We start from the raw sequence: 104,224 nt of genomic DNA on the forward strand, positions 1-104,224 counted from the left end.
ATATGTAGATATTTTCTGATCTATGTCACTATGTGCAGCCTAGCCGTATATGCTATAGGAAAATTATCAGGTGTACCGAGAAACATCGGTGTTTCAGTTGTTTTAACCATTAATTTTAATTAATATATATTATATATATTTTTTATAATTAAGATCAACGGTTAAAATAACTAGAACACCGATATTTTCGGTACACTAATAACCTTCCTATGCTATAATGCTATTGATATCCTTGTTGGGCTTAGGTTCTCTCTTTGAATAAAAATAAAGAAAGTACAGTACAAACATAATTTCCGTAAAAAAAGAAAAAAAAGAGAATGATTATCGAGATATTGCGTGGGTTTTAGCTTTCACCTCAATGCAGCTCCTCAGAATCTCGGAGTCCGCAACTAACTAACGTAGCTTTGGAGTTGGAAGGATATGGCCATGACGTATGCTCCGTCGCATCTGCAATTTCTCCGTCGTCTGTACCGTTTCGGATTTCTCCACCCTCTAAGTGGCCGCAATTTCTGGTATCCACCGCCACATCACCCTATCACTGTGCCAAACTACCGCACCTTCCAGTGCGCCGTTCCTAAGGGTATTGTAAACACCGTTCATAATTATCAAAATATATTTTTATTTTTTTTATATTATATATAGTTTCATTTCTTTTATTTATATATATATAAATTCCAAAGGTGAACCAGGATAGTTTGTGGTTAGTTTTCTTTGTTTTTTTGGGCGTTAGGCCCGTTGTTAATTAAAAAAAATGTAGTCTAATAATGAACAGGAATAAAAGGCGGGTAAATAACTGTCGCATCTAATCAGATATGCTTCTTTTTTTTTTTTTGTGACTATCTAATCAGATATGCTGAGTGTGAGAGAACTATTTTTCTTCTTTAGGCGGAGCAAAATTATTTTGCATTGCGAATTCAAAGTAATTAAACAATTTTGTTTTGTGAAAAAGGATACTGATTTGTTTGTTAGTTGAGCAACAAAATTACAAAAAACAACTCACCTCACCTTCTTCTCCCTTTCTTCCACCGTTTATCCAATCACATCCTTCTCTCTCTCTCTCTCTCTCTCTCTCTCTCTCTCTCTCTCTCTCTCTCTCTCTCTCTCTCTCTCTCTCTCTCTCTCTCCTAAATATGGATGGTAACTTTCATGTTTCCTATTTTTATTTAATTCAATTCATCACTAATATGATATCCTTGATTCAGTTATATCTCCTTCAATCAACAATTTGTTATAGTGCTAGTAGCTATGCTTCCTTAGATCTTTCTGTCTCTAAATTATTCTCTAACAATCTTGCTTTATCTGATTACTAGTATCTGACCCGCGCAGATATGCAAGGTATTGAAATAAAAAGTGATAGCATTTTGGATTATAAAGATATGAGAAACAGAGAGCTTTTTACGTTCTCTGATTATGCTTTGTAGATTTCTTTATACTTTTTCTTTTCTTTTTTCCCCCTTTTTCCCTATGTTTATCTGTGAGCTTCTTGTGTCATGAAAATTGATTTGAGATATTTTGTTTTATGTGATATCTGATTTGTTCATATCTCATGAAAGAGTCAAGTTTTATCAAACACTATATTCTGTAATCTCATTGTTCATGCTGTCATTATATAACTTTTTTTCCGTTTGTTAGGTCTCAGAGATAAGAAGTGTGTGCCATGCAATCTGAAGGAACTGCGACCAATGACCGAGGATGCAGCACACACTTTGATGCCACAGGTTTATTTGTAATCATCATAATCATCATCATCATAATAAAGCTTTTTCAACTTAAGTGTTTGGAAATTGACATTTTCTGGTTAGGTTTCTGAGTGGAATTTGATAAAAGAAGATGGCATATTTAAACTGAAGAGGACATGGAAAGTAAAGACTTTCACCAAAGGCTTGGAATTCTTCAAGATAGTAGCTGACCTTGCTGAAAGTGAAGGTATCATTCTCTGTTCTCTCTCTTTTTTTTTTTTTCACTTTTATAATTTCGAAGGTGTATAGAGATTATGGTGTGTAAACAAGGTTTGTTTATAATGCAGGTCATCACCCTGATCTTCACCTTGTTGGCTGGAATAATGTTACTATTGAGATTTGGACTCATGCTGTCGGTATGAATTGTTCGTTACTCAAATTATTATTTAATCAAACATTGGTAGATGAGAAATACAGTACCAAAAGACTATGGATTAGGCACAATTGTCCTGCAATGAAATTAAAAGAGATTGTTAATTTAAAATATTGAGAGCCTAGCCTGTAGATAAGATCACAGGTAAATGGGTGCCATACTGCTTTTCTAATTTACATATATTGCTTCCCTGAAAAGCAGATGAATTATGAATTGCATAACCAATAGAACTTATGAAAGTTAACTAGAGGAAAGAAATTATAGATTTTTCATTTTTTGTTCCTGTCCTGTGAACAGACATTTAGGCCACAAATAAATAATAAACAAGTTAAACTTTATAGGTTTCATATACCATTTGTGGAAAATGGTAATTTGTACAGCTTAACTGGCAGTAAAATGAAATGATAACCCTGTCACAACCATTCTGGTATTGCTCAAATGCAAGCCTTTAGCTATGTAAATGTAATGTAAAAAATAAAGAGAAAAATATTTCATAGGTTAACCGAACAACGTGTCACGCTTAAAAAAATGGTTTGCTGGCTCAATAAGCTTGAATCAACTTTTCATGATTGTGTTTAATAATATTCTGTTGAATTGACTTTATATATTACATGTGGTCATTCTTTCAAGTGATTCTTGTTCTTACAGGTGGGCTTACAGAAAATGACTTTATACTTGCTGCTAAGATCGATAAGCTTAATGTGAATGACCTACTGCGACGAAAGCCTTCAGACTGAGCTTTTGTAAACAATGATAGGGAATTACTTACATGTGTACTTCCAATAATGTCTTATCAATGAGCTTCTTTGTCACATGCTTGTTACTCTTATCTTTACATTGCTATATTTTGCTTGTAACTTCTTAGTTATTATAATTTTTTTACTTGATCTGTTTCCCCCAAAAGCTTCTAGATGCAATTGCAACAAGAAAAGTATTCAGTGCACAAAATGAAGATTTAAAAAATTAACAAGCAACTAGTTATGATTGTCACACCTGTGCAGGAAATTAACAAGTGATTGTCAAGTATTAACTGATTTTATTTTGATTATTCTTATAGTTTAGGAAACATCGTTTATGATTTGGTTGTGCCATGCCAAAGTGTGTTCTTGGTATCAAGAGAATTCATGCGAACGTGAATTAATCTAAAGTTCTAAACCTATAATATATACCATATATATGTAAGTGGAATAATAATAATAATAATAAATATAATACAATGGTTATGTAAAATTGACAAATACTTAAAAAGAATATTTCTAAAATTAAATTGTATTTTTTTACTATTTGACAATATTTTTAACTTTTATTTTTTAAATCATGTTTCCAAATAATAAAAAAAAATACTATCTTGATTCTAACAACACTTTCACACACAAAAAAACCTTTTTAAGTATTACCAAAGTCACTATTATAATGACATTTTATAAGGGTTACCAAAACTGCATAATTACCAATAATAATCATCATACATGCATCATACATACATACATATATGATTTAATAATGTTTATTAGTACTTGTATAAAAAGAAATATTAATACTTTAGAAATAGCTAAAAATCTTGATGAATTTAACATGCAGGTAAATAACCTTAGTGACCTCTACCATATAATCATTACGGATTCTAAAACATTGTTGCATCAGCACATGTTTTTCTTACGCGGATGATAAATAACTCAAAAAGGATTGCCATGAGACGACAAAATGCAAAGATTAATGACACCCACAAAGATTAATAACTCAATCCAGTTTTGCTTGACTAGCGCCTGATGCGCCTATCTAATTCTGATCTAAGATCTGAGATCACATCCTCTGCCTCAACGAGTTGTGCTTCAAGCTCTGCAATCAAGCTGTTCTGCTTTGCTGAGGTCTCTTCTTCATTTGTCTATTCATAATACACAGGTAAATGTAACTTGTAGACATTGGAGAAAATCTTAAGATATGATACAGAGACAGAAATGCAAATCAAATCAATGCACGATTTTCTGTTATGTAGTAATGTACTAATGTCACGGTCCTTGGAAGACAGGTAGTAAGATGAAATGAAATGCAATGCAGCAACAGGAGTTGATTATATGTTACAAAATCATCAACTCAGTAAAGAGAAAAACAATAAGTCACACAAAAACGATACTATTTCCAACAAATAGATTTATAAACTGTACTTACTGGTGGATGATACTGCATGAATGCAGACTGGATAGCAGTCTGAACCTGACTATTGATTTCCTGCATTTCCTTTTGACGATTCAGTAGACGAGCCTCAATCTCCTCCCTCTTCCTCCGCTCTTCATCTAGCTGGGACTCGACCTCAACAAGCTTAGCTCTCGTTTCATTGCATTCTTTCCTAGCATTCTCTGTCTCCCTCTTCTGGGCCTCTAATTCAGCCAGCAGCTGCTGAACTGTATTAGACTTTGAAGACTGCGGTCCTCCTCCAGAACCTAGCACACATGTTTTATTCCTGACCACTGACTCGAAGGCATTATTAATAATTTCAGGTTCAACTGTTTCAATCCCTTCTTGAGAATCCTCTAGCTCACGTAAATTCTTATCAATTTGTTCGGCAATCTTGTCCTGTGATGAATTGACAAAACAATCAACCGCTTAAAGAGGGCAAGAACAATTTCAAGCAATATATACTGTTGTAGTACTAGTTTAAAATGCAATTACGTTTACTTCCTTAGATGCCTCATCAACCCATTCACCATTTGTCTTTTTGTGTGTCAGCTGCCACAATTTCTGCAAATGAGGCTCCTTTCCAGTCACCGGGTCCCGCTGTTAAATTTGTTTACTTTAATAAATAATATGCAAAAAATTGCCATATAGTCTGATGTAACACATTGTAAACCACTGAATTAAATTGAAATCTTACAGCTTCATAGCTGACCGCATGAAAAGATTTCTGGCCACTGGTATGATTTGTCTGCATTTTTGTCCTATTTGTCTTGTTTACTGTGCTTATCAACTGAAGATTGATAAAAAAAAAAGGCATGTTATTGAATTTATTAATATTCCACAGGGTGGTAAGGTGGATAGAAGAGAATAAACTAATGCACCTTGAAAGAAGGACTGCTAAAATAATCAACCATGAATTGCCAATCAGAAGGATTGACATCGTTGGGAACATGCTTCAAGGCCTCCTCTTTTGTTTCAAACACCAAATAATAATCATGAAGCCTATTGCGCCAATTTCGATATAATCGTCCTGCTTCATCCAAAATGGCTTTTCGCACCATATCCGTATCTTGAAGTCTCCAGTTGTTCTTGAAAAAGAATGAAAGAAACATAAAGAACTAATTCCATACATACATACATGTTCTACTAGAAAATATAAAGGATAAAGATACGGAAAAAACATCACACGATAAACAAACCAAGTGGAGATGCCTGCGAGATTGTTAATGCTAGAACAGAAGAGAAGCTAGTATGTCGACATTTGAATATGCAAATTCCAGTTTTTCATTAAAAGAGCACAATGGAGTATTGAAAGAAAATATATATTACACCAAATGGATTTTCATATACTTGCATAGCAACCTTGTTTGGGAAAGAGGTAAAGAAAGAATAGTTGACAGCCATGTAACCAATCTCGGGAAAAAAAATCACCCCCTCCCCTCTCCGGAAAAAAAAAATCATTCCATAAAAGATGGCAAAAGGCAACAATAATCAATGCAAGTGCCTGAACATACCAGAATACTTTGCACTATTGTATCTCTAGTACTTTTTGGAACCTTCCTCCACATGTGCACGTTCAAACGGGCATGCTTTCGAACAATAAGAGAGAGGTCCGTAATAAAATCTTTACGGCCAGGACCTACTGCCACTAGCTTTGTTGGATGAATAAGAACATCCAACTTCCCGTCTGCACTCTGTTGACGCTTCATTTCAAGTATCAATCCTTTTGTCGGTCCTCTTCCCTTTCTTTTAGGATTGATGCTTACACCTGAAAGAAAACAAATTACAAAACAAGTGTGTCAAATAGAAACTTGCAAACTGAAACAAAAGCCAACTAGCAAATACAAACATTCAACTTACCATCTGCATTCTGATTATGGTTCTTACGAGTTGTTGGGTCTTCTGGTCCAGCCTCTTCTAACTCTTCACCCCGAGAACTAACCCCCACCATATTCAATGGAACGTGGTCACAGTTCGAGTTGCGGTGAACAACTTCTTGACATTTCTGAACCTTTGAACCTTTAGGCCGTCCTCGTCCCCTTTTTTCTGGCATTCCTGTATTTGAAACACAATGTAACGCATAAATTTTCAAACAGCAATGGTAATTGAAAAGTGAAGAGGTAAAAAAGAAAAAAAAAATTGTAGCAAGCCATACCTGACTGTCCTGACTCTTCACACCTACGGCCAACTTCCCCCAAAGCTGATGAAATATTCTGGCTGTTCAAGTTGCTACGGATACTTTCTTCACGGTTCTGAACCCCAGAACCTTTGGGCCGTCCTCGTCCCCTCTTCTTTGGCATACTCGTATCTGAAACATAGAATTCTAAAAATACCAAAACATGTAGCATATATTTATCATGACAATTATCAAACAATACAAAGCAAGTAGACAAATAATCATGTGCATAAAATAAAGTAAATACATATGCACCTGCATCCTGCACATCTCCAGAGATGGATTCCACTTTCAAAACATTTGGCAAATTATCAAGAATCTCCAGTCCACCATCCGCACTCTCTTTAATCTTCTTCTGAGCACTTGACCCTTTAGGGCATCCGCTTCTCTTTCTCTGTAGCATGGTATCTCTACCTGAATTCGGGTAGAAAGAATATAAAAATAAGAGCAGTATACATATTTTCCGATAGTGAAACACCCAAGTTAGCATGTTAACCCAAATAGCCGTTTGAATTCCCAGCAAAAGCAGTTAGATTATTCAAAATGCATGCAGCAATTTAGACCCAAATAAAATAAAATAAAATGCATGCAACAATACATGATGCTGATACAATTAACAAAAAGCACTATTTTGCAAATAACACAATCCATCCAATCACCAAAATAGAAAAACCAGACTCAGTTATTGCAAACATTTATCCTCAACTAGTAGCATATAGATTGAAAAGGAAGGTTCATAATCATTGAACAGAAAAGGAGAAAAGCGAAAACAAAAACCTACCAGTATCAACCGAAAATATATTATGCATTACGACAAATAATAACGGTATCAGCGTCGTATCAAATCAAATAATAGTAGTAGCTGCAGTAAATTAATCGTTAAAAATGAGATAAGTGGGTTAAAAAACAGAATTAAAAGCTGCTAGCCTGCTACTACGAAACTGTGGTAACACAATGAGGAGATTAAGATGCAAGAGAATGACCTCTAAAACTCTCAAAAACAAAAGAGAAGCATGCAAGCGAAGAATGATTATGGGAGACGATAGCAGAATAGAGAGTAAGAGCGTGTGAAGAAGACTAACCAGGCGAAGAATAAGATGAGCGGAGAAAGGGTGATCGCCGTCGCAGAGAGAAAGAAGAAAAGGAAGTTGAAACGAAAACGGATTAGAATGGGCGCGTCGTTCTTCCTATACAGTCGTAGTATTTACGTCGGAAGTGAATGAAAACGAAACCCTCCTATGCTTCCTCGCCGTAACTCTATTTTCTATTTTTCTCTTTTTTTCTTGCTTTAAAAAAAAGTAAAAAACCTTTGGGGTCAAGGTTGCTTTTTTTCATTTTGTATTTTTGATAGGGTCCCAAGGCTTAAAGCCCTTGACCCATTTTTAATTGAAAAAGAAAATTGGGAAAAATAATGCGTTTTGTTCCGATAAATCAGAAGCCCATGATTGGATATTTTAATTTTATTCATATCTATATATCTAGATAAGACATTATATATATATAATATATATATATGAAAATTTTCAAGTGTACCATTATATCGGTGTTTCAGTTATTTTTAACCGTTAATTTTAATTATAAAAAATATATATAATATATATAATTAAGATCAACGGTTAAAAATTACTAATACACCAACAGTATAACGGTACACTTAAAAATCTTTCATATATATATATATATATATATATATATATATATATATATATATATATCCGTGCTGTACGAACAATATTTTATTTTTTATTTATTTTTAAATTACTTTTAATAAAAATATTTTTAAATATATTTAACTTTAAATTAAATTAATTATTTTATTTATATAAATACTAAGTAAAACTACATAATAAAAAAATCACAAAATAATTAGATTAATTAAAAAAAGACGTAATATGTAATAAATTAATGTCTTATCTTTTATTAAAAAATACGTATATATATTTTTTGTAAATAACCAAAAATTTAGTTTGTGTCTCTAATTTTAATCATTATATATCTATAAACTGTATTTTTATTTATGTATCGAAGTATTTTAACAATAAATTTTCAAATTTTATGTCCAATGTTATCTTAAAATTCTTAATAAAATTATATCTGCAAAAAAAATTAAGATAAGATAAAAGACAAAAGAATTTTAAAAAAAACTACATTTAGTAATATATTAAACTTAAGAAAAATATAACATAGTAGCTGTTACGATGGGTAACCTTATGGTGTTGAAGATTTGCGAGAGGTCTGTCAAGAGGTCGGTCTCCTCCTTGATTTTTACTAGTATGTCGTCTACATAGACTTCTATTAAGTTTCTAAGGTGGAGAGCGAACACCTTATTCATCAGCCTTTGGTATGTGGCCCCAACATTTTTTAATCCAAAAGGCATGACCACATAGCAGTAGTTTGCTCTAGGCGTGATGAATGATGTTTTTTCTTGATCCGACTTGTGCATCGGGATTTGGTTGTATCCCGAGTAAGCATTCATAAACGACAAGTATTGATACCCTGAGCTGGAGTCTAGTAGAGTATCAATGCTTGGAAGAGGATATGGGTCTTTAGGACATGCCTTATTAAGGTCGGTGTAGTCAACAAACATCATCCACTTGCCGTTTTGTTTTTTGACTAGTACTACGTTTGCTAGCCATGTCGGATACTTGACCTCCCTGATGAAGCCGGCCTCTAAGAGCGCTTCTACCTGCTCTTTTACCACTTGAGCCATTTCTGGACCGAGCTTACGTCGTCGCTGCTATATAGGTTGCGATCCAGAATATGCTGAGAGTCTGTGGGACATGAACTCGGGGTCTATCCTTGGCATGTCGGAAGCTTTCCAGGCAAAGAGGTCGGAATTGTCTCGTAAGAGCTTTGTCAATCTTTGTTTTAGGTTTTCCTCTAGGTTGGCTCCTATGTTAGTGTTCTTTCCTTCCTCCTCACCGACTTGAATTTCTTCAATTTTGTCTCCCGGTCGCAGCTCTTCTTTGGTTCTTGCTCCGCCGAGCTCTATGGTGTGAACTTCCTTGCCCTTTCCTCTCAGGTTCAGGCTTTCATTGTAGCATTTTCTTGCCAATTTCTGGTCTCCCCACACCGTTGCTATCCCGGCATATGTTGGGAATTTCATGTAAAGGTGAGGGGTGGACACCACCGCTCCAAGCCGATTTAGGGTAGTCCTGCCGATCAAGGCATTATATGCTAACCCGACGTCGACGACTATAAAGTCTACGCTTAGAGTTTTGGATTTTCCCCCTTTTCAAAAGTTGTGTGGAGGGGTATGAACCCTAGTGGTTTTATTGGCGTGTCGTCTAACCCGTACAGGGTATCAGGGTAAGCCCTTAACTCCTTTTCGTCCAACCCTAGTTTGTCGAATGCGGGCTTGAAAAGGATGTCGGCTAAACTCCCCTGGTCTACTAGCGTTCTATGGAGATGGGTGTTTTTCAGGATCTTGGTTATCATCGTGCCCAGGCATTACCCCTTGCCCATCCTCTTTGGTGAATGAGATAGTTGGGAGGTCGGGTGATTCGCTCCCGACTTGGTGAACTCGCTTCAGGTGTCTCTTGCGAGATGACTTAGTGAGTCCCCCTCCTGCAAAACCCCCGAGATCATATGTATGTGCCTTTCTGGGGTTTGTGGTGGTGGGTCTCTTCTGTCCCCGTCATCTCGCTTTCTTTTTCCATGATTGTCCAACCTTTCCATGTGGTTTCTGTCAAGTCGACCTTCCCTGGCCAACTTTTATATCACATTTTTAAGGTCGTAGCAATAATTTGTTGAGTGACCATACACCTTATAGTATTCACAGTAATCGCCGCGGCTCCCCCCCTTTATTTTTGATGGGTCTGGGGGGCGACTGTCTTTCAGTTTTGTAGATTTTTCTGTATACGTCCACTATGAAAACTTTTAGAGGAGTATAAGAGTGATATCTCCTCGGCCTATCGGGACCGACCTCCTCTTTTTTCTTAGGCTCCCTTTCTTTCTCCTTTGCTGAGTAAGGGTGTCCAGGTCGCCAACTGGGTTCTCGTAACCTGGCATTCTCCTCCATGTTGATGTACTTTTCTGCTCTTTCTTGTACATCGCTCAAGGAGGTGGGGTTTCTTTTTTATATGGACCGGGAGAAGGGACCTTCTCTGAGTCCATTTACTAGCCCCATGATAATTGCCTCTGTGGGCAGGTCTTGAATCTCTAAGCACGCTTTATTGAACCTTTCCATGTAATCTCGTAAAGATTCTCCGACCTCCTACTTTACTCCCAGGAGGCTTGGTGCGTGCTTTACTTTATCCTTTTGGATGGAAAACCGTATTAAAAACTTTCGCGAGAGGTCCTCAAAACTGGTGACCGACCTTGGAGGGAGGCTGTCACTTCATCGCTGCTTTTGACAAGGTGGTTGGGAAAGCTTTGCAACGAGTTGCATCAGAAGCATCAGCCAGATACATCCAACTTTTGAAATTGCTTAAATGATGCTTCGGGTCTGTGGTTCCGTCATAGAGATTTATATCAGGGCTTTTGAAGTTTCTTGGAACTTTTGCCCTCATTATGTCCTCACTGAACGGATCCTCTCCTCCCAAGGGCGACTCTTCTCGGTCGCCGCGGGAGTTCCGACTTCTAAGAGAGGATTCTAGCTTCAAGAGTTTTTCTTCTAACTCTTTTCGTCGCTCTATCTCTTCCCTTAGATTTCTCTCCGTTTCTCGTTGTCGTTCTAATTCATATTCCAACTGTTCTAAATGACCTTGGTGGCCGTGGACCAACCCCATCAACTCGACCACATGGGGTGGTCCTTCTTTTCCTGACTCACGTCCCTCCGAGGAGTTCACCTTCTGATTTTTTAACCCCCAGGTTCCTTCTCTGTGCTGGTCGTTTTCTCCTTGGTGGAGGGTCATGTCTGCGTCATTATTTCCGGTGTCCAGATTTTCTTGTTCTGAACCGGACGCCGTATGACCATCTTCTGGTGAGTTGTCCGCCATCACTGGTTGATATCTCGGGTCCTCGGAAACGGCGCCAATGTTACGATGGGTAACCGGTGATTAATGGGCTGGACTCGTTAGGTTGGCCCAATCGTCTGAGGATGGAAGCCTCCGAGCAGGTTTGCGTTTGGGAGCCTCCGTCCAACTTGTAAGTGTGAGAGAATGGGGGGTGGTACCTGCAAAGACACTCCGATGCTTAAGTCAGCAAGGGTCTAAGCAAGTTTAGAGAGTATTGGAACTTAGTAATACCTGAGGGGTCTCAGTGTATTTATAGTGGTGAGCCAATAACCACCGTTGAAGTAGTTCCACCTTTAAATGGGGATAACTGTCCCTCTATCTTAGGGAAGTTGGGATATGGCTTCTGAAAGTGGGTTGAGATATTTTAGGGGCAGTTACTTACTTGAATGAGTATTATCTGCCAGCTAATCCTTGTCCCCGACTTCTTTAGAACAAGTCGTGGTAATAACCGACCTTTCGAGGAAAGGTCGGTGCAAAGTGAGGGTAAATTCCTTTGGATTGGGCCTCTTATTTGTTTCTGGGCCTTAGCGTTAGGTCAGGGTATGAACAGTAACCATAATAATTATTAAGAAAAATATAAACCTTGAATATAAAAATGTACATTTTACACCAAAGGAACATATGTATAGTGTAGGATTGATCTCCTTTAAATTAAAAAAATATTCAATTAATATTAAATTAATTTTATTATTTATTTTTAGAACAAATCATTCTAATTATATTTGATTGATTTGTAAAATTAAAATTTACAATAATTTTTTAATTAATAATTTCTTTATTTATGTATCCCTATCTATTAATTATTTAATTAATAGTTTTTATATTTTTGAAATATATTTATTTTGTTTAAATAATTTTAAATTTTTTTATTTATATATATATATATATATATATATATTTAAATCACATATATTAATTATTTTTTTATTATATATATATATATATATATATATATATATTTATTTATTTATTGAGCTTATAATCATTCAATAACTTTTTATTCTTTATTATTAATATCATTGCATAGGTAATTTTTATAAATTACAGTAATCTTTATTAATTATAATCTTCATAAATTATTATTAAAGACATGAACTTATTTGCTAATTAATTATGTGTAATAAAAAAAAGGGTAAAGCACCTAAACAAATAAAATGGTATTTAATATTATATGAATGTCCCAAAATCAAACACGTTACATGCATATTCGAATTGAATGATTACTTTATATAAATCGAAGCTACTAAACTCGATTTATTATACTCCATGTAAATCGAATGGAGTAGATTCGATTTAGCTGCAATTATAGTAAATCGAATGAAATAGATTCGATTTAGGAAAGTGATGAACTGAAGATTGATGGTTTAGAATTCATAATAAATTTTCGTTGTAAGTATAGTTTTTAAACCAAGTAATAATCCTTTCATACAAAAAAAGTTGTTTGTCACTTAAGCAAACCCAATAAAATTTATAACCGAAGTATTTAAACCTCGGGTCGTCTCTCAAGGAATTGCAGAGAAGTATGATTTATTATTGGTTATGGAAAAAGTATATTTTTGGGTTTTTGAAATAAGGAACAAGTAATTTAAATAACAAGAAAAATAAATTAATAATTAGAAATTCTCTTGGCAAGGTATAAGAACTGGAATTTCTATCATAGTTATCCTTATCAGGTGTGATGAGAATTGTTATTGCTCCCACTTAGTTAATCCTTACTAAATAAGGAAAGTCAGGTGGACTAATTAACTTGATTCCTCGGTCCTAGTCAACTTCTATGAAAAGACTAGATGTAGAGGGATTCAACTTAATCAACAATCCTAATTTCCAATCAACTACTGAGTTTGATAACTCAAGTGTTACCAATTACTTAACCAAAGCCAAAGGGAGAAAATAAATTAATAATTAAGTTGAAAGTATCATAAATAAGATAATCATAAGTCTGAAATACCTCAAATTGCATTAATTAAGAAAATCATAACATGAATGGTTCATAAGCCAATTTGAAAAGATAAATAACAATTAAAGTAATAGAATAAATAAAAGTAGAAAATAAATTAAAGGAACATTGAACTTGAGAAGAAATTGAAATCCTAATCCTAAAACTTCAGAGAGAGGAGAAAGCCTCTCTCTCTGAAAACTACATCTAAAACCTAAAATTATGTATTATGAATGTTGTATGAATTGTTCGATCTCCCCTTTAGTTTCCTCCATTCTCTGACTTATATTCTGTGTTTTTGGATTTGGAATTGGGCCGAAAAAGGGTCCAGAAATTGCTGGGGGCATTTTTTGCAGATTCCTATACGTGGCATCTATCACGCGAGCGCGTGGGTCACGCGTTCGCGTGAATTGAAGTTCTTTCTTGTCACGCGTATGCGTCGGTCACGTGTACGCGTCATTTGCGTTCTGCTCAAGGCACGCGTCCGCGTCAGTCACGCGTTCGCGTCGATGCCATTTCGCGCTAGGCACGCATTCGTGTCATCCATGCGTCCGCGTCGCTGCCTTTTCTTCAAAACTTTATTTTTGTGCTTTCCTTCTATTTTTGTATGTTTCCTTTCTGTCCTTTAAGACATTCCTGCCCTATGAGACCTGAAAATACTTTGCACACAAATCACGGCATCGAATGGTAATAAGAGGGGATTAAAATTAGCTAAATTAAGACCAAAGAAGCATGTTTTCAATCATAGCACAAGATTAGAAAGGAAAATGTAAAACCATGCATTTTGTATGGATAAGTGTATGAAAAATTGATAAAATTCACTCAATTGAACACAAGATAAACCGTAAAATAGTGGTTTATCAGAAAGACCATAGTAAATCGAATGAAGTAGTTTCGATTTAATGGTTTTCAGACCCACAGTAAATTAAATCCATCAAATTCGATTTACACAATGTGCATCCCTAACTAAATCGAAGCTAGTTGTTTCGAATTACTAGTGGCAAACTCCATAAAAGAGTTCGAATTGGGTAGATACGAATTACAATTACATTTGTCATAAACATTAATTAACCACACGTACCAAGAGAGAATTCTCTAAGGAAATATTCAAAACTCCATATATGGAAGACGACCCAGATCGTATCTATCACTTGGATGAAGTCGCACAATGAAAATGTAAGGAAATAATTTTTTTTAGTTAGATAAAATATGTTAGCAATATTTATTTAGTAGTATTTGACTATAAATATTAGATCGCTTAATGAGAACAAATTTTGTTAGAAATCTTGAATTAGAAATGTTGGTGGTATTAGTGACCTAACCTAAGGTTTATTTTATGAATTAGAAATGTTAGTGTTAGTTGAATGTAGATGTAATGAGAATTTAGTTTCTATTAATAAGATTAGATTAGAGTAAGATGTATGGTTTTAGATCGGACCTTAATATTTTGGGATAATATTGTCATCAATTTTATTAAAAAGTTCTTAGATTTTATTAACTTTTTTTATCATAATTGCAGCCGATCCGATGTATTATTAGCATGAGAAGACAGCATGGTATGTCCCTTAATGAGTAAATCATACCATACTTGTAGATTGTCAGATTGTATAATTTTGCGAGACTTAATGACCATTAATTTAGACTGGATGAGCCGTTAGTTAACGCTTTTATGTAGAGATGGCGTTCAAAGACGCATGCTTTTCATATGCCATTTGAGGAGTGCACTTTTACGTTACAAGATGTGGTGTAACAGCTAGGCCTTCCTATTGACGGTGAGTACGTTAGTGGATGTTTGACAAACTTCGAGACATATATTGAGGGGGGTCGACCTCTATGGATTTGGTTCAATGAGATATTAGTGTGTTACCTCCACCAGATTGTATTGACAAGTTCACTGTGAAGTGCACATAGATGCAAGATACATTCAATGAGCTGCCTAAGGGTACAGATGAGGAGATTGTGAGGTAGTTTACGAGGGCATACATCATGATGTTGCTATCGACTTAGCTATTTGGGGACAAGTCTAGGACACGTCTTCACATCCAGTGGCTGCCTTACGTAGCTAGACTAGAGGACTTGGGCAGATATAGTTAGGGTCTGCCGCGCTTTTAGGGTATATCGATGTATGTGCCGTGTTGCCAATAGGCACGTTGTTAAATTGGCTGGTCCGTTGTAGTTACTTCAGTCATGGATCTTTTGGTGTTTTCCAGAATTTAAGCTTGGTGGGTTTGATGCATTTCACTATATAAATATAGTTAGTATTTTTATATTGTATAACTAACTGTTATTTCTGACTATAGAAAGATCCAAGTTTTAATTTCTATGCCACTTTGGAGAACTACTTTATATTAAGAGGAAATGACAAATAGATCTTTGACTTTTTGTCCCGCAAACATTTTTGTCCCTAACTATTTGAAAATACTTTTAAGTCACTCACCTCCTTAAAAGTTGGACGGATTAGTCCCTCCATGCAAATGTCTCCGTCAGACCCAATGAACAAGTCTGACGTGGCTCCATTCTAATGACCTTGCATTACAGGTGGCATATGAGGGAGGAGGACTTTTTTATCCAATTTTCAAAACTACCGTTCCACTCAAGCTCAAGCTGAAATTCACTCTAAGATAAAATTCACCACAATCTTCCCCGACTGCTTGGCGTTATTGCTCCGGTCAGCTTATTGGTATTGAGATCCAACCAAATCAAGCTATGGCTATCGCCCAGCTCCGGTGGAATACTTCCAGAGAATGAATTGTTGCTAAGCTTCAAGATCACCAAATTCAAAAGCTTTCCAATCCAAGTGAATCTCCCCCGTGAGCCTGTTGTTCGACCAATTCAACTGCGTGCAATTGCTTAAACCGGCAGAGATGCTTCCTGTTAGCTCATCGAAATCTAGAATCAAATTCTAGCGTCTTTATGTTACCTAGCTCCTGCGGAATCTCACCGGTGAGCTGGTTCAGCCATATGATCGAAGTTGGAGAGTGACCCCAAAATGGAAGGGATACTTCCATTCAAGTAGTTAAAGCTCAAATCCAATCCCACTAGATTGGAACAATTGTTGAGAATGGACGGAACAAAACCAGTGAAGTGATTATTCTATAGGAACAGTTCCTTCAGACGATTCCTAGAATTGTACCATAGAAGTTGTTCGAACTTAGATCCAACGATTCCAAACTCACATATCCGTCAATTACTCCAAGAGCAACCCTTCGAACTGGTTGAACCCAATAGAATCCCTTCCATTTTCACGAAAATCTCAATCGGGTAACTTATCAGAAAATTCTGTTAGACGATATATCGAACAAGACGAAAGACCAGCACCATGTGAACTCGTCGGGAACTGGACCCGTGTTGGACAAGAGGTCGAGTTCAACAAGTGAGACGGCTTGCCATGGCGACTAGAATTTGGCCGGTGAAGTGGTTGCCAGAGAGGTAAAGGAACTGGAGCGAACCAGTAGAGAGTGAGGGAATGGGGCGGGAGAACTGGTTGTCACATAAAATGACGTAGTTTTGAGGGAGAAGGACTTTTTTGTCCAGTTTTCAAAACTACCATTCCACTTATATGCCACGTGTGCACCCGTAACACCAGGTCATGTTAGACTTTTTCATTGGGTCGGACGGAGGCATTTGCACGGAGGGACTAATCCGTTCAATTTTTGAGCATGTGAGGAATTTAAAAGTATTTTCAAATGGTTAGGGACGAAATTAAAATGGGGCAAAAGGTCAGGAGCCTATTTGTCCTTTTCTCTTATATTAATTTTTTTAACATAAAAAACTCTGGTAATAATGATTCTTTAGATGTTAATGAATCAAATGATGATTTTTAACAAATTTTTAGAAATCGTTTATTATTCCGTTTTGAATTTATAATAAATTTGTGAAAATGTAGATTTTTTGGAATTTGACCTAAAATACAGAATTTAAATTTTTATTCTTATTCGTTTTGATTTTTTGATATTTTATTTCAAAGCAAATTAATGAGAATATTTTCTTATTGATATTTATATTTCAAAGTTAATGAATAATTTAAAAATAAGAAATGTCAATAATCTGTAATAATCTGTATTAATAGTAAATCGAATCAAACTTATCCGATTTAGTATATGTGTTGTACAGTAATATATCAAATCAAGTTGATTCGAATTCTACATATATGTTGTATTAGTAGTAAATCGAATCAAGTTAATTCGATTTACTACTGATACATCATATATAATATAAATCAAATCAATTTAATTCGATTTACATCAAAAATCAAACAAAATATATATAACTAAATTTAATTTAAAATATCTACATCATTTTGATTCTTAACCAATTTAGCTATGTGATTTACCCAATTTATTATATACATACGTTCTTCAATTTGGTTGAATAGCAATGTGAAAAGAATTAGTTATCTGGAGTATTAAAATTAAACTTAATAAAAATTTTAACAGAACTCCTCATCCTAAAAAAAATCTAATGGAATTATTACTGGACTACAGTTGAAGTAATTTTATGTATAGTCATTAAAAATAATCAAAGGGGATGAATATAATATTAAAAATTAAAGAGAAATTGATGAGTGCAATTTAAAAATAATAATAATAATAATAAAGGAGATTTATGTAATTTACAACTCTTATTAAAACCCAACTTATATTATAGGGTAATATTCTAAATTAGCTTTTAAAAAACTTTTAGTGAAATATTCTAGTATTTAATCAATTTTAATTATTAAATTAATTTTTAAATTTTTATTTTGTTAAATAAATCAGTTTTTATATTAAATGATTTGTATATAAAAGAGTTGACCTAATAATAATTTAAAAAAAAATAAATTTATTATAAATTTATTAAATAACAAGAAAAATTAATTTATTATTATAACTTTTACTAAAATTTGATATAATTATTAATTTATCTAATAAATAAAAAGTTAAGAATTCATTTATAATTAAAAATGGTTAGAAATTATTCTGAATACTGAATTTGGGTATTACTCTGTATTATATTTATACCTTTTTCTTTTTCTTTTTTGCATGGTACTTTTTGTTGAGTAACTAGCGAAGCATGTGTTCACGTTTGCTGAACTTTTCTTGTGCCTGCAAATACGATCTCAAACAAACAAAATGTAACACAAAATCTCAACGAATCCTATGAACTCATTTCAATCTAAGATTCATAATCGCTGGCGCCGCCATTGGAAACTGTTGGAGGAGACCCTTCTCAGCTGTTGCAACCACCGCTTCATACAAGCATGCCCCCACTCACCGCCTCAACACACAAACCTTGCAGGAGTCACGTGCCTTCTTCCCCTCACGTGGCCTCTTCCGCAAGATACCCTCTAAGGATCGATGTGGTTTCCTGGAACTCCATGATAAAAATGTACAATTACTCTTGAAAAATATAGCTAAAAGTAGCCCAAAAAAAAATGATGCCTTTGTGACTTTGTCAATATAATGAAAAAGTGAAGTGGGAAAAATATGTTCTACTTAATTCTATTGAGTATTGTCACCTTTTGGCCTTTGCAGTTGGGCAATTAAAGAATACAATCTACAATATACTAGTAGACAATATCGAAAAATAGATATTTAAATACTAAAATTTTTCTACTTTTTATCAATATTATTTTTACCACTTTTAAATTTTAAATATGATCATCAGTTTTATACTCAAAATTTTATTTTTCATAATACGTTTCACATGTAAACTAGTCATCTCAAGAAATTCAACAAAGGTAAACAAGTAGAATTTAATTCAAGAAACTCTAACAAAGTTATTGAGTGATGATTGAGAGATCTAATTTATTTTCTTAATTTTTTTAATACTTAAATAGGTATATATTTAAATATATATGTTATTTTTTAAAAATATAAGTGTAATTACCCGTGCCATGCACGTGAGAAGATTGAAATTATAATTTTAAATTATTTTTTTAAATTAATTTGAATTATAGTAATTTGATTAATAAAAAAGTAACATGTTATGCATTGTTTGTTTTTTTTTAATCTAGTGTTAATTATTTAATTGGATTAACTCTAAAATAGTTATTAATCAGTTTTAATAATCTACTTTTTTCAATAAATCACACATATATACTGAATGTGATCATAAATAATATAATAATAGTTAAATAATCCACCAACAAATATATTGGCTATTATTAATTTATTACACTCTAAAACAAATTAAATATAAAGACTATAAGCACTTACAAATCTATAAAATCGCACCGTCTTTGATTCGTGCAAGGGTATCAAATATTCAAATATAAACAAAAAATACTTATAAAATGGACCTAGTATCACTTGAAAGAATCATGAAAAATAATCAACTTATGTTATCATCCATGAGAACCATTTCTATGTAAGTCGTCTTGTTCTTGTCAAATTTGGATGAGACTTTCCATAGCCTTATAATTCTTGCCTTTATTTTTCAAACTTTTTCATTACATAATCTACTATAGGTAACACTGTTGATAGAATCGTAGTTAGTAGCCCTTAGATATGAAAAATAATAAACAGAAGAAGATCTATGTCTGAGGTACGAATTTTCTAGATGATAAATAATTGATAAACAATTCACTATACATTAATTATATGCCAATATTTTTAGAAAAAAGTTAAAAGAGGAGATATATAAATATATATAATATTATTGCTATATAGAAATCATACATAAATTGTTATATTTTTTATTATATTATACAACTTAAAATTATAGTATCATGTTATTATTAATTCTAAATACTTGCTATAATTATATTAAATTTAATTAGGACTCTAAATAAATAAAATAAATAACATTCAATATTATTTTTTCTTTTTTACATTCAATATTTACTGTAAATATAAAAAGTAAAATAATTAATGAAAAAATATGAGCAGAAAATAAAACATATTAATTAAAATTCAATTTATTATCTAATTAATCTTGTATCCATACGATATAACTTTACGAAAATATTATGAATCACAACCTTTTTCATTCTACAAAAAAGAAACACTATATGTAGTCTTTAATAGTACAAAAATAATTATAAAAATTAATTATTGATATTGATATTAATTACAATTAATTTTTGATACCCTAATTTTTTTAAATATAATGTATATACCGTATAGACCTTTTTATTATTATGTTGTTATTATTATTATTATTATTATCCACTAATTGATATCAAATTAAATAGGTCACTATTAATGTGTGCATCAACTATCTTCTAATAAAATTTTTACACTTAAATGAGAATTAGAACTATATCAATTGATATAATTAGAATGATTAAAAATATCGATGATTGATAAGTAGTTTAATAATGCTTTGAATATTGATTTGATATAATTATAATGAAGATATTTTCTTAAATTAATATAATCATGCATTATTCATGAGCTAATTGTAATAGAATTAGAATAAATTTATTTGAGAAAAAAAAAGAGTTCATGTGTAATTTCCAAAAATTATAATAATTTTTTTATTTATGTATACATATATATTAATTTTGTTAAATATATATATATATATATATATATATATATATATAAGTATAATAACCCGTGTCATGCACGTGATAAGATTGAAATTATACTTTTAAATTAATCTATTAAAATTAATTTGAATTATAATAATTTAATTAATAAATAAATAATATGATGTGCATTGTTCATTTTTTTAATATGGTATTAAGTGTATTAACTTGAATGTAGCTATTAAATGTATAAAAATTATGTTTAAATTATGAATTCTCTAAATAAAATTATTCTGTTTAAAATATTTAAATTATGATTCAAATCATAAATTACAATTATAATTTAATTTTTTATATGATATTATATTTTTTTTCTCCACTTCACTATTAATATACTAATATTGCAAATTTAAATTATAGTATCTTACAAAAATTTTGACCAAACAAAATATAAGTACGTGTTTCTATCATTTAATTTATTTATTACACCATGTACTAACATTAATGGTTTTTTTAAAAAAAATATTGATAAAATAGATATCTCAAAGAAATTCGAAAAAAACAAGAATAAGAACAAAAGACTCAAACCAAAAAATAAAGATCGATAAAGAAAAGAAAAATTTTTTGAAAAGAAAATAAAAGACTCAGATAAAATAAAACTAAACCTGTAAATAAAAGGAAATTACCTAATCTAAGCAACAAGATAATCCGTTAGTTATCCAAACTCGAACAATCTCCGGCGATGGCACCAAAAACTTGGTAGCATGAATTCTCACACTTCGTACAACTGAACCAGCAAGTGCATTGGGTCGTCCAAGTAATACCTTAGTGAGTCATGGTCGATCCCACGAGGATTGTGATTTGAAGAAAATTATGGTTATCTTATAGATCTTAGTCAGGCGAATAGAATAGTTGTTTGTTTGTTTAATCCGCATGAAAAGAAAATAAATAAAACGTTACTCAGTTGATGGTGAATGCAATGATATGAAGATGGTTAAGGCTTGGAGATGCTTTATTCTTCTGGATCCATCCGGTCTTACTGTCTTCTTCAACTGTGAATGATTTCTTCTATGGCAGGTTGTATGTAATCAATGCCTTTATTATAAGATCGCCAATGCTCCTCCAGATCTGAACCTAGGGTTAGTACGGATCCATTTTGATTGAGGGTGAAGCTCCTACAGTTCATTATCCTTAGTGATCCTACTCAAAACGCCACAGACAAGGTCGAATCTTCCGGATCAGAGAATGTTGCGCCTTTGGATCTAGACTCTACCACAAAGACTCTAATATTCCCGTACTTCGGGTGAACTGGTGTCTCGAGAAGTCCCCAACGAAGTCGTGAATTAGCCGTCTAAGAGATGTATGATCAAGCTGGTGGTTCATCATTGTCCGATGAAAGACTCACTCTGGACCCCTGTAGAATGAGATAACCTTGTACCGGTTCAACGCATTCATAATGATGAATAACGGATATACATCTTAGAATAGAGAATCAAACACGTATTGAGATAGAACAGTAGTACTTTATTAATCCATAAAACTCAGTAGAGCTCCTCCCCTCAACCTAAGAGGTTTAGAAACTCATACTGATAGAAAATACAATGATAAACGTGTAAAGTGTCAAAAGGTCCCTAAGATTGTAAAAGTTCTTGAATAAATACTAGACTAATGACTAAGGATTACATAAGAAGGGTAAAACAGTCTTTTAGTACTAAAATCCACTTATGGACCTACTTGGTGAGTGTTTGGGCTGAACTTGATTGAGATCCACGTGCTAGGAGGCCTCTTCTTCTTTGGGCGTTGAACGCCAGAATAGGGCAGGAGGCTGGCGTTGAATGCCAGCTTTGGGCCTTCAATTATGAAGCAAAGTATGGACTATTATATATTGCTGGAAAGCTCTGGATGTTAACTTTTCATAGCCGTTGAGAACGCTCCATTTGGACTTCTGTAGCTCTAGAAAAGATCTTTTGAGTGCAAGGAGGTCAGATCCAGACAGCATCTGGAATGCTTTCTCTGTCTTTGAATTAGACTTTTGCTCCAGCTCCTTAATTTCAGCAAAAAAATACTTGAAATTGCATAAAGACACACAAAATCAAAGTAGAATCCAAAAATGTGAATTTTTCACTAAAATCTATGAAAACTTAATAAAACTTAAACAAAACATACTAAAAATTATATGAAAATGATGCCAAAAAACGTATAAAATATCTACTCATCAATATACTTAAAATAACAATTAATATATGTATCGTAAATAATCAATTAATAAAAGAAAAGTCTCAAGATAATCTTGATTTCAGTCAAAGGGACACGTCGATTTCATAATTTTTGTTTTTTTTAAGTAATTTCATACTCTTGAATCTTGATTCTCTTTAATGATTTATTTTATTATCTTTTATTTGTACTCAAAAATATTTTTTTTGGTAAATATCTTATATAAACCAAACCAATGCCAATATTACATGAATCACCTAAACTAAATAATGTTACATAAATATCTCCAACCATATTTTTATATAAATCAAATTACACTAATTCGAATTACACAATATAGTAGTAAATCAAAACACATGAGTTCGAATTACATAGCAACATTGTTTTAAGTATAAATCGAATTGGTTAAATTCAAATTATACATTATAATACTAAATTGAATCAATGTAATGATTTTAAATTTGAATTCAACATCAAAAGTTCAGATAATGATTTTTTAGATACTAATAAATTAAAGGATAATTTTTAATGAATTTTTAGAAATCGTTTAATGTTCTGTTTTAAATTCATAAGTTTATAAAAATATAGATTTTCTTAAATTTGAACTAAAACACAAAAGTTGGATTTCTATTCTTATTTATTCTGATTTTTTTAATATTTCATTTGAATCCAAATGAGGTATTTTTTTATTGACATTTAATTTATGTTTTAAAGCTAATATAGAATAAATAAACAATTAACTTAAAAGTAATAAATGTCAATATTCTGTTTCAACTTACAAGTAGTAAATCGAATCAAGCTGATTCGATTTATATTGTTTCATTCTAATTCAAATCACATTAATTCGATTTAGTACTATAATGTATAATTTGAATTTAACTAATTCGATTTATATTTAAAATAATGTTTCATGTAATTTGAATCTATGTGTTTCAATTTACTACTATATTATGTAATTCAAATTAGTTTAATTCGATTTATATAAAAATATTTTTTTATCTTTTTTCTCTAATTCTTTATTTTTTATTAGAATTATTTTTTTTTTATGTTTTTAAGGTTGTGGGTGAAAAGGCTACTCAGTAATAAAGTATCAGCTCAACAAGCAAAGAAGAAAAAAAAAAAAAAGCTTATTTAATCAATTTGAAAACCAAAGTCAAAGACTTGGAGAAGAAGAACTCGGAACTCATCATTGTGTTAGGTTCTTATTTATTTGAGGAAAAACTATCAAAAATACCCATAAAGTTTATGAACGTTGACAAAAGTAACCATAAACTAAGGAAATTAATGTTGTACTCATGAAAGATGGGTTTCGTATGACAAAAGTATCCAAATCCTAATTTTTTGTTGATTTTTTAATAAAATTCCTAAACTACCCCACCCTAACCCCATTCTACCGTCACTCCCTCTCTTCTCTTCTTCCTCTCTCCTCATTTATCCCTCAAAAACTCTCATAAAGTCACAGAAACTCTCCTCCTACTTCCTCATTGCCGTCCGCCACCCACCTACTCCATTACTGCTAATCTCTTCCCCTCTCACTGCTTCTTTCTCTCACTATTAAAGTGACTACAACACCTTCATCGCACACCTGTGACCCAACCTGAGGAGAATACTGCCGTAGCGCGCCTGTTGCAGCCGGGGAGAACGTCGTCGTGGCGCGTTTGACCTAGCCGAGGAGAATACTGTCGTCGCACACCTGAAAAGAGAGAGGGGTCGTGGTACTCTTGCATGCAGAAAGCGGGTTCGGTAAAGAGAAATCAGAGAAGAAAGGGAGGCGGCACTGTGGATGAAGGTTCTGCCATTGACGATGTTACAGTCGATCGGCGAAGAAAAATGTATTTCTTTTTTTAAAAACATTTTTATTTTATTTTTCTTCTTTTCAGAAATTGATTTAGTTACTATTAAAATGATACTGTTTTTTTTAAATCTACTTCTATTTCTGATTTTTGCTGAAATAAATTTCAAATTGGATGAATGAATTTGTTGATTTTTATGGTTGATGGCTTTTTCTATTTCTAGTTTTGCTAAAGTGAATTGAAATTGGATGAATGGATTTGAAAATTTTTATGTTTTGAGTATTTTTTAGTGTTTGATTAATTTGGTTTGGATATGAATTATAAACTTTTAAGTGAATCGATTGAGGTCCGATCCTCTACCACCACCATCACTATCATTGATTTCGGTCTGGTTTGTTGTAGGAGTAATTTTGGATTCTATGGTAAGAGTTGGTGCAAATTGAGTTATGAAAGGTTGAAAAAGTGAGTTGAGGTTGAGTGTAGGGTAGTTTAGAAATTTTATTAAAAAATCAACAAAAAATTAAGATTTGAATACTTTTGTCATACGGAACCCATCTTTTATGGGTACAGCGTTAATTTCCTTAGTTTATAAGTACTTTTGTGAGCGTTTGTAAACTTTATGAATACTTTTGGTAATTTTTCCTTTATTTGACTCTATATGTTTGCAAACTTTACATATTTCACTCTTCTATAACTGCTAATGAATTTGGTGTACTATAAAATTATATAGCTTTAGTTTTGTAAGTTGTAACTTTGGGTAATTGATTTTTTGCAAATATTAAAGAACACAACCGCTAGCAGGAGAAGAAGCAACATTGGTATAAATGCTGAATGAACTTGATAACAAATATAGTAGAAAAAGATAGATAGAAAACGTGAAACAAGAAAAACAAAAGGAAAAGGGATATGAAAGAGAAGAGATAAATAAGAGAAGTTAATTCTAATGATTTTTCATGTTTTTCAATATTTTACGCATTTACATTAATAATAATACTTTTTCAACGTTATATATAAAAATGAGAAAGTCTAGTTAGCTCAAATGGCATAGACTCCCCATACTCAATTAAGAGGTTGTGGGTTCGAGTCTCCTATAGTATTTAATCAATAAAAAAAGAATAATCCTACACCATTAATCTCATACCATTAAAAACATTGATAATAACTAATTGATAATTATAAATTACAAAATTTATTAGTTATCTAACACTCCTCTATAAAAATAAATAAATGGTTATACCACTACAAGGGATACTATAGTTATAAATATTAAAATAGTTATTATAGTTATAAATGTTACTAAAGATATATTGTAATATTTTTTTATTATTAACAAAGATTTTTTATAATATTTTTTAAGTGTTATAAAAATATTTATTGTAATATTTTTTAAAGTGTTACAAAAAATATTTATTATTATATTTTTTAAGTATTACATAAAATATTTATTGTAATATTTTTTTAACTGTTACATAAAATATTTATTATAATATTTTTTTAAATATTACTATAAAAGGTCTATTGTAATATTTTTTATAATATTATTATATTTGATTTATTGTAATATTTTATTAAATATTATTAAATTTTTAAAAGAATGTTAATAATAAAATTTTTTAATAATATAGAGTATACTTAATATTTATTAAAATATTATTAATATAAATAAATAATATTTTAATGTGATTTGATAATATTTTTTAAAAGTAAGAAAAAATCAAGAATATAGCAGTGAAAACACAAAAGAACTAAAAAAAAGTATTAGTTTGAAAACAAATATTTTTTACAAGTGAAAACGATTTGTGTATTTGATGATATAGTTTTTTTAATTAGAACATTTAAGTATTATCAGAAGGCATATGCGATAATAAAAACATAATATATACATATATTTTTCATTTTTTAATTGTCAGTGATTCATATAAAAACAAAATTTCCAAAAAATAAAAATAATAGAAAAAGAATAGAGACATGGTGTGTAGACTTTAAATTGAACATCATTTGATCTTTAATATATTATAAAATATTCGTACATAAAATCAAATAACATTATTATTATTATTATTATTATTATTATTATTATTATTATTATTATTATTATTATTATTATTATTATTATTATTATTATTGATTTCGAGAGGTGATGAGCGGATATTTTATACGTTTTTTTGCATCATTTTTATATAATTTTTAGCATATTTTATTTAGTTTTCATTAAGTTTTTATAGGTTTTAGTGTTAAATTCACATTTCTAGATTCTACGTTGAGTTTGTGTGTTTTTATGCAATTTTAGATAATTTCTGGATAAAATTGAGAAGCTGAAGCAAAAGTCTGATTCAGAGATAGAGAAAGCACTGCAGATGCTGTCCGGATCTGACTTCCTTGCACTCGGAATAGCTTTTCTGGAGTTACGGAAGTCTAAATGGAGCGTTCTCAACGGCTATGGAAAGCTGACTTCCAGAGCTTTCCAGCAATGTATAATAGTCCATACCTTGCTTCAGATTAGAAGGCCCAAAATTGGCGTCCAACGCCAGCCTCCTACCCCCTTCCAGGCGTCCAGCGCCCAAGGAGTAGAGACCAGTGTCCAAACGCCCAGAGAGGACCACCTAGCCAGCGTTCAACTCCCTAAAGGCCTCCTAGCACGTGGATGTCATCAAAACTCAGCCCAAACACTTACCTAGTGGACTCCAGAAGTGGATTTTAGCACTAAAAAGACAATTTTATCTTTACTAGTCATTAGTTAAGTATTTAAGGGATTAGATTTATATCATTCGAACAACAACAACAACATCTAAGACTTTACACCATATTTCGAGTTTTACATTATATTTTCCTTTCAATATGAGTTTTTAAACCTCCTAGGTTGAGGGGAGGAACCTTGCTGAGTTCTATGAATTAATAAAGTATTACTGTTTCTCTTCAATCCGTGTTTGATTCAATTTTAAGATGTATATTCATTCTTCAACATGGTGAATGGGATGGCCAGTGACAACCAGCTCCGTTCATTATACTAAGACCGCGTGCCTAACAACCACCCGTGTCTACTTGGATTCGTGGGAATACGAGCCAGGAAAGCATCGAACCGCCAGCTTGATTATACATCTCTTAGACGGCTAATCCACGACTTCGTTGGGGACTTCTCGAGACACCAGTTCAGCCGATTTACGGGGAGATTAGGGTCTCTGTGGTAGAGACTAGAACCCAAAGATGTAGCATTCTCTGATCCGGAAGATCTGACCTTGTATGTGGCACTTTGAGTATGATCATTAAGGAGAATGGACTGTAAGAACTTCACCCTCAATCAGACTGGATGCGCACTAACCCTGGTGTTCAGATCTGGAGGAGATTGGCGACCGCGGCCTTGATTACATACAGCCTGCCATTGAAGAAATCATTCACACTTGAAGAAGACAGTAATACCAGAGTTAAGTCAGAAAGACGAAGCATTTCTAAACCTTAACCAAGTTCTTATCACTGTTTACATTTCAATTTACAAAGTATTTCATACATTTTTCTTTATTTCTTTTAATGCAATTAAACCTCAATCCAACAACTCTTCTATCCGCCTGACTAAAACCTGTAAGATAACTATAACTTGCTTCAAACCAGAATTCTCGTGGGATCGATCCTGACTCACTCAAGTATTACTTGGACGACTCAATGCACTTACTGATACAATTGTACGAGATGTGGGAATTCGTGCACCAAGAGATAATCTAATTAAATCAATTAAAGTAATAATAAGTTATTCTAAAATATAGAATGGTTATCTTTTGTTTTTTTTAATAGTTTGTAACTTTTGGTGTGGAGAGGAGACACCGACTAAAAGAGAAATATCCTGAGAATAATTCTCAAAATCATATTTTATGTAATAACATTAAAATAGATTTTAAACTTATATATAAAAGGTGCTTTATTATAAATTTGTGATTATAAGAGCAAGATCTATGGCAAGGAGTAGTATAGCACTTGGAATAACAATATTATTGATTATTAGTGTGATTATTTGTTACTTTGCAATTGTTGAAGAATTTGATGAGATTGTTGCATCTAATTATATGAGAAGCGATTCGGAGAATACACTGCGAGGATGTATCAACAGATGCAAGAGAATGCATACAGGTAAACTGAGGGATAGATGCATCAAGCGTTGCCGTGACAAGTATAATAGTCGCTTCATAAAAAACCTTTAATAGTTTAATAATGGTGAGTATATAATATGTTATTGTCATCAATCTTTCTATTTAAAAAAAAAAAATAGTGGCAAGCTAAGCTACCACCAGTTGTAACCAGTGTATACCCGTGCAAGGAATGAAAAATATATTTTTTCTTTATTTATATTTAAGATATGTTTACTAAAAAAATATTTTTTGATATATTTAATTTTAAATTAAGTTTATATAATTTTTTTATCATGGTTGATAAGAATTAATATTTTAAATTCTGATATTTACTTTAAAAAACATAAATTTATCATATATGATATATATATTTTTTTAGAAAAAGTATCTATACTCAACTCTTATCACAAAATAGATATATTAATTATTATAATAATATAAAATTATAATATTTAACTAATTTTAAATTTAATTTAAAAAAAATTTAAATATAAAATGACGCATTTTATTACAGTTTTTATTTAAAAAATTCCGAGTCTCACGTTCAAATATTATAAAGAAGACAATATCAGTCTTATCAATAATTGTAAAGTGTATTTTGTACTTATATAAATGAATATCACTATCTTCTCATCACACGCACTAAAAAGATCATCACGCATTAATAAACCACCAACATACTTAAAAGATTATAAATGCATGAATATCACTAATAATCACAACAGAAAAATTTCTTTCAATCAACGATATCACATCTCAAAATTTTTATCATACAAATCTATTTTCACCTATGCGTCATGCATACTCATTAATCATCTTAAACATTGAGTCTAAACGCTATAAAGATGCCATACTTAAATCTTATTGGCAAGAAACCATCCAAATTGAATTGGATACTCTGAATGAGAACAAAATCTGGACATTGACTTTCTTTCCAAATGATAAGAGGGCGATTGGTTGTAAGTGGATGTTTAAGGTCAAATACCACCCTGATGGTAGTGTTGAACAACACAAAGCTCGCCTCATGACAAAAGGATTCACTCAAGTCTCCGGAATTGACTATAAAGATACGTTTAGTCCCGTTATCAAGCTAGGAACACTGCGTGTTGTTTTGGCACTGGCTGCTGTCAAGGAATGGCATTTGAAGCAAATCGACGTTAATAACGTCTTTCTACATGGTGAGCTTAATGAGAAAATGTACATGAAACCTCTCGAAGGTCTCGCGATAGCTCCGAGTCAGGTTTGCAAGCTTGAAAAGTCTCTATATGGGTTTAAACAAGCTAGTAGAAACTTCAAACTGAAATCTCTTCTGCTAGGGTTAGGATATAATAAGTATAAATCTGATTACAACATGTTTACTAAATCACAAAGTACCGATTTTACAATCATTTTTATTTATGTTGACGATTTAGTGTTGGCGGGAGACGATTTGTTTGAAATTGAAAGGATGAAGCAGATTTTGCATGACAGGTTTTGGATTAAGGACATAGGTGATCTCAAGTTTTTCCTTGACTTAGAGGTTGCTAGGTCTTCAAAAGGCATAGCTTTATATCAGCGGAAATATGTTTTAGATCTCTTGAGGGACACTGGTTTTGAGCATTGTAAGCCTGCCTCCAGTCCCGTGGACTATGGGGCGAAATTGAGCAAGGATGATGGAGATAATCTGCCTAATTCCTCTAATTATAGAAAAATTATTGGAAAACTATTGTATCTCTCAAACACAAGGTCGGATATTAGGGGTGTGCATGGGCCAGGTGAAACCGGGTTTGATGTGACACAGACCCGACCCAAAATATATACCAGGCCTATTTATTAGACCCGAACCTGGCCCTAGACCCGATAAAACCTATACACTTTCGGGCCATGATTATACCGGGTAAAAACCGGGCCGTTAACATTATATTACCTTAATACCTTCTTATAAGCTAGCATGTGAAAATATCCAAAGTTTCAAGATTCCAACCATTATTTGACATGGTAAAATTCACTTAAAAACATATAACAAGAACCAACTCTTCTCTAAAATTAAAGCATAACCATAATGAATACTAATATTGTCTAATAACACCAAATATTTAAATCAATATAAATAACACAATATTATGCATTAGTCTAAAATTTTATGCATTTTAAACATAAAACATTAACTTATAGTCTTATAATAACTAATAACACAAAATATTAAGGTTTACAATACTTAAATTTCACATAAGAATAACCATCATCCATCACTAATAACACAAAATATTAATTGTGTATGATGCCGGGCCACCGGACCGACTTCGGGTGACCCGAGCCATGGCCCGGATCCGACCCGAAATAATGATCGGGTCTATTTTTGAGACCCTTATCCGACCCTAGACCCGATGAAATCACACCAAAATAGCCCTTAAAGTGTTCGGGGCCGGGCCAGGTCTTCGGGCCGAACCGGGCCATGCACACCCTACCGGATATAAGCTTTGTAATTGGCAAACTCAGCCAATTTTTGGATTGTCCTACAACTAAATACTTGCAAGCAGCACATAGGATCCTTAGGTACATAAAGAACTCTCCGACAGCAGGGTTGTTCTTCTCGGCCAATTCCAATTTATTTCTCACTGGATTCTCTGATTCTAATTGGACTGGATGCCCCAACTCGCACGATCGATTTCAACATATTATTTCTATGTGGGTTCCTTTCTTGTCACTTGAAAGAGCAAAAAGCAAGTAATTGTCGCAACTTCTTCCTCTGAAGCAGAGTATCGGACTCTTGCACTGGCCACCAAAAAAATTCAATGACTTAATTATGTGTTGAATGACTTAGAAGAACCTCTTGGTAAATCTATAAATTTGTACTGTGATAATAAATATGCCATTTAAATTGTTACCAATCTAATATTTCACGAGCATACAAAGTATATTAAGATTGATTATCACATTATGAAAAAAAAATTATAAAAGAGCTTAATTCATCTTTTACTAAATTTTATACATAAGCAAATTGCAGACATTATGACTAAATCTTTGGCACTAAAATCGTTCAGTACATTGTATGACAAACTTAGGTTGTTAGATATTTTTATGTCCAATCCTCCTAACTTAAGGGAGAATATTACTTTATATAGCATGCTGTTTAGTTACTTCTTCTTTAATGATTAGTGCAAGGTAGCATAGTATGTATATATATATATAGTTAGTTAGTTGTTGTAAAGAAGGTTTTTTTTGTCATAATAAAAGTTAATATTTTGGTTATTTTTTTATTGATTATGATTCTCAATTTGTTTATCTCTTTCCTCTCACATCTTTAATAATATATAGATTAAAAAAAATCAATAATATATCCTACTAATCGCATCATCTTTTTAATGTTAAACATTTGTTGAATGATTACAAAGCTAGGTAAAAATATTATTATTATTGGTGCTGCTGTTGTTATTTTAGATATTAATAACTACTTATCGATTTATTATCTATGCCTATATTACTAATTTACTACATACATGGTACAACTGAAACTGTAACGTTTTAGTAAAAATTTGATTAATTAATTTTTTTTAATTATAAAACAAATTTGAAAACGGCTTAATAGTTAATAAATATGTTCTTTAATCTTTATACAACTTTGTTCTTTTATTCCAATTAATTTAGTTGGCAGCCACTATCCTCTGCCCCTAATAATTGTAGCCACAATTAGTTTTTGGCCACCACCTGCTTTGCCGTCCATTTATATACCTCCACTAAAACACGCTTTAAAAATTAAAACTATTAACAAAAATAAAAAAGTAAATTAATCGTTAATTTCTAGTAATAGACACCAAAAATAATTCTGAATTTTTTATTTTAATAAATAAAATAAATGTAATATTTATTAAAATAAATAATTTTAAAAGTATTTACCGATTTTAATTCCTTTGTCTTATCTCGTTTACAGTGTAAACGAGATGACAATGCATGTATCTCCTTTACAGTGTAAACGAGATAAGGTACGTTAGCGTGATACGTGTATATCTCGTTTACATGTAAACGAAATATAAAAAGACAAATATTCAGCTGCTATAAAAGGATGTGCAACCCTTGGTTATTCTTACATACATTTCATATCCTTTTTCTGTCTCGTTTTTCTCACAAAAACAAAGCTCAATGGCCAGTAATAGTCCATTCATAGTTGTGCTTGTTTATCCCAATTGTTGTATGAGAAATGGCAACAACGGGGTGACATTTGAGTGTGAGGATTCGATATTGTTTCACACTCAGCGTGTGGATACGTTGTCGGATTTGAAGAGTTTGATATTGAGCAAGTTCGGTGGTACACAAGCGAGGGAGATAGGAAGGGTGGGGTATAGGTTGTTGGCACCCATAAAAAACTGAGTCATCCGGTTTCGACTATTCCGACTTCAAGGGGACGAGCATGTGCGACTGATATTCGACATCCATGGGAAGATCATGGTAGAACAGGTAATGGAGCTGTCGGCTGAGGTGGGTCATGGTGGTAGTGGTGGTTCAGTACACGATACCTATGTGCAGGACGACCGACCTCTCACACTACTGCCCATTCATGTCGCCATTCCAAAGCATGAGGCAGAGGAGCTGAGGAGGGTGAGGAGGAGTCGGATGAAGATTATGTGGCAGATAGTGCGGACAGTGAGTCGTTCGATGGTGGTGATGAGGATGAGTTTGTGCCGGAGACACCTGGCGGGACTGTGGCGCGCCATGTGCTGCCTCTATCTCACCCGATTTCGGCGCTAACGGCAGTCCCAAGTCACTATCACAGTCTGCATCTAGATGCGATGCAAGAGAGGACCCCCGGTTTCTAGCACATGTGAAGAGGATTACAACCTAGACGGCGGGGTTGAGTTTCGGGTTGGCAACAGGTTCAGAAGCTGAGAGGCGGTGCTTCAGGGTGTGAAGAACTACAGTATTCGCAGGAGTGCTGAGTACCGGGTGATCGAGTCTGACCGGTTAAAGTACCATGTGCAGTGCCGTCAAGCTGACAATAGGTGTCAATGAAGCCTCCGTGTGACCCTTCGTCAGAATCTCGGATACTGGTAAGTTCAAAGTTAATTGTGATTTTGAGTACTTTTGTATGATATGTTATGTAGGTTAGAGATATAGTTGAAGCATAAATGTTTGGTTGTGACTAAGGAGGTTCGGAGGTTTGGTGGACCACACAGTTGTCTAGCACCCACCATGTCTTAAGACCATTGTCAATTAGATAGCAGTCTCATCTGCAGGGTCATATTGCCCTTGATATAGTCCAACCCCTCTGTCAGTATCCCGGTCTTGCAAGGTGCGGTCCAGGCAAGCTATCACTTCAAACCCTCATACAAAAAGGTGTGGATGACAAAGCAGAAGGCAATTGCATGGATCTATGGGGATTGGGAAGAGTCCTACAACAAGGCGTCGAAGCTCCTAGAGGCACTGCAGAGCTGTTTTTCTGGGACCATTTGTGGCCTACGCGTCAAACCGTACTACGATGGACATCTCATAGTACGCGACTGTAGCATGTTCGACAAAGTATTTTGGGCTTTTCCGTCATGTGTCGAGGCCTTCAAGCATTGCAAGCCGTTTGTATCTGTAGACGGCACGCATCTATATGGCAGGTACGGTGGAGTGTTGCTTATTGCGGTGGCGTAAGACGGAAACAGCAACATACTGCCAATTGCTTTTGCCATCGTCGAGTCTTTTGTTTATATTTTTTTTCCATATCAGGAGTATTACGCTCACATTATTTTTTAGTTTATTCAAAATGTATTAATATTCGTTGTAATACAGTAAATACAAAAAAATTACAAATACACTAAAAATTAATTATTATGTATATTGATTTGTATTTTTTATTAAATAATTAATATTAAAATAATTAAAATTATCACAATAAAATAATTAAATCTGTAATAAATTAATAATTAAATTTATTTATAACATTATAATTTTTTTATAAAATACCAAATGCGTAGTTAATTGATGACTCATCTTTTTATAAAACAAAGCATGATTGTATCTTTAATCATTTTAAGGTAATTAGTTATATTTTGTACCATACCAACTAGACTGTTAACTTGTTATAAGTTATAACATCTCCTCGTTTCATACTTGTTTGTATTAGCAGTTTACAATTTAAATTTAAAATGAAATTTTGAGCAATATTTAAGAAACAGATTAACGAGAATTTCACACAAATAATAAAGTTATTACTGGACACAAAAGTGTGGGGAAATACAACAAGGTTTCGCCCTGGAATGTGGTTAAACCTCTCGATCCACTACTTTCAAACAAATTAAAAGATGAAAATAAGATTTAGATTAAAAAAAAAGATAAAAATAAGATAGTGTTTGTTTTTAAAAATTGAAATAAAAATTAGAAGACCGAAAGTTAATATTATGTTAGGTGATCTGAAATTAAAATTTTAAATAATATTTTTTAATAATTAAAAATATTTCAATAATATTTATATTTTATATCTATATTTATCTTAAATCTTAAATAAGATATAATTCAGATAAGTCTCTGTCTCCAAAGTCCAAACTAAACACAGCCTAAGGAACAAACTGAAATTAAAAAAAAAAAAAAACAAAACAAAACAATACAAAAGTGGTCGTTCCACCTTTCATCGTATCTTTCAACAAATTCTGCCATATAAATATAATAGAATCAATCATTGCTCGCACTTCCACCTTGTACTTTTCAATCGCGTGTGTCTGCGGATTTTTCAAACGTACGCGTTTTGATTCGGTTCCTTCATTCCCTGGTAATTTTATTTTATGTTATGTTTGTCGCTCCTCTTCTTTCTTGCCTTCACGTTTAAACACGTACAATTCCCAGTTTCTCTTTCTCTCTCTCTCTCTCTGTGTGCGTATGTGTTGAAATTCCCCTTTTTCCCCTGTTTGAGTCGTGGATTTCTTTGGGTATGATTGGTTTAATGCAAAATAATTGATCTTTTTAATTTATTGATTTCGATTGAAAAATGTTGATGCTTCTGGAGATTGGCATCTAGCTGCTGGAACAGTGCATGTGTATGATTGTGTGTAAAGATGTATTATGTAACAAATATACAAAATAACGATTTTGATGCATTCTAATTCTTCACTGAATAATTACTTGTTGATAGGATTATGTTATTTATGCAAGGAAATAAGATTTCTGTTGTCATTCTTGAAAAAAGAAAAAGAAAAAGAAATTGATTGATTAACCAGATTTGTTATTTTTATTGCTTCTTCTTTTCAGATAGTTTGGGTTGCTTGCTAGTTGCTATTATTGGAATTGGTATTTGTTTAAGCATGTCAGTGGCGATGAGAAATAAACCTCTTGAATTTGGGAGGCCTGTAAAAAGTAAGCTATATTGATAACTGGAAATTTCAGATTCTGTTTCATATAAAGAATTATTTTCAACTTATTATATATCTTCAAAGTCAAGTATATAGGCAGTTAACTCTTCAAAGAACTGAGTGCAAAAGTTGGTCTTTAAAAATATATTTTGGCTGGCTAAGCATTTGAAAAATTTCAAGCTTAAAAAGCTTTAGACTTTAGACAGATACCGGACTAGGGTCAAGCTTTATATTTGAAAAATAGGTCAGGTTTAAAAACTGTGAAATGCAAAGCTATGTTCACTTACTTTTTCTTGAGAAGTAAAATGATTGGTAGTTGTTTTACAGGTAAAAGAAAATTCAAGGACTTATTGCTCCAAAAGGATAATCAATTTTGTGCTGATTGTAATGCTCCACAACCTAAATGGGCGTAAGTCTACTCACTATGTTTTGTGATTTATGGTTTAGTCGATATGATTCTCAAAACCAGCGTTAGACTATTGAATATCTTTGTGGAAGATTGATAAGGCATTTTCGTAATTAAGCTGTAGGAAAGTAGCTACAGAGACTGAAATCTACTGAAGACTGTAGAGTCCAAGTTACCTTTTCTTAGTTGTGATGATTTTTTTTTTAAACTGCTTTTTCAGGTCGGCTAATATTGGAGTATTTTTATGCTTTAAATGTTACAATGTGCACAGAAGTCTTGATACTCATATATCAAGGGTAACTATTTCTAATCCATTGTACTTAAGAATTTCCTTTTTCTTGTGAGGAATATTCAAATCCAAGTTCCTTCTTCATTTCTGTCTTAATTAAAGTCTAAGATACTATTACATAGTTGTTATATGGCTGTACTTATGAAATCAGTTTGATCAACTCTGTTTTATGTTTGGCTGCATCTATTTTCTACCTTATGTTGAAGATGCTTGCGGGGCAGCCTTGTTCTTTCATGCCATTGCCATCATATGATATGTTTTGAAATTTACTGTTTCTTTTCAATGGAGTCGCTAAAATCAGTGTAGTGTGCATATATAATGCATCTGTAATAGTAGGCTAGTTGCATATTATATGCTGAACTTGTTTATCTATTTTTCTCAGCGAGTATAAATTCCTCAGCTCATTACTTTATACTTCCAGGTTTTGTCTGTGGGGGATGAATGGTCAGATGATGATATTGATGCAATGATTGAAGTTGGAGGAAATTCTTCTGCTAATTCAATTTATGAAGCTTATATTCCAGAAGGATATGCAAAACCTCGTCCAGATTCCAGTCAGGAAGAGCGCACAAAATTCATTCGGTTAGACATGTTTGCATCTATACTTTGCACCATACTCTTCTTAGCATTTTTCTGTTAAGCAGGCTGCTTTAGATAGAAACTGATATGAACTGTCCTATTAGGCTATGAGCTCAGATTTTCTTCCAACCTCCTTCAATAAGCATAGATTAATCATTGTGGTGTCTCTATAAACAAACACATCCCAATGGTGCGAATCTGGTCAATGGTTAAGTGTGGCATTTTAATTGTGATTGCAGGTCAAAATATGAATATCAAGAATTTTTGAAACCAAGTTTGCGCATTGTGTCTTCGAAATCTTCTCATCAATCAAGTTTCTCCAAACATAATGCCGATAGTTTCCGGAGCTCTTATGAATCCAGTTTCTCCAAACGTGATGCACATAGTTTTCGAAGCTCTCATGAACCCAGTTTCTCCATGCGTAGTGCGGATAGCTTTCGAAGCTGTCATGAATCCAGTTTCTCCCAATGTGATGCAGATAGTTTTCGAAGCACTACTAGTTTAAAGAATCTGGTAATTTTATTCTAGAACTTGTTCCTTTTATTGTGGAGGCATATTTGTTTGTTAACCACAAGTTGATTTGCATATCATTCTCAGTTAGATTTTAAGTTGCTGTACCCAGATGAGAGTCTTAAATACTGCCTCCATTCCTAAATGTTAGTCTTTTAAGGTAAATGCACTAGGATTAAAAAATTATTGAGTATATATTTTATATTTTTTAAAAGATAAGATTTAATGGACTAAAACTACTAACTAGTAATAGAAGAATAACAAACGTAAGGGTTAAAAGAGTGGGTGCGCATGTGTATTGAAGTTCTACAATGACAATCAATTTGGAACATGTTTGGTTTTCTTAAATGATTAACATTTTAGGAATGGAAGAGTATATCTAAATGTATGAGACTTGCATCCACATGCAACTTTACTACTTTATTAGCAATGTAAAGTTGAAATTATTACTTTATTAAAATGAAATTACTTTACTACTTTCCTTGATGTTTGATTGGTACTGATGATGGAATCAGGAAAGAACGAGAGAATTTATCGGAAAGTTGCAGGTGAAAGTGATTAAGGGCACAAATTTAGCTATTAGAGATATGATGACAAGCGATCCATATGTTGTCTTGAAACTTGGTAAACAGGTTAGTTGTTGCCATCACCATGTTCATTAACAGAAAACTCTTGTTCTGTATCTTTAGCTTTTAGCTGAAAAATAATGGAAGCATTTTTTTCTCTGAATATGACTTTGGCGCTTTTGTCTTCAGACTGTTAAGACAAATGTAATAAAGAGTAATTTGAACCCGGTCTGGAATCAGGTGCTTCTACTATCTGTTCCTGAGGCTTTTGGCCCATTGGATTTGGTAAGGCTAAATTTTAACTGTTCTTTTTGTCAAAACGGAAATAAATTGTGTGTTCTCCATGATGAAACTGAATTCCTCCCTGATTTCCAATAATGCCATACACCCTTTAATTTTTTTCATTGTAAAGTCAAACCCTGATATTATAACCTCCAAATTGTTGACTCCTATGTATATACATATCAGAAGAAAAGGATTATGTGGAAATTTCTCATGATCTTGTCATATGTTGATTTTTTAGCATTTATTAGATGATTTTGTCCTCGCTTATTTAATCAGTGGTCAAAATCAACACATGACAAGGTCATACGAAAATCTGTCACATTCTAATGATGATGTGGTATGAGGAAATGGAATTTTATGTTAACAGATGTGTGTAATGCATTGCAGAAGGTGTTTGATCATGACTTGTTTTCAGCTGATGATATAATGGGAGAAGCACAGGTAGATCTTCAGCCCCTGATTGCATCAGCAATGGCATTTGGAGATGCTGGAATGTTTGATGATATGCAGATAGGAAAATGGCTAAAATCCCACGACAATGCACTAAAACATGATAGCACAGTTAATATAATTAATGGCAAGGTTAAACAAGAGATATCACTTAAGCTCCAGCACGTTGAATGTGGAGAATTAGACTTAGAACTCGAGTGGATACCTCTATAACATTAACATCATGTATAGTTAATTATTAGGCCAAATTAGTTGAGTTAGAGGTTGTTTTTGGATCCTCTCATTTGATATTAAAAAATTTTTAAAAATTCTCTTGCAAAGTAATCGGACCTATCGATTACATATTCCTATAAAAGAAAAAAAGCACATAACAAAGCCAATAAAATTAGATTGCACACGACACATTTAACATTCTTTATCCATAATAAAAAAATTTAACCACAAAATAAACCTCTGGTTCTACGTCTTTTATTTATTCACAGAAATAAAATAACAATTATTCGTACTCTTACTCTTGACTATATATATTTACAATGGCACCTATGCCCAATGAGATGATAGGAAATTAGTAATGAAAATGCTATCACGGGGGATTAATTTAGACACCCCCTCCTCAGCTCTCCCCCCTACCGAATATTACGTCAGAAAACTCGTCTGTAGGAAAGGATAATATAAAAAATCTGATGAAATAACAATAATAAACATGACCTATATTACAAATTTAAACAATGAGTTATAGCTCAAATGGCATAGTCTCCCCATACTCAATTAAGAGGTTGCGGGTTTGAGTCTCCTATCTTTCGTAAAAAAATAAATAAATAAAAAATAAAATAAAATAAAATAAATAAAAAAATAAAAAAATATATTACAAATTTAAACAATAAAATATTGATTTTAAGTTTGAAGGTCCAAAGCCAAAATAACTCAAACGACAATTTTAAGGATTAAATAACGAATGACCAAAAAAACAAAAACAAAAACAAAAAGGATTAAATAACGGTGTATACTTCAATTATTTCATTAGGGTCTGGTGGTTTTGGGTTGACTCTTGCTTTGTTATTATAGTCCATCAAACATTCACGTCAGATTAATTATCTGGGTCACAGCTTAAAAAAACACCTATCCTAAGATATCAGCCATTAAAATTAACGATTATTATAAAATATACATTAAAATATAAAATATATACTAAAAAAAATTAAAATATATATACATAATAATTAATTTTAACATATAAATAATATTTAAAAAAATTATAATAATTGATTTCAAATAATAAATAAATAAATTATACTAAAATCTAATCATTAAAATTATCCATTATATATAATTATATATATTTATACACATTAATTTTTATATATTTTAAATTATATATCAATTATCAGAATAATCAAATTTGTAAAATAAAATAATTAAACTTATAAATAATTAAGTTTGTTTATAATAATAGCATAATAAATTTTGGTAAAAATTTAAGTATAATTAATTTTATGTAAAGTGAATAATTGTAAGCTTTAAATAATTTAATAAATTTGACTAAATTGTCATCTAACGATTCTGAACTATTAACTTCACATGAAATTAACTGCTCCTGACAATTAGTTAAAACTATAATTTTTTTATGAGATATTAAATATTTATTGGTAGCTGAATAAGTGAGGGTGGAAATGGTATAATAATAATAATAATAATAATAATAATAATAATAATAATAATAATAATAATAATAATAATAATAATAATAATTAACATTAACATTAACATGACTACAAGGCAACACTATTAACTATATATTATTGCCAATCTACACCACTACATCATCACTAAGGTAGGTACTAACCTTTACATGCAACGTAGAAAAATCAAAATCATAAACGCGAGTAGGAGTAGTAAAGTAGTAGCAAAAGTCAACAAATCAACAACAACGAGACTCAACTCAGCTCAGGGCTCGCGTACCACTAGCTGCAGTTTGTTATTGTCGTCGTCGTTTTCAATGTGATTATTCCGGACCTCACCGCCACCAAACGACGCTGCATTTTGTTTCTGTTTCGTTCGGTACTTCAACAGATACACCAAACCCGAAGCCAATAACAGAACCGCTCCAACCGTTCCACACACCACGCTCGCCGCCATCAGCGCCTTCGACACTCGGTCGCCGCCGTTGGGACCGACGGCGGCAGAGGCTTCGCGGAGCCATGACGGCGGCGCAGCGGGGGAGTTCATGGCCCTAGGAATCACCACGTTGGAGGAGGTGGTGGAGGACGGAGATGAGTTCTGGCTGTCGCTGTTGAAGAATGACCTCATCTCCGGCGAGGATTTGGCACCAGCGGTCGGCGACAATGTCTGGAAGACGAGGCCGTGATCAGACGGCCGTAGCTCCCTGGCGGAGGAATTTCCGATGAGGATGAGGCCGAGCGCGACGATGACGATGGCCGTTACGGCGGTTTCCGCCATGAGAATTGAGGTGGTAATTTATTAGTCGGTTATTGGGAGAATTGGTGACATGCATTAGAAGTTAGAAGAAAAGAAAAGTTGTGTGTATATATAGAAATTAAGAGAGTGTGGAAACGGTGCCGTTTTGCCATTTGTGATTTTCTGAAGAGTAACGAACACACTTAAAACTTTAAGCTTGTGAGGGTGAGGAAGGTCAAAGAAGATGGAAACTCTGTCGGAGCATAAAGTAGTTATGCGTTGCTCCTCTCTCTCTCTCCACTCGCCGCTCTCTTCTTTGTCCTTTTAATAGGTCCTCTCCCTTTTCCTTTTTCTTTCAATTTATTTCAAATAAATACAAAAATTTCTGTATTTTACGGTGCGCGTTATATAACGTACACTTTTTAACAATAGTACTGTTGTTTTTGGACATTTACAATATTACTGTTTTGAAATGAATTAGTAATGGGAGAATTATCGTGTTTTGGGCTTTTGGCCCAAATGCGCCTTGTTTGGCTAAATGCAATCTGCAAAGGTATCTGCCTCGATAATTACAAGACTCGAGGAAGTAGTCTTGGCTAACTCCGTGCCAATGGTCACGGTAAGACGGGGGAAGTATTTTTTGGAATGCCTCGATAAAAAGCACGTAGGCGGTGTAGGCGGTGAATCCAGTTGAGAGTGAGCAATGACTATTGCCCGTAAAGAGCACATAGGCGGTGATTCAGGTTAAAAGTGACCGGTGACAATTGCCCCTATGAAAGGGTTTGGGTGTCATGTCAACTATATCTATATATCTGTTCAATTTATATTCTTAATGTCGTTTTTTATTTTTAGTGTTAGAATTTTAGTGGTATTTTTTAATAATGCAGAGAATTAATATATTTTTTGTGTGTAGATATCACAAATTTAAGAATTAGATTTGTAGCTTTTAATTTTTTTTTATTTTTAATTAAAAAAAATACAAATCTAAAGATCAGATTTGATTTGTATTTGAGTGTTGAAAAAAATTTAAACATATAAATCGGACACATTGAATCTTTTGATTTGTGTATTATGAAAATTTTACTCTTCGATTTTTTAAATTTAAAAGTTTAATTTGTTATTTAAAATAAAATAAAAAATTTTAAATTTATATAAAAAAAACACATCAATTAATCATAGTATTGGATTATACATTATTTTTTTTTTCATTTCTAAAAGAAATAGCCTCTTAATATATATTGTTCATGTTCATTAATTTATGGAGGAGTAGATTTTATTTTTTTTTTTACCAAAATAGGAGACTCGAACCCGCAACCTCTTAATTGAGAATGAAAATACCATGTCATTTGAGTTATAACTCATTGGCCATGTAGAGGAGTAAATTGAAATCTAAATTTTTCTTTTTCGTATAAATACTTAGTATCACGGAACTAATAATTCAATTTATTAATAATACATAAATAACATATGATATGAAAAAATTACTAAAAATATATTTATTTTTATTTTATTTTATTTTTTTTACCAGCCAGATTGGATGAAAGGATTTAAATTTCGATTAGGGTATGAGTTGATTGATTTAAACTGGTGGATACCATTAGGGTGGAGTTTAAACTTTAACTCAACTGACTCATTGGCTATTGTCATTTGTCATCCTTCTCATAACGAAATTGATATGTTCAATAATATACATAAATTATAACTGTTACGGATCCGGACTACGGATCCCGGACTCAGGATCGAACCCAATTCCGGTTTTTCGGGTCCAACCCGCCTCACTCTTCTGGAAGGCCCGAAACTGGCCCTCTAGAAACTCCCAACCGACTTTCGAATTCAAATGTCTCCCTTATCTTAGCCAAACAAGATAAGATAAGATAACTACCATCACCTATAAATAGAGGACCCAGGTCCCTTCAGGTATTCATCCATTCCACACACCTTACACCTCTCAGATCTATTCTGACTTGAGCATCGGAGTGTCTTTACAGGTACCTCCCCCCATCGTTCCAGTCACGCAACCCGGTATTTGCCTCGACCCGCAGGTTCCCGATCCATCCTTCAACCCGTACCAGAGACATCTTGTACATTGGCGCCGTCTGTGGGGAACTGCGCCGTCCAAAGCCGGAATGGGGGACGTACTGGAAGAAACCTCCTCAGGCCGGGATGACTCTCGACCGCTCCATCCGACCCCAGAACACCAGGAGGTCATAAACCAAGGCAGGATAGCAAGGACTATCCACCACATGAACGATCATATCACAGAACCGCGACACCCCGAGAAAACAGGGGACAAAGCGGCACAAATCATTCAAGACCTCTGTCTCCGGGTCCAGGAACTCGAAGGCAAACTGGCCACCAAGGAAAGACACAACAACGAACACGGAAGCCATGCAACTTCCCGATCAAAATCTCGCCACGGCAGGTCGCCAACTCGGCGACACGACAGAAGAAACGGTCGCAGCACCTCACGCAACCACGGACGAGAGAAATTGCCAGAACGGCGACACAGCAAAAGGCACAACCGCAGCGCTTCCCATGATCTGAGTCGTCAGCACGACTCGGATGAAGATCGGCGACACCGAGATACCAAGCGCACAAGAAACGACCACACAATAATGGGAGCCACACCTTTCACAGAAAGGATTTTAAGAGCAAAACTCCCTAAAGGTTTCGACAAACCCACCGACATGAAGTACGACGGAACCAAAGATCCCCAGGAACATCTAACGGCCTTCGAGGCCAGGATAAACTTAGAAGGAGCAGCCGACGCGGTCCGATGCAGGGCCTTCCCGGTAACCCTAGCTAGACCAGCAATCCAATGGTTCAACGCCCTCCCAAACGGATCCATAGCCAGTTTCCACGACATAACGCAAAAGTTCATGGCCCAGTTCACGACCAGAATCACTAAAGCCAAACACCCCATCATCCTACTAGGGGTCACGCAAAAACAAGAAGAATTCACAAGGAAATACCTCGACCGCTTCAACAACGAATGCTTAACGGTTGATGGACTCACGAATTCCGTCGCAAGCCTCTGCCTAACCAACGGGCTCATGAACGAAGACTTTCGCAAACACCTCACCACCAAACCAGTATGGACCATGCACGAGATCCAGAACGTCGCCAAAGATTACATCAATGACGAGGAAGTCAGCCAAGTCGTCGCCGCCAATAAATGGCAACACGGCAACGCCCAACACGGCAACTCGGCGCCCCGACATAACCCACCACCTAAAGAAAATCAAAGGGACCACCCCCAACTGACAAACACAAACCGACCACCAAGAATCGGCAAATTCTCTAATTACACACCCCTGACAGCACCAATTACCGAGATATACCACCAGATCGCTGATCGAGGCATCATCCCAAAATCCCGGCAACTCAAAGAAAGAACAGGCGGCAACAAAACCCTTTACTGTGACTACCACCGAGGTTACGGGCACAGAACACAAGATTGTTTCAACCTTAAAGACGCCCTCGAACAAGCCATAAGAGACGGCAAGCTCCCAGAGTTCGCCAAAATCATCAGAGAACCAAAACGTGCAGAAAGAGACAGGACGCCGGAAAGAGAAGGACGCAACCCAAGAGCGCAAAAACAACCCCCTAGGGAAAACCCAGAAGAAGACCCAACCATCATAGTAAACGTCATCACAGGCAAAGACATAACGGGCAAGTCAAAATCAACATTGAAAAAAGATCTCAAGGTCATGGTTGTCAGAAACCAAGCCCCTACCACCTTGGCTGAAGACGCCCCCTTCGTCATCTCAGCAAGGATCAGAACAGGACTAGTACGAAGGATACTGGTAGACACCGGGGCAGACTCAAACATCCTTTTCCGAGGAGCCTTCGACAAGGTCGGACTCCACAACGACAACCTCAAAACACACCGCAACAATGTCACGGGACTCAGAGATAACTTCCTTAAACCAGACGGCTCGATCACCCTCCCCATCACCATAGGGACAGGTAACCAAAAGAAGACAATCCTAGCTGAATTCGTGGTCCTCAAAGACTCCACAGCCTACAATGTCATCCTCGGAAGAAAAACAATCAATGACTTTTCCGCTGTCATCTTTACCAAATACCTCCTCATGAAGTTCACAACCGACGACGGCTCGATCGGCACCATCCACGGAGACAGAAAAGTCGCAGCAGAGTGCGACAACACCAGCCTAGCCCTACGGAAGAAATCCTGAGATGCGGCCGGAATATTCCTAGCCGACCTGGACGCCCGACAAGACGGCCAACCCAGGCCAGAGCCAGAAGGCGACATGAAAAAACTACAAATAGGGCCAACCAAAGAGGAATACACCTTCATCAACAGGAACCTCCCATACAATCTTAAAGAAGATCTTTCCCAACTCCTGAAGCAAAATAGAGACCTATTCGCATTCACACCAGCCGACATGCCGGGAATAAACCCCGACCTAATGTCCCACCGGTTAGCCGTGGACCTCAAAGCTAAACCCGTAGCACAAAGAAGACGAAAAATGTCACCAGACCGAGCCGCCGAAGTCAAGAAGCAAGTCAAAGCTTTGCTCGAAGCCAACTTCATAAGGGAACTCCCCTACACGACCTGGCTAGCCAACGTCGTACTGGTGAAAAAATCTAACGAAAAATGGCGAATGTACGTCGACTACACAGACCTCAATAAAGCCTGCCCAAAAGACGCCTTTCCCCTACCAAACATCGACGGATTAGTAGATGCCGCATCCGGCCATCGATACCTCAGCTTCATGGACGCATACTCTGGCTACAACTAGATTCCGATGCACCGACCTGACGAAGAAAAAACAGCATTCATTACCCCAGAAGGGACATATTGTTATACGGTATTGCCCTTCGGCCTACAAAACACCGGAGCCACTTACCAAAGACTCGTCAACAAGATATTCCAGAATCTGTCTGGAAGCAAACTAGAAGTCTACATAGATGACATGCTCGCCAAGACCGAGTCAGGCGAACAATTCGTCAGCGACCTTAACCTCATAATGAACACCCTACGGAAACACCAGATGCGACTCAATCCAACAAAATGTGCCTTCGGAATGGAGGCGGGAAAGTTCCTCGGCTTTATGATCACGCAACGCGGAGTCGAAGCCAACCCGGAAAAATGTCGTGCCATCCTTGAAATGACAAACCCTAAAAATCTTAACGACATCCAAAAGCTCACCGGACGGCTCACGGCGTTATCCCGCTTCCTCGGAGCATCGGCACAAAAAGCAATATCCTTCTTTAAGTTAATAAAGAAAGGAGCCCCTTTCAACTGGGAAGCAAAATACGAAGAAGCATTCCAACACTTCAAAAGAGTCTTAGCAGAACCACCGGTTCTCACTAAACCCCAAACAGGAGAAACCCTGTACCTATACCTCTCCATAATTGAAGAAGCGCTCGCAGCGGCGCTCATCCGCGAAAACAAGAGAAAGGAACAAGAACCTATCTACTTCATAAGCAAAGTCTTGTAAGAAGCGGAAACTCACTACTCACGTCTAGAAAAATTAGCTTTCACACTCCTCACAGCTTCCCGGCGCCTGCGACAATACTTTCAGGCCCACCCCGTGATGGTCCGAACTGACCAGGCGGTCAAACAAGTACTATAAAAACCCGACCTAGCGGAAAGAATGCTAGCATGGTCTATCGAACTATCTGAATTCCAAATCAAGTTCGAACCCCGGTACGTGATCAAAGCACAGGCCATGGCCGACTTTATCACCGAGATGACCCCAGGAAACTCCACCCCCGAATCATGGAAACTACATGTTGACGGCTCATCGAACGTCACCTCCGGAGGTGCCGGAGTCATTCTCGAGAGTCAGAACGGAGTCGTAATCGAACAATCAGTACGATACGAATTTCCAGTATCAAACAACCAAGCAGAATATAAGGCCCTCTTGGCAGGCCTAGCCCTAGCCCGGGAAGTCGGAGCAAAGGTCCTAGAGGTAAATACTGATTCACAGGTAGTCAGTTTCCAAATTAACGGAGACTACCAGACACGAGATCCCCTACTCCAACAATACCTCGCCAAGGTAAACAAACTGAAAGAAAGATTCGAACACGTTACCATACAACACGTTCCTAAAGAACGAAACGCCAGGGCAGACCTACTTTCCAAACTAGCCAGTACCAAACCAGGACACGGTAACAAATCGCTAATTCAGGAAGTCGTTAAGTCGCCCTCCGTGTCAACAACAACCAACGCTCATCTGACATTCTCGAACCAGGGATCTTGGACCTACCCTATCCTACAGTACCTCCTCGACGGAACACTGCCGCCGGACCCCAAAGAGGGAAAACGAGTAAAAAGGGAAGCCGCCAACTATACCGTTGTCGTAGGACAACTATACAAACGCGGATTCTCGCAACCCCTGCTCAAATGCGTCGAACCCGGGGACACGGAGTACATACTCCGCGAAATCCACGAAGGTTGCTGCGGCCACCACGTCGGAGGTAAAACATTAGCCCAAAAAGTCATCAGGGTAGGCTACTTCTGGCCCACGATTATCCGGGATTCCATACAAATAGTTAAAAACTGCGACAAATGCCAAAGGCACTCCAATATCCACCAAGCCGCCTCTCACCAGCTCAGCATCATATCGGCAGAACGGCCATTCGGCACTTGGGGGATCGACCTCGTCAGGCCCTTCCCTACGGCACCCGGTCAACTCAGGTATCTCATCGTTGCCATAGACTACTACACCAAATGGATCGAAGCCGAACCCCTAGCCTCCATAACGGCAACCCAATGCCAAAAATTCCTCTGGCGACAGATCATCACCCGATTCGGGATCCCCGAGATCGTTATCTCGGACAACGGAACCCAATTCGCTGACAAAAAGTTCAGAGAATTTTTAGAAGGGCTACGTGTATCTCACCGTTTCAGCTCGGTAGAACACCTCCAAACAAACGGACAGGTGGAATCCGCGAACAAAATAATCGTCAAAGGACTCAAGAAGCGGCTCGACGAAGCCAAAGGACTATGGGCCGACGAACTCGGATCGGTCCTATGGTCATACCGAACCACACCTCAGACGACCACGGGAGAAACACCTTTCCGATTAACATACGGTGTGGAGGCGGTCATCCCGGTAGAGATCGGAGACCCAAGCCCCAAGCCCCAGAAAAACGGTCGGAGGTAACGATGAGGAAGCAGAACGAGACCTCATTGACGAAGAAAGAAGCATAGCTCATATCAAAGAGCTAGCCCTAAAACAAAGAATCAGCTTAAGATACAACCATGGCGTCGTCCGACGAGAATTCGCAACCGACGACCTCGTCCTACGACGAAACAACATCGGTCCCACGACCCCAGGAGAAGGGAAACTCACTCCCAACTGGGAAGGACCATACAGAATCAAGGCTGTAATCAGAAAGGGAGCATATAAACTCGAACGACTTAACGGCAGTGAAGTCCCAAGGACATGGAACGCTGCCAACTTACGGCGATACTACACTTAGGCTGACCTAACTAGGTCACCCCTTTTCTCTTTATTGTTTATGTCTCTTCTTTACCTATCTTCCCATTTTACGAATCTTAAATTTTTTATTTCGCTCAAGTATCAATCCCGGGCACTCTTTCCCACCACATACGGAGGGTTTTAACGAGGCCCGCCCATCAATAAAATTCCATTAAAAGCCATCCCTATTCTCTTTATTTTTTAAACTGACCCAAATATGGAACAGAAACACGGCCACCACTGGGGGACCGATCACCCCCCAGGCCCGAAATACGGATATCCATGTAAAAACCAACCTCACGACGGTCCGCCCACCCCAAACAGGGAACAAATAAACAATAGAACAGCTTAAAACGGAATACAGAAAGAGGCCCGAACGGCCCAAAAACCATTAAGCAAAGTTTAAAACTACGAGTTCACGGTTACACGGCCCACGACCAACCAAATACCCAAAGCAAAAACTAAAGTTCAAAACAAAATTCAAAATACAAGATATAAAGCTACTCAAGGTCGACAATTCGGCCATCGCAGACGGTCTTGAAAGCCCCCATCACAGACACGTCCACACCCGGAGCCAACACCAGGGCCTGAGCCTTCATCGTCTCCTCAGTAGCGGCAATCGCATCCTTAGCATCAGCCAACAACTCCGACTTCTCCCTCTTCAGAGCTGCAACTTCAGCCTTCAAAACCTCCAGCTCGCTAAGGAACACGGTAGCTTGAGAACTCGCGTCGGAAGCCCGTTGCCGCTCCGCACTCAGTTGGGAAAGAAGTGAAGACTCTACCTCGGAAAGACGGAGGATCTCCGCCCCAGCCTCCTCGGAAGACTTCACTGCTCTCTCCCTAGCAACATCAGTAGCCTCGAGCTGCTCCTTCAATTTAGCCACCTCAGCGTGCGAATGACGAAGTTTTTTGTCCAACAAACCAACCTGAGCCATCACGGGTTCGGCCTTCCGAACAACAACAGCAGATCGGAGGAGGGCACCATACACCGACTTAGCCTGGAACGAAACATCACAATCATCGAAAAACGGTTCCGTCCCAGGCATCAAGTGCTGATCAATAAACCCAGAAGCATCAAAACGCCGATCCATTACACTGGGCACAACACCCTCCTCCTCAAAAGTTTCACTGCTAGGCTCCTCGGGCCTCTTCCTCTTCCGAGAAGCTTCAGCAGCCGTGACTACGATGACTTCAGGTGAGTTCGCGGGACCAGGCGAAGCCTGAACACCAACTTGCACCCCCGAAGAAACTACCTCCTGAGAAACCGGCTGAGAATCCACGGCAGGATTGGAGACATGGGTAGAAAGAGACGAAGACCCCTCCTCCCGACCCATCGCTGCCTTCAACCTTGCCAAAGAAGTCAGCCCACCAGCCATCTCAACTGAAAGAAACCAAAGAAAAATCAAGTTACAAAGTCGGGAAAACAAAACATAAAAAACCAAGGGACAAGGCACACACCGATATACATCCGACAAGCCTCGGGATCCCCCATGACATCTCGAGGATTCAACGGACGCTCGCCAAATAAATGCCACAAAACGCTGGCAACGTCCTTATCCTCCCGAGATAAACCGTCATAGGTGACCTTACTCAAAACCGACGGGCCGGCACGAAAGTTCCAATACGTCGGAAACCGGCGCTCGCCCTCTGGCGTCAGCCAAAACAGATGATGCCCCTGGACGGGGCGCACCTTAAAGTACTCCCTTTTGAAACCGTGAAAGGAATCCTCAAACAACCCAAAAATTCGGCGATGAGGCTGAGCACGAAATGACATATATCCTTTCTTATGCTTCCCTTCCTTAGTCGGAAGAGTGCATAAGAAAAGAAAAAGAAAAACAGGAACAGAAGCCGGAAGATCGAGATACCGGCACACCAACTCGAAAGACCGCACGGCAGCCCAACTGTTCGGGTGAAGCTGAGACGGCGCCACAGAACACCGACTCAGCAGATCCTGAACAAATGGCGAGAAAGGAAACCGCACGCCGAGCCGAGTGAACGTCGACTCGTAAACCCACATCCAGTCCGAAACAGTGGGCGAATGAAGGTTCAGATAACAGACGCGCTCGTCGGCATCCGGGAGGATGAGCTCGTACCGCCCCTCCTCATCACCACCACCACAAATCGCCCCCTGATCACGGAGCCGTTGAAGATCGTCCTCCGTCATCCGTGACGGAACGCCCCACACATCGCTAGTCACCCAAGTATAGCGAGCGGGGACGCCCCTGGAAGGGGCTATCGGGGCACCCACACCCTCATTTCTCCGCCGGTGCATACCTAAAACAGGGAGGAGCACCACCATCAGCCTACTAACCCTATAACAGAAGCAAGACAAAACCTACCGCCACTACCAACCCACACGGCGGTGCTAAGCCCCTTCAAAGACTCGAAAACCACCTCCCAAAAACACAAAACACGGTCCAAAAACGAAAGAAAAAAGGAAACAGGCAGAACAATGCATGGCAGAAATAGAACAAATAGATACACCATAAAACAAAAACAAGAAAAAGCGAAAAAGACCAACCTGATAATGCAGAAAGTGAGCCTGGAAAGAGCTTGAGAAGAAGAGACAGCAGCAGCACCAAGAGGAATCCACAGAAGGAAGAAGAATTTTTTCCAAGAGAGAAAACAGAAGAAAATGAAGTAATAGAGGGAAGTGAAGTAATAGAGGGAAGAGAAGCGGAAAGCCAAAAAAGGTTTCGAAAAGGGGGCAGAAAAGACGCAAATAACCCTGAACAGTAAAATTGCGCACAGGGGCAATAGAGGAAAAACGCCCAAAAAATATCCCCTCGCAATAAATGCCCCTTTGGAAAAAGAAACCAATAAAGTACGCCTCGAAAAACGCAACAGGCACGTTGGGTACAGAAGAGTCGCGTAAAACCGCCAAGCAAAACCTCGCCACGACCCCAAGAAAGATCATGCCGACACGACAAGCCGACCTAAACTCGCGGTCGAGGCTACGTCCTCTAGCGACAAACCGACCTAAACTCGTGGTCGAGACTACATCCTCTAGCGACAAATCGACCTAACCCACGGTCGAAACCACACCTCCCAGCGACAGGCCGATCTCACTCGCCCTCCCGCTGCAGGGGCAACTGTTACGGATCCGGCCCACGGATCCCGGACCCAGGATCGAACCCAATCCCGGTTTCCCGGGTCCAACCCGCCTTACTCTTCTGGAAGGCCCGAAACCGGCCCTCTAGAAACTCCCAACCGACTTTCGAATTCAAATGTCTCCCTTATCTTAGCCAAACAAGATAAGATAAGATAACTACCATCACCTATAAATAGAGGACCCAGGTCCCTTCAGGTATTCATTCATTCCACACACCTTACACCTCTCAGATCCATTCTGACTTGAGCGTCGGAGTGTCTTTGCAGGTACCTCCCCCCATCGTTCCAGTCACGCGACTCGGTCTTCGCCTCGACCCGCAGGTTTCCGATCCATCCTTCAACCCGTACCAGAGACATCTTGTACAATAACTATAATAAAAAAATTATTAACTTTTTAATGTATATATATATATATATATATTAGAGTAGTAATTTGTTATTTTTTTCATTTTTGGAGTAATAATGATATAATATTCTATTTTATTTTCTCATGTGTAACAAAAAGAGAGTAATAATATATTAATATACTAAATAAAATAAAAGCACATTAATAAAAAAAAGTAAAAGGTATATATTGTTAATGTTTTAGAATCTAAAGGCAATTAATTATTAGGCTATATGCCATTTATAGTAACTTATTAGTAAGAAAAATTATTGTTTAAAAGATGTAAGGTAGCGTTTGGTGGAGAGACGGAGACGGAAAGACTGAGACTGAGAGACAGAGACTAAGAGACAGGGATTGAAATAAATCTCAGTATTCTGTTTGGTGCAAAATGGGAGACAGGAATTAAAACAAGAATGAAATTCTAATTTAATTTGCACAAAGGGTAAAATTGGAATTAATTAATTGAAATGAACGTATTTTAGGTATAAAATGTTATTAAAGTTTCAGTCTCCATCTCTAAAAATTCCAGTCCCCTGTGTCCCTACTTTTTGGAGGTACTGAAATACTAAAATTTTAGAGACAGAGACAGAAATTTTAGTACCAGTCTCTGAACTAACAAACACGATACTGAGTCTCAGTCTCTCAGTCTCTGTCTCAGTACCTCAAAACAAACGCTACCTAAAGATCACCAACTAGGCAACTACGCGAATAAAATAAAGTAAATGCGAAGATGCAAAGTAAAGCTGGGGAGGGCGACCGAAAATACAAAAGGGAAAATTCCAAGGATGCTGCCGCATTTTACTCCAATTCCACAATTGCTTTTGTGAAGAAAAGTTATATATGGAATAGAATTATATTTAATTTGAAGGAATAGTACGAAAGGTAAAAAAGGAAAGAAAAAGTAAAGTGAAAAAAGCAACAAGGCAAAGCTTATATACTCGAATACGAGAAGAAAAAAAAAAAAGATACCATCCATCCATGATCAGAAGAGAACACTAATAGTACTGACAAGTAAATATTATTATTTTAGATTTAGATAATACTAAGTAACTAATGATTTTTTTGAACAATATGAATAACTACCAATTAAATAAAAACACATTACACTTTTAAATTACTCACTTAAAATCTTAATATTAGAATAACTATATATCCACATACCTAGTAAAATGAACATTCAATATATTTATTGTTTATATTATTTAATATTTTTATTGTCTATCTATACTTTTTCTTTAAATTTATATTTCATCAATAATAATTTGTAAGTATTTATACATATAAATTAATATATTATATTTATATTTTTTAAAATTTATACACATAAATTATTAAAATTTATTTATTAAAAATAATTTAGTATTTATATTGGTCAAAATTATTAAAAATTGTTTGTCTCCTAGAACAACTATACAATTCTTTCTTTCTTTCTTTCTTTGTGTCGTATGTTCTTTTTGCCTATTTTCTCTCTCATTTTTTTTATATATGTGTTCTTTTTGTTTATTAAAGACAATTTAGTATACTATTTATATTTTTCTAAATTATTAAAAATTACTCGTCTCTAAAGTTTTTAAAAAGAGAAATTATGACAGCTAAATATATATATATGAGTCGGATGAAATTAAATTTGTCTTAATTTGGATTCGACTTTAAATATATACCGAATCGATTTTTTAGATCCAAATTCAGTCTTAAATTCAATGAAAACTAAATTTTTTTTGTCACAATTATACCAGGTCCAAACCTGGTGGAAATCAGATCTTTAAAACTTTAACAATAATTTATAAAAAAAATTTATTTATACATAAACTTATTTATGATGCATATATTTATAAAGAAGAAATTTGTTATCAAAAAATTAATATTCATATTTAAATTTGAATTTATTCATAAATTTTAATTTGATACTTTTTTTAATTTATTTTTAATTCAACAAATGTAATTAAAAATAAAACAATAAACTTATAATTAATATAACATAATATTAAAATTAATTTAAAATATATATACTTTTTTAATTTTTTTAGAATGTATATGAGTCGAGTAAAAATCTTGATCTAAACATAATCTTAAATAATGATTGAATCTATTTTTAAGACTTTTATTCAATAAAATTACATCAAATTAACCTTTAACATATTCAGACCGGGCATATATACCCCCAGACATATATGTGTGTATGCTCAGTGTCTGCATGTGTGTATGCTCTCTCCGTGTGCTCTCTCTCTCTCTCACATGCGTGTGTGATGAAAAATATCCATTCTTTATTTTGATTGCATACACAAATATTTCAAATTATACACAATAATAAAAGAAATTATTTTAAAGTATGCATATGACAAAACTTAAGATATCTTTATTTATATTAAAAAAAAAAGGGTGGGGAGGGGGGAGGATGTATAACATTTTTTTTTTGAACGGATGTACAAGGTCTTTGTTTCACCTAAAAATGTTAAAATAAAGCAAGTGACACATGAACCGACTTTGCAATAAAAGGATAAATTAAAAACATAAATAATATAGAAAAGAGAAAGAAATTAATCCAAATTAGTAGAAAATCGCTTTCTTCAATTTTAACTAAAAAGCAGTCTAAAATTTAATGCGAGACTAATTTTATACACTTCACACTTGTAACATTAACACATACATCATTATTCCTTTTTTTTTTTTCAAGCTTTTTGTAGCGCACAAATTTTTGTTGGAGGAGTGGAGGAGGAAACTCTCTCTTATATTGTTAATGACTGTGCTGAAGAGGTCTTGAGGAGTTTCCTTATTTATGTTACTTGCTAGTGTTGTTTGTTTATTTTGTATATCTTTTCTTATTTGCTCTACTCTATTGTGTCGAACTCCTTTATTTAAAAAAAAAAAATAAATTTTTGTTGGAAGACACAAAAATTTATTGAGATAGCACACAAATCTTTGCCTATAGTACAATTTTTTATTGTGAATGTATTTTGTAAGTTGAGTGAGTTATTATTCTGGATATGTAGTTCTCCAAAAATTTTTATGCTGGCACATAAAAAATTTAAAATTCTATGCTATCCATTAAGATTTTTGTGTTATTTACAAAAATTATATGTTGTGTATATTTCATTGGTTGAGTGTCAATGTTAAAAATGTTTATATTGGATACTAAAATTTGTGTGTTGTGTACCAAAATTTATATGGTGTGCATTAAATTGAAAAAGTCTAAGGGGCAGCAACTTTATTAAATTCTGGCCAGCATATAATCAGCAAAAGAAAAATGAGTAATCCTACACCATTAGATGAAATCTTACACCATTAAAAACATTATTGATAGCTACAAATCATAAATTACTAGTCCCTATCACTCCTCCATTAAATTTTCTGTGTGAAAAGAAGAAGAAGAAGTGACAGCGACCATAATGATGATCAGCAGTGGTAACAACAACAATGTTAAAGATGGAAAAAAAAATGTATGAAAAAGAAGATCAGCATTGATCTTTAAAAAAAAAAGTGGGTGTAATATATTTTTATTTTTAAACAACTTAGTTAAATTTAATTACTTAAAAGATTTAAATACTTAGTATTTTTTGTATGATATAATATATATTTTAATTTGTATCACACATGCAAGTGCCTAACTACAAAAATATAATGTTGTCTTCTAGTACAATTAAAAACTCACTAAATGTTTTTTTAATTTGTGATAATTGATAATTAATGACTTAATTAAATGGGATCACATGAGTGGACATACACAAAAATATACATTAAACGAATAACGTATAAAAGTGTTTCATTCATGTGATGGATCCAAAATTTTGTCCAATACGAATAAACGACCGTTTGGTGCGGGTGGCCATGCGTGGTACCGTACTGGAGAGAAGAATGTTAGCTGCGTTCGAAAACTTTGGTAGTTATATGTTATATGGTAGTTGAGGAGTAATCATATAAATGTAAGTATATATCAATGACATTTTGTTGTACCTATTTATTCTAGGTTCGATCTCTCTTTTAGTTATAAGCTATGTAATGATGTGGTGGCACAGAATCACAAGGAGATAGAGATAATGCGGCTGCATTCAACTTTTCATCATAAACTTTCATCATGTAGCGTCATGCACGAAACAAACAAGTGATAACAAATTAAAACTTGTTGACCTAGATGAACTTTTAGAGATGTGCAGATTAATTGAGACGGGTGGTTCTTGAGCTGGCTTATAAAATGAGTTTAATTTTGATAATAGTGAAAAATATTTTATACAGTCGTATCATAACAATGATTTTTTTGAATAATTATTTGTGCGCGTAATTAAGATAAAAAATAATTATGTTTACTAATATAGTGTTATACGATTAAATACATGTGTAAAATCATTTTACAGACCGTACATCAAAATTAAATAATAATTACTTTTGCAGAATAAATTAGTTCCTTCTCATTTTCATCCAATTATATATATATATTAGACAAATAAATGTTTAATAAATATTATTATAAAATAGTTAAATTAAAAAAATTATTGATAAATAAATTAGTCTCTTTTAAAATGACGAAAAAATTAATATGTCTTATAGAAATTATTTTTAAAAATTTTAACGAATAAAAAATTATTAAACAAAAATCTCCAATATAAAATTTCATAGAAGTCAATTTAAATATTTATCCAATGATTATATACTTGTATACTTAGAAAGCAAGTATATATGATAATCTTTTCTTTTCTTCTATGTTCTGTAAAGATTTTTTTTATCTTTTATTTCCTTTTTGGGTGAAAGGCTTGAAATTATTTTGGGCCTCGATGGTAACCAGCTAACATAAACCCCATTACGGGAAGATCTACATAGACATGCTAGGTTAGTATGTGTGGAATGTGTGTGTGAGTGTGTTGTATGGCCAAAAAAAAAAGACATGCAGAAAGGAAGCCTGATCACAGTGCACAATAAACAACCGTCAAGGCCAGCCAATTTCAAAGGAAAAAAAAAAAAAAACATAAAATCAGGAGTTGACAGCTGGTTAGTGTCTTTTAAATATATAGATACAAACACAAATACACAAAAAAATATACACAAAGATACACAAATTTTTATTGTATTTAGTGATAATAAATAAGACACACTAATATAAATTAAATGTTAACTAGTAAGATACTTGCACAATGTGTGGACAACACATACGCATATTAAAAGGACGTGAATGTAAAAAATTATTGGTTATTTTATCTGATGTAGAAAAGAAATGATCACCTTTATTATTTTTAAAGTATTTGTAAAATTTAAAATAAATTGTAAACATTTCAATAAAGAAAAAGGAAGATATGAAGAAGATTAGACTATTCTAGTGTTATTTGTATATGCAGTAATAATATGAATAATAGCTTAAAGTATTTGAAATATAATTTCATCAAATTAATTGAGTAAGGTCTCACTTGTATTAAATATGAATATTGAAGAAGTATTATAATGGAAGAAATAATGGTTTGAGCATAGGATAAATAGTTGAGTTAAGAAAAAAGTTTGATAACAAAAAAATTTCAGCTATAATTAGCTAAAATTTTTTATAATTCATTTCGTTTATATCACTTAATAACACTTTTAATTTTTATTCCACTCTCTTATCATTCTATTTATCATATTCTTATCAATTTCACTTATTAATGATATTAATTATAATGTCATATCCTTTACTAGACATTCTTATAATCAATACTTAATCAATACTTAATGGTTCTTTTTATAATTTGATTTTTATATTTATGAATACAACAACAACAACAATAATAATAATAATAATAATAATAATAATAATAATAATAATAATAATAATAATAATAATAATAATAAAGAACGGTAATGATAATATCAATTACATTCAACAGACGGACTTACTCGACAAGGTTATTGTCAGTCAACCAATTTTCGAGAATATGAAAAACCACACTAGCTATTGGTATTATCATTCCCTAAACCCTAAACCCTAAACCCTAACTCCTAAACCCTAACTCCTAAACCATAACCCCTAAACCCTAAACCCTAAAACCTTAAAACCCTAAAAACCTTAAAAACCCCTAAAAACCCCTAAACCACTAAAAACCCCTAAAACCCTAAAAATCCCTAAAAACTCCTAAAACCCTAGAACCCTAGAACCCCTAGAACCCTAAAACCCTAGAACCCTAAAGCCCTAGAACCCTAGAACCCTAGAACCCTAAAACCCTAAACCCTAAACTCTAAACCCTAAACCCTAAACCATAAACCATAAACCCTAAATCCTAGACCCTAGAACCTAGACCCTAGAAAACTCTAGAAAACCCTAGAAAATCCTAGATAACCCTAGAAAACCCTAAAAACGTAGAAAATCATAGATAACCCTAGAAAATTTTAAAAACCCCTAGAAAATCGTAGAAAACCCTAGATAACCCTAAAAAATCCTAGATAATCCTAGAAACCCTAGAAAACTCTAAGAAACCCTAGAAAATCTTAGAGAACCCTAGAAAATCCTAGAAAACTCTAAAAATCCTAGATAACCCTAGAAAACCCTAGAGAACCCTAGAAAACCTTAGAAACCCTAAAAAATCCTAGAAAACTCTAGAAAATCCTAGAAAACCCTAATAACCCATGAAAATACTAGAAAATCCTAAAAACCCTAGAAAACCATTGATAACCCTAGAAAGCCCTAAAAACCCCTAGAAAACCCTAAAAACTCTAGAAAACCCTAGATAGCCCAAGAAAATCCTACAAAATCCTTGAAAACCCTAGATAACCCTAGAAAACCCCAGATAATCCTAGAAAACCCTAGTAGACGCTACAAAATACTAGAAAATCCTACAAGACCCTAGAAAACCCTAGAAAACCCTAAAAACTCTAGAAAATCCTAGATAGCCCTAGAAAATCCTAGAAAACCCTAGAAAACCCTAGAAAATCCTAGATAACCCTATAAAACCCTAATAGACGCTGGAAAACCCTAGAAAATCCTAGAAGACCCTAGAAAACCCTAGAAAACATTCAAAAACCCTAGAAAACCTTCGAAATTCCTAGAAAACTCCTAGAAAACCCTAGAAAACCCTAAAAATCCTAGATAACCCGAGAAAATTCTAGAAAATTCTAGGAAATCCTAGAAAACTCTAGAAAACCCTAGATAACCCTAGAAAACCCTAAAAATCCTAGAAACCCAAGAAATCCCAAGAAAATCCTAGAGAACCCTAGAAAATCCTAGAAAATCCTAAAAACCCTAAAAATCCCTAGATAACCCTAGAAAATCCTGGAAAACACTAGAAAATCCTTGATAACCCTAAATAACCCTAGTAGACGCTAGAAAACCCTAGAAAATCCTAGAAGATCCTAGAAAACCCTAAAAACCTTAGAAAGCCCTAGAAAACCCTAAGAATCCTAGAAAACCGTAGAAAACCCTAGAGAACCCTAGAAAACCCTAGAAAATCCTAGAAAATCCTAAAACCCTAGATAACCCTAGAAAATTTTAGAAAACCCTAAAAACCCATAGAGAACCCTAGAAAACCCTAGAAACCCTAGAAAACCCTAGAAAACTCTAGAAAACCCTAGAAAACCCTAGATAACACTAGAAAACCCTAGAAAATCCTAAAGAATCCTAGAAAATCATAGATAACCCTAGAAAACCTAAAAACCCCTAGAAAACCCTAGAAAATCCTAGATAACCCTAAAAAACCTATATAACCCTAGAAAACTGTAGATAACCCTAGAAAATCCTAAAAACCCTAGAAAACCCTAGATAACCCTAGAAAATCCTAGAAAACCCTAGAAAACCCTACATAACCCAAGAAAACCCTAGATAACCCTAGAAAATCTTAGAAAATCCAAGAAGACCCTAGAAAACCCTAGAAAACCCTAAAAACCCTAGATAACCCTAGAAAATCCTAGAAAACCCTAAAAAATCCTAGAAAACCCTAGAGAACCCTAGAAAAACCTAGAAAACCTTAGAAAACACTTGAAAACTCTAAGAATCCTAGAAAATCCTAAAAAATCCTAGAGAATCCTAGAAAACCCTAAAAACCCTAGATAATCCTAGAAAATCCTCGATAACCCTAGAAAACCCTAGAAAATCCTAGAGAACCTTAAAAAATCCTAGAAATCCTAGAAAACCCTAGAAAACTCCAAAAACCCTAGAAAATCCTAGATAACCCTAGAAAATACTAGAAACCCATAAAAAACCCTAGAAAACTATTGATAACCCAAGAAAGCCCTGAAAACCCCTAGAAAACCCTAGAAAATCTTAGATAACCTTAAAAAATCCTAGATAACCCTAGAAAACCCTAGAATAACCTAGAAAATCCTAAAAAACTCTAGAAAACCCTAGAAAACTCTAGAAAACCCTAGAGAACCCTAGAGAACCCTAGAAAATCCTAAAAATCCTACAAAATCCTAGAAAACCATAGAAAATCCTAGAGAATCCTAGAAAACCCTAAATAACTCTAGAAAATCCTAAATAACCCTAGAAAACCCTAGTAGACGCTAGAAAACCCTAGAAATCCCTAGAAGACCCTAGAAAACCCTAGAAAACCTTAGAAAATCTTAGAAAATTCTAGAAAACCCTAGAAAACCATAGAAAACCTTAGAAAACCCAAAGAAAACCCTAGAAAATCCTAGATAACCCTAGAAAATCCTAGATAACCCTAGAGAACCCAAGAAAACCCTAGAAATTTCTAAAAACCCTAGATAACCCTAGAAAATCCTAGAAAACGCTAGAAAACCCTAGAGAATCCTAGAAAACCCTGAAAACCCTAAAAACCCTAGAGAATCCTAGAAAACCCTAAAAACCCTAAAAACCCTTGAAAACTCTAAAACCCTAGATAACCCTAGAAAACCTTAGAAAATCCTAAAAAACTCTAGAGAACGCTAGAAAAGCATAGAAACCCTAGAAAACCCTAGAAAACTCTAAAAAACCCTAGAAAACCCTAGATAACCCCTAGAAAACACTAGAAAACCCTAAAAAATCGTAGAAAACCATTGATAACCCTAGAAAGCCCTAAAAATCCCTAGAAATCCCTAGAAAAACCTAGATAATCCTAAAAAACCCTAGAGAACCCTAGAAAAGCCTAGAATAACCTAGAAAATCCTAGAAAACTCTAAAAAATCTTAGAAAATCCTAGAAAACTTTAGAGAACCCTAGAAAACCTTAGAAAACCCTAAAAACTATAGAAAACCATAGATAGCCCTAGAAAATCCTAGAAAACCCTAGAAAATGCTAGATAACCCTAGAAAACCCTAGATAACCCTAGAAAATCCTAGTAGACGCTAGTAAACCCTAGAGAATCGTAGAAGACCCTAGAAAATTCTAGAAAACCTTTGAAAATCCTAGAAAATCCTAGAAAACCCTAAAAACTCTAGATAACCCTAGAAAATCCGAGAAAATCCTAGAAAACTATAAAAAAACCCTAGATAACCCTCGAAAGCTCTAAAAATCAAAGAAACCCTAGAAAACCCTAGAGAACCCTAAAAAATCCTAGAAAACCCTAAAAACCCTAGAAAACTCTAGATAACCCTAGAAAATCCTATAAAATACTAGAAAATCCTAGATAACCTTAGATAACCCTAGAAAACCCTAGTAGACGCTAGAAAACCCTAGAAAATCCTAGAAAATCCTAGAAAACCCTAGAAAGCCCTAGAAAATCCTAAGAATCCTAGAGAACCCTAGAAAACCCTAGAAAACTCTAGAAAACCCTAAAATCCTAGATAACCCTAGAAAATTTTAGAAAATCCTAAAAACCCATAGAGAACTCTAGAAAATCCTAGAAATCCTAGAAAACCCTAGAAAACTCTAGAAAACCCTAGAAAATCCTAGATAACTGTAGAAAACCCTAGTAAATCCTAAAAAACCCTAGAAAATCATAGATAACCCTAGAAAAACATAAAAAACCCCTAGAAAATCCTAGAAAACTCTAGAAAACACTAAAAAACACTAGATAACCCTAGAAAACCCTAATAATCCGAGAAAACTCTAGAAAACCCTAGAGAACCCTAGAAAATCCTAAAAACCATAGAAAACCCTAGATAACTCTAGAAAATCCTAGAAAACCCTAGAAAACCCTAGATAACCCTAGAAAACCCTAGTAGATGTTCGAAAACCCTAGAAAATCAAAGAAGACCCTATAAAATACTAGAAAACCTTAGGAAATCCTAGAAAACCCTAAGAATCCTAGAAAACCCTAGAAAACCCTAGAAAATCCTAGAATACCCTAGAAAACCTTAGGAAATCCTAGAGAATCCTAGAAAAACCTAGAAAACCTTATAAAACCCTTGAAAATCCTAAGAATCCTAGAAAATCCTAAAAAAACCTAGAGAACCCTAGAAAACTCTAGAAAACCCTAAAAACTCTAGATAACCTTAGAAAATCCTAGATAACCCTAGAAAACTCTAGAAAACCCTAGAGAACCCTAAAAACCCTAGAAAACTATAGAAAACGCTAAAAATTCCTAGATAACCCTAGAAAACACTAGAAACCCCTAAAAAAATTCTAGAAAACCATTGATAACCCTAGAAAGCCCTAAAAACCCCTAGAAAATCCTAGAAAACCCTAGATAACCTTAAAAAACTCTAGATAACCCTAAAAACCCTAGAATAACCTAGAAAATCCTAAAAAACTCTAGAAAATCCTAGATAACCCTAGAAAACCCTAAAAATCCTAGAAAACCCAAGAGAATCATAGAAAATCCTAGAAAACCCTAAAAACCCTACAAAACCTTAGAAAATCCTAGAAAACCATAGAAAACCCTAGATAACCCTAGAAAACCCTAGTAGACGCTAGAAAATCCTAGAAATCCCTAGAAGACCCTAGAAAACTCTAGAAAACCTTAGAAAACCCTAGAAAATCCTAGAAAACTCTAGTTGAAGCTAGAAAATCCTAGAAAATCCTAGAAGATGCTAGAAAACCTGAAAAAACCCTAGAAAACCTTAGAAAACCCTAAAGAACCCGTAAAAACCCTAGAAACCCATAAAAACTCTAGAAAACTCTAGAAAATCCTAGAAAATTCTAGATAGCCCTAGAAAACCCTAAAAACGTTAGAAAACCATTGATAATCCTAGAAAACCCTAAAAACTCCTAGAAAACCTTAGAAAACCCTAGATAACCCTAAAAAACCCTAGATAATCCTAGAAAACCCTAGAAAACCCTAGGAAACCCTAGAAAACCTTAGAGAACCTTAGAAAATCCTAGAAAGCTCTAAAAACACTAGATAACCCTAGAAAATCCTAGAAAATCCTAGAAAATCTTAGAAACCCTTGAAAACCCTAGAAAATTCTAAAAAATATGAAAAACCCTAGATAACCTTAGAAAACACTAGAAAATCTTAAAAAACCCTAGAAAACTATTGATAACCCTAGAAAGCCCTAAAAATCCCTAGAAATCCCTAGAAAACCCTAGATAACCCTAAAAAACCCTAGATAACGCTAGAAAATCCTAGAATAACCTAGAAAATCCTAGAAAACTCTAGAAAATCCTAGATAACCCTAGAAATCCCTAAAAATCTTAGAAAATCCTAGAGAACCCTAGAAAACCCTAAAAACTCTAGAAAACCCTAGTTAGCCCTAGAAAATCCTAGAAAACCCTAGAAAACACTAGATAACGCTAGAAAGCCCTAGATAACCCTAGAAAACCCTAGAAAATTCTAGAAGATCCTAGAAAACTCTAGAAAACCTTTGAAAAGCCTAGAAAATCCTAGAAAACTCTAGAAAACCCTGAAAACCCTAAATAACCCTAGAAAATTCTAGAAAATTCTAGAAAACTCTAGAAAACCCTAGAAAACCCTAAAAATTCTTGAAACCCTAAAAAATCCTAGAGAACCCTAGAGAATCCTAGAAAATCCTATAAAATACTAGAAATCCTAGATAACCCTAGATAACCATAGAAAACCCTAGTAGACGCTAGAAAATCCTAGAAAATCCTAGAAGATCCAAGAAAATCCTAGAAATCCTTAGAAAGCCCAATAAAACCCTAAGAATCCTAGAAAACCCTAGAAAACCCTAGAATCTTAAAACCCTAGATAACCCTAGAAAATTTTAGAAAACCCTAAAAACCCATAGAGAACCCTAGAAAACCCTAGAAAACCATAGATAACACTAGAAAACCCTAAAAAACCCTAAAAAAACTCTAGAAAATCATAGATAACCCTAGAAAAACTTAAAAACACCTAGAAAATCCTAGAAAACCCTAGATAACCCTAGTTAACCCTAGATAACCCTAGAAAATCCTAGATAACCCTAGAAAATCCTAAAAATCCTAGAAAATACTAGAAAATCCTAAAAAATTCTACAAAACCCTAAAAAACCCTAAAAATCCTAGAAAATACTAGAAAATCCTAAAAAATTCTACAAAATCCTAAAAAACCCTAAAAATTTTAGAAAACCCTAGAAAATCATAGAAAACCCTAGAAAATCCTAGAGAACCCTAGAAAACCTTAAAAAACCCTAAAAACCCTAGATAACCCTAGAAAATCCTAGAAAACCCTAGAAAACCCTAGAGAATCCTAGAAAACCATAGAAACCCTAGAAAAACCTAGAAAACTCTAGAAAACTCTAGAAAATCCTAGATAGCCCTAGAAACCCTAAAAAACCCTAGAAAACCATTGATAATCCTAGAAAACCCTAAAAACCTTTAGAAAACCTTAGAAAATCCTAGATAACCCTAAAAAACTCTAGATAAATCCTAGAAAACCCTAGAAAACCCTAGGAAACCTTAGAAAACCTTAGAGAACCCTAGAAAGCTCTAAAAATCCTAGATAACCCTAGAAAACCCTTGAAAATCCTAGTAGACGCTAGAAAACCCTAGAAAACCCTAGAAAATCCTAGAAAACCCTAGAGAACCCTAGAAAACCTTAGAAATCCTAGAAAACCCTAGAAAACTCTAGAAAACCCTAGATAACCCTAGAAAACACTAGAAAACCCTAAAAAATCCTAGAAAACCATTGATGACCCTAGAAAGCGCTAAAAACCCCTAGAAATCCCTAGATAACCCTAAAAAATCCTAGATAATCATATAAATCCTAAAATAACCTAGAAAATCCTAGAAAACTCTAGAAAATCCTAGATAACCCTAGAAATAGCTAAAAATCCTAGAAAACCCTAGAAAACCCTAGAAAATCCTAGAGAACCCTAGCAAATCCTAGAAAACCCTAAAAACTCTAGAAAATCCTAGTTAGCCCAAGAAAATCCTAGAAAACCCTAGAAAATCCTAGATAATACTAGAAAACCCTAGATAACCCTAGAAAACCCTGGTAGACGCTAGAAAATCCTAGAAAATTCTAGATAATTCTAGAAAACTCTAGAAAATCCTAGATAACCCTAGAAAACCCTAAAAATCCTAGAAACCCTAAAAAATACTAGAAAAGCCTAGAGAACCCTAGAAAATCCTTGAAACCCCTAAAAACCTTAGAAAACACTAGATAACCCTAGAAAATCCTATAAAACACTAGAAAATCCTAGATAACCCTAGATAACCATAGAAAACCCTAGTAGACGCAAGAAAATCCTAGAAAATCCTAGAAGATCCTAGAAAACTCTAGAAATCCTTAGAAAGCCCAATAAAACCCTAGGAATCCAAGAAAATCATAGAAAACCCTAAAACCCTAGATAACCCTAGAAAATTTTAAAAAACCCGAAAAACCCATAGAGAATCCTAGAAAACCCGAGAAACCCTAGAAAACCCTAGAAAGCTCTAGAAAATCCTAGATAACACTAGAAAATCCTAAAAAATCCTGAAAAACCCTAGAAAATCATAGATAACCCTAGAAAACCCTAAAACCCTAGAAAACCATTGATAACCCTAGAAAACCATTGATAACCCTAGAAAACCCTAAAACCCTAGAAAACCATTGATAACCCTAAACCCTAAACCCTAAACCCTAAACCTTAAAAAACCCTAGAAAACCATTGATAACCATAGAAAACGCTAGAAAGCCCTAGATAACCCTAAAAAATACTAGATAACCCTAGAAAACCCTACAAAATCTTAGAAAACCATTGATAACCCTAGAAAACCATAAAAATCCCTAGATAACCCTAGAATTACCTAGATAACCCTAGAAAATTCTAGAAAATACTAAAAAACCCTAGAAAACCCTAGATAACCTTAGAAAATCCTAGAAAACCTAGAAAACTCTTGAAAATTCTAGAAAACCCTAGAAAACCCTAGATAACCTTAGATAACCCTAGAAACCCCTAGAAAACCCTAGATAACCCTAGAAAGCACTAAAAAATCCTAGAAAATCCTAGATAACCCTAGAAAACCCTAGAAAACCTAAAAAATCCTTGAATACCCTAAAAAATCCTAGATAACCCTAGAAAACACTAGATAATCCTAGAAAATCATAAATAACCCTAGAAAGCCCCAGAAAACCTAAAAAATCCTAAAAAACCCTAGATAATCCTAGAAAACCCTAGAAAACCCTAGATAACCCTAGAAATCCCTAAAAAACCTACAAAACCCTTGAAAACCCTAGAAAACCATAAATAACCCTAGAAAATCCTAGATAATCCTGGAAAACCCTAGATAAACCTAGAAATTCCTAATTAACCCTAGAAAACCCTAGGAATTTCTAAAAACCCTAGAAAACCCTAAAGAACCCAAGATAATCCTAGAATACCCTAGAAAACCTAGAAAATCCTAGATAACCCTAGATAATCCTAGAAAACCCTAGATAACCCTAGAAAACCTAGAAAAGCCTAGAAAACCCAAAAGAACCCTAGATAATCATAGAAAATCCTAGAAAACCTAGAAAAGCCTAGATAACCCTAGATAACCCTAGAAAAGCCTAGATAACCCTAGATAACCCTAGATAATCCTAGATAACCCTAGAAACCCCTAGAAAACCCTAGATAACCCTAGATAACCCTAGATAACCCTAGAAAACCCTAAAAAACCCTAGATAACGCTAGATAACCCTAGATAACACTAGAAAACCCTAGATAACCCTAGAAAATCCTAGAAAACCCTAGATAACCCTAAAAATCCTAGAAAACCCTAAAAATCCTATAAAACCTTAGATAACACCAGAAAACCCTAAATAATCCTAAAAAACCCTAGATAATCCTAGATAACCCTAGAAAGCCCTAGAAAATGCTAGAAAATCCTAGATAACCCTAGAAAATCCTAGAAAACCTAGAAAATCCTTGAAAACCCTAGAAAATCCTAGATAACCCTAGAAAACCCTAGATAAACCTAGAATAACCGAGATAACCCTAGAAAATCTTAAATAACCCTAGAAAGTCCTAAAAAATCTAAAGAACCCTAGATAACCCTAGAAAACCCTAAAAAATCCTAGATAACGCTAGATAACCCTAGATAACACTATAAAACCCTAGATAACCCTGAAAAACCCTAGAAAATCCTAGATAACCTTAGATAACTTTAGATAACCCTAGATAACCCTGAAAAACCCTAGAAAACCCTAGATAACCCTAGATAACCCTAGAAAACCTTAAAAAACCCTTGATAACGCTAGATAACCCTAGATAATCCTATAAATCCCTAGATAACCCTAGATAATCCTAGATAACCCTAGAAAACCCTTGATAACCCTAGATAACCCTAGAAAACCCTAGATAACCCTAAAAAACCCTAGATAACCCTAAAAAACCTTAGATAATCCTAGATAGCTCTAGAAAATCCTACAAAACCCTAGAAAGTCCTAGATAACCCTAGAAAATCCTAGAAAATCATAAAAACCTAGAAAACCCTAGATAACCCTAGAAAACCCTAGAAAACATAGAAACCCTTGAAAACCCTAGAAAAACCTAGAAAACCCTAGGAAACCATAGAAAACCCTAGATAAACCTAGAAAATCCTAGAAAACTCTAGAAAACACCTGAAAACCCTAGAAAACTCTAGATAACCCTAGAAAATCTGAGATAACCATAGAAAACCCTAGATAACCCTAGAAAATCCTAGATAACCCTAGAAAGCCCTAGAAATTCTTAAAAATCCTAAAAAACCCTAGAAAACTCTAAAGAACCCTAGATAACCCTAGAAAACCCTAGAACACCCTAGATAACCCTAGATAACCCTAGAAAACCCTAAATAACCCTAGATAATGCTAGATAACCGTAGATAACACTAGAAGACCCTAGATAACTCTAGAAAATCCTAGATAACCCTAAAAGATCATAGAAAACCCTAAAAATCCTATAAAACTTTAGATAACACCAGAAAATCCTAGAAAAACCTAGATAATTCTAGATAACCCTAGAAAGTCCTAGAAAATGCTAGAAATCCCTAGATAACCCTAGAAAATCCTAGAAAACCTAGAAAACCCTTGAAAATCCTTGAAAACCCTAGAAAATCCTAGATAACCCTAGAAAATCCTAGATAAACCTAGAAAAACCTACATAACCCTAAAAAATCTTAAATAAACATAGAAAGCCCTAGAAAACCTAAAGAACCCTAGAAAACACTAGATAACCCTGGAAAACCCTAGAAAATCCTAGATAACCCTAGATAACCCTAGAAAACCCTAGATAACCCTAGAAACCCTAGTTAACCCTAGTTTTTCTAGGATTTTCTAGGGTTATCTAGGGTTTTCTAGGGTTTCTAATGGTTTTCAAGGGTTTTCTAGGTTTTCTAGAGTTTTCTAGGATTTTTCCTATAGTTTTCAAGGGCTTTCTAGGGTTTTCTAGGGTTTTCAAGGATTTTTTAGGTTTTCTAGGGTTATCTACGATTTTCTAGGGTTATGTAGGGTTTTCTAGGGTTATCTAAGGTTTTATAGGATTTTTAAGGGTTTTCTAGAGTTTTCTAGGGTTTTCTAGGGTTTTCAAGGGTTTTCTAGGTTTTCTAGGATTTTCTAGTGTTTTCTAGGATTTTCTAGGGTTTTCAAGGGTTTTCTAGGTTTTCTAGGATTTTCTAGTAATATCTACGGTTTTACGGTTTTATAGGTTTTCTAGGGTTATCTAGGGTTTTCTATGGTTATCTAGGATTTTCTTGGGTTATCTAGGGTTTTCTAGAGTTTTCAAGGGTTTTCAAGGGTTTTCTAGGATTATCTAAGATTTTCTAGGGTTATCTAGGGTTTTCTAGGGTTATCTAGGGTTAACTAGGGTTTTCTAGGATTTTCTAGGTTATCTTGGGTTTTCTAGGGTTATCTTGGGTTATCTTGGGTTTTCTAGGGTTATCTAGGGTTTTCTAGGGTTTTCTAGGGTTTTCTAGGGTTATCTTAGATTTTCTAGGGTTTTTTAGGTTTTCTAGGGCTTTCTAGGGTTATTTAGAATTTTCTAGGGTTATCTAGGATTTTCTAGGATTATCTAGGATTTTCTAGGGTTATTTAGGGTGTTCTAGGATTTTCAAGGGTTTTTTAAGTTTTCTAGGGTTTTCTAGTGTTTCCTAGGATTTTCAAGGGTTTTCTAGTGGTTCTAGACTTTCTAGGATTTTCTAGGATTATCTAAGGTTTTCAAGGGTTATCTAGGGTTTTCTAGGGTTATCTAGGGTTTTCTAGGGTTTTCTAGGGTTATCTAGCGTTCTTTAAGGTTTTTTAGGGTTTTCTAGGGTATTTAGGAATTTTTCGGGTTTTCTAGGGTTATCTAGGGTTTTCTAGGGTTTTCTAGGATGTTCTAGGGTTATCTAGGATTATCTAGGGTTATTTAGGGTTTTCTAGGGTTTTCTAGGATTATCTAGGTTTTCTAGGATTTTCTAGGTTTTCTAGGGTTTTCTAGGGTTATCTAGGGTTCTTTAGGCTTTTCTAGGATTTTTTAGGGTTTTTAGGAATTTCTAGGGCTTTCTAGGGTTATCTAGGGTTTTTTAGGGTTTTCAAGGGTTTTCTAGGTTTTCTAGGATTTTCTAGGGTATCTAGGGTTTTCTAGATTTTCTAGGGCTTTCTAGGATTTTCTAGGGTTTTCAATGTTTTCTAGGGTTTTCTAGGGTTCTTTAGGGTTTTCTAAGATTTTCTAGGGTTTTAGGAATTTCTAGGGCTTTCTAGGGTTATCTAGCGTTTTCTAGGGTTTTCATGGGTTTTTTAGGTTTTCTAGGGTTTTCTAGGGTATCTAGAATTTTCTAGATTTTCTAGGGCTTTCTAGGGTTTTCTAGGATTTTCAAGGGTTTTCTAGGTTTTCTAGGATTTTCTGGTGATATCTAAGGTTTTATAGGGTTTTTAAGGATTTTCTAGTGTTTTCTAGGATTATCTAGGATTTTCTAGAGTTATCAAGGGTTATCTAGGGTTATCTAGGGTTTTCTAGGTTTTCTAGGATTTTCTAGGGGTATCTTGGGTTCTTTAGGGTTTTCTAGGGTTTTTAGGAATTTCTAGGGCTTTCTAGGGTTATCTAGGATTTTCTTGGGTTATCTAGGGTTTTCTATGGTTATCTACGATTTTCTTGGGTTATCTAGGGTTTTCTAGATTTTCAAGGGTTTTCAAGGGTTTTCTAGGATTATCTAGGGTTTTCTAGGATTATCTAAGGTTTTCTAGGGTTATCTAGGTTTTCTTGGGTTTTCTAGGGGTTTCTTGGGTTCTTTAGGATTTTCTAGGGTTTTTAGGAATTTCTAGGGCTTTCTAGGGTTATCTAGGATTTTCTAGGGTTATCTAGGGTTTTCTATGGTTATCTAGGATTTTCTAGGATTATCTAGGGTTTTCTAGGGTTTCTAATAGTTTTCAAGGGTTTTCTAGGTTTTCTAGGGTTTTTCCTATGCTTTTCAAGGGCTTTCTAGGGTTTTCAAGGGTTGTCTAGGATTTTCAAGGGTTTTTTAGATTTTCTAGGGTTTTCTATGGTTATTTTGGATTTTCTAGGGTTATATAGGGTTTTCTAGGTTTATCTAAGGTTTTATAGGATTTTTAAGGGTTTTCTAGGGTTTTCTAGGGTTATCTAGGGTTTTCTCGGAATTTCTAGGGTTATCTTGGGTGTTCTAGGGTTATCTTGGGTTATCTTGGGTTATCTAGGGTTTTCTAGGGTTATCTAGGGTTTTCTAGGGTTTTCTAGAGTTATCTTGGATTTTCTAGGGTTTTTTAGGTTTTCTAGGGCTTTCTAGGGTTATTTAGAATTTTCTAGGGTTATCTAGGGTTTTCTAGGATTATCAAGGATTTTCTAGGGTTTTCAAGGGTTTTTTAAGTTTTCTACGGTTTTCTAGGGTTTTCTAGGGTTATCTAGGATTTTCTTAGGTTATCTAGGATTTTCTAGAGTTTTCAAGGGTTTTCAAGGATTTTCTAGGATTATCTAGGGTTTTCTAGGGTTTTCTAGGGTTATATAGGGTTATCTAGGGTTTTCTAGGGTTATCTAGGTTTTCTAGGCTTTTCTAGGGGTTGCTTGGGTTCTTTAGGATTTTCTAGGATTTTTAGGAATTTCTAGGGCTTTTTAGGGTTATCTAGGATTTTCTAGGGTTTCTAATGGTTTTCAAGGGTTTTCTAGGTTTTCTAGGGTTTTCTAGGGTTTTTTCTATGGTTTTCAAGGGCTTTCTAGGGTTTTCAAGGATTTTTTAGGTTTTCTAGGGTTTTCTAGGGTTATCTAGGATTTTCTATGGTTATGTAGGGTTTTCTAGGGTTATCTAAGGTTTTATAGGATTTTTAAGGGTTTTCTAGGGTTTTCTAGAGTTAACTAGGATTTTCTAGGGTTTTCTAGGGTTATCTTGGGTTTTCTAGGGTTATCTTGGGTTATCTAGGGTTTTCTAGGGTTTTCTAGGGTTACCAAGGGTTTTCTAGGGTTATCATGGATTTTCTAGAGTTCTTTAGGTTTTCTAGGGCTTTCTAGGGTTATTTAGAATTTTCTAGGGTTATCTAGGGTTTTCTAGAGTTTTCAAGGGTTTTTTAAGTTTTCTAGGGTTTTCTAGGGTTTCCTAGGGTTTTCAAGGATTTTCTAGGGTTATCTAGGATTTTCTAGGATCTACTTGGGTTTTCTAGGGTTTTCTAGAGTTTTTAAGGATTTCTAGGGTTTTCTAGGATTATCTAAGGTTTTCAAGGGTTCTCTAGGGTTTTCTAGGGTTATCTAGCATTCTTTAAGGTTTTTTAGGGTTTTCTAGGGTATTTAGGAATTTCTCGGGTTTTCTATGGTTATCTAGGATTATCTAGGGTTTCCTAGGGTTATCTAGGGTTTTCTAGGGTTTTATAGGATGTTCTAGGGTTATCTAGGGTTATCTAGGGTTATTTAGAGTTTTCTAGGGTTATCTAGGGTTTTCTAGAATTTTCTAGGATTATCCAGGTTTTCTAGGATTTTCTAGGTTTTCTAGGGTTTTCTAGGGTTATCTAAGGTTCTTTAGGGTTTTCTAAGATTTTCTAGGGTTTTTAGGAATTTCTAAGGCTTTCTTGGGTTATCTAGGATTTTTAGTGTTATCTAGGGTTTTCTACGATTATCTAGGATTTTTTAGGGTTTTCAAGGGTTTTCTAGTTTTTCTAGGGTTTTCTAGGGTTATCTAAAGTTTTCTAGCTTTTCTAGGGCTTTCTTGGGTTTTCAAGGGTTTTCTAGGGTTTTTCCTATGGTTTTCAAGGGCTTTCTAGGGTTTTCAAGGATTTTTTAGGTTTTCTAGAGTTTTCTAGGGTTATCTAGGATTTTCTAGGGTTATGTAGGGTTATCTAAGGTTTTATAGGATTTTTAAGGATTTTCTAGGGTTTTCCAGGGTTAACTAGGGTTTTTTAGGATTTTCTAGGGTTATCTTGGGTTTTCTAGGGTTATCTTGGGATATCTAGGGTATCTAGGGTTTTCTAGGGTTATCTAGGGTTATCTAGGGTTTTCTAGGGTTATCTAGGATTTTCTAGGGTTTTTAAGGGTTTTTTAAATTTTTTAGGGTTTTCTAGGGTTATCTAGGGTTACTTAGGATTTTCTAGGGTTTCCTAGGATTTTCAAGGGTTATCTAGGATTTTCTAGGATTTACTTGGGTTTTCTAGGATTTTCTAGGGTTTCTAGGGTTTTCTAGGGGTTCTAGACTTTCTAGGATTTTCTAGGATTATCTAAGGTTTTCTAGGGTTATCTAGGGTTTTCTAGGGTTATCTAGGATTTTCTAGGGTTTTCTTGGGTTATCTAGCGTTCTTTAAGGTTTTTTAGGGTTTTCTAGGGTATTTAGGAATTTCTAGAGTTTTCTAGGGTTATCTAGGATTTCCTAGGGTTATCTATGGTTTTATAGGGTTTTTTAGGATTTTGTATGGCTTTCTAGGGTTATCTAGGATTTTCTAGGATTTTCTAGGATTTTCTAGGGTTATCTAATGTTTTCTAGGGTTTTCAAAGGTTTTTTAAGTTTTCTAGGGTTATCTAGGGTTTTCTAGGGTTATCTATGATTTTCTTGGGTTATCTAGGGTTTTCTAGAGTTTTCAAGGGTTTTCAAGGGTTTTCTAGGATTATCTAGGTTTTTCTAGGGTTATCTAGGGTTTTCTAGTGTTATATAGGGTTATCTAGGGTTATCTAGGATTTTCTAGGGTTATCTAGGTTTTCTAGGGTTTTCTAGGGATTTCTTGGATTCTTTAGGATTTTCTAGGGTTTTTAGGAATTTCTAGGGCTTTCTAGGGTTATCTAGGATTTTCTAGGGTTATCTAGGATTTTCTAAGGTTATCTAGAGTTTTCTAGGGTTTCTAATGGTTTTCAAGGGTTTTCTAGGTTTTCTAGGATTTTCTAGGGTTTTTCCTATGGTTTTCAAGGGCTTTCTATGATTTTCAAGGGTTTTTTAGGATTTTCAAGGGTTTTTTAGGTTTTCTAGGGTTATCTAGGGTTATCTAGGATTTTCTAGGGTTATGTAGGGTTTTCTAGGATTATCTAAGGTTTTATAGGATTTTTAAGGGTTTTCTAGGGTTTTCTAGGGTTAACTAAGGTTTTCTAGTGTTTTCTAGGGTTATCTTGGGTTTTCTAGGGTTATCTTGGGTATTTTTCTTGGGTTTTCTAGGATTTTTAAGGGTTTTTTTAGGGATTTTTAGGGTTTTCCAGGGATTTTTGAGGGTTTTCTACGGTGTTCTATAGTTTTCTATGATTTTCTAGGATTTTCGAGGGTTTTTCTAGGGTTTTCTTTGGATTTATAGGATTTTCTATGGTTTTCTTAGGATTTTCTAGAGTTTTCGAGAGTTTTTTAGAGTTTTCTATGGTTTTCGAGGGTTTTTTTAGGTTTTTTCTAGTATTTTCTAGGATTTTCTGGGGTTTTTCTAGAGTCTTCGAGGGTTTTCTAGGGTTTTCGAGGGTTTTTCTAGTATTTTCTAGGGTTTTCTTGGGTTTTCTAGGGTTTTCTAGGGATTTCTGAGGGTATTTTAGGGTTTTCTAGGTTTTTCTAGGAGTTTTCTAGGGATTTCTACGGTTTTCTACGATTTTCTAGGATTTTCTAGGGTTTTTCGAGGATTTTCTTTGGATTTATTGGGTTTTCTATGATTTTCTTAGGATTTTCTATGGTTTTTAAGAGTTTTTCTGGGATTTTCAACGGTTTTCTAGGATTTTCTGGGGTTTTTCTAGGATTTTCTTGGATTTTCTAGGGTTTTCTAGGGTTTCTGAGGGTTTTCTAGGGTTTTCAAGGGTTATCTAGAATTTTCTTGGGTTTTCTAGGGTTTTCTAGGGATTTCTGAGGGTTTTCTAGGTTTTTCTTAGAGTTTTCTAGGGTTTTCTATAATTTTCTAAGATTTTCTAGTGTTTTTTTAGGTTTTTCTAGGGTTTTCGATGGATTTATAGGGTTTTCAATTGTTTTCTTAGTGTTTTCTAGGATTTTTGAGGATTTTTTTAGGGTTTTCTATGGTTTTCTTAGTGTTTTCTAGGATTTTCGAGGATTTTTCTAGGTTTTTCTAGGAGTTTTCTAGGGATTTCTACGGTTTTCTACGATTCTCTAGGATTTTCTAGGGTTTTTCGAGGATTTTTAGGATTTTCTATGGATTTATAGAGTTTTCTATGGTTTTTAAGGGGTTTTCTGCGATTTTCAACGGTTTTCTAGGATTTTCTGGGATTTTTCTAGGATTTTCTAGGATTTTCTTGGATTTTTTATGATTTTCTAAGGGTTTTCTAGGGATTTTTGGGATTTTTCTAGAGTTTTCTAGGATTTTCTAAGATTTTCAAGGGTTTTCTAGAATTTTCTTGGGTTTTCTAGGGTTTTCTAGGGATTTCTGAGGGTTTTCTAGGTTTTTCTTGGAGTTTTCTAGGGTTTTCTACGATTTTCTAGGATTTTCTAGCATTTTTTTAGGTTCTTCTAGGATTTTCGATGGATTTATACGGTTTTCTATGGTTTTCTTAGGGTTTTCTAGGATTTTCGAGGGTTTTTTAGGGTTTTCTACAATTTTCAAGGGTTTTCTAGGATTTTCTTGGATTTACTGGGATTTTTCTAGGATATTCTAGGTTTTTCTAGGGTTTTCTTGGGTTTTCTAGGGTTTCTAGGGATTTCTAAGGGTTTTCTCAGATTTTCTAGGTTTTTCTAGGGATTTCCCGAGATTTTCTGGGGTTTTCTAGAGTTTTCTAGGACTTTCTAGGATTTTCTAGAGATTTTCTAGGATTTTCTAGGCTTTTCTAGAGATTTTTAGGGTTTTCTAAGATTTTCCTTGGATTTTCTAGGGTTTTCGAGGATTTTTTAGGGTTTTCTATAGTTTTCGAGGGTTTTTCTAGGGTTTTCTAGGGTTTTTCTTGGGTTTTCTAGGATTTTCAAGGGTTTTCTAAGATTTTTTAGGGATATTTAGGGTTTTCTAGGGATTTTTGAAAGTTTTCTACGGTGTTCTATAGTTTTCTACGATTTTGTAGGATTTTCGAGGGTTTTTCTAGGGTTTTCTTTGGATTTATAGTATTTTCTATGGTTTTCTTAGGATTTTCTAGAGTTTTCGAGAGTTTTTTAGGGTTTTCTATAGTTTTTGAGGATTTTTTCTAGTATTTTCTAGGGTTTTCTGGGGTTTTTCTACTGTTTTCGAGGGTTTTCTATGGTTTTTCAAGGATTTTCTAGGGTTTTCTTGGGTTTTCTAGGGTTTTCTAGGAATTTCTGAGGGTATTCTAGGTTTTTCTAGGAGTTTTCTAAGGATTTCTACGGTTTTCTATGATTTTCTAGGATTTTCTAGAGTTTTTCAAGGATTTTCTAGGATTTTCTATGGATTTATAGGGTTTTTTATGGTTTTCTATGGTTTTCAAGAGTTTTTTTGGGATTTTCAACGGTTTTCTAGTATTTTCTGGGGTTTTTTATAGGATTTTCTAGGATTTTCTAGGGTTTCTGAGGGTTTTCTAGGGATTTCTAGGATTTTTTTAGATTTTTCTATGATTTTCTAGGATTTTCAAGGGTTTTCTAGAATTTTCTTGGGTTTTCTAGGGTTTTCTAGGGATTTCTGAGGGTTTTCTACGTTTTTCTTAGAGTTTTCTAGGGTTTTCTACAATTTTCTAAGATTTTCTAGTGTTTTTATTAGGTTTTTCTAGGGTTTTCGATGGATTTATAGGGTTTTCTATTGTTTTCTTAGTGTTTTCTAGGATTTTTGAGGATTTCTTTAGGGTTTTCTATGGTTTTCTTAGTGTTTTCTAGGATTTTCGAGGATTTTTCTAGGTTTTTCTAGGAGTTTTCTAGGAATTTCTACGATTTTCTACGATTTTCTAGGATTTTCTAGGGTTTTTCGAGGATTTTCTAGAATTTTCTATGGATTTATAGGATTTTCTATGGTTTTCTTAAGGTTTTCTATGGTTTTCAAGAGTTTTTCTGGGATTTTCAACGGTTTTCTAGGATTTTTTGGGGTTTTTCTAGGATTTTTTAGGATTTTCTAGGGTTTTCTAGGGTTTTTTAGGGATTTCTAAGATTTTTCTAGAGTTTTCTAGGATTTTCTAGGATTTTCAAGGGTTTTCTAGAATTTCCTTGGGTTTTCTAGAAATTTCTGAGGGTTTTCTAGGTTTTTCTTGGAGTTTTCTAGGGTTTTCTACGATGTTCTAGGATTTCTAGCGTTTTTTTAGGTTTTTCTATGGTTTTCTTCGGGTTTTCTAGGATTTTCGTGAATTTTTTAGGGTTTTCTACAATTTTCAAGTATTTTTCTAGGATTTTCTTGGGTTTTCTGGGATTTTTCTAGGATATTCTAGGTTTTTCTTGGGTTTTCTAGGGATTTTTAATGGTTTTCTAGGATTTTCTACGTTTTTCTAGGGATTTTCAGAGATTTTCTGGGATTTTCTAGGGTCTTCTAGGACTTTCTAGGATTTTCTATGGATTTTCTAGGATTTTCTAGAGATTTTTAGGATTTTCTAAGATTTTCTTTGGATTTTCTAGGGTTTTCGAGGATTTTTAGGGTATTCTATGGTTTTTGAGGGTTTTTCTAGGGTTTTCTAGGGTTTTTCATGGGTTTTCTAGGATTTTCGAGGGTTTTCTAGAATTTTTTAGAGATTTTTAGGGTTTTCTAGAAATTTTTAAGGGTTTTCTACGGTTTTCTATAGTTTTCTACGATTTTCTAGGATTTTCGAGGGTTTTTCTAGGGTTTTCTTTGGATTTATTGGGTTTTCTATGGTTTTCTTAGGATTTTCTAGGGTTTTCGAGAGTTTTTTAGGGTTTTCAATGATTTTCGAGGGTTTTTTAGGGTTTTACTAGTATTTTCTAGGGTTTTCTAGGGTTTTCTAGGATTTTTTATGGTTTTCGAGGGTTTTTCTAGGATTTTCTAGGGTTTTCTTGGTTTTTCTAGGGTTTTCTAGGGATTTCTAAGGGTATTCTAGGGTTTTCTAGGAGTTTTCTAGGGTTTTCTACGGTTTTCTATGATTTTCTAAGATTTTCTAGGGTTTTTCGAGGATTTTCTAGGAATTTCTATGGATTTATAGGGTTTTCTATGAATTTATAGGGTTTTCTAGAGTTTTTTAGGATTTTCTAGGATTTTCTAGGGATTTCTAGGATTTTCAAGGGTTTTCTAGAATTTTCTTAGGTTTTCTAAGGATTTCTGAGGGTTTTCTAGGGTTTTCTATGATTTTCTAGGATTTTCTATGGATTTATAGGGTTTTCTATGGTTTTCTTAGGGTTTTCTATGGTTTTCAAGAGTTTTTCTGGGATTTTCAACGATTTTCTAGGATTTTCTGGGATTTTTCTAGGATTTCCTTGGATTTTCTAGGGTTTTTGAGGGTTTTCTAGGGATTTCTAGGATTTTTCTAGAGTTTTCTAGGATTTTCTAGGATTTTCAAGGGTTTTCTAGAATTTTCTAGGGTTTTCTAGGGATTTCTGAGGGTTTTCTAGGTTTTTCTTAGAGTTTTCTAGGGTTTTCTACAATTTACTAAGATTTTCTAGTGTTTTTTTAGGTTTTTCTAGGGTTTTTGATGGATTTATAGGTTTTTCTATGGTTTTCTTAGTGTTTTCTAGGATTTTCGAGGATTTTTTTAGGGTTTTCTATAGTTTTCTTAGTATTTTCTAGGATTTTCGAGGATTTTTCTAGGTTTTTCTAGGAGTTTTCTAGGGATTTCTACGGTTTTCTACGATTTTCTAGGATTTTCTAGGGTTTTTCGAGGATTTTCTAGGATTTTCTATGGATTTATAGGATTTTCTATGATTTTCTTAAGGTTTTTTATGTTTTCAAGAGTTTTTCTGGGATTTTCAACGGTTTTCTAGGATTTTCTGGGGTTTTTCTAGGATTTTCTAGGGTTTTCTAGGGTTTCTGAGGGTTTTCTAGCGATTTCTAAGATTTTTCTAGAGTTTTCTAGGATTTTCTAGGATTTTCAAGGGTTTTCTAGAATTTTCTTGGGTTTTCTAGGGATTTATGAGGGTTTTCTAGGTTTTTCTTGGAATTTTCTAGGGTTTTCTACGATTTTCTAGGATTTTCTAGCGTTTTTTTAGGTTTTTCTAGAGTTTTTTATGGTTTTCTTAGGGTTTTCTAGGATTTTCGAGAATTTTTTAGGGTTTTCTACAATTTTCAAGTATTTTTCTAGGATTTTCTTGGGTTTTCTGGGGTTTTTCTAGGATATTCTAGGTTTTTTTAGGGTTTTCTTGGGTTTTCTAGGGATTTTTAAGGGTTTTTTAGGATTTTCTAGGGATTTTCAGAGATTTTCTGGGATTTTCTAGGGTCTTCTAGGACTTTTTAGGATTTTCTAGAGATTTTCTATGATTTTCTAGAGATTTTTAGGGTTTTCTAAGATTTTCTTTGGATTTTCTAGGGTTTTCGAGGATTTTTAGGGTATTCTATGGTTTTCGAGGGTTTTTCTAGGGTTTTCTAGGATTTTTCTTTGGTTTTCTAAGATTTTCAAGGATTTTCTAGGATTTTTTAGAGATTTTTAGGGTTTTCTAGGGATTTTTGAGGGTTTTCTATAGTTTTCTACGATTTTCTAGGATTTTCGAGGGTTTTTCTAGGGTTTTCTTTGGATTTATTGGGTTTTCTATGGTTTTCTTAGGATTTTCTAGGGTTTTCGAGAGTTTTTTAGGGTTTTCAATAGTTTTCGAGGGTTTTTTACGGATTTACTAGTATTTTCTAGGGTTTTCTAGGGTGTTTCTAGGTTTTTTTTATGGTTTTTGAGGGTTTTCTAGGATTTTCTAGGGTTTTCTTGGTTTTTCTAGGGTTTTCTAGGGATTTCTAAGCGTATTCTAGGGTTTTCTAGGTTTTTCTAGGAGTTTTCTAGGGTTTTCTACGATTTTTTGTGATTTTCTAGGATTTTCTAGGATTTTTCTAGGATTTTCTACGGATTTATAGGGTTTTCTATGGTTTTCTTAGGGTTTTCTATGGTTTTCAAGGGTTTTTCTGGGATTTTCTACGGTTTTCTAGGATTTTCTGGGATTTTTCTAGGATTTTCTAGGATTTTCTTGGATTTTCTAAGTTTTTCTATGGATTTCTAAGGGTTTTCTCGGAATTTCTAGGATTTTTCTAGAGTTTTCTAGAATTTTCTAGGATTTTCTAGAATTTTCTTGGGTTTTCTAGGGTTTTCTAGGAATTTATGAGGGTTTTCTAGGTTTTTCTTGGAGTTTTCTAGGGTTTTCTACGATTTTCTAGGATTTTCTAGCGTTTTTTTAGGTTTTTCTAGGGTTTTCAACGGATTTATAGGGTTTTCTATGTTTTTCTTAGGGTTTTCTAGGATTTTCGAGGGTTTTCTAGGATTTTTTAGGAATTTTTAGGATTTTCTAGGGATTTTTGAGGGTTTTCTACGGTTTTCTATAGTTTCCTACGATTCCTAGGATTTTCGAGGGTTTTTCTAGGGTTTTCTTTGGATTTATAGGGTTTTCTATTTTTTTTTTTAGGATTTTCTAGGGTTTTCGAGAGTTTTTTAGTGTGTTCTATGGTTTTTGAGGGTTTTTTAGGGTTTTTCTAGTATTTTCTAGTGTTTTCTGGGGTTTTTCTAGGGTTTTCGAGGGTTTTCTAGGGTTTTCGAGGGTTTTTCTAGGATTTTCTAGGGTTTTCTTGGGTTTTCTAGGATTTTCTTGGGATTTCTGAGGGTATTCTAGGGTTTTCTAGATTTTTCTAGGAATTTTCTAGGGTTTTCTACGGTTTTCTAGGATTTTCTAGGGTTTTTCAAGGATTTTCTAGGATTTTCTTTGGATTTATAGGGTTTTCTATGGTTTTCAAGGGTTTTTCTGGGATTTTCTACGATTTTCTAGGATTTTCTAGGGTTTTTCTAGGATTTTCTAGGATTTTCTTGGATTTTATAGGGTTTTCTAAGGGTTTTCTAAGGATTTCTAGGATTTTCTAAGATTTCTAAGGATTTTCTAGGATTTTCTTGGATTTTCTAGAGTTTTCTAGGGATTTCTGAGGGTTTTCTAGGTTTTTCTTGGAGTTTTCTTGGGTTTTCTACGATTTTCTAGGATTTTCTAGCGTTTTTTAATGTTTTTCTAGGGTTTTCGATGGATTTATAGGGTTTTCTATGATTTTCTTAGGGTTTTCTAGGATTTTCGAGGGTTTTTTAGGGTTTTCTGCAATTTTCAAGGGTTTTCTTGGTTTTTCTGGGGTTTTTCTAGGATATTCTAGGTTTTTCTTAGGTTTTCTAGGGTTTCTAGGGATTTCTAAGGATTTTCTCGGATTTTCTAGGTTTTTCTAGGGATTTTCAGAGATTTTCTTGGGTTTTCTAGGGTTTTCTAGGACTTTCTAGGATTTTCTAGGGATTTTCTAGGATTTTCTAGAGATTTTTAGGGTTTTCTAAGATTTTCTTTGGATTTTCTAGGGTTTTTGAGGATTTTTTAGGATTTTCCATGGTTTTCGAGGGTTTTTCTAGAGTTTTCTAGGGTTTTTCTTGGATTTTCTAGGATTTTCAAGTGTTTTCTAGGATTTTTTAGGGATTTTTAGGGTTTTCTACGGTTTTTTATAGTTTTCTACAATTTTCTAGGATTTTTGAGGGTTTTTCTAGGGTTTTCTTTGGATTTATAGGGTTTTCTATGGTTTTCTTAGGATTTTCTAGGATTTTCTAGCATTTTTTTAAGTTTTTCTAGGGTTTTCGATGGATTTATAGGGTTTTCTATGGTTTTCTTAGGGTTTTCTAGGATTTTCGAGGGGTTTTCTACAATTTTTAAGGGTTTTTCTAGGATTTTCTTGGGTTTTTTGGGATTTTTCTAGGATATTCTAGGTTTTTCTAGGTTTTTCTTGGGTTTTCTAGGGTTTTCTAGGGATTTCTATGGATTTTCTAGGATTTTCTAGATTTTTCTAGGGATTTCCAGAGTTTTCTGGGGTTTTCTAGAGTTTTCTAGGACTTTCTTGGATTTTCTAGGGATTTTCTAGGATTTTAAAGGGTTTTCGAGAATTTTCTTGGGTTTTCTAGGATTTTCTAGGGATTTCTGAGGGTTTTCTACGATTTTCTAGGATTTTCTAGCGTTTTTTTAGGTTTTTCTAGGGTTTTCGATGGATTTTTAAGATTTTCTATGGTTTTCTTAGGGTTTTCTTGGATTTTCGAGGGTTTTTTAGTGTTTTCTACAATTTTCAAGGAATTTTCTATGATTTTCTTGGATTTTCTGGGGCTTTTCTAGGATATTCTAGGTTTTTCTAAGGTTTTTTTGGATTTTCTAGGATTTTTTAGGGATTTCTAAGGGTTTTCTAGGATTTTCTAGGAATTTTCTAGGATTTTTTAGGCTTTTCTAGAGATTTTTAGGGTTTTCTAAGATTTTCTTTGGGTTTTCTAGGGTTTTCGAGGATTTTTTAGGGTTTTCTATAGTTTTCGAGGATTTTTCTTGGGTTTTCTAGGATTTTTTAGGGATTTTTAGGGTTTTCTAAGGATTTTTTAGGGTTTTCTACGATTCTCTATAGTTTTTTACGATTTTCTAGGATTTTCGAGGATTTTTCTAGGGTTTTCTTTGGAATTATAGGGTTTTCTATAGTTTTCTTAGGATTTTCTAGGGTTTTCGAGAGTTTTTTAGGGTTTTCTATAGTTTTCGAGGGTTTTTTAGGGTTTTTCTAGTATTTTCTAGGGTTTTTTTTGCAGTTTTTCTAGGGTTTTCGAGGATTTTCTAGGGTTTTCTATGGTTTTCGAGGGTTTTTTTAGGATTTTCTAGGGTTTTCTTGAGATTTCTAAGGGTATTCTAGGGTTTTCTAGGTTTTTCTAGGAATTTTCTAGGGTTTTCTAGGATTCTCTAGGGTTTTTTGAGGATTTTCTAGGAGCTTCTATCGATTTATAGGGTTTTCTATGGTTTTCTTAGGGTTTTCTATGGTTTTCAAAGGTTTTTCTGGGATTTTCAACGGTTTTCTAGGATTTTCTGGGGTTTTTCTAGGATTTTCTTGGATTTTCTAGGGTTTTCTAGGATTTCTGAGGGTTTTCTAGGGATTTCTAAGATTTTTCTAGAGTTTTCTAGGAATTTCTAGGATTTTCAAGGGTTTTCTAGAATTTTCTTGGGTTTTCTAGGATTTTCTAGGGATTTCTGAGGGTTTTCTAGGTTTTTCTTGGAGTTTTCTAGGGTTTTCTACGATTTTCTAGAATTTTCTAGCGTTTTTTAGGTTTTTCTAGGATTTTCGATGGATTTATAGGGTTTTCTATGGTTTTCTTAGGGTTTTCTAGAATTTTCGAGGGTTTTTTAGGGTTTTCTACAATTTTCATGGGTTTTTCTAGGATTTTCTTAGATTTTCTGGTGTTTTTCTAGGATATTCTAGGTTTTTCTAGTGTTTTCTTGGGTTTTCTAGGGTTTTCTAAGGATTTCTAAGGGTTTTCTAGGATTTTCTAGGTTTTTCTAGGGATTTTCAGAGATTTTATGGGGTTTTCTAGGATTTTCTATGACTTTCTTGGATTTTCTTAGATTTTCTGGTGTTTTTCTAGGATATTCTAGGTTTTTCTAGTGTTTTCTTGGGTTTTCTAGGGTTTTCTAAGGATTTCTATGGGTTTTCTAGGATTTTCTAGGTTTTTCTAGGGATTTTCTGGGGTTTTCTGGGGTTTTCTAGGATTTTCTATGACTTTCTAGGATTTTCTAGAAATTTTCTAGGATTTTTTAGGCTTTTCTAGAGATTTTTAGGGTTTTCTAAGATTTTCTTTGGGTTTTCTAGGCTTTTCGAGGATTTTTTAGGGTTTTCTATGGTTTTCGAGTGTTTTTCTAGGGTTTCCTAGGGTTTTTCTTGGATTTTCTAGGATTTTCAAGGGTTTTCTAGGATTTTTTAGGGGTTTTTAGGGTTTTCTAGGGATTTTGAAAGTTTTCTACGGTTTTCTATAGTTTTCTACGATTTTCTAGGATTTTCGAGGGTTTTTCTAGGGTTTTCTATGGTTTTCTTAGGATTTTCTAGGGTTTTCGAGAGTTTTTTAGGGTTTTCTATGGTTTTCAAGGGTTTTTTAGGGTTTTTCTAGTATTTTCTAGGGTTTTCTGGGTTTTTTTTCTAGGGTTTTCGAGGGTTTTCTAGGGTTTTCTGTGGTTTTCGAGGGTTTTTCTAGGATTTTCTAGGGTTTTCTAGAGTTTTCTAGGTATTTCTGAGGGTATTCTAGGGTTTGCTAGGTTTTTCTAGGAGTTTTCTAGGGTTTTCTACGGTTTTCTACGATTTTCTAGGATTTTCTAGGGTTTTTCGAGGATTTTCTAGGATTTTCTATGGATTTATAGGGTTTTCTATGGGTTTTTTATGGTTTTCAAGGGTTTTTCTGAAATTTTCTATGGTTTTCTAGGATTTTCTGGGGATTTCAAGGATTTTCTAGGATTTTCTTGGATTTTCTAGGGTTTTCTAGGGATTTCTATGGGTTTTCTAGGGATTTCTAGGATTTTTCTAGAGTTTTCTTGGATTTTCTAGGATTTCAAGGGTTTTCTAGAATTTTCTTGGGTTTTGTATGGTTTTCTAGGGATTTCTGAGGATTTTCTAGGTTTTTCTTGGAGTTTTCTAGGGTTTTCTTCGATTTTCTAGGATTTTCTAGCATTTTTTTAGGTTTTTCTAGAGTTTTCGATGGATTTATAGGGTTTTCTATAGTTTTTTTAGGATTTTCTAGGATTTTCGAGGGTTTTTTACGGTTTTCTACAATTTTCAAGGGTTTTTTCTAGGATTTTCTTGGGTTTTCTGGCGTTTTTCTAGGATATTCTAGGTTTTTCTAGGGTTTTCTTGGGTTTTCTAGGAATTTCTAAGGGTTTTCTAGGATTTTCTAGGTTTTTCTAGGGATTTCCAAAGATTTTCTGGGATTTTATAGGGTTTTCTAGGACTCTCTTGGATTTTCTAGGAATTTTCTAGGATTTTCTAGGCTTTTCTAGAGATTTTTAGGGTTTTCTAAGATTTTCTTTGGATTTTCTAGGGTTTTCGAGGATTTTTTAGGGTTTTCTATGGTTTTCGAGTGTTTTTCTAGGGTTTTCTTGGGTTTTTCTTGGGTTTTCTAGGATTTTCAAAGGTTTTCTAGGTTTTTTTAGGGATTTTTAGGGTTTTCTAGGGATTTTTGAGTGTTTTCTACGGTTTTCTATAGTTTACTATGATTTTCTAGGATTTTTTAGGGTTTTTCTAGGGTTTTCTTTGGATTTATAGGGTTTTCTATGATTTTCCTAGGATTTTCTAGGATTTTCGAGAGTTTTTTAGGGTTTTCTATGGTTTTCGAGGGTTTTTTAGGGTTTTTCTAGTATTTTCTAGGATTTTCTGGGATTTTTCTAGGGTTTTCGAATGTTTTCTAGGGTTTTTTATGGTTTTCGAGGATTTTTTTAGGATTTTCTAGGATTTTCTTGGGTTTTCTAGGGATTTCTGAGGGTATTCTTGGGTTTTCTAGGTTTTTCTAGGAGTTTTCTAGGGTTTTCTACGGTTTTCTACGATTCTCTAGGATTTTCTAGGATTTTTCTAGGATTTTCTATGGATTTATAGGTTTTTCTATGGTTTTCTTAGGGTTTTCTATGGTTTTCAAGGGTTTTTCTGGAATTTTCTACGGTTTTCTAGGATTTTCTAGGGATTTTCAAGGATTTTCTAGGATTTTCTTGGATTTTCTAGGGTTTTCTAGGGATTTCTAAGGATTTTCTAGGGATTTCTAGGATTTTTCTAGAGTTTTCTAGGATTTTCTAGGATTTCAATGGTTTTCTAGAATTTTCTTAGGTTTTCTATGGTTTTTGAGGTTTTTTCTAGGATTTTCTAGGGTTTTCTTGGGTTTCTAGGATTTTCTAGGGATTTCTGAGGGTATTCTTGGTTTTTCTAGGAGTTTTCTACGGTTTTCTACGATTTTTTAGGATTTTCTAGGGTTTTTCGAGGATTTTCTAAGATTTTTTATGGATTTATAGAGTTTTCTATGGTTTTCTTAGGGTTTTCTATGGTTTTTAAGGATTTTATTGGGATTTTCTACGGTTTTCTAGGATTTTCTGGGGTTTTTCTAGGATTTTCTAAGATTTTCTTGGATTTTCTAGGGTTTTCTAGAGATTTCTAAGGGTTTTCTTGGGATTTCTAGAATTTTTCTAGAGTTTTCTAGGATTTTCTTGGATTTTTTGGGGTTTTTCTAGGATTTTCTAGGTTTTTCTAGGGTTTTCTTGGGTTTTCTAGGAATTTCTAAGGGTTTTCTAGGATTTTCTAGGTTTTTCTAGGGATTTTCAGAGATTTTCTAGGGTTTCTATGATTTTCTAGGACTTTCTAGGATTTTCTAGGGATTTTCTAGGATTTTCTAGGCTTTTCTAGAGATTTTTAGGGTTTTCTAAGATTTTCTTTAGTTTTTCTATATTTTTCGAGGATTTTTTAGGGTTTTCTATGATTTTCGAGGGTTTTTCTAAGATTTTCTAGGGTTTTTCTTAGGTTTTCTAGAATTTCCAAGGATTTTCTAGGATTTTTTAGGGATTTTTAGGGTTTTCTAGGGATTTTTGAGGGTTTTCTACGGTTTTCTATAGTTTTCTACAATTTTCTAGGATTTTCGAGGGTTTTTCTAGGGTTTTCTTTGGATTTATAGGGTTTTCTATGGTTTTCTTAGGATTTTCTAGGGTATTCGAGAGTTTTTTAGGGTTTTCTATGATTTTCGAGGGTTTTTTAAGGTTTTTCTAGTATTATCTAGGGTTTTCTGGGGTTTTTCTAGGATTTTCGAGGGTTTTCTAGGGTTTTCTATAGTTTTCGAGGGTTTTTCTAGGATTTTCTAGGGTTTTCTTGTGTTTTCTAGGGTTTTCTAGGGATTTCTGAGGGTATTCTAGGGTTTTCTAGATTTTTCTAGGAGTTTTCTACGGTTTTCTAGGATTTTTTATGGTTTTTCGAGGATTTTCTAGGATTTTCTATGGATTTATAGGGTTTTCTATGGTTTTCTTAGGGTTTTCTATGGTTTTTCTGGGAATTTCTACGATTTTCTAGGATTTTCTGGGATTTTTCTAAGATTTTCTAAGATTTTCTTGGATTTTCTAGGGTTTTCTAGGGATTTCTAAGGGTTTTCTAGGGTTTTCTACGATTTTCTAGGATTTTCTATCGTTTTTTTAGGTTTTTCTAGGGTTTTCGATGGATTTATTGAGTTTTCTATGGTTTTCTTAGGGTTTTCTAGGGTTTTCGAGGATTTTTTAGGGTTTTCTACAATTTTCAAGGGTTTTCTAGGATTCTCTTGGGTTTTCTGGAAATATTCTAGGATATTCTAGGTTTTTCTAGGGTTTTCTTGGGTTTTCTAGGATTTTCTAGCGATTTCTAAGGGTTTTCTAGGATAATCTAGGTTTTTCTAGGGATTTCCAGAGATTTTCTGGGGTTTTCTAGGGTTTTCTATGACTTTCTAGGATTTTATAGGGATTATCAAAGATTTTCTAGGCTTTTCTAGAGATTTTTAGGGTTTTCTAAGATTTTCTTTGGGTTTTCTAAGGTTTTCGAGGATTTTTTAGGGTTTTCTATGGTTTTCGAGGGTTTTTCTAGGGTTTTCTAGTGTTTTTCTTGGGTTTTCTAGAATTTTCAAGGATTTTCTAGGATTTTTTAGGGATTTTTAGGGTTTTCTAGGGATTTTTGAGGGTTTTCTTTGGATTTATAGGGTTTTCTATGATATTCTTAGGATTTTCTAGGATTTTCGAGAGTTTTTAGGGTTTTCTATGATTTTCGAGGGTTTTTTTAGGGTTTTTCTAATAATTTCTAGGGTTTTCTAGGGTTTTTCTAGGATTTTCTATGCTTTTCTTGGGTTTTCTAGGGATTTTTGAGGGTATTCTAGAGTTTTCTAGGGTTTTCTACGGTTTCCTACGATTTTCTAGAATTTTCTAGGGTTTTTTGAGGATTTTCTAAGATCTTCTATGGATTTATAGGGTTTTCTATGGTTTTCTTAGGGTTTTCTATGGTTTTCAAGGGTTTTTCTGGGATTTTTTACGGTTTTCTAGGATTTTCTGGGGTTTTTCTAGGATATTCTAGGTTTTTTTAGGGTTTTCTTGGGTTTTCTAGGGATTTCTAAGGGTTTTCTAGGATTTTCTAGGTTTTTCTAGGGATTTTCAGAGATTTTCTGGGGTTTTTAGGATTTTCTAGGACTTTCTAGGATTTTCTAGGGATTTTCTAGGATTTTCTAGGCTTTTCTAGGCTTTTCTAGAGATTTTTAGGGTTTTCTAAGATTTTCTTTCGGTTTTCTAGGGTTTTCGAGGATTTTTTAGGGTTTTCTATGGTTTTCGAGGGTTTTTTAGGATTTCCTATGGTTTTCGAGGGTTTTCTAGGATTTTCTAGGGTTTTTTTAGGTTTTTTAGGGTTTTCTAGGGTTTTCTGAGGGTATTCTAGGGTTTTCTAGGTTTTTCTAGGAGTTTTCAAAGGTTTTCTACGGTTTTCTACGATCTTCTAGGATTTTCTAGGGTTTTTCGAAGATTTTCTAGGATTTTCTATGGATTTATAGGGTTTTCTATGGTTTTCTTAGGGTTTTCTACGGTTTTGAAAGATTTTTCTGGGATTTTCTACGGTTTTCTAGGATTTTCTAGGGTTTTTCTAGGATTTTCTTGGATTTTCTAGGGATTTTTAAGGATTTTGTAGGGATTTCTAGGATTTTTCTAGAGTTTTCTAGGATTTTCTAGGATTTTCAAGGATTTTCTAGAATTTTCTTAGATTTTCTAGGGTTTTCTAGGGATTTCTAAGGGTTTTTTAGGTTTTTCTTGGAGTTTTCTAGGGTTTTCTACGATTTTCTAGGATTTTCTAGCGTTTTTTTAGGTTTTTCTAGGGTTTTCGATGGATTTATAGGGTTTTCTATGGTTTTCTTAGGGTTTCCTAGGATTTTTTAGGGTTTTTTAGAGTTTTCTACAATTTTCAAGGATTTTTCTAGTATTTTCTTGGGTTTCCTGGGGTTTTTCTAGGATATTCTAGGTTTTTCTACGATTTTCTTGGGTTTTCTAGGGTTTTCTAGGGATTTCTAAGGGTTTTCTAGGATTTTCTAGGTTTTTCTAGGGATTTCGAGAGATTTTCTAGGGTTTTCTAGGATTTTCTAAGAATTTTCTAGGATTTTCTAGGCTTTTCTAGAGATTTTTAGGGTTTTCTAAGATTTTCTTTGGGTTTTCTAGGGTTTTCGAGGATTTTTTAGAGTTTTCTATGGTTTTCGAGGGTTTTTCTAGGGTTTTCTAAGAGTTTTCTTGGGTTTTCTAGGATTTTCAAAGGTTTTCTAGGATTTTTTAGCGATTTTTAGGGTTTTCTAGGGATTTTTGAGGGTTTTCTAAAATTTTCAATAGTTTTCTACGATTTTCTTGGATTTTTGAGGGTTTTTCTAGGGTTTTCTTTGGATTTATAGGGTTTTCTATGGTTTTCTTAGGATTTTCTAGGATTTTCGAAAGTTTTTTAGGGTTTTCTATGGTTTTCAAGGGTTTTTCTGAGATTTTCTACGATTTTCTAGGATTTTCTTGGGTTTTTCTAGGATTTTCTAGGATTTTCTTGGATTTTCTAGAGATTTCTAAGGTTTTCTAGGGATTTTTAGGATTTTTCTAGAGTTTTCTAGGATTTTAAAGGATTTTCAAGGGTTTTCTAGAATTTTCTTGGTTTTTCTAGGTTTTTCTTGGAGTTTTCTTGGGTTTTCTACGATTTTCTAGGATTTTCTAGCGTTTTTTTAGGTTTTTCTAGGGATTTCGATGGAATTATAGGGTTTTCTATGGTTTTCTTAGGGTTTTCTTGGTTTTTCGAGGGTTTTTTTAGAATTTTCTACAATTTTTAAGGGTTTTTCTAGGATTTTCTTGGGTTTTCTGGGGTTTTTCTAGGATATTCTAGGTTTTTCTAGAGTTTTCTTGGGTTTTCTAGGGATTTCTAAGGGTTTTCTAGAATTTTCTAGGTTTTTCTAGGGATTTTCAAAGATTTTCTGGGGTTTTCTAGCGTTTTCTAGGACTTTCTAGGATATTCTAGGGATTTTCTAGGATTTTCTAGGCTTTTCTAGAGATTTTTAGGGTTTTCTAAGATTTTCTTTGGATTTTCTAGGGTTTTCGAGGATTTTTTAGGGTTTTCTATGGTTTTCGAGGGTTTTTCTAGGGTTTTTCTAGGGTTTTCTAGGATTTTTTTAGGGATTTTTGAGAGTTTTCTACGATTTTCTATAGTTTTCTACGATTTTCTAGGATTTTCGATGGTTTTTCTAGGGTTTTCTTTGGATTTATAGAGTTTTCTATGGTTTTTTTAGGATTGTCTAGGGTTTTCTATGGTTTTCGAGGGTTTTTTAGGGTTTTTCTAGTATTTTCTAGGGTTTTCGAGGGATTTTCTAGGATTTTCTAGGGTTTTCTTGGGTTTTCTAGGATTTTCTAGGAATTTCTGAGGGTATTCTAGGGTTTTCTTGGTTTTTCTAGGAGTTTTTTAGGGTTTTCTAGGATTTTGTATGATTTTCTAGGGTTTTTCAAGGATTTTCTAGGATTTTTTATGGATTTATAGGGTTTTCTATGGCTTTCTTAGGATTTTCTATGTTTTTCAAGGGTTTTTCTGGGGTTTTCTACGTTTCCTAGAATTTTCTGGGGATTTTCTTGGATTTTCTAGGATTTTCTAGAGATTTCTAAGGGTTTTCTAGGAATTTCTAGGATTTTTCTAGAGTTTTCTAGGATTTTCTAGGATTTTCAAGGGTTTTCTAGAATTTTCTTTGGTTTTCTAGGGTTTTCTAGGTTTTTCTTGGAGTTTTCTAGGGTTTTCTACGATTTTCTAGCGTTTTTTTAGGTTCTTCTAAGGTTTTCGATGGATTTATAGGGTTTTCTAGGATTTTCGAGGGTTTTTTAGGGTTTTCTATAATTTTCAAGGGTTTTTCTAGGATTTTCTTGGGTTTTCTAGGGTTTTTCCAGGATATTCTATATTTTTCTAGGGTTTTCTTGGGTTTTCTAGGATTTTCTAGGGATTTCTAAGGGTTTTCTAGGATTTTCTAGGTTTTTGTAGGGATTTCCAGAGATTTTCTGGGGTTTTCTAGGATTTTCTAGAACTTTCTAGGTTTTTCTAGGGATTTTCTAGGATTTTCTAGGCTTTCCTAAAGATTTTTAGGGTTTTCTATGGTTTTTGAGGGTTTTTCTTGGGTTTTCTAGGATTCTCAAGGGTTTTCTAGGATTTTTTAGGGATTTTTAGGGTTTTCTAGGGATTTTTTAAGGTTTTCTACGGTTTTCAATAGTTTTCTACGAGAGGGTTTTCTACAATTTTCAAGGGTTTTTCTAGTATTTTCTTGGGTTTTCTGGGGTTTTTCTAGGATATTCTATGTTTTTCTAGTGTTTTCTTGGGTTTTCTTGGGTTTTCTAGGGATTTCTAAGGGTTTTCTAAGATTTTCTAGGTTTTTCTAGGAATTTTCTATGATTTTCTAGGCTTTTCTAGAGATTTTTAGGGTTTTCTATGGTTTTCGAGGATTTTTCTAGGATTTTCTAGGGTTTTTCTGGGGTTTTTTAAGGTTTTCTAGGGTTTTCTATGGTTTTCGAGGGTTTTTCTAGGATTTTCTAGGGTTTTCTTGGATTTTCTAAGGTTTTCTAGGGATCTCTGAGGGTATTCTAGGATTTTCTAGGTTTTTCTAGGAGTTTTCTAGGGTTTTCTAGGATTTTCTAGGATTTTCTAGGGTTTTTCGAGGATTTTCTAGGATTTTCTATGGATTTATAGGGTTTTTTTTTTGCTTTCTTAGGGTTTTCTATGGTTTTCAACGGTTTTTCTGGGATTTTCTACAGTTTTGTAGGATTTTCTGGGGTTTTTGTAGGATTTTCTAGGATTTTCTTGGATTTTCTAGGGTTTTCTAGAGATTTCTAAGAGTTTTCTAGGGATTTCTAGGATTTTTCTAGAGTTTTCTAGGATTTTCTAGAATTTTCAAGGGTTTTGTAGAATTTTTTTGGGTTTTCTAGGGTTTTCTAGGGATTTCTGAGCGTTTTCTAGGTTTTTCTTCTAGTTTTTTAGGGTTTTCTAGGATTTTCTAGGATTTTCTAGAATTTTTTAGGTTCTTCTAAGGTTTTCGATGGATTTATAGGGTTTTCTATGATTTTCTTAGGGTTTTCTAGGATTTTCGAGGGTTTTTTACGATTTTCTACAATTTTCAATGGTTTTTCTAGGATTTTCTTGGGTTTTCTGGGGTTTTTGTAGGATATTCTATGTTTTTCTAGGATTTTTTTGGGTTTTCTAGGGATTTCTAAGGGTTTTCTAGGATTTTTTAGGTTTTTCTAGGGATTTCCAGAGATTTTCTGGAGTTTTCTAGGATTTTCTAGAACTTTCTAGGTTTTTCTACGGATTTTCTAAGATTTTCTAGGCTTTTCTATTGATTTTTAGAGTTTTCTATGGTTTTCGAGGGTTTTTCTAGGGTTTTCGAGGGTTTTTCTTGGGTTTTCTAGGATTCTCAAGGGTTTTATAGGATTTTTTAGGGATTTTTAGGGTTTTCTAGAGATTTTTGACGGTTTTCTACGGTTTTCAATAGTTTTCTACGATTTTCTTGGATTTTCGAGGGTTTTTCTAGGGTTTTCTTTGGATTTATAGGGTTTTCTATGGTTTTCTTACGATTTTCTAGAGTTTTCGAGAGTTTTTAGGGTTTTCTATGGTTTTCGAGGGTTTTTCAGGGTTTTTCTAGTATTTTCTAGGATTTTCTGGGGTTTTTCTAGAGTTTTTGAGGATTTTCTAGGGTTTTCTATAGTTTTCAAGGGTTTTTCTAGGATTTTCTAAGGTTTTCTTGGGTTTTCTAGGGTTTTTTAGGGATCTCTGAGGGTATTCTCGGGTTTTCTAGGTTTTTCTAGGAGTTTTCTAGGGTTTTCTACGGTTTTCTAGGATTTTCTAGGATTTTCTATGGATTTATAGGGTTTTCTATGGTTTTCTTAGGGTTTTCTATGGTTTTCAACGGTTTTTCTGGGAATTTCTACTGTTTTCTAGGATTTTTTGGGATTTTTCTAGGATTTTCTAGGATTTTCTTGGATTTTCTAGGATTTTCTAGGAATTTTTAAGGGTTTTCTAGGGATTTCTAGGATTTTTCTAGAGTTTTCTAGGATTTTCTAGGATTTTCAAGGATTTTCTAGAATTTTCTTGGGTTTTCTAGGGATTTCTGAGGGTTTTCTAGGCTTTTCTTGGAGTTTTCTAGGGTTTTCTAGGATTTTCTAGGATTTTCTAGAGTTTTTGTAGGTTTTTCTATGGTTTTCGTTGGATTTATAGGGTTTTCTATGATTTTCTTAGGGTTTTCTAGGATTTTCGAGGGTTTTTTAGGGTTTTCTACAATTTTCAAGGGTTTTTCTTGGATTTTCTTTGGTTTTCTAGGGTTTTTGTATGATATTCTAGGTTTTTGTAGGGTTTTCTTGGATTTTCTAGGGTTTTCTAGGGATTTCTAAGGGTTTTCTAGAATTTTCTAGGGATTTCCAGAGATTTTCTGGGATTTTCTAGAGTTTTCTAGGACTTTCTAGGTTTTTCTAGGATTTTCTAAGATTTTCTAGGCTTTTCTAGAGATTTTTAGGGTTTTCTAAGATTTTCTTTGGGTTTTCTAAGGTTTTCGAGGATTTTTTAGGGTTTTCTATGGTTTTCGAGGATTTTTCTAGGGTTTTACTTGGGTTTTCTAGGACTTTCAAGGGTTTTCTAGGATTTTTTAGGGATTTTTAGGGTTTTCTTGGGATTTTTGAGGGTTTTCTACGGTTTTCTATAGTTTTCTACGATTTTCTAGGATTTTCGAGGGTTTTTCTAGGGTTTTCTTTGGAATTATAGGGTTTTCTATGGTTTTCTTAGGATTTTCTTGGGTTTTCGAGAGTTTTTTAGGGTTTTCTATGGTTTTCGAGGGTTTTTTAGGTTTTTTTCTAGTATTTTCTAGGGTTTTCAGGGGTTTTCCTAGGGTTCTCTAGGGTTCTCTAGGATTTTCTATGGTTTTCGAGGGATTTTCTAGGATTTTCTAGGGTTTTCTTGGGTTTTCTAGGGTTTTCTAGGGATTTCTGAGGGTATTCTAGGGTTTTCTAGGTTTTTCTAGGAGTTTTCTAGGGTTTTCTATGATTTTCTAGGATTTTTTAGGGTTTTTCGAGGATTTTCTAGGATTTTCTATGGATTTATAGGATTTTCTATGGCTTTCTTAGGGTTTTCTATGGTTTTCAAGAGTTTTTCTGGGATTTTCTACGGTTTTCTAGGATTTTCTAGAGTTTTTCTAGGATTTTCTAGGATTTTCTTAAATTTTCTAGGGTTTTCTAGAGATTTCTAAGGGTTTTCTAGGGAATTCTAGGATTTTTCTAGAGTTTTCTAGAATTTTCTAGAATTTTCAAGGGTTTTCTAGAATTTTCTTGGATTTTCTAGGGTTTTCTAGGGATTTCTGAGGGTTTTCTAAGTTTTTCTTGGAGTTTTCTTGAGTTTTCTATGATTTTCTAGGATTTTCTAGCGTTTTTTTAGGTTCTTCTAAGGTTTTCGATGGATTTATAGGATTTTCTATGGTTTTCTTAGGATTTCCTAGTATTTTTGAGGGTTTTTTAGGGTTTTCTACAACTTTCAAGGGTTTTTCTATGATTTTCTTGGGTTCTTTGGGGTTTTTCTAGGTTATTCAAGGGTTTAGGGTTTAGGATTTATAGAGTTTTCTATGGTTTTCTTAGGTTTTTCTAGGGTTTTCGAGAGTTTTTTAGGATTTTTTATGATTTTCGAGGGTTTTTAGGATTTTCTAAGGTTTTTTGGGGTTTTTCTAGGGTTTTCTAGGGTTTTTCATGGTTTTCGAGGGTTTTTCTAGGATTTTCTAGGGTTTTCTTGGGTTTTCTAGGGATTTCTGAGGATATTATAGGGTTTTCTAGGTTTTTCTAGGAGTTTTCAAGGGTTTTCTACGGTTTTCTACAACTTTCTAGGATTTTATAGGGTTTTTCGAGGATTTTCTATGGATTTATAGGGTTTCTATGGTTTTCTTAGGTTTTTCTACGGTTTTCAAGGGTTTTTCTGGGGTTTTTCTAGGATTTTCTAGGATTTTCTTGGATTTTCTAGGGTTTTCTAGAGATTTATAAGGGTTTTCTAGGGATTTCTAGGATTTTTCTAGAGTTTTTTAGGATTTTCTAGGATTTTCAAGGGTTTTCTAGAAGTTTCTTGGGTTTTCTAGGATTTTCTAAGGATTTCTGAGGGTTTTCTAGGAGTTTTCTAGAATTTTCTACGATTTTCTAGGATTTTCTAGCATTTTTTTGGTTTTTCTAGGGTTTTCGATGGATTTATAGGGTTTTCTATGGTTTTCTTAGGGTTTTCTAGGATTTTCGAGGGTTTTTTAGGGTTTTCTACAATTTTTACGGGTTTTTGTAGGATTTTCTTGGGTTTTCTGGGGTTTTTCTAGGATATTCTAGGTTTTTCTTGGGTGTTCTAGGGTTTTCTAGGGATTTCTAGGATTTTCTTGGATTTTCTAGGTTTTTCTAGGGATTTCCAGAGATTTTCTGGGGTTTTCTAGTATTTTTTAGGACTTTGCAGAATTTTCTAGGGATTTTCTAGGATTTTCTAGGCTTTTCTATAGATTTTTAGGATTTTCTATGATTTTCTTTGGGTTTTCTAGGGTTTTCGAGGATTTTGTAGGTTTTTCTATGATTTTTGAGGGTTTTTCTTGGATTTGTTAGGATTTTCATGGGTTTTCTTAGATTTTTTAGGGATTTTTAGGGTTTTCTAGGGATATTTGAGGGTTTTCTACGATTTTCTATAGTTTTCTACGATTTTCTAGGATTTTCGAGGGTTTTTCTAGGGTTTTCTTTGGATTTATAGGGTTTTCTATAGTTTTCTTAGGATTTTCTAGGGTTTTCGTGAGTTTTTTAGGGTTTTCTATGGTTTTCGAGGGTTTTTTAGGGTTTTTCTAGTATTTTCTAGGATATTTGGGGTTTTTCTAAGATTTTCGAGCGTTTTCTAGGGTTTTGTATGGTTTTCGAGGGAATTTCTAGGATTTTCTAGGGTTTTCTTGGGTTTTCTAGGGATTTCTGAGGGTATTCTAGGGTTTTCTAGGTTTTTCTAGGAATTTTCTAGGGTTTTCGACGGTTTTCTATGATTTTTTAGGATTTTCTAGGATTTTCTATGGATTTATAGGGTTTTCTATGGCTTTCTTAGGGTTTTCTATGGTTGTCAAGGATTTTTCTGGGATTTTCTACGATTTTCTAGGATTATCTGGGATTTTTCTAGGATTTTCTTGAATTTTCTAGGGTTTTCTAGATATTTCTAAGGGTTTTCTAGAATTTTCTTGGGTTTTCTAGGGATTTCTGAGGGTTTTCAAAGTTTTTCTTGGAGTTTTCTAGGATTTTCTAGGATTTTCTAGCGTTTTTTTAGGTTCTTCTAAGGTTTTCGATGGATTTATAGGGTTTTCTATGGTTTTCTACAATTTTCAAGGGTTTTTCTAGGATTTTCTTGGGTTTTCTGGGGTTTTCTAGGATATTCTATATTTTTCTAGGATTTTCTTGGGTTTTCTAGGGTTTTCTAGGGATTTCTAAGGATTTTCTAGGATTTTCTAGGTTTTTCTAGGGATTTCCAGAGATTTTCTGGGGTTTTCTAGGATTTTCTAGGCTTTTCTAGAGATTTTTAGGGTTTTCTATGGTTTTCGAGGATTTTTCTAGGGTTTTCTAGGGTTTTTCTTGGGTTTTCTAGGATTTTCAAGGGTTTTCTAAGACTTTTTAGGGATTTTTAGGGTTTTCTATGGTTTTCGAGGGTTTTTCTAGGGTTTTCTAGGATTTTCAAGGGTTTTCTAGGATTTTTTAGGAATTTTTAGGGTTTTCTACGATTTTCTATAGTTTTCTACGATTTTCTTGGATTTTCGAGGATTTTTCTAGGGTTTTCTTTGGATTTATAGGGTTTTTTATGGTTTTCTTAGGATTTTCTAGGGTTTTCGAGAGTTTTTTAGGGTTTTCTATGGTTTTCGAGTGATTTTAGGGTTTTTCTAGTATTTTCTAGGGTATTCTGGGGTTTTTCTAGGGTTGTTGAGGGTTTTCTAGGGTTTTCTATGGTTTTCGAGGGTTTTTCTAGGATTTTCTAGGGTTTTCTTGAGTTTTCTATGGTTTTCTAGGGATTTCTGAGGGTATTCTAGGGTTTTCTAGGTCTTTCTAATAGTTTTCTAGGGTTTTGTATGGTTTTCTACGATTTTTTAGGATTTTCAAGTGTTTTTCGAGAATTTTCTCTGGATTTATAGGGTTTTCTATGGTTTTGTTAGGGTTTTCTATGGTTTTCAAGGGTTTTTCTGGGATTTTCTACGATTTTCTAGAATTTTTTGGGGTTTTTCTTGGATTTTCTAGGATTTTCTTGGATTTTGTAGGGATTTCTAAGGGTTTTCTAGGGATTTCTAGGAATTTTCTAGAGTTTTCTAGGATTTTCTAGGATTTTCAATGATTTTCTAGAATTTTCTTGGGTTTTCTAGGGATTTCTGAGCGTTTTCTAGGTTTTTCTCGGTGTTTTGTAGGATTTTATACGATTTTATAGGATTTTCTAGAGTTTTTTTATGTTTTTCTAGGGTTTTCGATGGATTTATAGGGTTTTCTATGGTTTCTTAGGGTTTTCTAGGATTTTCAAGGGTGTTTTAGGGTTTTCTACAATTTTCAAGGTTTTTCTAGGATTTTCTTGGGTTTTATGGGGTTTTTCTATGAAATTCTAGTTTTTTCTATGGTTTTCTAGGGTTTTTTAGGGATTTCTAATAGTTTTTTAGGAATTTCTAAGGGTTTTCTAGGATTTTCTAGTTTTTTCTAGGGATTTCCAAGGATTTTCTGGGGTTTTCTAGGGTTTTCTAGGACTTTCTAGGATTTTCTAGGGATTTTCTAGGCTTTTCAAGAGATTTTTAGGGTTTTCTAAGATTTTCTTTGGGTTTTTCTAGGATCTTCGAAGATTTTTTAGGGTTTTATATGGTTTTTGAGGGATTTTCTAGGGTTTTCTAGGGTTTTTCTTGGGTTTTCTAGGATTTTCAAGTGTTTTCTAGGATTTTTTAGGGATTTTTAGGGTTTTTTAGGGATTTTTGAGGGTTTTCTACGGTTTTCTATAGTTTTCTACGATTTTCTAGGATTTTCGAGGGTTTTTCTAGGGTTTTATTTGGATTTATAGGGTTTTCGATGGTTTTTTTAGGATTTTCTCTGTTTCTCGAGAGTTTTTTACGGTTTTCTATGATTTTCAAGGGTTTTTTAGGGTTTTTCTATGGTTTTCTGGGGTTTTTCAAGCGTTTTCTAGGATTTTTCATGATTTTCGAGTGTTTTTCTAGGAATTTCTAGGGTTTTCTTGGGTTTTCTAAGGATTTCTGAGGGTATTCTAGGGTTTTCTGGGTTTTTCTAGGAGTTTTCTAGGGTTTTCTATGGTTTTCTACATTTTTCTAGGATTTTCTAGGGTTTTACTAAGATTTTCTATGGATTTATAGGGTTTTCTATGGTTTTCTTAGGGTTTTCTATGGTTTTCAAGTGTTTTTTTGGGATTTTCTACGGTTTTCTAGGATTTTCTAGGGTTTTTCTAGTATTTTCTAGGATTTTCTTGGATTTTTTAGGGTTTTCTAAGGATTTCTAAGGATTTTCTATGGATTTCTAGGATTTTTCTATAGTTTTCTAGGATTTTCTAGGATTTTCAAGCGTTTTCTAGAATTTTCTTGGGTTTTCTAGGGTTTTCTAGGAATTTCTGAGGGTTTTTTAGGTTTTTCTTGGAATTTTCTAGGGTTTTTTACGATTTTCTAGGATTTTCTAGCGTTTTGTATGTTTTTCTAGGGTTTTCGAAGGATTTATAGGGTATCATATGGTTTTCTTAGGGTTTTCTAGGATTTTCGAGGGTATTTTAGGGTTTTCTACAATTTTCAAGGGTTTTTCTAGGATTTTTTTTGGTTTTCTGGGGTTTGTCTAGGATATTCTAGGATTTTCTAGGGTTTTCTTGGGTTTTCTAGGGTTTTCTAGGAATTTTTAAGGGTTTTGTAGAATTTTTTAGCTCTTTCTAGGGATTTTCAGAGATTTTCTGGGGTTTTCTATGGATTTACAGGACTTTCTAGGATTTTCTAGGAATTTTCTAGGATTTTGTAGGCTTTTCTAGAGATTTTTAGGGTTTTCTAAGATTTTCTTTGGGTTTTCTAGGGTTTTCGAGGATTTTTTTAGGATTTTCTACGATTTTCAAGGGTTTTTCTAGGGTTTTTCCTGGATTTTCTAGGATTTTTTAGGGAGTTTAAGGGTTTTCTAGAAATTTTTGAGGGTTTTCTACGGTTTTCTATTATTTTCTACGATTTTCTAGGATGTTCGAGGGTATTTCTAGGGTTTTCTTTGGATTTATAGGGTTTTATTTGGTTTTCTTAGGAATTTCTTGGGTTGTCGAGAGTTTTTTAGTGTTTTCTATGGTTTTCAAAGGTTTCTTAGTGTTTTTCTAGTATTTTCTATGGTTTTCTGGGGTTTTTATAGATTTTTTGAGGGTTTTCTATAGTTTTTGAGGGTTTTTTTAGGATTTTCTAGGGTTTTGTTGGGGTTTCTAGGGATTTCTTTGGGTATTCTAGGGTTTTTTAGGTTTTTCTAGAAGTTTTTTAGGGTTTTATACGATTTTCTAGGATTTTCTAGGGTTTTTCGATGATTTTCTAGGATTTTCTATGGATTTATAGAGTTTTCTATGGTTTTCTTAGGGTTTTCTATGGTGTTCAAGGGTTTTTCTGGGATTTTTAACAGTTTTGTAGGATTTTCTGGGGTTTTTCTAGAATTTTCTTGGGTTTTCTAGGGATTTCTAACGGTTTTCTAGGGATTTCTAGGATTTTCAAATATTTTCTAGAATTTTCTTGGGTTTTCTAGGGTTTTCTAGGGATTTATGAGGGTTTTCTACGCTTTTGTTTGAGTTTTCTAGGGTTTTCTATGATTTTCTAGGATTTTCTAGCGTTTTTTTAGGGTTTTCTTGGGTTTTCGATGTATTTATAGGGTTTTCTATGGTTTTCTTGGGTATTATAGGGTTTTCTAGATTTTTCTTGGAGTTTTCTAGGATTTTATAGGGTTTTCTAGGGTTTTGTACGATTTTATAGGATTTTCAAGGGTTTTTATATGATTTTCTAGGATTTTCTAGGTTTTTTCTAGGATTTTCTAGTAATTTCGAGGGTTTTCTATGAATTTATAGGATTTTCTATGGTTTTCTTAGGGTTTTTATGTTTTTCGAGGTTTTTTGTAGGATTTTCTAGTGTTTTCTTCGGTTTTCTTGGGATTTCTAAGGATTTTCTAGGGATTTTTAGAGATTTTTTAGTGTTTTTTAGGGTTTTTTAGGATTTTCAAGGGTTTTCTAGAGATTTTGTAGAATTTTCTAGGGTTTTCTAGGGATTGTCTAGGGTTTTCTCAGGATTTTTGAGGGTTTTCTAGGTTTTTCTTGGCTTTTTCTAAGGTTTTGTAGGGTTTTTTATGGTTTTCTACGATTTTCTAGGAATTTTCTAGGTTTTTCTAGGGTTTTCTATGAGTTTTTCAGGTTTTTCTAGGGTTTTGTAGGGATTTCTGAGAGTTTTCTAGTTTTTTGTAGGAGTTTTCTAGGGTTTTGTAGGATTTTCTATGGTTTTCTACGAGTTTTTAGGATCTTTTTAGTATTTTTGTATGGGTTTCGAGGGTTTTTAAGGTCTTTCTACGTTTTTAAAGAGTTTTTCTATGATTTTCTAGGTTTTTCTGGGATTTTTCTAGGATTTTATAGGGTTTTGTTGGATTTTGTGGAGTTTTGTAGCGTTTTATAGAGATTTCTGATGGTTTTCTAGGTTTGTCTAGTGTTTTCTAAGGATTTATAGGGTTTTCTATGATTTTCTTCGGAATTTAAAGTTTTTTAGAGTGTTTTTTATGGTTTTCTATGGTTTTCGAGGGTTTTTCTAGGATTTGTTAGGGTTTTGTAGGAACTTCTAGGGTTTTCGTGTGTTGTTCTAGGAATTTCTAGGGTTTTCATATGGCTTTCGTGGGTTTTTCTATGGTTTTCGATGGTTTTTCTAGGGTTTTCGACGGTTTTTAGTGAATTTTTAGGGTTTTCTTGGAATTTTTTGGGTTTCCTTTGGTTTTCGAGTATTTTTGTAGGAATTTCTAGGATTTTGTTGGGTTTTCTAGGGATTTATGAGTGTATTCTATGTTTTTTTAGGTTTTTCTAGGAGTTTTCTAGGGTTTTCTAGTTTTTTCTATGGTTTTCTACGATTCTGTAAGAATTTATAAGGTCTTTCTAGGTTTTTCTAGGGTTTTCTATGGATTTCTAGTGTTTTCTATGGTTTTCTATGGTTTTCGAGGGATTTTCTATGATTTTGTAGTTTTTTCTGGTGTTTTTCTTGGTTTTTGTAGGGATTTTCTAGGGTTTTGTAGGGTTTTCTGAGGGTTTTCTAGGTTTCCGTAGGAGCTTTCGAAGGTTTTGTAAGATTTTTTATGGTTTTCTACGATTTTCTAGGGTTTTCTATGGATTTATAGGATTTTCTAGGGTTTTCTAGGGGTTTTTCAGGTTTTCTAGAGTTTTGGAGAGTTTTTTAGGGATTTCTATGATTTTGGATTGTTTTTCTAGAATTTTCTATGATTTTCTAGGGTTTTTGTAGGATTTTCTTGTGTTTTCTAGGATTTTCAAGGATTTTTTAGGGATTTCTGAGGGTTTTCTAGGTTTTACTTTAAACCCAAACCAAACCGACCTGTGCTCGCACGTAGAAGAGATACAAGTAAACTAAAATAGTAAAACCTTTAGAGGAGATTTGATTGAACTTTATTACTAATTAAGTTTGGTAATTTAATTAACATTTTCTACAATTATGTGATATGCATATATGTATACTAAAAGTGAGTTACATTTTATTACATGTTGAAATAGATATAAAAATAAATTAAAAATATGTAAAACATATATACATAAATACAATTAACTAGTTTTAAGCATAAATAAAAAAATTTTTAATGCTATTAAAAATTCCTCCCACCCCACTCAATCAATCGCCGGTCTCAAAGTTCGTACCTGAAATAAAAAATTCCGTGCCAAAACAGATGCCAGAGCAGAAAAATACTCCCCTAATATTAAAAATATTCATTATATTTTTAATGGACATTTAAAAGAAAAAAATTTTAAATTTTTCTCATTACTTTTTTAACGATGCATCTTTAAATATAATCTTATAAATGACTATTTTCATTTCTATACATTCTTATTGCAATAAATAATTTGTTTCCGTAACTATAGCAATAATGTAATTAAAAAAGTATTTTGATAGAAAAAAATATAGATTAAATTGTAATGCTAATCATTATCTACAGATAATAAACCTATGTCTTAAAACTTGTAATATTATGGATTTTGATTTGATTTTTATGTGTTATTGGTTTTAAAAAAATTCAACAAAATTTTTTGTATCTATATTTTTTTTAGTTTTGATACATGGTCTACATATTTCCTGCATTATGTTTTGAAAAAATCTTTAAAGGAATAAAAATTTAATATTTAGAAGCCCAGAATAGTCTTTTAAAAGACGAAGCAAATTATTGCACAAGTTTACAAATTTCAAACAAATATAGTAGTTTGATAAATGTCTAAAGAAATAAACAAAATAACAATAGAATTGAACCAAAATTTATGAACTAAATATTTATGTATTTAATCTATTTGCAATAGCTACTAACATTAATTTTTTTTATAGAACTATCTAACTATACATTAGTGTATAAATAAAATTATTTGATTTAATTGTTCACTGATTTATTTTTTATTACTATAAATACAAAAATTGCATTAGAATTTAGATAATAGTATATTACTAATATACATAACAATTAAGGTTGGAAAATAAAATTCACGACATTTACAAGGCTAAAGAAACATGTGAAGCTAAGTGTAGTAAAAAAAAAAAAATCTTTAGTGTAATTTTTATATCCGCTATGTTAGTAATTATATTTTACATATAAGAAGTAGAGATTTATTATAGAGAAAAAAAAATCATGCATCGTTTTTGAAATATATTTACTCTGTTATAAACAATTGTTGCTACTCAATTATATAGTGGTATTTATAATTTTTTGCTAAAATTATAAAAATTTAAAATTTATTCAGTTAGATATTAAGAGAATAATTAAACGATAGATTAAAACTTGTAATCGTTGCTCAATTCGAATTCGTAACTTGTATTATAATTATCATTAATGACATATAATTTTTTGAAAAGAATTAAAGAACTGCTGTTCCTGATTCTTCTTTGATCTCAATTAGTTTAAATCTAACTTGGGCAAAACCAATTGGGCCAATGTTAAGACCAAACGAATAAGAAATCGCCACGTGACCACATTCCCATACGGTGCACCCGCAGCAGAACCGGCCCGCATCTCTTTCTGTCTCTCTCTTTCCCTCACCCTAGTGTTCCTGATTCCAAGATCTGCAAAACACTCTCATTCTCTCTCTCTCTCTATGTATCTCTCGTTCTTTGTTTCTTTCTTTCATTTCTATCCTTGGTTTTTTTTTCTTTTTCATATGGAATTGGTTCTCTTTCTGTTGCGATGACGGAACCGATCGAGGCAAGCACATCGTCGTCAATGAGCACGGTGTTTCTTCACCGTCGGCGCGACCCCTTCGAGCACGGCCTCTTACCGATCCCGAAGCCCATGTTCTCGGACCCCGCGCAAACCCTAATTTCGCTGAAGCAGAAGATTCTTGAGCTCTCCTCTGGCGGCAAAGTCGATGCGGCGGTGATCTCCGAGTCTCTTCAGAACTCGCTCGACCACGCCAGGCTTGTCCTGGAGACGCTTTCGTCCGTCTCCCATCTTCGGATCCCGAGCTACCCACCGCCGAAGTCTCCGTCGTCGACTTGCAGGAACTGTTGCTGTTCCTGTACATTCAATCCTACAAGAGGCTCCTGGCGCGCACCCAGAAGGACTCCTTCGCCGTTGGTGACGTCTGGCCTTCCACCTCCGCCTTCGATGGCTACTTGTCCGCTCTCTGGCCGCTTCAGTTTCAATTATCCCTTCCCGGACGCAATCTATTTTTGGTCCATTGTGATTAGTTTTCTTTTAATCGTGGTCTTAAATTCTTTAGTTATTTGGATTTATTTGTTGAGCTTGGTTTGTAACTTCATGGATTACAGCGTTTGTTTCGGTCGCTGTAGTAAATTTAATGGTTTTTTTGCGGCTCCTGTTCTGTTATTCTCTCTTTGTCTCGGTTAACCTGGTAGCAAGTTTTAATTCTAGTAATTCTGTTGATGCTGAAGAGAAGTT

At 34.1% G+C, this 104,224-nt stretch overlaps 5 protein-coding genes across 10 annotated transcripts; 3 read left to right on the forward strand and 2 right to left on the reverse strand.

Annotated features, from left to right (window-relative positions):
* Positions 1 to 248: 248 nt before the first annotated feature.
* Positions 249 to 3,015, forward strand: LOC107632128 (Transcriptional coactivator/pterin dehydratase). Of its 3 annotated transcripts, none has more exons than XM_016335788.2 (5): positions 249 to 580; positions 1,633 to 1,718; positions 1,803 to 1,926; positions 2,027 to 2,095; positions 2,761 to 3,015. In XM_016335788.2, exons 1-5 carry the CDS (start codon positions 421 to 423, stop codon positions 2,847 to 2,849), a joined length of 528 nt encoding a protein of 175 aa, XP_016191274.1. In that variant the 5' UTR covers positions 249 to 420; the 3' UTR covers positions 2,850 to 3,015. The 3 variants fall into 3 exon arrangements, with proteins under 3 accessions (XP_016191274.1, XP_088343937.1, XP_088343941.1); XM_088487811.1 differs by lacking the exon at positions 249 to 580 and adding an exon at positions 931 to 1,137; XM_088487815.1 differs by lacking the exon at positions 249 to 580 and adding an exon at positions 1,144 to 1,335.
* A 737-nt stretch (positions 3,016 to 3,752) lies between these two features.
* Positions 3,753 to 7,670, reverse strand: LOC107634033 (uncharacterized). 2 transcript variants are annotated; one of them, XM_088487803.1, is made up of 10 exons: positions 7,546 to 7,670; positions 6,719 to 6,877; positions 6,443 to 6,610; positions 6,148 to 6,342; positions 5,802 to 6,055; positions 5,169 to 5,375; positions 4,985 to 5,077; positions 4,783 to 4,887; positions 4,282 to 4,686; positions 3,753 to 3,997 (listed from the first exon to the last, which is right to left on the reverse strand). In XM_088487803.1, exons 2-10 carry the CDS (start codon positions 6,864 to 6,866, stop codon positions 3,872 to 3,874), a joined length of 1,701 nt encoding a protein of 566 aa, XP_088343929.1. In that variant the 5' UTR covers positions 6,867 to 6,877; positions 7,546 to 7,670; the 3' UTR covers positions 3,753 to 3,871. The 2 variants fall into 2 exon arrangements, with proteins under 2 accessions (XP_088343929.1, XP_020975757.2); XM_021120098.2 differs by having other exon boundaries at positions 6,443 to 6,877.
* Positions 7,671 to 35,529: 27,859 nt separating this feature from the next.
* Positions 35,530 to 39,632, forward strand: LOC107632126 (ADP-ribosylation factor GTPase-activating protein AGD12). 3 transcript variants are annotated; one of them, XM_016335787.3, is made up of 9 exons: positions 35,530 to 35,662; positions 36,139 to 36,243; positions 36,567 to 36,648; positions 36,866 to 36,941; positions 37,356 to 37,516; positions 37,753 to 38,026; positions 38,539 to 38,655; positions 38,779 to 38,874; positions 39,262 to 39,632. In XM_016335787.3, exons 2-9 carry the CDS (start codon positions 36,192 to 36,194, stop codon positions 39,535 to 39,537), a joined length of 1,134 nt encoding a protein of 377 aa, XP_016191273.1. In that variant the 5' UTR covers positions 35,530 to 35,662; positions 36,139 to 36,191; the 3' UTR covers positions 39,538 to 39,632. The 3 variants fall into 3 exon arrangements, with proteins under 3 accessions (XP_016191273.1, XP_020975758.1, XP_016191272.1); XM_021120099.2 differs by having other exon boundaries at positions 35,586 to 35,629; XM_016335786.3 differs by having other exon boundaries at positions 35,655 to 35,819.
* Positions 39,633 to 41,039: 1,407 nt separating this feature from the next.
* Positions 41,040 to 42,045, reverse strand: LOC107634823 (uncharacterized). The gene has a single exon (XM_016338236.3). The coding sequence runs from the start codon at positions 41,779 to 41,781 to the stop codon at positions 41,269 to 41,271; it is 513 nt and encodes a 170-aa protein (XP_016193722.1). The 5' UTR covers positions 41,782 to 42,045; the 3' UTR covers positions 41,040 to 41,268.
* A 5,318-nt stretch (positions 42,046 to 47,363) lies between these two features.
* Positions 47,364 to 49,531, forward strand: LOC107607236 (uncharacterized). The gene is made up of 3 exons (XM_088495201.1): positions 47,364 to 48,409; positions 48,623 to 48,874; positions 49,423 to 49,531. Exons 1-3 carry the CDS (start codon positions 47,364 to 47,366, stop codon positions 49,529 to 49,531), a joined length of 1,407 nt encoding a protein of 468 aa, XP_088351327.1.
* Positions 49,532 to 104,224: the final 54,693 nt, after the last annotated feature.

This window comes from Arachis ipaensis, chromosome B10, assembly GCF_059453495.1.
Source record: "Arachis ipaensis isolate K30076 ecotype BB chromosome B10, ASM5945349v1, whole genome shotgun sequence".
NCBI classification, from domain to species: Eukaryota; Viridiplantae; Streptophyta; class Magnoliopsida; order Fabales; family Fabaceae; genus Arachis; species Arachis ipaensis.

Bases quoted from the DNA above. Each gene is read 5' to 3' on its own strand.
- LOC107634033 (XM_021120098.2), bottom strand. From the start codon at position 6,866: ATGCTACAGAGAAAGAGAAGCGGATGCCCTAAAGGGTCAAGTGCTCAG. The intron at 6,343-6,442 runs GTATGGCTTGCT...TTTCAAATACAG, and splicing joins TGAAGAGTCAGGACAGTCAG to GAATGCCAGAAAAAAGGGGA. The intron at 6,056-6,147 runs GTAAGTTGAATG...GTTTTCTTTCAG, and splicing joins CCATAATCAGAATGCAGATG to GTGTAAGCATCAATCCTAAA.
- LOC107632126 (XM_016335787.3), top strand. From the start codon at position 36,192: ATGTCAGTGGCGATGAGAAATAAACCTCTTGAATTTGGGAGGCCTGTA. The intron at 36,244-36,566 runs GTAAGCTATATT...GTTGTTTTACAG, and splicing joins ATTTGGGAGGCCTGTAAAAA to GTAAAAGAAAATTCAAGGAC. The intron at 36,942-37,355 runs GTAACTATTTCT...TTATACTTCCAG, and splicing joins TTGATACTCATATATCAAGG to GTTTTGTCTGTGGGGGATGA.
- LOC107632128 (XM_016335788.2), top strand. From the start codon at position 421: ATGGCCATGACGTATGCTCCGTCGCATCTGCAATTTCTCCGTCGTCTG. The intron at 1,927-2,026 runs GTATCATTCTCT...TTTATAATGCAG, and splicing joins TGACCTTGCTGAAAGTGAAG to GTCATCACCCTGATCTTCAC. The intron at 2,096-2,760 runs GTATGAATTGTT...TTGTTCTTACAG, and splicing joins GATTTGGACTCATGCTGTCG to GTGGGCTTACAGAAAATGAC.
- LOC107607236 (XM_088495201.1), top strand. From the start codon at position 47,364: ATGCTAGCATGGTCTATCGAACTATCTGAATTCCAAATCAAGTTCGAA. The intron at 48,410-48,622 runs GTATCTCATCGT...TCACCGTTTCAG, and splicing joins ACGGCACCCGGTCAACTCAG to CTCGGTAGAACACCTCCAAA. The intron at 48,875-49,422 runs GTAACGATGAGG...AATATGGAACAG, and splicing joins CCCCAGAAAAACGGTCGGAG to AAACACGGCCACCACTGGGG.
- LOC107634823 (XM_016338236.3), bottom strand. From the start codon at position 41,781: ATGGCGGAAACCGCCGTAACGGCCATCGTCATCGTCGCGCTCGGCCTC.